Here is a 144,179-nt window from a genome sequence, read left to right on the forward strand (position 1 = left end):
ATGGTATGGTAGTCAAGTGCCTCATATGCACAGAAATGTACGTTTGGAGTTTGCGAGAAATGACGGGGCTATGTGGCCAGTCTTGGCTGGCTACTTTCACTTTCCTTTCCCAGACAACCTAATACATGCTGAGGTGGGAGGTGTGTTAAATTACACAGTCACCATATACAGGCAAACTTTACAGTTTGTACAATGTACATTGAGAACCTGACCTACAGTCACAGTAGGGACTGCAGCTCCTGCACAAATGCAAAGTTAGTGCACAGGATCTTAACGCTATCATGGGATAAGCACTCAGGAAGCATGAAGAATGAATGAATGAATGAATGAATGAATGAATCAATCAATCAATCAATCAATCAATCAATCAATCAATCAATCAATCAATCAATCAATTATAGAGCGCATAGCTACCCTGCGGTATCCCAGCGCTGGTTGCGGATGTGGACTAACATGACACCTCCAACATGAATTTTAACCAAGGAGCATCTATCGTTCAAAAAATAATTACAGCAAGTTCCCAGTAGGACAAGACGGGGGAGGAGGAAACACAGAAAGAACAAGGATGGGGACCAGGAGTCAAGACAAGTTCAGGAAATAGAATTGGGTGATCAAATTGTTGTACAGAACAGATCTGATTATGAATTGGAAGGTATGAATATTTCACAAAGAATGTTAAATAAGAATGAAATTGCAGTTTTGAAAAAGGGATTATCATTTTGTCCTCAATATGCATGTAATTATACAGAGCTTGAGATTGATTTGTTTAAGTTTTCCCGACTCTTAAAATTGAAAAGTTTTTATTCTGTTTTGAACAAAGATGTTAACACGCGAACTATGATTAAAGATTCTGAAATTACTATCTCGCATTTACGTGAAGTACAATTATTATTGTCCCTAACTGAAGGTGAAAAGTATGGAATTAACCCCTTCCATGCTCATGACGAGCTCAGCTCGTCATGAGGCACAGTGGAGCTGCACTCATGACGAGCTGAGCTTGTAATGACCACACCCATTTCCATTGACCTTCAACACAGGAGAGGAATGACTCAAGCAATGATGAGGTTAATGATATAGCTACTTTACTAGGTGTTGAGACCAGTTATAGTTGTACCGGTGGTTTACATCCAGCATCCAAGTTCACATCTCAGGGACCACAATATGTGACCATTGATGTGTTTGAACAGAAAACTTTAGATGATCTGCATAAGATTGAGGATCGGGAATTAAGATCAGATACTCGTAAAAGAAGGAAGGATAATTTCACACCGCAAGAACGATGTGCCCTCAAAAGTCTTAGGAGTGATGAGCAGACAAGGGGGGGAACATTGTCGTTCAGGATAAAGTTGAGTATTGTTTAGAAATTAAGAGGCAGCTATCGGATTGAAACTGTTATCGTAAGCTGAGTAGTAATCCTACTGAGGAGGCACTGAGAGTGATTGCAGAATGTTTGTTCTCTTGGAAAGAGGCATGTATTTTGAACGATGCAGAATATAGATATTTGAGAGTGCTTAACCCATCGTTCCCATTCATTTACACATTACCAAAGGTTCATAAATCAAGACTTAATCCACCTGGTAGACCCATCGTCGCAAGTATAGGTAGCATGACAGAACATTTGTCAGAGTTCGTGGATTTGTTCCTTAAACCGCTAGAGTGTAATTTACCGTCATACGTAAAGGACACCATGGATGACCTAAACAGCTGGAAAATGTGAAATGGGAGGAGGACATGAGCTTTGTCACACTAGACGTGGTCGGGTTGTACACCTGTAATAATAATGAGCAAGGTGAACTAGCGCTCAAACACATTTTAGGAAATCGGAGCGCTAGCTTAATTGAACATTCTGATATGCTTATTGAAATTAGTTCCTTGATTCTCAATAATATTTTTTTTCTTTTCCAGAATGATTAGTATCATCAAATCAGGGGCACTGCCATGGACTCCAGGTTTCCTCCCTCCTATGCCAACCTTTTTATGGGTTGGTATGGGATGGAGCATGCCTGGAGCCGATCGGCCGCCAAGTGGTCAGACTATATTCTTTTTTGGGGTCGTTTTATTGACGACATTTTGATACTATGGAGGGGTACAAAAAAGGATATGGAAAAATACTTGCAATTTTTGAATGTGAATGAGTTCAATGTCACCTTGACAATGAATTATCAGCATAGAAAAATTGAGTTTCTGGATGTGAAACTATTTGTAGAGGGATATGCCATCAAAAGTAAACTGTACAGAAAAGTGACTGCTACAAATTCCATTTTGAGAGCTGATAGCGTGCACCCAGCATCAGTAATCAATGGAATACCATTTGGAGAAAGGGTGAGGATCAGAAGAAATAGTAGCACTGACAATTGTTTTAAGGAGGAATTCAATAATCTATATGGTAGACTCAGAATGAAGGGCTACAAGAAGAGTGTTTTGGATAACGCCTTAAGCAAAGTCTCGCACGTTCAAAGAGATACCACGTTAACACCTAAAATTAAAAAGGATACTAGGAGATAACTAGCACTTATAACTACTTATAATGTGCAAAAGGATAAGATCTATAGGGTGCAAAACAGATATCGGCACATGCTGTTGGGTGTGCCTGGTTTACTAGAGAACATTGGGGCCACTCCCAAGATAGTGTACAGAAGGAGCCTCCTGATAGGGAGCCTGATAATGAGAAACTACATTGAACCATCAAAAAAACCTAGGATTGGGTGGATGCCACCACCACCTAAAGGCTTTTTTACCTTTGGGTCATGCAACGTTTGCCATGCTGGTATTAATCGTATTCAGGAATTTCGGTACAATAGTAAAAAATCGTATCGTATACAGGAATTCATTCATTGTAATAGCACAGGGTGATATACGTGCTTATCTGCCATTGTAAGAAAATTTATATTGGAAGTACTAAGAGACATCTTAAAATTAGAATACAAGAGCACAGACGTGCCATCTTAAATCAAGATCCTAAGTCACCTACTTACCAACACATTAAGAAAACCCATTGTACACAATTGGTTTTCAAATTCCATGGGAATTAAAAAATCGAATGGAGGAACAGGGGAGGTGACTGGGAATTAATGATAAGGAAGGAAGAAGCGAGATGGAATAGTCGCTGCAGAGCTGCAAAACTAGGTTTAAACAGCAATACAGAATTACACTACTTTTTGCAATAACAGGTGAAACGGCATGATCCTAGAGGATGTTGTTGGGGAATTTATGAATTAGTCCGCCTGTTTTGAGATGATGACAAGTACAGTGGAACTGTGTTTCTGTTAAATGGGATAGTCCAATTTGTAAATCATCTTATAGGCGGTAGAAATATTAACAAGTGTGAAGATAAATGTCTTACCAATGTCCAGCACGTGGAATGTCCGACTTGTATCTAACATGTTGTTAGATAGAATGATTATGATCATGAGTAAAATCATATTGTTGCACGTCTATTGACATATGTAAGGGTGCAAGGTAATAAAGGTTACTGGCTGATTACTTTTTACAATAAGAGTGAAGGGACCATGAAGATTGACAGCCCTCGCTAAGAAATGCGAAGGTTTTTATGGCCTGGTGATGGTGGGTCCGAGCATTTTGATTAGGTCCTGTGGAGAGGGAACATTCTAATAACCGAGGCAAAGTAAATTACGAGCAGCGACTGATGCAAACGCTTAGAACGACAACATACCACTATGGAGCAAAAATACACGTAGTTGATTGGTTAAACAGACGGAACAGGATATGAATCGCTGCATTTCCGGACCTGGGGCCCGGATGGATAAGAAGCGTAGCGTAATAATAGTTTAGAAGAGGGTGAGAGCCCGTTGTATCGCACTAAATGAATGGAGGATGGTGATTGGCTAACCTGGCAAACAGGAAACAGACCGTATTATTTCCGGTCTGTGCAGAGCAGCAAACCGCAGAGAGAACTAGGGAGGAGTGATTAAGGCGGAACGCGGAAAAGCTGGTGTCGAGTGATTGGCTGGGGAGGACTATAAATCCAGAAATCCCGCAGACAGTGAAGGTACGGCGGGATTTATCGCACCAGTCGTCATATTAAATTTTGTGCTTTGCACTGGGCCAACAACGACGGTAAGGCAGGAAATAGGTTTAGCTGAATAGTCATTGTAGATTAAGTTAAGAATCTTGGGTAATGGTATCCTTTACATTGCAGGGTGTTGGTCTAGACAATTGAAAAAGGTTCCAATTTGATGACTTCTGATGGTAATTACGTCGAGGGAAATAAAGAAAATAGGGTGCCCTGTGGTGTTGGGGACCAAAGGTGAGTGAGTAGAAGGGACCTTGGAGGATGTTATGGGCTTGATTTGCTTGAAAATTGAATGTGAAGACGCTGTGATTGACAGTGGCGTTTGCTATTGGTTACAGATAAGTTACCTGTCACCGTTTCGCACTAATGAAATAAAAGGTTGTAAGGTCAAAGACTTTGGAGGATTAGTGGCCGTTGCAGTTCTACTTTAAGAGGACTATAAGTTGTTTTTTGATAGGTGAGTGTAGAAATGTGATTGTTTATATATTTTAATAAGGGATTCAATCCTGCAAACTGATGCATTTTTTCTTATTTGAAATTCGTTTTTCTTCGCTGCAGTGTCTTGGTCACTGAATAATAGGCCTAAGGAAATTATCAAATATATCAGAAGTTTGGACTGGAGAAAGGATATTTGATTTTGAAGGAGAGATAGGATAAGGATTGTGTATCTTTGATGTTTAAAGCCCAATACTGGAATATTCAATCACCAGGAATACACCACAATGATGTATGCTTTGGAGCTCATTAGGCTAGGCCACCTTATGGGAGATTGGTTTTCTGCTTTCATGTACGGTGTTATCATGAATAATAATCAAGATTGTCATATAGGCAGGCTATGTTGAAGGAATTTTTGAAAATTGTCTAGAATGGTAAATAGGTAGGATATATTATGAGGATGAATTGCATTTAAGTAAATAGCAGAACATATTAGTTACGTTTTGTTTTTTATTTTTACAGCCCTGATGATGTCCCTGAGGGGACGAAACGCATAGGCTGTAGCGAAGGAAATTGTATAGAACATGCAACAGTTGTTTGGAATATGCAAAAGAACAGCAATATATTAAATGCCTTCATAAAATGAAACATTAAAGAATTGATTGAAAGAAGAACGCAAGCCTACATTGGAACATTTTTTCATTGCTTTTCCTTTTCTTGGGTCATTGATTAATGGCACAAACGTTTTTTGCTGTAATTATTTTTTGAACAAAAGATGCTCCTTGGTTCAAATTCATGTTGACTATGTAGCAGCATTTACGGTGGGCTGCTCTAAGTTGAGCATCGGTGGAGAATTGAATAGAGTATTAAGTACTATTTAGAATATCCCACTGTGCACACAATTCTAGTACCCTCACCGTTGTTGACTCTTTATTAAGATGACACTCTACTGGAGAGATTTGGAAGAGCCAGGTTTTAAGCAATTTCCCAAAAGACAGATGAAAAGACTTTCTGAATTGCTTGTATGACCTATCAGTTAGAAGCAATGTATTTGTACACTAACCCCACAAAAAAAGCTTAGAGTAGTGAATATACGTCTGATTCTTGGTATGTTGCCTCCTGTAGAGGAGTGCAACACGTGGGAAGCATCTTTGCATGCATTTAAAGCAGTACGCATGGACTTCTATAATGGCTGTCCTCCCTGATGTAGTTAGACAGACACAAGATGAGCATGGAGCTGCATCAGCTCTGGACTTAGAAATTAAATTAATAGGTAACTTATCTACAGTATCCTCTATTATCCTGTGTATTATTAAGGGAGAGGCTTCAGTTCTGGCTATGCTTCAGTTATGGCTATACGTCAGAGATTGCAAGCAGTTCCAATTCAATATAGTGAATGGGAACTGCCAAAAATAATCGCAGACGTTTATACCTCTTTAGGTAGAGATACCTTAGGTACGCAGCCCATTAGGCCAAATTTAAAAACTAAAATGACACCAAAGGTTCAGCTGAAGAGACATCTGCAACTGAAGGGAAGCTGAAACAGAAAGACAAAGACAAAAGATGGACTGGAGCACCTGCGCCTTGAGTGTCTAACAGGGCTAGTTATGAATCTTGGATGGTAAACTCCGCTCCGGTGGTGAAGTTTGTGGAGTTTTTGCATTCCATGCTTTGTGGGAATCGCGGAGCTCGGCAAAGGCTCCACCAACCACCAGCGAAGTGGAGTTTACCAGCACCACCCACCTCTAACCAATGCATATTCATTATTCACGTTCAATTGATGAGACCAAGGGGCTCGTTATGATGGTGGACGGACTTGAGTCCGTCTGCCATTGTCATAGGAATTGGGACCGGCCTCTTATATGGCGGCGATCCCGACCATGGAATTACAATGCGACCGCCACGGTGGTGGTTGCATTGGGCATGTTTACCATTGCGGTGGGTGATGCAGGCTGCAGAACCCACCGCAATGGTAAAAATGAAGGTCTTGCATTTCCCTGCACTACGTTGCAGGTACCATGCGGTGCCCTCCACATGGTACAGGGAAATAAAGGAGGTTACGTACCCCCCAGTGCACCCACACCTCCCCCCAATACAAGGGGGGCCCACAACTGGCCCCCAAAGTCAATCTTCAGTCCAATATTCACAAAAATACCAGCTCCACTGTAATACAGGTGTCGAAGCACACCTTGATGGCACTCGGCTATCAGGGTGGACCCCGATGATGAAGCATGTCACCAACCAGGTTGGTGAGTGAGGGGTTTATAAACAAAAGATGGACTCTTCTTCTACCATAGCATCCCACTCAGATCGCTCTTTGAGCTCATCTTGGTGGTACTCCTTTCATGTTTTTTAGATATTTAGTCCAGGGGACTAGGAGTACTCTCCATTCACCTTTGTGAATAGATTCCCTTACTCTCCCATTTGTTTATATACATAATATCACCTTACCAATGAATGCCCCTCTTTCCTGATTCCAAACCATGAGACTCCTATAGAACAGTTTTAGACTTTAGAAATTTGACTGTGCATATACAAATATATGCCATAGCTCAGGTTTAATGACAAACCTGGTGCAGAAAAATACAAAATGACACTGGATAGTTCTAATGTGTTCTTTAGTTAAAACATAGCACCGGAAAGTATCTAACCTCCTTCTGTTTCAACAGAGAATAATGTTATTCTGACGTTTGCCCATGGGCCATAAGAATAGTCCTGGATTATTTTTGATAAAAACAACAAGATGATGGAGGGAGGGCCTGTATTAATCTCAGCCATTGGCAATCACTGAGGATGCATCCCAATCCATAGTTTTTATGCTCACCAAGTCACCTGAGTTTGGACCCAACCATATTGTTGTCTTTGCATTTGATACCCTGGATTATTTCTAAGCATAAACCACTGAGATCTTAAAGCAAGATCCCCAAGGTATTGTCATGCATTGATGATATCTATCTTATGATTATGATATGAATCTGGACAAAGTAGTGACAATATTAATATCAAATGGTTACAAAATGAAATTTAAATGGTCAAAGTTTGCCTACCTGCATGGTTATCTTCTTGGAATTTGAATTAGCCAATGAGTCTAGCGCCAGATTTCCTTCAGAAGCGCTCTACCTTGCAGCCTCCTGACACACTGGGACTTCCTAACTTTAGACATACTTACTTGCCTCACTACGCTGACAGAGTGAAGCCCTTGAATGACCTGATTTCGCCCATGTTTTCCTTCAAACATTGACTGAACGCGCATACTGATATGTTGCGTGCCCTGCAAGCAGACATGCTTGATACAAAGGGCCCAATTATGAGTTTGTCGGCCCATGGACCGCCAAACTCATGGTGGCGCGGTGGTCCAGCCACCACTGCACTGGCAGTCGGACCACCCTATTACAACTTTGACAGTCAGACAGCCATTGGACAGCTGAAACACCCAGGGACCGGCGCTCCCTGGCGGTGGTGATATAATTATGGGTCTTATAATATGCTGGCGGAGCTGCTGCAGCAGCGCCATACATATTACAAGATTCCTGACCTCCAGCAGTCGCATGGAGGTTCTTACTCCATGCAACTGCTGGTGGTCATGGAGCAAATAGGCAATACAGGACCCCCATAACCCCATGCATGTTGGTGCATGCAGGGGGGGCACATGTTGTGCCCTCCCATGTGCATGTACCCCCAGTTCCAGCATGTCATGGAATTTATAGTCCATGATGTGTTGTAATGCATTGTGATGGTTTCATTGCACTGCCTTTCTAAGGCTCTCATAGGAGCCTTTGAAAGGCACTGCTGTGGGACCTCCACACTGCCACCCTCCAGACCATGATTTAACTGCAATCTGGTAAACGGGCGGCGGCCCTGTTTGGCGGTCTTGGTATGGGGCGGTGTCTTTGCGGCCTGCTCCAGAACTGCCAAACTTGTAATCAGTCCCTAAATATTTACAAATTACAGACAACAAAACCAACCTAATTATCAGAGTCATAACCAGTCATTACATTTACCCCTGTGTGACTTACAACGAAGCACCAAACCTCCCAATTGCTAACAAGTCTCACTTGTATTCTGAGGCAGAAGTACTCTTTGCTTCAATTGAAAAAAATCCTGATGGCTGTGCAAAGCAGATATTCTAAAAAATCCCTCTTTGGTGCAGGGAAAATATATCATTATTGTTTCTCCCACACCAGCACTAGAGGTGGCCATGAAGGCAAGCAACTGTCTGTTCAAGCTGCTCAGTCCTTTGAATAGTAAGACTAGACATCTTAAAATCAGTGTTACATTTGCAGCAGGAATCTATGTTAACTCGAGGATTCCCACAGTGCTCAGAGTTAGATTGCGAGTGAATAGTGCCTTCTTGAGGCTCAGAGGATAGAACCCCTAAATTGCCCTATTTCTTACTGTCAACACTAACAGATGGAGTTTCAAGAGAAGAAATATGCTTCAGTGCTGTAGCCTCTGGTGCCTTAATGGCATTGGAGCTGGCAAAGGGAGAGGGCGCTGCCACAAGCCATGATCTATCAGAGAAGATTCTGGACAAAATAAAGCCTGGCTGAGCATCAACTCGTCCTGTTGGCCTGAAGCAGGAACTGCCTGCTGTATTGACAATGACACGTGTTTCAGAATAGCATTTAATGTTTGAGGTATCCTTGCAAGAGAATAGATCATACTAACGCAAGCACAGGCATAGTATGCAACTGCTGGATCAGACTGGACTCTTCCAAGATTATTCAAGGCTGCCAGTATATCATCTATTCCCACTACGTGAGTAGCCAGGGTAGTTAAAATATCAACCTGCATATTACGTAATACCCTGCTCTTAATTTGATACATCAGTGGTTTCACTGCCCAGTATCCAATCTGGTTGTTGAAGAGGCATCAAAGACACCTTAATTCCACTTGGCTTGCTTAATATTAAAATGTTCGAGACCTTGGACCACTTTGGTTGATGGTGTGGGGGGGGGGGAGGACACGAGGGAGATAAATGAGAGGCAGAGATGGATACTGGTGTAATCAAAATGTTTCTTGCCAGATCATAAATGGTGGTGAACATATCTTGTTTTATCAAACTTTCTGTCATACTTTCTGCCTTCTCCTTTCTTTTTATTATATTAACCAGAGATTAAAAAACTCCTTATTGATTTTATGCAGCGATGTTTTAGTGCCCACAGACAAACCCCACTAAAAGGAGGCTGAGAAGCCATGGTGGGGGAGGAAGTGAACAAAAAGCTTAGTGAGTACCACAAACCACACCTCAACCTAAATGGGCTGCCTCCATGGTACCGCAGGGTGAACCCGGACTCCACCCTGTGAAAGGGTACCTATGGGGATACTTATAGCCATTGCTCTCTCCCCTTAACTACACCTTCTTACTGGGCAAGGAGTCACCAGGAAAGACGACAACTATCCAACTTCAAGACACAATTGCAAACACTGAAATATTCTGCGGATTTAGAGTACACAGTCAATATTATATAACTCAAAGATCCTAAAAGTTTCATTTGGTCCAAGGCTCCAGAGACCTGACAAGTCACAGGGTTGCGGGCATATATGGCATATATGGGCACCCGCGGTTGGTTCCAACAGTTTTTACAATGCAGTTCGGGCTGAGTTGGTATATAAAGCTAGCAAACAAATTAACTCAGAGGTTGAAGTCTTTTCTCACAGCACCAAACCTTTCCCGAACAGCAGGCTAGTAAAGGAGAGCAAAGACAAAGAGTGCGAAAAAACGTACGTGTCAGTTGCAGGCCCCCCAGAGTTACAGGTCTCACCATCATAACGCCGCCCACTTCGGCGTCAATAGGGGAACTGCGGCCTAAGCCCTTACAAGCATGCAATCACACCACTACTCTCTAGCCTTCCAGGAGCCAGCAGCACCATCATCCATCCACTCCTCACCTCACAGGCAAAGATGCACAGCTGACCTGCTGACTTGTTCCATCCATGCAACGCACCTCTCTTCACTGTGCCTCTGCTATTGCGCCAAGCAAGGCCTGCCAAGGCCTGCATCACTCAGCCCGGTGCCGCTGAACCACTGTGCCACTGTTCCACCTCAAAGGGCCCTCCTCTCAAGGCCCTCACGGTCCCGGAAATATGCTGTTGTGGGCTGAAAAGGCTGCAAACTGGTCACTGGCATCAAATTTAGATACTTCCGCCAGGCTTTGCCCGCAGCTACAAGAGACACAAGGTGTTCAGGAGATTCACTACAGCTACTCAGCCCTCTGAAAGCTCGCTTACTTGCTTTGTGTTGCTTGTGATCCCAGAACAGAGGGCTAGATGTAGGTAATTCCCATTTACAGACTCTTAAATACCGAATTTAATTTAATAAGAGTCTGTAAATGGGAAGGGGGCAGATTTAGTTAATTCCGAATTTAGGAATACCGAATCTGTAAGATTCGGTATTTACCGATTCGGTAAATACCGAATCGGTATTGCCCATTGATTCCTATGGGCCTTGAAGACCATAGGAATCAATGGGAAATACTGATTCGGTATTTACCGAATCAGTAAATACCGAATCCTGCAAGGGTGCATGGGGTGTCACTTTGACACCCTCTAGCACCCCAAGTACAGGCTTGTGTGACATGTGGCACACATACTTGCCCTAAGGGAATGTCTGTGTGTCACATGGCACAGGTGTGCATGCAAAGATGTGCATGCACACCTGAATTTAGTATTTTACCACACAATAGGATTGTGTGCTAAAATACCGACTCTTAAGGGCCTGTGGCACTCTTAGGAGTGTCAGCTACATATGGATTTACCGATTCAGTAAATATACCGATTCGGTAGGCCCCCTACATCTGAAAAGTCTAATACCGGTCGGAAACGGCCGAAATCGGCTGTTTCCAACCGGTCTTAGGGCTCCTACATCTGGCCCAGAGTCACGTACTCCTGTGACCACATGTTGGTTCCTATTGAGTCTTGAAGATCATTCTAGCTGTGAGTAGCAAGGTTTGTAGTTATTTTCCCTATGTCTCATTTGACCTCCCCAGCACACAATGTTTTTGCAGTTATTAGATGAGCTAGTGTTTTGGTATGGACACACTGAGAAATGGTAACATTCCTGTAGATTGCACTGCAATCCTTCTAATGAAACCCTGGGATCCAACACACCACTGCTTCACAGGGCCACTTTTATTTATTATCTGTACTATGAGGCCACACTGCTTTAATAATTCCTTGTTTATGCCCATTAAACTTTAGAATATTTGAAGGGTTGCCTGTGTGTCACCTGTAATAACTGGCAGCTAACGCAATGAAATATCTCTGTCGGTTGATTTCTGCTGCAGTTATCTATATGTAACCTTTGAGGCTCCAGATTCCCCATGTAAGTCATATATTGTTGTAGCCTGTGTATACTGCAAAGAGAGAAATGGACAAAGAGTCTGCTTGTGTGCGATGTGTGTCCTTGAGAGTGTGGGCATGCATGTGTATGTGTGTGTGTAGTTAAATTAGGGTTATTTACACATTTTGCAGTTCTTTAAATATATTGTAGGGCTATGAGGGCTTTACAGTAAACACTTCAAACTTGGAGCTAGATCTGCAACAAAATTGAACGCATGAGGTTTGATTGCACCCAGATTACAAACAATGAATTTAAGGAAGATTTGGATCAACTTCAATTAAAGGTCTACTGTCAAGTTAGACCCTACATTTCACATTTAAGTTACACAGTAAAATAAATGATGACATACTGATTTGCCAATAACCATGACACATTTTGAGCTTATAAACAGAACGTTGGTTTGCAGGGAAGAAGGCAATTGTGAGTGAATGTTAATATGGTTATAATACAAAAGTGGCTCTTTAATTTGCATGTAGATTTGGGACCCTGTAGTTATTCACAGCTTGCTTGCTCTCCCACACCAATGACCGACAATAGAGAGGAGTGTTGCGACATTGGCATTCTGGATTTTTAAGAGTAGCAAAAATACAAAGAGGGGCTAATGTGAAGGATAAAAAGTGAGGGCTATTAAGCACATTCCATACTTCCCCTCATGTTGCCCATATACTATTGGATTACATTTTTAAAAGTTCCCCAACCCTTTTATATGCCACGGAAACAACTGAAGTGAAAAAATTGGACTTTATAGATGCAATCAAGGGCCAAATTCTCTGTAAACTGTGAAATTTGAACACACTTGCAGCTACCCAACCCATTCAGATGGAACTTTGCCTGATTGATGCCTTTGTGGAGGCATTAGCTGCAGTACATCGTTGTGGTTACATTTAATCAATACTGAAGAGAACCCCTTAAGGAATTTAATACATATTGAATCTTTAACAAGAAAAAGAAAAAATACTTTTTATCTGAAACTTTTCTCATGCATTAAAGATATTTCAGATGCAATAGGATATTTTAGAGAGTATGTCTATGCTGTAATTAAAAAGTTTGCAAAAAAAAATTGGCAGGCAGCATTAGTGCTGGGTTAGATTTTGGCTTTTGCCCAAAAAAGTTAATTGTTGCATCCTATATCCTCAAACGACCACAAACATTTTTAACTTGAATCCAGATCATGGAATTCAGTGCGTGTTCCTTCTATTAAGAATGAATGAATTAGCATTAAACTGTTTGAATGCTTGGAAAAATTTACACATTGAGAAAAAACTTTTATGGTTTAGGCGATAACGTTATCCAATATTTAAATCATGTAACTTTTTTATGTTCTGGACAGCACTTTCGTCGTCATTGATTTTAAAGCTCCTTTAAAAAAATCGAATGCACGTTCTATTAGCAAAGCTCGACAGCTGTTATTTTTTTCAGTACAATTACTGGTTAGAAAATGTGTATTTTTTTAAGATTAATACATTGTATTGAAGTGCACTAACTGATTTTTATGTGTTCTGTGGACCCCTTATAAGATTTTAAACTTATAATAAAAACTTGGTCCTCCCTATTCCCTTAAATAAAAAATAGAAATTCAAGGACGGATATTGCTTAGATTAGACCTGCACTCTCATCCAGCTCCTTCGTCCCCTTCAAAATGCAGAAAAGATGCTCAAGAAGGGGACCTTTGGTTTATATTTTCATGGAACATTCGTGGCTCTGTATTGTTACAGATCTTGCATCAAAATCATATTGCAGTCTAAAGACACAAAGAAAAATTAGGATTTTGTTTCTTCTTATAACAAAGCTTTTCTAAGTGTTGTTGTCTGTCTTAAATTGACAAATTTAAATCCCAGAAAACCAATCTAGGAAGTTTAGCACAGAAGGAGTGTAGTCTAGCAATTCCAATTATTTGTGGGTTTTTCAATGGGATGTACTCTGTACAATTAATTATTCCAAATTATCACAGATCTATAAATTGTGGCTGAAGTGCTGTATATGGTGCAATTTTTATTTGATGGCCGATATCAATTTAAGGATTAAATGAAGTAAAACGGTAATGATGTAATTTTGCAGCTTGTGCATTTTCCGCATAATCATGGATTTGCTGCATTTTCCAAATAACCCATCATCTGCTGTAGTATTTGAATGAATTACCAAAAATAGTTTTTAGCTTAAATGGATCAAAAGTTATTAATGAAAATCTCTGCATGGCTTTTTGTGCTGTGGCAGTTCTTTTGTGAAGGATCAGCTCTCAGTTGCTGATTGCTCTATTCAGGTATTAAACTGGTGCTAAGGAGGTGAAACATTACCCAGGCAGTATTACTTGTTGCTTAAAAATGTCAAAATATTGTAACAATACTGCTATAGATTTTTCGCCATTATGTTGCATACATTACTTTTCCTTTACACATCATTTTTTCAATCCTGCCATTAAACTTATTTCTCTACTGCTGCATAATTCTGGTGGCCCTAAGTACATTGAAAGTATAAAAACTATATTGTGTCATATTTTGTACCATCTGAGAAATCTAGGGATGCAAGCGACACCTAGCTGGTCCTGAATAGTAACATTTATTTTCATAATTTAAATTTCCTCCAGTTTCACTCACACAGAAATATATCCTAGAAAAGACTTGATCCTCCTATGTGTTCCCCTAGGTCTCCTAAGCCAGAGGGTATCAGACATACACATTGCTATGTGTTAAGGGTGACCACAAATAATAAAGCCGGTGCTATGCATTTCAAAAATTTGGAAAGCAACTGAAAGCCAAATACCAGTTTAGGGCACCTGCCTTTTAGAAGCGCAAATCATTCTGGGCTGCAAGGAATCATACTACAACTTTATATTTTTAACCTCTCAATGTCCAAAGCGTTCTTCTGCTTGGATTGTTTCTTGAGCTATGAAAAAATCCAAGAACGTTGGAGTCCTAACTGTGTGCACAAACTATGTTTCAGTGCCCAAAAAAGGAGCCCAATGCTGTTTTGGTTTTTTCATAGAAGAAATTCTAAACAACATCTGACTCCTTTCTTGGACACAGAACCGTGCGCCTGTGCTCTTGAAACTTCCCAATACCTCAGCATCTACACATCTACACTACTTCCTCACCTCCAGAGAAACTGGACTAGGGTAACACTTTCTGTGGGCATACTAAGACCTAACTAAAATAATGGCCGAGGTTTTGGGACACTGGTGACATAATTGGGTCTGGCGGAACAAAAACACAGTTCTTCATAGTTTTTTGCCCAGGTGTATGGTACTTGAACAATTGTGCAAGGTATAATTTAAAAACCAGGGTCTTCAGGTTCTGAAGTATGAAATATTGTATTGGAGGTATATCTTTTCCCATGCAACTCCAAGTATTGGGAGGCAAATAGAATCCTATCTGCCGAGAAAGTGAATAACAAATAACCTTCAAGATTCTATGTACTGGTAGATCAAACCTAGGAATGATAGCAACAAGGGGTGAATTTTATTCAAGTTGTAAATGTATTCTTATAATCCTCAATTAATGTAAGGCTCATGAGAATTTCAGAACAGAAATTCAAAATTGCTATACTTCAGTAGAAAATGTTTTGTTCACACCACTGTTATTTAAATCTCTGCTATAGACAGCTTTAGATGTCTGTTCACAACCTGTTTCCAATTTATTACTGTAAGAAACGGGGTTATTCGTTTGGGAAAAAGTACCCCCACTAACTTAATGGTAGGTCAAAATGTGGTCCTGAGTGAATATATGCTCACAACTGAAAGCCATGGGATGATCAGCAGCCAAGGCCCAGAGAACTGTGTGTTAGCTTTAAATAGGAACAACGATTTTACAGTAAAGAACACATAACAATACATTTTCTAAAGTTATTTTGAAAAATAGAGAAAAAGGTAATGAACAAAAAGATACCAGATCATCACACTTGGTTAAAGGAAACCAAATACGTGATTGTTCAAAGTTATAAGGCTAAAGCACAAAGAAAACATGAAGAACTAATCAGGGGGTCACTGTTTGGAGTTGTCTGGGAACTGTACATAATGTGAGGCTAATTGTGAAGGATTGGAACTCTTATACACCAAGTGGGTCATCCGGATCAAAGCTTTTACCTTATTCTTTAATCTCTGAAATGGGACTCTTAATCTTCCGTAAGACAACGTCCAAAGCGGTGGCAAGTGAGAGTTCCTAAAAATATATGTCATCATTGAAATCCCACTGTAGCCATTGGTGTTGGTGCCCAGAACTCATAGCAGAATAAATCTGGATTTCATGCCCGCTAAAGCTGCTTCATTTTTTGTATAGATTTGCTGCCTCCCCTCAGTCCAACATTTTAACTTTGGGCTCAGGCATTTTTTGGAAGTCAATTTCATCACAGGCATCAAGTTGAAAGACATAGCTAAGTAGGGCTCCACAAGACTTGATAATTTCGTCATGTAGGCCTACTAAACCATCACTTTGCCAAAAAGCTCAATGAGGGTAGAACTTGTATTCTTCTCCCGCCTTGGATGCCACCTTCTTGGGCAAGCCTCAGAAGCTTATCTCAGTCCTTCCTTCAGAAGTGGAACAATGACTAATAGGCTGATTGCGAGTGCAGCCGTCTTCTGACAGCTGCACTCATGGTTGCGCAGTAGTGGTGGTCCACCGTCTGCTGTATTACGACTTTCAAAGTCGTATCGGTAGTGGACTGCCACCTGTGCCAGGGAACCGCCATTCCCTGGTGGTGGTGTGGCAGAGGCGCAATGTAACATGCTGAGTGGGACTGATGCAGTCATGCTGAGCATAATATGGGCTTCCCTGCCACCAGCCATTGGAATGCATTCAGAGGGGCATAACAAGTGCCTCAATGTCTGCCTCCCTGTTCCAGCTCGGCATGTACATCACCGGCCATACCAGAACATTTTTGTTGTTCCCATGGCAGTGCTTGCTTTTCCGGTACCACCAGGGGATCGGCAAAAAACCATCTGCCTGCATGAGAAAAACTCGTATCAGGCAGGAGATCTTTGCCTGGCTTTGGCACAGCCGCGCCGGTGGAGAGCTGGGGTAATCATCCCCTAAGTCCTAAGAAAGTAACAACTTTGAGTTTTGGGAATGTTCTTCCTGGTCAGCCCTGTAGCCATCCCTAACTCCATGGGCTGACTTTGAGGCACCAGTTCTCTTTGCAGCAAGGTATGCTGTAGGATCCAGAGCTCAGTCATCAGCTACATCATCTTGGGATCGGGAAGCCTTATCCTTTTTGTGACCCTGAAGTAGGAAAACAAGAGACCAACCACTGCACACTTAAATAGTAGATCTAAACCCTGCTTGTCAACAGTAGTTAAGAGGCCTTTAGTTCTCGTATGACTCCTGCTGTTCCAGCAGGAACCAGAGGTAGTCTTCAAAGATGTCTCAACACATGCCCCCAGAGATATCCAGGGGAGAGAACTAGAGGCTATGGGGTCTCTAGGGTGAGCTGGCCTCCAAACTACGGTGTACACACCATTTAGCTACTCGAGAATCATATGCAGTTCCGTTACAGTGTCCCTCGTAGCACTACTTAATAGGAGTGCTGGGTATATCAAAAAATGTAACAGGTTGACATCATGATATGACAGTCCTCACTCTCTAAAATCCTGCTTTGATGAAAAGCAGGCCTACACCTGAAGACAGGGTGGGGCCTATGTGAATAGTGAGTTTAAAAACCAATGTAGCATCCTAGATTACATTTATTCATTGGACACAGTACTTAGTTTTACAAATTGAGAATGTGGGGATTAGGGAAACCATTACCCCATCACCACTGTTACCATTGTCAACATGTTTCTGCCTATGGCTATACTGAGTCTGCAGCATTCTTCAGGACAAACTAACAGGCTCCTGGTGATGCAATGGTTCACTAAGAGTTGCCTTCTTGTTAGGGTGACCTGTGTCGACCTCTAAACTAAAACCCGGTTCATAGATACCTGTAAACAGTAGTGGCTCCTCAAGGGAGTGCTGCGGAACTGTGGGGCGAGGCGAGGGAGGAGCAGGGTGGGGGTAGTAAACAAGTCAAGTCAAGTCAAATAGTGCTTTATTCGAGTTATTACTCATAAAAGCATAGTACACACAGAAATTTAAAATTGAATTAAATTTTTCAGTCAATTACAATGACACAGCACTATTGGATCCATAAAAATACATTCAGTTAAAACAAATTTTCATTTCAACAATTATTAAATGGTTTAAAAAGAGATTAATACATTTAGTAAAAAGTTTTTTAAAGATATAGCATGTTGGTGATCTAAAAACAGTAGTAAAAAAATTCATAAAAACAAATATTACAGACAGAGAATAGGTATCTAACTAGCAGTCTCTGGCTGAATACAAAGTCATTAATAGATAAAAAGCAATAATATCAAATTCATGGGGACCAATTTTTCAGACAGAGAATAGTTATTTAACTAGCAGTCTCTGTCTGATCGCCCACGCCCAACCAACATATTTTGCTGTGGCTATCAAAATCCAAGTAAGTGAGCTCGTACATATGATACGCATAGCTACAGAACTACATGTGGTCCCAAGGTTCCTGCACGTAGGTGCTAACCAGACGCGTCTTGGCACAGAATAAACTTTACAGGAAAACAAAAAGTGGCCCAATGTTTCCTTCCCCGTTCCACAAGCTGGGCAAATGTCACTTCCCCCTGTAAACAATTTAACAGTCAATGCTCTTATAGGGCGTGCACCAGCTCTCAGTTGAAATAAGAGCTTCCTGTCTCCTGGCTTTGAGATGGTATCCCAATATGATTCCAAGGCTGGATACATTTTGGCCTCAAGGAAGCACATGGACATAGACCCAGTGCTAGAAGTGCTTAAGGTTTTATTAGCAACATTTTCCCCAAAAATATTTTTTAAGACAAGCTTGGAGGGAAATAATGCACCAGCAGGGTCCAGCCATAGAGAACTCAACCCAAGCTCAAATAAAATAGCTTTCAGTGAATTAAGCCAGCTAATTTTGTGGAAGCCATCAGCCTTGATGACATCCACAAAACCCGCGGCATAATGTGAGAGCTCGGGTGTAGTCCAGAGTCTACGCCAGTACAAGATCGGGCGTAATCTGGCCAGATCCTTGATTTGTTTCCTGCCGAGATCATATCGGAGAGGTAACAATGGAGTACTTTTAGGTGTACCAGTAAGTGCCCGTAGGAATTTGTTTTCTGAGGCTTGCAAAGAATTAAGATTTTCAAAGCCCAACATTTCTGCGCCATAAAGTGCAGACCCAATTGCCTTAGCTTCATAGACTAACAAGGCTGGTTTAACTGGTTTAGTTAGGGACTTCCTATGTTCTAAATTGATGGCGCCCGCTAATTGCTTATGTCGGCGTATAGCAATATTTAAGTGCTGGCTCCACCTGTTGTTGTCAGCGATTTGGATACCCAAATATGTAAATGAGTTAACTAACTCTAGAGGCCGACCGCTCATCATAATTTTGGATTTAAAGCTGCGATGCGGCTTAAAAATCATGAGTTTAGTTTTACTAGTGTTCACCTCAAGTCCATGCTCCCCACAAAAGTTCTCAAAAATCGACAGAGCACGCTGCAGACCACTAGGGGTTTTAGATAAAATTAGCGTGTCATTCGCAAACATTAATATGGGGATTTTTAGGCCTGAAAGGGAAGGAGCATCAACTGACGCAGGTACCAAACGGGAGACGACACCGTTTATGAACAAAGTAAACAAGGTAGGAGCCATTGAGCACCCTTGTCTAACTCCTCGCTCAACGGGGAAATCAACTGTGACCATCCCGTGGCCGCCCCACTGAATTTTAGCAAAATTAAAGTCGTGGAGGCGTAATATCATGGTTAGTAGTTCCTTCGGGACCCCCAAACTATGCAAAACTTGCCACAGTTTGGCCCGCGGAACCAGGTCGAAGGCAGCCCGCAAATCGACGAATGCCGCATACAGGCTGCCCCCCCCAGCACCACGGTCTTCCACTGTAGCAATTGGAAGCGAAACACTTGGTCAACCGTGCTTGTTGCCCTTCTAAAACCCGCTTGGAAGGGGGATAAGATGTTATTATCCTCTGCCCATTCGAGGAACCTATTTACGACCACACGACCGACAATTTTTTGCACAGTATCAATGAGGCTAATAGGCCTATAATTACATGGCTGAGCACCGTCCCCCTTTTTGAACACAGGGATGATCACTGCACCTCTCCATGAAACAGGGACCTCAGCTCCCTTAGCAATAGAATTAATAAGCAAATAAATATATTTGCACCAACGTTCCCTATCATTTAAAAAAATGTCAGCGGGTACTCCATCTAAACCAGGAGCACACCCTCTATTTACTGCACAAATAGCAGACATAATCTCTTTGTAAGTGAAGAGGCTACCTTTGGAAAACTTCATAATAAAACTATCCTCATCTGTAGCCAGGGTATTAAGGGTATATTGTGAACTGAAAATTTTTACCCAGGCCTCTTCTGAGACATTGTTATTTGGAGACTCTTCAGCTCTCTCGGTGCCCCGTTTTACAATATTCCAGAATACTCTGGAATCCTTCCTGTCGCTAGCCTTTTTCAATTTACACCAATGTTGCTCGTCCCACTCTCTCTTGGCTTTTACTATACATGCTTTGTAATTCTTTCTGGCAAGGCAAATAGATACGGGGTCTCTCCTCTTGATGGCATGACCAAGGGCAAGTCGTGCCTTCCTACAATCGGTATTATACCATCTTGCATCTTTGCGGACCATTGCCCCCTTTCGCTTATCAGGTTTTAAAAAGTGCACCTTGATCTTGGCGAAGAGGGTGTCATGAATTTTAACCACGTCCCCCAAGCCAGAAGAGGCACTAATCAATTCCATAGCTGAAATAGCTTGGTCAGTTTCATTATTAATAGTACCAATAGCCTGTTGATTATTAACTACAATATCCCATCTTAGCCTACGCATGTTATTCTCTGGGATGATCAGCGGTGGAACAAGATCATTCGTACAGGTAGAATTTGTCTCAGCAGACCACCATTTATGTGTCACACATAAGGGGTTGTGGTCACTCTCTGGTCTCACGACAACCTCCATGTCACAGAGAGTTGGCCACAAAGGCAAACTACAGATAACATAGTCAATTCTGCTTTTATGCCTCCCATTATCGAAAGTCATAGAGCCACTTTTATCCCTCATGGTTCTTCCATTCGTAGCTCTCAGACCTTTTTCAAGACACATTGCATTGATGGCTATTATGTCCTCAGACAGGCGAGTAACTGGCTTCACTTGCAACTCAGGAATACCCCAGAGAGAGTCCTCTTCAGCTCCGGTGGAGGCCTCTCCCACAACCAAAGGCTCAAACATCCGGTTAAGGTCACCTGCTATAACAATGTTGTTCTCATTGGAGTGATCATCAAGAAAGTTATCCAAGGCTGTTAGTACTTCGGATCGGCCACCTTTAGCACTCCTAACATATATGTATAGATATCAAGTGACCCAAGAGTGTCAGTAGTTATCCTGATCAACTGTATATCATTATGACTAGTACCTATACTTTTAATTGTGAGGTTTAGGGACTGTCGAATCCAAATGGTAAGCCCCCCTATTGGTCTACCTTTCGGACCCTTTACAGCTGGCACACAAAAATTCAAATATCCTAACACAAAGACAGGTTCACATGCCCAAGTCTCCTGGAATATGCAAATATCAAATTGAGTAACAAAACCAAGCCAGTCCCCACAGTCTAATTTAGAGGACAGTCCAGCCAAATTCCAGGAGATAAGGTTAGCAACCCCAGACACACGTCCAACTAGCGCTTCAGATGTAAGGTTCTGTGTGCAAGTCTCACCTACTACTATCTCAGCCGAGTTATTCATCATCCCATTGTTATGACAATTATCATTCTGGGCAGGCAAGCTAAATAAGCTTTGATCCACACTAACTAGGGGTGCTACGCTTTTGCCCTTGGAGAGTCAGTCACAGTCATTTAAGTTAGAAAGAGCTGAGAACCTATTTTCCAAATTTAGTCCCCACTCTGTGGGCTGCGCTACCCTCCTCCCTTTCGTTGAGACAACGTTCCACTTCGTCCTTAGCATACTTTTATTAGAGACCCTCCCGCTACGATGGTAAAAGAAATCTAAGGTGAGTGGGATAATTTCAGTAGATCTTCGCTGTGGGGGTAGAAGGTTGGGCAGAATGTTGGCCAATACCTCTGGATCTGAGAAATGTAAGACAACACAATCACCCAGGAACTTCTTAACACTATTTTCTATCCACTTCACCCTCCTGGCTTTTACTAGTTCTTCGGCCAACTGTTGCTTACCCCAGGGAGTTATTATCATATTATTTGTCAGCCAATATAAGGCTTTAGACAACAGGGATGAAGTAGATTCTTCCTGCCCAGGAGCCAATAAGGGAACGTTAGCTAGAACCCGGACCAGAGGAGAAGCCTCAACTATCAGCTCAACCGAGCCATTCACAGGTTCTGGAGCAGAAGATACAACGGGAGGGACATCTTTCTCCTGCACACCATCCACTGTGGATACCAGGGGAGCCACCAAATGATCCTTTATAGGGAAAACCCCGCCGCCCACCGGTATAGAGGAGACCTTTTTTAGCTCAACCCTGTTGGCAACTTCATCAGGCAAATTGCCTACTTCAACTAAGGTGTTATTCAATAAATCCCCTAAACGATTGACCTCTTTAGTGAGCTTCTCTATTCTGCCTATCAACGGCTTTACAATTCCCTGTATCTTAATGTCTATCATGTCGAACAAGTTCTTAAATTGTTCATTAGTTATAGACATACAAGCATCATCTATTGGTCCGTCGTCCTCCACCAAGGTTTTACTGGGAGGGGAAGCAGTCTTTTTCCGGCACCTCTAGTAGTGCGTGGTGCAGGCACTGGAGTAGGGGCTTTTTCCTCGAGTACATGTTGATCAACCTCCTCCTCATTTTCGCTGTCCGACGCTACATAGACTGACTGAATTGTTGTGGCGTTATCAGCATGGTCAGGTATAGCAGCTAAACCACTACTGGTGTTGTTTAACTCAAGGAATTGGGCCAAGTCTGGTACCGACAAAGTCGGTGTAATTGGATTAGGTGATGTACACAGCCCAAGTGAGGATCTCCTGTCACTGTTAATTTTGGCAACTACCTGGAAGAGATAGTTGTCCATAGTGTTTATAGCAGGGGATATCTTTTTGCTAGACATGACACACCATAGACCAATAAACAGTGTCCTCCCGGAAGCCTTTTATATAGATTCGTCATTAGAAAAAGTCACAAGCCCACAGTGCAGCTCATCCACACTAGGGCAGACACAGTAATGATAATTAACCCCAGGCAATGTCAATGGCTCACCTCCTCAATTCGGACAGAGTAACTGGCCCAGTCCAGTCTCTACCAGTCTCGGACTGTCTTAGACTGTCCGCCCTTAGTCCGGGCTTCGTCCGGCACGTCCCGCGCACGTCCTCGCGGGACATGGGACCTGCCGGTGCTTTATGCGCCTCCTGGCACGCTCGTTAGTGGCGTCGTCGCTGACCCCTGAGGCTGCTGGGAGTTGTGGTCCGGCCGGCGGAGCCAAGCCCGGCCGGTCGGTTGCTTGCTTCAGTGATTTGGCGGAGCCAAGCCCGGCCGCTGTGCAGGGAGAACGGGAGCCGTGAAGGAAGCAGCAGACGTGAAGGAAAGAAAGACAGGGGACTCAGCACCTGCCGGTGCTTTATGCGCCTCCTGGCGCGCTCGTTAGTGGCATCGTCGCTGACCCGTGAGGCTGCTGGGAGTTGTGGTCCGGCCGGCGGAGCCAGGCCCGGCCGGTCGGTTGCTTGCTTCAGTGATTTGGCGGAGCCAAGCCCGGCCGCTGTGCAGGGAGAACGGGAGCCATGAAGGAAGCAGCAGACATGAAGGAAAGAAACTATGGCATACGGGTGAATGGAGGTAAGTAAATAAATAAATAAATATATACAATTAATTACATTGCACATGCTGCAACTCCGAATGATGACGCAGCGTGTGCCATGTAATTTGTTGTATTTCTTCACTTACCTTCATTCGGCCGTATGCTGTAGTTTACTACCCCCAACCTGCCCCTACACGCCCCACCACAGCACTCCCTCGACGAGCCGCTGCTGACTGTAAATAAATAAAAATTAAGGTGACTTAATTAAAAGGAGGATATAAGTAATGTTATATATAATGCATATGCAGCACTGCATGCTAGTTTGATGTTGTGACACTGCAAACGTGAGGTAATAGTAAAAGCATTTCTTTACTGAATTGTGAGACCAGCTCACAAACTTACCCCAATGTAGGGTCTTCAATGTCCCATGGAAGAAGGTTTTAGCGACCCCCGTAGTCACACTGTAGGAAAAGTAATAATTTTAAAGTAAAAAATAAATCAATTAAAGCATAAGTTAGACATTCACACACAGACTCACGTTCAGCGATAGTCAAGGAGACACTCTCTTCTCTTATTCATACGCTTACTGCCTCAAAGTGCATCCTTTGCAGTACACCTACGTGCATCCACTCCTTCCTCCCAACAAAGTCGGAATGGAAGGCCAGGGGCGTTTTTAACAGTGTTCCATTTCGCGGGAGAACCAAGATGCACCGCACCTGCGGTCTGTTTAGTCAACGCAGGTGCCTCTATTCGTGATCCGGTATCAAATGTGCCGCCTGCCTGGGGGACACGTCATGACATAGTGTCTTGAGCCCTAGGTCGTATTAGGACTAGCAGTTTTCCTAAATGTGCCTCTGTTCTGTAGGAACGGAAAAACAGGTTACTCTACAATACTACAAGAACTCACATGATTTACCCAGCGTTCTTCCAACATGCCTTCATCTTTATGTTGAAACTTCCAGCACCATGAATGCTCGGAGGAGGGAGTGGTGTAAGTGACAGATTTATCCTGTGTACTAGCCAGTGATTATGGAACTTCTGCTACCCAGTTCTATATTCTTGCAGCTCCGCTACCTGCTTTAGCACTGTTTCACTTTGCCTTACTTTAAAATGACTCACTTATACAAATTCAAGATTGCACAACCCAGCTGCCAGTGGACAAGCCTGTTTTCAGATCCTACGTTGCTCCCCTATTCAGGAATATTTCTTTCCATCTGATAGGGTCAGAATGTGTCCATCTCTCTTACTGTACTAGAGCCTGCTTGTCTGGAAATGTCCTGAGAATGAACAGGAGAAGCCCTAATGGCATCTGATAGTTGAAAGAGGTAGTGCTAAAACTGCCAGTAGTTACTGTTCACTCTCTGATGACTTGGATAAAATATCTAGTTTTAAATATTGGGAGACAGAAATATTGGATAAACAATATTGAGATACCAAAATTTTATGGTGCAGAAATATCGTTATCCATATATTGTTTTTTCAGGTAAATAATATTGTTATTATGAATATCATTGTTTTTAATATGACAGTCTCTCTCTCTCCTCCTTCGTGATGTGGAATCCTGCCACACTCTTCTCTTCTTCCAACCAGTTTCCTCACTCTGATGTGGAGCCATGCCACTTGTCTCATGTTCATGCCACATGGACATCTCGCTGGTCATTGCGGCTCTTAGGACTGTATCTTTTATTTGCAGCATACCTGTCACAGGACTGTCCTGTCAGTAGGACTTGCTTCTACTCCTTGTGGACCTCTCGCAGACCCCATCCCCTCACTGGGGATTTTCATGGTGCTCCTCTACCAGGATGGCAGGTAACCTTCTTTGCTTGAGGGCGTTGTGCTTGCGCCTCGAGCTTGTGCCATTATGCGGCTTGCTACTGGCTCCCGTCAGGCATGCTTGGCTGGTTCGTCTTGAGGCACTGAAGGAGAGGACACTCAGTGCTGTCTTTGGCCCACTGCAGGACTGTACCTTTGTAGTTCAGATGTAATGGCTCTAATCCTGCATTCAACATTGATTTTTCTCTTTGGAGAGGTATCTCTCACTCTCTGTCTCACGTCCATGCTGTCAGGCTCTCATGTGCAGCCTTCTGCACACCTCTTAGCTTGTGTGCTCTGTCCACTTTGTGGGTACCCTCTTATGAAGCTTGTCATGTCCATTCACCATGGAGGGCTAGTGGCACAGTTTCTCACTTGCGGTGGTGCAAACAGCCACTTGGGGGCAGTGCACCCATGACACATTCTCCTTGCGACCTTATGGGGCTTGACTGTTTCCTCTCCTGTTGCCTTCACTGGACCTAGCTTGGCTACTTGATGTTTCTCTTGACTGGGGCAGCTCTGGGCTTCCTGGTGCCCTTTCAGAAGGGGTTTACAGTCCCTCCCCTCCAGCCGAATAGGGAGTCCACAGGGGGCATGTGGTGCTCACTTCGAACAATCTTTTTCTCTGGCTGCTCTGCCTTTTCTTAGTCATCGATTTTGTGGCTTTGACTGCCTCCAACTTCACTAGCTTGGCTGTACTTTTCTTGGCTGGGGCTCATCTGTAGTCCACTTGACAGGATGCTGTTCTGTTCACCACTTTAAAAACAAGCATTTGAAATGCAATAGGTCTCGCATTTATGCGACTTTCAACCATTGGCATTGTAAATGACATTGCCTTTTATTTAAGTGTTAAAAACAAAAATAAAAGGCATTGTTATTTGCAATCTCCATAGCTCTAACTCGCATAAATGTGAGACCTAGTGGATTACAAATGCTGTTTGATTAGTGAGTAGAAAAGCTCTCTAACGGCCCGTGTGGCAAATTAATTAAATAAACAAGCAAGGCTGCTAAATTGAAAGCGGACCACGCTGCAAATAAAAAAAAGTGCTTACTCACTTTTGAAGGAGACCGTGTAATGCCACAAGTAAAAGTTCCGGTCCTCATGGGAGGTAACAAATGGCAACAGGATGGCAGCAAGGAGTGACTAACAAGCCTCATTATCAATCGGAAGCCAGCATTAACCAAGGACAATGACACCAGCCAATCAAAAATATGGGCGGAGAGAAGCAGAGGCTTCCACAGCATACTCGACTATGGCATGCCTTGCAGAGCGAGCAGCGCATGCACACTGCTGCTAGGCTCAACCTAATGATGGATGTGTTCAATAACGACTAGAACTTAAGGAAGCTTTGAAAATACTTTTTTCCAAAATCACTGCTTAAAACTGGTACAACATTGACATATATTGGACCAGATCTTTACACCGTCCCTTTACTAGAGCTTAGCATCCTCTTGTCCTTTTTACCATAGATAACCCTAGGCCCAAAACAAGGTACCAAACATCTTAAAACTCCATTCTGATTCAAGATAACAGCAATATCACCAACAAAAAACATTTGAGCATGCCCAGCACCACCACCTGCTTCCTTGCGAATTTGACCCTCAATGATTTGCTCACCTAGACAAGTGGAACTGTCCCACTGCAAGCCAGTAATTAAATGGCTTCAAGTAACACTCATATGGTCCAATGATCTGAAGCAAAACACCTAGTTCATCTAAAATTGAAGAAGCCCTTAAAAATTCCCATAAAATCCCTGCAATATACCTACTTCCAATAGACACGAGGTAACTATATGTTTCTTAAAGCCAAATAGCATTACCTCTCTTCACCTGAAGAGTACCACCCCTAAACAATCTGAGTACAAAACATTAATTTATTTCTCTGGAACCAGATGTCAATACTACATCAATAGTAGCCAAGCACAGTATTGACTTCTAATTGCTTCTGTAGCAAACGCTACAAACACCTCCTTTACAACATAAAAAGTTAACAGCAAGTTCAATCAGTCTATGCCAACAATACAAAACCACTTTCATCTAGTCACCATGATCTCAGATTCTGCAAAAAGTGTCACTCTTCCAAATCCCACAAATGATGGAGACAAATCATTCAACCTTTGGAACTGGTCTTCCAACTCAAACATGGTACTGACAAGAGCACTCCTCTCAGTCTGGGATGGCATTGTGCTCCAATAAGAAACAAAATTATCCATACTCAATCACCCTTCCAGTCACTTGCAGCACACACTGAGAGAGTTGACAACCAACCCTCAGTGTCTCTTGATCTAGGCAGAAATAAAAAACAGCTTAAATCATATCGAAATGTACACATTTTTTACCAAAATGTTAAACTATGATTAACCTCTTTGTATATTCAGAACAGTAATTAAAAACAAAAGTGAACATCAAATCAAATATGTTGGCATTAAACAAAATATATGTTTAATATTGTACTATCAACCAACTTCCAATGATTATCCAGGAGACCACGTTCTCAAGATCATGTTGCGGTTACCAAGAACCTGGTTTATATATAAATATTTACCATTCTCAAGTAACTCATACTGCTTATAATAAGGTGACAGAACAGTTAACCACTGTCAAATTAAGTCATCATGCCTATATTATAAAGCTTTTTATTTCCACAAGTTCAAAAGCTCCCATCACTAATAGCCATGCAAACATCCCCCACCAATCCCTGGCCCAATACTTGGGAGATAAGTTCCCTTTATTTTGATGCTAGGATGGACAACCACATACATCTCTTATTAAGGGTTTGCCACAGTGGTCTTTTAAATAAGATATACAAGTAAGTTAAATCCTTCACTGATTCAGTTAGAGGATTGTCTGTCTTTTAAAATGCTCGGTTTTTATGACTTTTAAAGACCCTCAAATTGTTTTAATAGTGCTTATCAAACTGCATTTGCATCACCCTTTCCTTATATAAATTAAGACAAGGCCTGCCTCAGACAAACAAAAGTTATACATGAATACTCCCAAATTTAATAGCAGCAGTATATAGCTAAATCAAATAATGTTGCAACTCATTTGTACATATACTGAAAAGTAAATATTAGAAATACTGTGTACAGTCCACTAGAGGCCATAAAATGAACTTAGATATTACCATCAGCTAACCAAACCTTCAACTAGAAATTCAAATACAACACATTAACAGCTCTGTGTGTCTTTCTTTTTAAAAGATCACAAGAGAATTGTGGGAATTTCCTCCAACAAAATAATGAAAAAAATGTATAAATGGATTCCTTGCATATGAGAGCATGTTATACAAAAACAATGCAACACAACCATATCGGCTATACAATGGTTTTTACAGAACCCTGCTTTTGATGCTGAAATAATATTACAATTACCAGCCTATTCATGCAGTTCAGGTAAAACCAACTTGATAAAGATTTTCAGAATACCATATAAGAGACATCACAAAGTTATAAACTGTTCGGTTGAATCATTCTTTTACAAAATCAGCAATAAAGTAGTACCCCCACACAGCTCTCTGGAACATTTCCAAATAAAAAGCATATGTTAATGAATTCTGCTAAAAAGTTACAATACTAAAATCATATTACAGCTTTGCGGCAGATTACTCCACCAAGTCCTGAAACGCCATTCATTCTTTACCATTCACTGCACGGGCACTTGCATACACACTTATCAAATGTTTGTATTTAGCTTGCTCAAACTCAACTGAGGCACTTCATATCACATGTGTGGCACGCGGCTATGATGGATCGATAGAACAATAAGAGAGTAATGTTACATCACTTTCTAGAATATGTCTGTTCGAACAACGTCTTGGAAGGTACAATTCTTCCACTATCTCTACCCACTGGTTCTTCTCCAAGTAGCACACGCAGCCTTATGGGGACTGAGATCAGACAGTATATACGCTGTTAACAAACTGTGCGCATTCATGGCATACGGTGAGTGGGAGGCGCCGGCAGCGTGATCATGTGTATGTGAGCCTAGGAAACCGATCATTCCTAGACAAAAATGTATATGATGGTGTTTAAAAGTGCCAGTTACATTCATTTACTACACCCAGAGCCACCACAAACTCAAACGGGTGGTGTTTACATTAAAGCCACATCAATATTCCAAAAACAATCACCGGATAACTGAGGCAGAAGATTCCCACCAATGAGTATGACAGGGAGCTCTGCTCGTAAGGTCCGGTGACCGTCGCCCCCTATTCGGCCAAGTTATCGAAGTTTACCATGCCCGCTAAATTTTTAGTTATACTAAAATTGCAAGCCCAGAAGAGGGCGGCAGCGATTGTTGCTGTTAGAGCAGGTAGGGGGGAGCAGTCTCCTCACTGACTGACTGGCACTCGCTGACAAAGAGGTATATAGTGCACAGTTAATACTGAGCACCCCACCGGTCAATTACCCAAGTTATAGTTAGTCAGATACAAACAGTACAATTACAAATCACCCTCAAAGTGATATTCCTCGTTGCTTTTAGCATGCCACCCTACCCAATGAGGTAAGCAAATAACTTCTTCAGCAATTATTTTTAAAATGATCATTCACATCAATATGCACCATCTAGTGTAGCTGGAATTGTGCTCCTACAAAGAACTGTGCACAGAGACCCAGAACCTCAGTGAATTGTGGTGTACGAAAACCTCACCTTAGTGCCTAGAAACCCTAACCAGCTAGCATCAGTGTCACATTAGCTCTTAGTCCTATAGCAAAGGAACCAATGATTGGACAACCCAGAACATGTGACTTAGGTTATACTCAGGAATGGTGGGAAGCAAGAACACTCTTTCATTAACTCTCATACCAGTCCACAACAGGAGTAAAAAAGAGACACTGGAAAGGTTAAAATATTTATTTTAACAACGTGCTCTAAGATGCAGTATCTTTGCTAACATAAGCAGACATATGATTAGAAATAATATGATCAGCATTGTTACAATTCCATAAAACACAAAAGGAGAAATCATATTACAATGATGGTGAAAAAAGGTTTTAAAGCGCCTAGTATATCACCCTCTCTACCTAGGAACTATGTTTTATAAACTATAGGCTTGTTTGGGGGACCTCATACCTCCAAGATCAGCAGGTGGGAATCACATCAGGATCTGCAACAGCTCTCTGTCTCTCTGGGAAAACAGAATTCTTCCAAGTGCCTGAAATCCTGCTTACAGTGCAATATTAAAGGCCCAGAATCACGATGGCTGCAGCTGCATGTGTGTTATGGCTAAAACGTGAGCCGATCAGCCTGAACAACAGCTACCTTGTTATGATAACCTTGGAGGCTTTAGCACTCAGTGTGCAGACTAGAGTCACGATGTAAGTCTAGGGATGCTGAAAACAACTATTCTCAAGTGAAGCATTTCACACAGCCTAACTCACATGAACAGTTATATGCAGTGTCATGTGCAAAAGCAGGAAAATGGCAAAATGGCGTTTAAACTTCTAATAAGCCCATGCTAACATAGCAATGTGCGCAACAAGGCCCAGCCCTCACTACACTCTCCCTTGATCGGAGAACGCACAGTAACAGGGGCAATTTTTAGAACGCAGAGTTCAAGTTCTTATGAGACAGAACCAAGTTCAAAATTTCACCAAACTGGATAATTGGGAGTAAAATCCGAATTAGTAACCATAAAAATGTCAAAACCCAACAGGGGTGTATAGTGGCAAAGCACATGTAATTTGTAGAGTAATTAAGAAATGAAGGTGAACAAAATTAATCAGTCAATTGCGTGTCTATGAAGCAGGAAAAAAACGCAACTTCAGTCCAACAACGTACAGGCACAGTATGTTGCAACCGCCTCCAATAGGAAGTCATTGTTATTGTCAGTGAACATTTCAGCAATCCAATATATTAATAGAAAAGAACACACATGTTCCTCAACAGCCGGCGCCTCTAGCACCATCAGAGGACAACTTGGGTGTTCTTCAAGATAACTGCGTGCCAGAAAATCATGGACTGCAGTCCAGATATTCCAATTGCCTAGGACCCCATGCGTTGCTGCACAGGCCATAATCCCGACTCCAGAACAGTCTTGTTCATGTAAAACTAAGGGTCTCATTAGTAGATCATGATCTGGGTTAGGAGACACGGTATTGCAGAGACACAAATCCAGAGCCCATAAAAATTGCAATCCAGGCAGTGGAAAACTGTCTGCACGAATGTAAAGTACGAGAACCGGAAAGATAAACCATTTGTCACACTCAAAGTAGCCAGAAGTAGCGATCCATAGTATTCAAGCATACAGTTACGAAGTTAGAGCAGCCAAGGCAGACCGTTGTGGGGAACAGAATGCGCAACCATTTTGCAGCAAGCAAATCAACAGCAGTACACCAGCAGCCAAGGCGAGAATTAACGGTAAACCGCCAAAGACACTGGAAAAAATAGAATGAAAACATGCCGGTATCACACCAAATATAGTTTGGAATGAAACGTACTACTTTAAAAAAGTGTGCCAAGCCTGTAGTCGAAGAGGCATTGAAGATAGTGTAAATAAATGCTCCAAATGCAGGGGGAGATCTGTGTTTTATAAGGCATGTACCTCAGTACGAGTTTTAGGAATGTGAAGGACAAATGTTGCACACGCAGATGTAAGGGCAACTTCTTTTTGAGACAAAAGAGACCTTATTCAACTCATCTTATTGAACTCTGCTTTCAAGGTCGGAATGGAAGGCCAGATGGATACATCGAGCTTCCCATGTGGAGGAGGAAACAGTACATTTTTACAACAGGCTACACTTTGGGAAACAGTCACTATGTACGGTATCCCTGCCAGCATACCACAGCAATCTTCATTATTTAATAATAAATAACTACCGTTTGCTAGCAACGTGAAAGTAGGTGTAATAGTCGGGGCTGGTGTACCTTTGAAAATGCAGGCCAAATTCAGTGCTTCCAGGTTACACGAGCCGTGCAATTGTATATTCCTATAGACCAATGAGTGATCAGGTGTGGAAGTGCAATCTTCACCTTTCAAGTAAACTTCTTTTCCCTCCCTCGGACACCTATAGGTGAATGGAAGAGAACAAACCTCATGGAGATATGCGCTACCCAATGGTTCATATCTGCCTATGGCAGAGGGTTTCATGCAAGCTTCAAATTTAAACAGCGGGAAAGGTAGCATTATTAACCCATGAATAGAACAAACTGCAGAATTTGTCTCGGCCACAGAAAATGGTAATGGTTCTAACTCTTCAATATGCAAAAGTGAAAATGGAGCATCTTTTATTGACATAAATTGTTGTTTAACAGTCAGATTAAGTGGTGAAAACAGTGACAAAGTGTTCATATAGTCCCAAGGCACTTTCCCAGCCTTCAACTTTTGTAAAGTCCATGCAAACTGCATAATTAAAACTCAATTGGTTTTGACCATGGTACAAAACTCAGACTTCATCTTGCGCAATATCAACAACAGAAGAGGCAATATTATCTAATGTGTAAATTCAGGAAGAATGTGTGTTAAAGCTATTATCTACAACTGTAAGCACTTTTTTTAACTTAGCTCGATCAATAGCTCTTAACCTAGAAGCAGCTTTAATTTGGGAGTTTCCAAACTTCGTTGTATGCAGCACAAATCCATCTTTTGGATCTACCTGCTGCAAGACCTTTTACAAAGTAATTCAAATCAAAATTGTCAGACAATTTAGACAAATGAAGCTTAACTGACGCTAACGTGGATTGTTTGAGCAAGTTCTGACATAGCTTGCCTACAGAATAGGTAGTGACAGAATGGTCACTGTGAAAACAGAGATCTACTCTAACCTGTGTATAGCCAGGGGCCAAACCCAGAAAACGATGCTGGCATGAATCTGCACTTTCTTTGCCATAACAGCCAACCTTAGGGATCCAAACTGGAAATGTTAAAAGACGAATTTAGTAGCAGAGTCTGTAGATCACTAAGGGACCTACTGGTGTGATTTTTTCCAATTGGAGTATTCACCCAAATCAGGAACGGAGTGAGCATTTAAGTTTTTTAGACATAGCCAATCCAAAGCAGGTTGTTTGTGAAATAGTCAAGTTCAGGAACAACATATGGTTCGGGATGAGACATGCACGATGCAAAGCCTAAGTGCCTTGCACTTGCCAGTTTTTAGAACCCCAAACAGATTTAAGATCAACAGTATCTTTCCACAGCTCATAGCCCCCTACTGCCAATTGCTCAGTAAAGGACTTCGAATACAATAGTTTTGTGTGGGTGAGTCTTACCTTGGAAGAGGACTTCTCAGTCATCTTAAATTAAAATGCATCAGGATTTGAGTGATTAAAATCAGTAAAGTAAAAAAACTTTTTTAAAAGAGTCTTGGAGTGTTGTGAATGTATCTAGGACCCTAATTAAATATCCCTGATTCATGCCTTCATACGGTTATGATAAATCATGTCCTAATGAAGACATACGAATCTCGCCCATATTCAGTAATAGCCCACGCAGCCCAAATACGGCAAGGCTACTTCCTTAGATTCCTAGAGAGCACAACGAGTTCTTTCGACACACCAAACCTTCAGCAAACTGGGAATTCCCCATGTCTTTGTTTTGATTTGTCATTGACCTCCTGCGAGCACTAAAGGAACATATCTTAGTGTCATCTTTTATTGACGTCTTATGTCCAAGCTTACGTCAAACACGGCACCTTCCAGGTATAAGTATACCAACACTTGCCTTAAGCAAACACATGGTGGTGTGGAGCAGAGCGGCTATCTACTTATCTGAAGCCCAGCTGATGCGCGAACCAAAGGAAGCCGCCCCTCCCCTTTGACACACTGGAGAAGCTGCCTTTTCTCACGCCGAGAAATCCAGCTCCAGTGTTTTCCAGTCACCCTCGCGGGTTACTGGGAGATCGAGTCCTGAGAAACGGGATACAAGACCTCCTTCATTCTATAACCAAGGTACGAAGCTGATTCAATCCTTAGAGAGAATTCTTGATTCAGATTCTTGGCAAAAAAACTTAACTTAACTTAAAGCTGCAACTTACTTACTCCTTCCCACGTATTAGGCTTAGGTCAGGTACACTGGGGTAGGCGTATCTTAGAAGCACCAGTTGAGTTCATTAGTCAATGTTTTTATGTATGTAAATATTTTATCAGTTTTAAAGTCTCTTATGGCTAAGAAACCATATCAGTGCTTTTACAGTATTATTTTATAATACTCCTTTTACTGTACGCACTTTACTTCATAATAAGTATTGCAATTATGGCAATTCATTTCTCTTGCATGAGAAAGAAGACTGCTCAATAAAATAACACCTTTTATTGAAAACGCCCGTCTTTCTATTTCTCTGCACCCTGGTGAAATTAAGCATGCACGATTGACTGAGTGAAATAGCTGTCTATTGTTTTCACACGACTCTGGAGATATACTCCTTATTCTGGGGGAGCAAAGTTGTCATGTTATATGGTTGTCAGAAGCTAATCCCTTCTTGTCTAAATCAGGGAAGTTAAACCCTCCCTATTCATTCGAGAAAGTTTCTAGTGACCTAGCTGGCAAAAACTAATTAAGTCTAACATAGTCAGTAGAGACCTAGATGACCTCAGTCCTACGTCTAAGCTAATCAAGTGGAGGGCAAGGGTTTGTAAGGGGCAAGTCCTTTCCCCCAAATGTGTAATGCAAAAACAATATGGACTAGCCCACTGGGATTATCGAATATATGTTGATATTCAGGGTCACTGATGGCTGAGGCCTTAGTGCTAGACCCAATCGGTCTTGTTTATAAACCCCTCAGACACCAACCTGGTTGGTGTCATGCTTCATTATTGGGGTCCAACCAGGCAGCCAAGTGCCGCCTGGTTGTGCTTCAACGCCTGAGTACAGCGGAGCGGTTGTCTTGCAGTGATGTGATGTTGATGAAGGTGAAACTTAAAATATACTTCTGGGAATCCTTACCTAGTAGTTTATTTATGGCGGCCCAGAGTGTCAGAATAAAAACTATGTGGTGCACCTACTAGTAGAGGGATTATGTCTACGAGTTGGCTATGTGATAGTGGTCTACATGTTTCAGTCCCTATTTAAAACATTTGACGGGACTTTCTTCAGGACCTAGTGAGTGGCAAATAGTGGTGCCACGGGTGTGTTATCTCCTACACACGCGCTAAGGTGTGTGGAAAAATTTGAAAATAAATAAATTGGAGCACCTGGAGTTTGCGAGAAAAACCTGTAAGGAAATGAGACAAGGCATAGCATAATCGGTCATTTTCCTTTCGATCAGGAAGTGGAAGTGGAAATAAAATTAATGTTCTTGTACCCTGCACGCCAAGCACAGGAACTGGAGGATGATATAAGGGGCCAAACTCTTTCTTGTTCTCAACCTTCTCTCAGACCAGTTCACCAACTTGGGGTAGCCAGCCAACTACCGGAATATGCAGTGCAGCATCGGATGTGGAGGGAAAATGTTCCTTTGGAAGACTGTCTCTTGTCTTTTGTAGATTCTATAAAACAGCACAATGCTCATCTACGTCAAAGGGAGCGGCAAACGCCGCCAGGTCTAGACCCTCAATGTCCGGAACTAACATTTTAATACAAAAGAGCATTTCGTAAGGGGTCCACCCACCCAGAGACCTTCTAGGGAGATTATTAAGTGCAACGCTATTGAGGTGGGCTAGCCAGTTCCGACCTGTACCCAATACCCTAGCTGTCAAGGATTGCTTTAAGTCATGGTTCATCCGCTCAAAAACACTATTGCCCTCAGGCCGATATGGAGATGAAAATTTGACTTGGACCCCCAATGAACGCATGGCATCCTTGTATGCCTTAGAGGCAAACGCCGGACCCTGGTCCGAATGGAAGGTACCACATCCAAAAATTCCTACAAAGACACGCAACTCCCTTATGACAGTTCGAGAATCGGCACTCCTTTGAGGCCACACCCACACAAAGCACGTGCAAGAATTAACTGCAACTAAGATGTACATATACGCAGTATCAGAGGAGAAAGGACCGCAGTGATCTAAGTGAACACAGCCAAGCGGTTTATTAGATATATACAACTGTTTTTTGGGCGGGCGTGCAGCACATGAAGGTTTAATCTGCTGGCATATGTCACAATGAAGGACATAATCACGAGTTTGTTTGTACAATCCGCGCCATCAGTAATGCTGTTGTAGGAGATATACAGTAGCTAGCACGCCGGCATGCGCTGAGGCCATGCCCTCGTGAGCTACTGTAATCAAAGTCTGCCTACAGTCTGCGTTGGGAATCAACCTGTCACCAATGTCCTTAATTCTCACATAAGGAACTTTATCAGGACCTAAATGATAAGGGTATTTAGAATGGAGACCTTTTGGGTAATTACTTCCCTTCTCTGTTGCGGCAATAGCTGCCAAGATGTCATCATCAATCTTACTTTTCCAACGTGTAACTACTGCTACTGAGTATGTTGCAACTGCTGTCTTGGCCGTTTCATCGGCAAGACTGTTGCCAACAGCGTGAACTCCGACACGCTGGTGACCAAGAGTATGAAATACAAAGACGAGTGCGAGTCGTTCTTTAAGTTCAGACACTCAAACCTAGATCATTTTATATTTTATTGTGCGGCCTTTGGAATCATGACAGTCATTTTGAGTCCAAAAGAACAAGTTCTTATTGAATGACTGAACACAGTAGTAAGAATCACTTACGATAAGAGCTGTCACACTAGGATCAGCGTACTCCAATGCGAGCATTAGAGCAAGGAGCTCTGCCAATTGGGCAGTACAGTCCCCTAATGTCTGTGTATGCACAAAATCGGACTTTAACTTTCCATCCACCATAGTACCAACTACTATTACGCAGGCCGAAGAATAAGCGTGCCTTGAACCCGTAGCCTGTTGCGAAGAAACGTCAGTATAAATGATATAATGGAAATCCTCCAGTGACCGCATGGTCACAGAAGCAGGATGAACGAATTCATACTGCAAAAACTCTTGAGTCTGCAAAGATGAATCAAAAATGAATGTAGCATACGGAGATGTCAAGGACATGGCCCATTGTATCCACCACGGGTGCAAAGCCTTTGACTTAGGTACACTGGCTTTCGTCATTGCCTCCAAGGCAGGATACGGAGTAACAACCAAATGCGTTTTCCCTGCGACAGTGCAGGTTCTTTCAGAATCACTATTTGCACTGCTGTCAAAATCTTTTCCACAGTGGAAAATCGCAACTCAGCCGAAGTGTACAAGTGTGATTTGTAAGCGATAGGGACTGTGTCACCCTCATTAAAAGTCAGGTATGTGAAACACACCACCCCAAGTACGATTCTTATTACCAGGTTAGTGTGGATATCACAAGTCAACAAGAATTTAGATTCTAGAAGATCAGCCTGAAAAGATTGCAAGATGGCTGAATGTGCAGGCAGCCAGCAAGATTTGGAGAAAGTAGGTTGTACCAAAGCGTAAAGAGGTTTGATACGCTGGACATATTCGGGAATGTAAGTACGCCCAAAATTCAAAAAGCCCAGTAAAGATTGTAGTTTTTTCAGTGTTGTGGGAGCGCACAGCTGTGCGCATTTCTCCAGGAAGTGAGGTGCCAAACCTCGACCTTCATTGTTGAGCTCGTAGCCCAGGAAAAACACTGTGTCCTCTGCAATGTGACTTTTCGCAAAGTTGAATTTATAGCCAAAATCCGCAAAACGGCAAATTATGCGGTCAACAAGACACAGATGTGGCCATAATTTGTCGTCTGTGAGATAAATGCCATCCACAACGAACATACATCTGCGTCGAGTCCCTCCAAAAGAGAGACTATACGGGCGGCAAATACGCCTGGACTGTTCTTATAGCTCATAGCCAAATGTCGGAATTGGTTCTGTTTGCCACCACTTGTAAAAGCTGTCCATTGACTAGTAATAGAAGACAGATTGTGGGAGAAAAACCCATTGGATATGTCAAGTGTGGTCTTAGATCTTTTGCGCATGAGACTATCCACCAGAGCAGAGCTGTGAATATTTTTTACCGAGCACGTTAGTCAATGGGAGTTTAAGTGCCGGTAATCCAATACCAAATGGTACGAGCCATCAGGCTTGGTCACAGTAAAAAGAGGGTTATTCATCGGTGACACACATGTTTCAATCACACCTTGATATTTGAATTGTTCAAGCATTTCTGCCACGGAAGCTTTCGATTCATGTCACATGGGGTATTGGGGTTGAGGCTGTGGCATAGACCGCAATGGTATCTCACGTCTCGGGGAAAATTTGTCCCATCCACAATGAGTACGATACAAAGCCAGTGCAAACACCTTAGCCCAATCTCACCACTGTTAAAGAGTGGGGAAGGGCACCATTAAACCAAATTCGGTGCTGCCAAGCAGTAATCTGAATCTCCAGTTTCCTATATGAGTGTACTCCATTGGCACAACAGTGTGTTTGTAAACAAGAAACAAATTGGTATCTGCATTCACTGCAGGAAACATAACCCATGAGTAGAAAAGCTCAAACCGGCATGCCGCGTCCGCACACACCACAAAAAACACTGCCATGCACTCTAACAGGACGTTATAATTCTGCAAATGCCATCCTACTATGCTGTGGGATTTCAACGTCAGCCATAAGGACACGGTTAGGAACAAGTACAATGCAAAGAAATGTAGCACAACTGCTTAGTAATTCAAAAGAAATCATTATAAATTATCAAGCTTGAAAAGATCTATTCAACTATAGGTAGGTTTATCTGTCACCACTGTCAACCGGAAACAATAGTTAGGGGGTCATGGACTTATATAAGCACTACTTGAGAGTCTCACAATAAGACCACTAAGTTGGGTGCGTCATGTCGCAGGGATTCTGCTCCTATATAGAACTGTGCACAGAGACCCAGGACCTCAGTGAATTGTGGTGTACCAAAAACTCACCTTAGTGCCTGGAAACCCTTACCAGCTAACATCAGTTTCACATTTGCTCTTCGTCCCACAGCAAAGGAACCAATAACAACCCAGAACATGCATCTTAGTTTATACTCAGGAATGGTGGAAAGCAAGAACACTCTTTCATTATACTCTCATACCAGTTCACAACAGAAGCAAAAAAAAGACACGGGAAAGGTTGAAATATTTATTCTAACAACGTGCTCTCAGATGCAGTATCTTTGCTAACATAAGCAGACATTCCATTAGAAATAATATGATCAGCATTGTTACAATTCCATAAAACACAAAAGGAGAAATGATATTACAATGATGGTGAAAAAAGGTCATATAGCGCCTAGTATATCATCCTCCCTACCTAGGAGCTATGTTTTATAAAATATAGAAGGTCTCTTCGGCTTGTTTGGGGGACCACATACCTCCAAGATCAGCAGGTGTGAATCACATCAGGATCTGCAACAGCTATCTGTCTCTCTGGAAAAACAGCATTCTTCCAAGTGCCTGAAATCCTGCTTACAGTGCAATATTAAAGGCACCAGAATCACGTTGGCTGCAGCTGCGTGTATGTTATGGCTAAAACGTGAGCCGATCAGCCCGAACAACAGCTACCTTGTTATGATAACCTTGGAGGCTTTAGCACTCAGTGTGCAGACTAGAGTCACGATGTAAGTCTAGAGATGCTGAAAAACAAGCCATTCTCATGTGAAGCACTTCACGCAGCCCAACTTACAACAACAGTTGTATGCAGTGCTGTGTGCAAAAGCAGCAAAAAGGTAAAATGGCGTTTACACTTCTAATAAGCCTATGCTAGCATAGCAATGTGCGCAACAAGGCAAAGCCCTCACTACACTAGTAATGCAAATGTAAAACAATAAACCCTTCACATTCCATGTCTCCTGTCCACCCTTATCTTACATCAAAATGGCAACATACAATATTTACCCATTGCGTCTATGTAGCCTTATACACAAAATATAGTTTCTGAAAATGCTACTTAAATTTGGTGTAAGATTTCCTTAGTTTTTGCCACTCCCACATGTGCTGGTAGATTTTGAGCAAAGGCCGCAATTCACAGAAATATATAAATGCATTTGTCAATGTCAAAATAAACACCCACAGCACTCATTTGTAAACAGACTTCTCACGTGTCTCCCCGTCTGCCCCAGGCACATTTCAAAGCAAGACACTCCATCGAATATTGCAAACTACACACAGTTTAACCCCCAGTTTATTGTACTACATAGAAGTGAAGCTCAGCGGTGCATAGCACCTCTAAATACACTCTTCTTCACAGCCAGCCTCCATTCTTAAAAGAGTGTCTACAGAAGTGGATGTAGGGTGTACCAAGGCACAACCGCAGTAGTAGATGTATAACAAGAAACACACAAAAGCAGTAAGTGATTCCAACAAATATTGTTTTACTAAAACTTTACCAACCTCCTTCCAATGCCTTCATTGCGCAAAACAGCAAAGTCTAGAATCAAATATTGGCAGCACCCTGACAGGCAAATACGGATTACGATGCAAATAGATTAAGGACGTATGTGTTCAAGATACCGCTGTTCTCTCTGTTCCAAACAATATTATTATTGTGCTTCTAGTAAGCGTAAGCACTACACTGGTGTATTAGTGCATGAAGCATAAAGTGAACATACAGAAAGGTATTGGGCAGTGAAGCAAAATAAACATACATGGGAAGTGTATTATTGTATTCACTCTGCATGGCTATAAGGCCTTGTCTGCTTAAGAGTAGCCATGATCACAACAAAAACAAAGATGTATCAAGATTCCATTTTGCGATTTCTAAATAGCGATTTTTAAGGAATCGCTATTTAGAAATCGCAAAATGGAATGTATGTAGAAAATCGCTATATTTTAGCGATTTCTTAGACTTCCTTATTTACGGATTCGCATTTTGCGAATTCGCACTTAAGGAAAAATTTCCCATGCATTCCTGTGGGCCTGGAGGCCCAAAGGAATGATTGTGAAAATATTCTCAATTTGCGATTCGCAATTTGCTAATCGCAATTTGAGAATAATTTGAAGGGTGCAGGGGTGTCTCAAAGACACCCTGCTGCACCCCTGAAATCTACATGTGTGTGCATATGGCGCACATACATGCCCTATGGGCATGTGTGTGCGTCTCATGCCACCTTCAAAAATGCCAAATTGTGCATTTTTAAAAGAATTCGCAAATTAACATCAACTACAAGTTGGTGGTAATTCGCGATTTCTTAACCAAAATTCGCTATTGTAAAATGCTACATACATAGCATTTAAGGAATCGCAAAATTGCGATTCCTTAATTTGCTAATTTTTGATGCATGCCAAAACATGCAAATAGACCGTTTGCGATTCGCAAAAGGCTTGATACATCTAGGCCCAAGTATCAACAACATCATACTTATATCAAGTTCACCACCAACAGTAAAAGACGTACAGGGATTAAGAAATGCTAGTCTGGACACAGTAAGTATGGACCCCTGCGCCCGCCTTGACCAACACCACCTTTACTTGTGGGATTCATATAAACTGATCTCTGGTCACTTAATGAATAAACCTAAAATATGGATGTGTAACAAAAATGAACATAAAAGAGGAAATAACGAAGCTTAGTTATTTACAAAGACTTCGCACCTACAAGGCACTTTCCTTCTAAACATTACGTGCTCTGTCCGAAAGGCATGAAAATACTAGTAACAATCACACTTCTGACTGCCAACCGTAGATAGCGAGTAAAATGAAACACAGCAGTGCAAGTTCCAATCTTGGCACCACGTCCCTAAACATCTATACTGGTAGCATAATTAATATAGTTAAGGGCAGTTAGAACAATTTATATGAAGAGCATCGAGTCAACAATTTAATGGATAAACCATATACATAAGGGCTATGCTGATATAAACATGGCCATCTCCATAGCAGGTTCCCAGCCATTCCCATTGTGGCACTCCACTAGGCATTACTCAGGATAGCAATACCAGAACATGTAAGGATTGACAGTAATACAATAACATCAAACAGAAAGTAGGAATTGAGTGTATCGAGACATCAAGGAACTGGATAATGTTTCTATGAAACAAATATGAATACAAGAAACACATGAATATACTCTTCTCCTCAAGCCTTTTACTTCAGCAGAAAAAAGCCTTCCATTCGTGTTACTCAGGCTAGCAATTGGAACACATAAATCACTGACAGAAGGCACATATTAAGACAACTACACAAACAAGTATTTGGTGAGAGTAATCCTTACCCAGACTAGACCATTCTAGAAGTACACAACCAAGATATTCATAAGAGTTGTAAGGCTGAACAAGTGATTTTTGCAGCTCCCTCCTGATGCCCATGAAGGCCTTCCCTTACAGCACAGCACAAATGGTAGCAATTCCAAAACCTATGATAGGGCAACAATTCACTGCCTTGCAAGACTACACCATGTCAGTAATATATAACCAAGCACTAAAAAAAGTGGTATCAAAGAGGAACATGCTTTTGCTAATATGCTCTTCTCTACAAACCACATTTTTTAAGAAGGTGTTTAATGCTACATACTTCTTAGGCTACCAATACCAACACATGTAACCAGTGGAAACAGCCCCATCTGTCAAAATACAGGCAGGTGCTTGTCACCCTAAATTCTTTTTTCACCCAACCCCTTCACTCAACCATATCCACATAAATGCATTCCCTTCTGCACATTACTCATAGTAACAAAGGCAGGTAATGATAGCACCCGTGAGTACAGAATAGATTGTACATTTGTATACTTATGAACACACTGGCCATCTCTGAGCTACCCAGTCCCCTCTCACCTAACAGCCGAATGAAGGCCTTCTCAGTTATACACTCCTCAGGCTATTTAGCTACCTATGAAACAGTATGAAAACAATGACAATTGCCTAGCCCAGTAAACAAAAATTATACTGATTTTGAATAGTACTTGGAGCTATATTGCCAGGCCCTGTGACACCTCATGCCTCTTTCTGTAAAGGACCTTATTAATCATTCGCCCCACTCTACCTGGACGTAGTCCAGAGCAGCAGCGAGGAAAATCCAAAAAGTGTTTGACAGAAGGAGAATGAAGTGTGCCTGCACGGCAACCCACTCACCTTAGAGAAGCCTCCCAGGGTAGTGTAGTGTTGCGCTCTAGCTTCCAACGCCCCCGCGTGATGATGCGGTGCGCAGGAGGGAGATCGTGGCAAAGCGCGCGAACCGCGATTGTGCGGCAGAAGCGTCCGGAGCCAGTCGTGTTGAGACGCTCGGCGCTCTTTTGCATAGCGAAGTTCCAAGTCAATAAAAGAACCTGACAGAATTACCTGGCATCGCTGTGTCCTCATTTAGGGGTGAACCTACAACATTACAGTGGCGACCAGGAGTGGGATCCCCCACCAACTTCACCCCAGAAAAAACAACAATCGGAAGTGCTGCAGCGGCGACACCAGCCACGCACCAAGGTCAGAAAGCGTTTAGAGGACACTAAAAAGAGAGCAGGCCACAGAGTGCGAGCACGCTATTCGCAAGAGAGCGCGGCAGCAGCGTACAACCCCAGAAACGACGGCGCCGCGAGGCCCAGAGCCTACCACTGAACGTCTCCAAAGCGGCAAAAGGGAGCTGTGAACACACACAACTGAGACCCTGGCTGAAAAAGGAGATAGTGGCACGGGGATGATAAGGAACACCTCCCCAGCTGGTCACGAGATGGAAATACAAGTGCACCCGGCAGCCCCAGAAGCCAGGGAGGAAACTCGGACCAAGCTGAAACCAACAGTGCACCAGGCAGCCCCGAGAATCGAGGTGAAGGACCTGAAGTAGTAACCAAGATGAGCAACCAAGCGACATCCCTCACTGCACCCTTTCCATTCCTACCAAGACCAGGCGAACCCCTGATGAAATGGGAGGATTGGAGGGAATACTTCAAAAACGACGTAAAAGCCTTGGAAGACGCAAATGGGGAACCATTCACGAGCGCCAGGAAGAAACGATTACTGCTACACAACCTAGGCCCAGAAGGCGTAAGAGTGTTTGCCAACATTGTACCCACGACGAGACCAGCAGCGGACGACGATGTCTTCAAGCATGCTCTGGAAGACCTAGATAATCACTATCGCCCGGCAGTGTGTGTCTCCATTGATCGGTTCAACTTCCAACAGCGGAAGCAAGAAGAGGGTGAATCCATAGACGATTATGCCAATATGGACAACTTCCAGACGAATTCATAAAGGATCAGATTGTAATGCACACCACAAACAGATCAGTCCAAGACAAATTGTGGGCACAAGGAGAAGCAACACTCAAAGAAGTGATCGCAATGGTAAAGAAGGCCGAACTCTCCAAACGATGCGCTGAAGCGGCGAAAAAGGAGAACACACAAAGACAAATGGTCAACAAAAGTAATGAAACTAGAACCCCAGACAGGCAGAGAAGAACCACAGGAGAGGGGAGACAGGAACCCAAGTGGGCAGGCAAACCGGGACAGCTAGGGAAACAGTCCACGGACAGCAGATTCTCGTGCTACAGATGTGGGAGCACAGCACACACGGCCCAGGACAAGCGATGCCCAGCATTTCACGCCAGATGCACGTTCTGCGGGCTGATTGGACATTACGAGAAAGTGTGCCGCAAGAGGGGGAAGAAGTCCATGGTTAAATGCATGGCGCAATCCCAGTCAGAGAACCCAGCGGAAGAAGATCCGGAGGACGATGACATGGTCCTATGTGTTGATGAACAAGTATTGGAGATAACGGGCAAACGTTCAGACAAACCTCGAACAGACATGATGATCAGAAGGGTGAAAATTCGCATAGCGATAGACTCTGGGTCACCGTACTCCATTGTGCAGAGATCAGTATGGCAGGAAGAATTCAGTCCCAGTCTTGGCCCGCAGTTAAATCCGCCGGACATACGACCGATTTTGTACACCAACAATATAATCCCCATGGTGGGATACCGCACCCTGAAATTTGAATTCCGAGGGAGATCGGCACTATGCAAGCTATATGTAGCGGAGCGGGGACCCGCGGTGCTGGGTTGGAGAGACCAGGGTGACCTGGGAATAAAATTAGACCCAGGAGGCAAGGAACAAATACTACTGATGGAAGAAAGCGGTTGGCCAGACCTGGAGAAATTGAAACAAGTCTTCCCCAAAGTGTTCGGAGGCACGGTCGGCAAGCTTGAGAAATTTGTGCACAAAATACTCCTCAAAGAAAATGTGAGCCCGGTGTCCCATAAAGTCAGAAACATTCCCATTGCAGTTACGGAGGCCGTCCAGCAGGAACTACAGAGACTGGAAGAGCAAGGTATAATCGAACCAATCGCCAGCTCGGAATGGTTGGCCCCCTTGGTAGTAGCCAGAAAACCCAATGGCAAGGTACGCCTATGCGTGGACCTGCGCGAACTCAACAAATGCCATTACCAAGGATTGAAGAAATGTTGGCAAAAACGAGAGGGGTAACATGGTTCTCCACCATCGACCTCACCTCTGCATACCATCAAATAGACTTACACCCTGCGAGCAGGAGGCTCACCTCTTTCATCACACCCTTCGGGTGTTATCAGGAGGAGGGAGAGCGGAACACTTGCGCATATGCAGAAGATCGTGGCAAAGCGCGCGAACCGCGATTGCGCGGCAGAAGCGTCCGGAGCCATTCGTGTTGAGATGCTCTGCGCTATTTTCCATAGCGAAGTTCCAAGTAAATAAAAGAACCTGACAGAATTACCTGGCATCGCTGTGTCCTCATTTAGGGGTAAACCTACAACATTACAGGTAGTAGTGACCCAGGTATAGAGAGCATGCAGGTCCAGCTCCCTGTCCGCCACAGCCGGCAGCTTTCGAAACCGGGACCTGTGCACAAAGAGATGGCGTTAGAGGGAGCCGGCAGACGAGGTCGGAGATACTGGACCCCTGGCAAAGCTACCCCTCCACCACTCCCCCTGACTTATAGGTTTAAGGCTAAATGGGTCTTCTCACCCTCTGATGTGCTGGAACTGCCTCAGCTCATCCAGGTAAGCTTGTCCTTTCCTCCGCTGGTCCTCTTGAGGTTTCCCCTTCGAGTTTGACTTACTTTTTGTTTTTTTGGGTTTTAAAAACAATATATATTTTTTCCGCTTTTCATTTATTTTTTTACTCCCCTCTCTGCGTGTTCGGGAGCCCGAGTCCCCATCGTCGTCTTTGGGACAGAAGGGGCCCGAGAGTGGTCTCTTTGCAAAGAAAAGTTGGGATTTAAAGAGGGAGGTGATTGCAGGGTCATTGGAGGGCTCAACTGGGTGGTCTGGGATCTTCAGCAGGGCCAACAGAAACAAGGTCCCGGCTGCACCGCGCCCCACTCCATGCCTCTTACCAACTTTAGCAAGGGAGATTTCGTGTTTTTTTCCTGGTTTATTTGATTTTTAAGGGGCTTTTCTGTCGGTTCTTTTGGGAGACATCCAGGGGAGGTGTATATGTGTATGTACTGCAAAGACACCACAGCCACCTCCACCGGCGCACTTAACACATTCGATCACACACCGGCCGCTCAAGCCTGCTTACAGGGCCCACTTGCGCTCTGCACACGCACAAAAAGAGCCCGGGATTTACGAGGCCGCAGCGGCTGCTGCTCACCTGAGAAACGGATTGTGGGTGTTAGAAGGAGGGATCAAAAGTGTCTGGTAGCGACCCCTAGTCTAGACCGGAGGTACTGCGCACTGACAGAAATGCGTGGTAAGTCTGGTCAGCTGTGACTCCCAATCAAATGAACGGCGTCTTCAAGAGAATGACCTAATGCAAATGTATTCAGCTTTATGTTTGTAACAGCTTCATAAATTGAATTATAAATGCTGAATTTTTTATGGGTTGAAATACTTTCTTGAACATTATAATTTTCACAAGCCAATTTATCAAAGAAAATATGTTTTAAAAATATTTTTAAAGAAAAACCAAATGGGATGATGAACGGAGTGTTGAACAATGCAAGCACTCACCCCAGTCAACTGATCTGGGTTTAATCCATCATCATTCTTTAGCTCACTCCGCTACCCCAGTTCAGACATATGCAAATCAGTCTGACCCTGTGCCTCATGGGAACAGTCCAGCCCGAACTGCCAAGCTGTGTCTTCCCTGGACCAGAAACAAGCACCCTGGGACTGGTTTTTGGCTAATCAGCCGTCACCAGCCAGGCTAGCTTGAATCCAGTGGCAAAGTGAGAAAGGGACCCACGTCTGAGCATAGCCTGCCAACTTAGGTCGAACAAAGCAAAACCAAAGGGGATGATGGACGGAGTGTTGAACAATGCAAGCACACACCCCCAGTCAACTGATCTGGATTTAATTCATCATCATTCTTTAGCTAACTCCGCCACCCCAGTTGAGACAGGGCCTTATGCAAATCAGTCTGACCCTGTGCCTCATGGGAACAGTCCAGCCCGAACTGCCAAGCCATGTCTTACCTGGACCGGAACAGGCATCCTGGTACCAGCTCTGACTAATCTGCCGTTATCAGTCAGGCTAGCTTGAATCCAGTGGCAAAGTGAGCTTTCTCTACCTTTGGCATGACAGCAGCCACCCTAGAGGTAAGCGGCCAAGCTGGGAACAATAGAACAGACCTGGGGTTCTCCTTCCCGTGCTTTAGGGATCATCTGAAATATGCTTGACTCTTTACGTTGAAGCTGTATGGAAAACAAGAACAGAGAAAAAGATCAGGAAGAGTAAACGAGAACAAGCATTTGCAATGCAATAGGACTCGCATTTACGCGAGACCTACTGCATTGCAAACAGGAGTGCGGGCAGGGGGCGAGAACGCACAAACAACGGGAGTGCGGGGGATGAGAAGGCACGAACTGCGGAAGGGAAGAAAATAGTGCTGTGCAACACTCAAAGTAAAGGGACCAGTCGCCTTGGAAGGATACAAATGACGACATGGCTGTCATAAGGAGGGACTAACAAGCCTATTATATAAACGATTCGGAAGGCAGCATTTTGGAATGAACAAGCATAGGCCAATGAAATAGATGGGCAGGGGAGTGGGCTTGGCTTCTACCCCATACTCTACTACCACAGATCAACCCCAGAGCAACGCTTGCGCGCTGGCGCAGGCCTCGGCCTAATCATGGCAGTTTGTCTGGCACTGCAGATTGTTTCTTTGTAGTGTGATTGGTTGCTTCGGCTGCAGTAGCACCAGTGGCCATCAGGTGGCAGTGCAATGCTACTGTTTACAGGTAGAGGCAGTCTTTCCTGGAACTGCAGGTTTTGCAGCTCTGTCATTCAAGAGGGAGAGGCTACCTGCGGGCATTCTGTGGAGGTAGGTGGGGCACTGCAAGCTACTTCTTAACCATGCCTGGTGGCAGGGTGGCTTGTCTGTCATCTGCCGTTCACCTGGCTGATGCTACTGTGTTTTGCCGCTTTCAATGTTGGCCATGACAGCCTAGAGGCCACAGCAGCTTTCCTGGTGCTGCGGGTGTGGTGCAAGCTACATTCTGCAGATGCCGGGGTCGTGCAGGGCAAGTGCAGCCTCCCGATGCATCCCTGAGATTCCTTTCCAGGTGAGCCTTAAGTATTACTGGACAGTCTCTTTTTTGCCATGTGTTTGCTGGGTGCTGGGAGTTTGACATTGGTGATGGGGCAGACGGCAGCAAATTTACTCAGCGATCCTCTGCACTCTCAGGTCTCAACCTTTCTTTACGAGTCCCGCGCTAGGCTCAAAATTTGGTGGCAGTGTTCTCACCCCTGCTGGAAATGCTTGGTGCTTCCTCTCCAACTACAGGGACCATGGCAACTGCTCCATGCTGCTGCACACTACGTTCAGACACAGCAAGGCACCTCTCACCCTCCATGGGAGCCGCTGTGTACAGCAAAGTCCCAGGGGCTCTGGCAGTAAAGCAGCATGAGTATAGCGCTTACTATGTGCTTAGGTGATGGTGCTTTATTCCCACCCCCTTTTCATGGCACTCACTTCTTTCCATGCCAGTCGGCATTTTGGTTCATGGCAGGCAGTTACTGCAGAGGTAGGGGCCTAACTGGTGGACATACTTGATGGCCTTCACCTCGTCCTACCCAGCCTTGATCACTGTTGCACTGGCAGCAGTTGTAGGGAGTGCCCTATATATGGGCTACATGTCCCATTCTGAAGAACAGCAAAGTACCTGCCAGCACACTTGCAGGGTTCAGCCCATTCGTCGCCATTGTAAAGTAGTGGGCACTAGGACCACATACTTGCAAAAAAGGCACACATGCACAGTGACTATGCTACTGGAACTGGCCCAGGGTATGTGTGCCCGGCCCCTTTAATTAGCTAGGTCACCTGCAGGGACGGCTCCTCAATTAGGGCAGAGAAGCGTCACTCCACTGCTTTCCCGCCTTGCGAGAGGCAGAAGCATAAAATTATATTTAAAATACCCTTTTAATTTTCTGCTTCTCGCACTGTGAGAAAGCAGAAGGATATGTCTGGTTGGGGGTGGGTGGTTAGGTCGGGTCAGGGAGGAGTGGCTTGCCCAATGCTGTGGGCCATGACTGTTTGGTCGGCCCTCTGGCGCCGGCCAAACCAGTCATGCTCACTCTGGATTTACCTAATGTAGGCTGCATGCGGCCTACATGGAGAAAATGGTCTTCCCATAGGCGCCCGGCTGGTTGCCATCCTCACCAATCACAACGCTGCCATTCAGCAGTGTGATTGGCTTAGAAAAGGGGAGAGAGGTGGCCTTCTTACTGTAGCAGGAGAGTAGGAAAAGCAGCAGGAAAACGCAGGACCCTGCCAGGAGCGGAGGCGGCACAGGACCCGGTAAGTTTTTTAAACTTTATTTTTAAATTCGACCCCCCCTGCAAGCCCACCAGCCACCCACCCGCGAGTCGTGCCTGCCGCAACTGGTCACCTGACTGGTGATGCCTATGATGGGTGGGTGTTAAGTGTTGATACAGCACAAGGCTTAACACTAGAACGTGTCCAAGAGGACACTACACCAATGAATGTTGTTAATTCGTACCAAGAACTATTAAGGTTAATCTCAGAATTTGTATTACACTTTATAAAGATAAAAAAGAAGCCTCCAATATAAAAACCCTAAGGCCTTGCTCTGTACTTTCTGCAAGTCTTGCCGATACTTAGGATGGCAGCACCTCCAAACTGGTAAAACACACATCATTGTTGGTTGAAATATTGAGTTGTTTGCTCTCACCTTGCTCCTCACGGGCATTGACTTGGTCTTCAGAAAGCAACAACCAAATTGGCTACATTGTACAATGCAGCCAGTTTGGTTGGGCCCGATTCACAGAATGAACTTAAGACTAAATCCTAAACTTACTAGCCAGTCAGTCATAAGCTTTTATTCGATATGCAAGATATCTTGTAAGCACATTTAAAATACAGACATTACAGTTTTCAAAGAAGAGAAACATTTCTACAAGAAGCCAGTATAAAACTCGTTAAAAAGGGTAAAAGGACATGAGGTGCCCGATTAATAAATTAACTAAAAATAGATTAAACAGCTACTGACAGTCTCTTGCAACGAATAAGCCAAAACTGCTTTAAAAATTTTGCTATTCCACACACCGTAGGGTGGGAAGTGTCCGTGGTTAGGATACGCAAGGCTACTAGGTGGTTACGTGTGCCCATATTTCGACAAAGAGGTTTCAGCCAAGAGCTCCTAGGCCTTGCATAATCCGGGCATTCGAATAGGACGTGCGCAATGGACTCAACCCTGCTCGGGCAACATGCACAGTTAGGGGAAGTGCGGGCCGCTGATGTCCATTTCGATACCACGGCACCTAGCGGGAGGGATCCAACTCTGAATTTAAAATAAAGGGCTCGGTCAAAGGGGAGGGTAATCATGTCCAGGTAGGGTTCAAAGGCCGCAGTATCTTTAATTTGTAAAAAGGCAACAGTGGATTTGCAATGGTTAGAGTTTGAGTTTAGACGCTCCGAAATCCATTTCCAATAATGCGCCTTGACAACTTCTTTTGGAGGGGCTGAGCGTGATGACCAGCAGTCTCCTAGACCGATCTTCTCTAGGAGGTTTTTAGTTTCTCTTAACCATCTTATCTTAGCCCAGCCCCCCAGGCTCATTAATTCCCCCAAGGCGTCAGCATAGGACTTTAGTTCTTCGCCCCTCCAGATTCGTGTCCATAGTAGGAGCGGGCGGAGCTGGGCCAGGTCTTTGATATTTTTACAGCCCGTGTCCAACCACACTGGTACAGATGGAGTGCTCAGTGGAACGGAGATAATGGATTTCAGAAGCTTGCTCTCCGCTGTCACTAGGGCGTCCATTCGACAATGGCCCCACAGTTCTGCCCCATACAAGGCTGATGACACTACTTTTGCCTTGTAGATGTCGATTACTGGGGTAAGTGATCTCCTAGGTGAGGCCCTGAACTCCCTCATGAGAGCTCCTCCGACTCTCCTATGGTTAAGGACCATTTTATCAATGTGATTTGCCCAGGACATCCTATCCGTAATCCGAATGCCGAGGTAATCAAATTCAGCTACTTTTTCTAGGGGTATCGAGTTAAGTGTAGGTGGGCGGCCCAGTTTCTTAGGAGGGTTTAGGACTAAGTATTTTGTTTTGTCCACATTTATTGTTAACCCTTTTGCAGTACAAAACTCCTGAAATCGCGTTAACAATTTCTGCAGACCTTGTGGGGTCTTCGAAATCAGGAGCGTGTCGTCCGCAAAGAGTAGGGTCGGGATACGGACTCCTCCTAGGCAAGGGGCGTCGGCTGGTTCTTGCTGAAGATGTTTAACCACCCCATTCACATATAATGAGAAGAGGGTGGGAGCTAAGACACAGCCCTGTCTTACACCCCTTGACACTGGTATCTTCTCAGTGAGCTCACCGTTCCTACCCCAACGGACCTGTGCAAAGGTATGGGTATGAAGGCTAATGAGAAGGGACAAGATGTAGGGAGGTAGCCCCAACTCTTCGAGTACCCTCCAAAGCTCTTCCCTGGGAACTAGGTCAAAGGCAGTCTTCAGGTCTATAAAGGCCAAATAAAGACTGCCCTTGCCTAGTTCCACCACCTTCCACCTCAGTAGTACCAGCCTAAACACCTGCTCTATTGTCCCCATACCTGCCCGAAATCCTGCCTGAAAGTCTGATAGGATTTTATTCTCCTCCACCCAATGTAAAATCCTTCCAAGGATAGCTTTGCCAGCTATCTTTTGGGTGGAGTCTATCAGGCTTATAGGGCGGTAGTTCCCCGGTGTTTCCCTGCACCCTTTTTTGTGAATCGGGACCACTACTGCCCCTTTCCAGGATTCTGGCACTGCCCCTCCCATCATGATATCGTTCAGGAGAGCTGCTATAACCCTTGCCCACTCCAATGGAAATGCCCTCATAAGGTCCCCTGGAAGGCCGTCAGGGCCCGCTGCCTTACGCGGTGCTACCCAACCTATAACCCCCTCAATCTCTAGGGGAGTGAAGAGATCATAGGCATGAGTTTCTATTTCTCGTGTAAGGTCCATTCTCACGGTCAATTCCCCATCTGGAGGAAGATATAGGTTCCCAAAGTGATTTACCCAGTTTTGGGGCGGGATGTTACAGGGTCTCATCGATGCATCTGGTTTATTCCGTGTGCTAATAAGATTCCAAAAGGCCCTTGAGTCTCTGATCTTACTAGCCTGGAGGAGGTCATCCCAGAATTTTTCTTCCCACTCCCTCTTTGCAAGTTTAAGGGATTTATTATAAGCCTTCCTTGCTTCCTGAATCATACCTTGGGATTTAAGTTTGATCGCCTCAACTAGTCTTGTCTTGAGGGCCCTACAGGTTTGGGTATACCAACCATCGACTGTTTTTTTAGGTTCTTTGTTGCCCGACTTGTTTGGATACATGGTAAAAACATTAATTAAGGCTTCTACCAGGGAGACAAAAAGCCCACTAGCTCTACCCACCCCTTCTAAGGAGGTTTCGAGGGTTGTTACTGCCTCGATTAGAAGAGATTGAATTTCCCCTACCTTTGCCTCGGATAAGACCAGTTTCGCCCATTTTATTCGCCTGCCACAAGGGGAGACTTCGGACTCATCCGGGTGTGCGGGTACCAGGTTGATATTATCCCTCTTTAGAGTGCGCCACCACTGTACCATGCTTAGGGAGAGTGAGTTGTGGTCACTTTCAGTCGAAGCGACCACCTGCATGTCCCTTACATACGGCCATAAGAATACATCTATTAAGAAGTAATCTAGCCTTGAGGTGTGTCCTGGTCTATTGTATGTGTGGGCACCCCCCCTATCCGAGGGTGTCCTCCCGTTTGCTGCCCTTAAGTTAAAATCAAGGCACAGTGAGTATAACTGGAGCGCGACTTCTGTTCACCTTCTTATCGGGGGGATTTCTAGTACCGGGATTCCCATCTTGGAGTCCTCCTCATCTTGGTCGAGGGAAACGTCCGAACCCAAGGGTTCAAACGCACAGTTCATATCCCCTGCAACCAATGTACGTGCTTTGTGCGGGGTATTATTTAGCAAAGTCTCGAGAAGAGATATTACAGGAGACTTACTACCACCCTTGGTTCCCCGGGCATAAACATTATAAACATTTAACACAATTCTTCCCCTTTGATCTATTAGGGTGATGTTTTGTATGTCCGGGGACCCTGTGGGGAACTCCACTACTCTGCAGTCTAGGGAAGCCGCGACCCAGATGAGGAGGCCGCCCGAAGGTCGCCCTCTCCCTGTTACCGAGACTTGTGCAGGGGAAAAATAGGAAGAAAATCCCACCCTGTGGGCCGGGATCAAACTCCAAGTCTCTTGAAAGAGGCACAAGGAGTGCTCATCAACCCAAGCAGTAAAATCAGGTAGAGCCAATTTTCTTGCAATCCCTGCGACATTCCAACTGAAAACCTTAAAGACTAGGTCCGTCACAGTTGGGGTGTCGTTGGGCGCTACAAGGCCCCTATCTAAGGACCTCTTCTCAGGCATCTGGGGGGATGGGGAACCTTGTGGAAAAACTATAGAGGCTACTATTTTGCTTGTGGGGTTTGTTAGGGTGAGTGGTACTCCTGCGGGCTCTACTCTACTCCCAGTTTCCAGTCAGTAAGGGCCTAATGCCCACAATTGGTTTTCCCTAGTGTCCCCCATGGCCCCAGCCCAGTTTTGACCAGTAAAGGGGGAACCAAAACTTCCTTCAGTTGGGCTAACATTTTGCCTGGGGTAAAAATAAGAAAGATCTACCACCTTTACCCCCGGGGCCCCCATGCTTTTAATAGGAGTGCAAATCGATGGAACTACTCTTGGGTCTTGGAAGTTTATGATTATGCAATCCCCCTCCTGCGTTTTTCTCCCCGGTCCTACCCAACCCACTCTACGGACACTTAGGATAATACCATCCACACCCAGCGGGATTGGCTTATTTGCCTTCAGCCAGTGGATGCACTTATTATTACCTCTTTAATATATTTACAAATGATATCCCCACGGACTTAAAGAAGACTGATCTTGCTCTTTACGCCGATGATGTTGTAGTCATCTCCCAATCATTCAGCAAAATAGAAGTGGCTAAGACCCTTAAAGCATTGCTCAGTAGACTCTCTGAATGGTACAGCAACTGGCAGATAGCCCTGAACACAGACAAAACCACAGCAACATTATTCACCAGAAAGCTGAACAGGAAGCATTCACAGATCCTCCTCAATTGACAGGAGATCAAATGGGAAACAAATAGCTCCTGCCTAGGGATGACTCTGGACTCTAAACTCTAAAGACCTGCCAGAAAGGAACAACGGGCCCGATTCACAGAATGAACTTAAGACTAAATCCTAAACTTACTACTATTTGGTATTCACAGAATGCACTTACTACTTACGGGATTCACAAAGTGAACTTACTACTTTCGGAATTCACAGAATGAATTTACTACTTTCGGTATTCACAGAATAGATTTAAGACTACTAACTTTACGTCCGAACTCGGGCCGTAAATTCCGGCCCGGAGGTGGAGTTTCCGGCTTGGGGGCGGAGCTTCCGGGCTGGAGGCGGGGCTTGCGGCTTGGAGGCGGAGCTTCCGGCCCAGAGGTGGGTATTTAGCCATGGCTGAAATCTCCACCTCCGGGCCGGAAGCTCCGCCTCCAAGCCGCAAGCTCCGCCTCCGGGCCGAAAGCTCCACCTCCGGCCCGTAAGCTCTGCCCTGTCAATTGAGGAGGATCTGTGAATGCTTCCTGTTCAGCTTTCTGGTGAATAATGTTGCTGTGGTTTTGTCTGTGTTCAGGGCTATCTGCCAGTTGCTGTACCATTCAGAGAGTCTACTGAGCAATGCTTTAAGGGTCTTAGCCACTTCTATTTTGCTGAATGATTGGGAGATGACTACAACATCATCGGCGTAAAGAGCAAGATCAGTCTTCTTTAAGTCCGTGGGGATATCATTTGTAAATATATTAAAGAGGTAAGGTCCAAGAATTGATCCCAGAGGCACTCCAGCGAGAAAAGGGCATGAAGTTGAGCATTCTTGTCGCACCACCACGTGGAAGGTCCGGTCTAGCAAGTAGCTAGACAGCAGCTTAACCAGGTAACTTTGAAACTTGAGCTTTATGAGTTTGTAAAGCAGTCCCTTGTGCCGTACTCAGTCAAATGCTTTGGCTACATCCAGAAAGACTACTCCAGTAGACTTGTGGATGTTGAATCCATGGCTGATGATGTCCACAGCTCTGAGAAGTTAGTGGTGTATCCGGAACCCAAACTGTTCTTTGGAGAGGAGTTTTTCACTTGATGCAAAGTCAAAGAGATGAGCTAGAATAACGTTTTCAAAGAGTTTCAATAGGCCTGATAGCAGGCTTATGGGGCGGTAGTTTGCAGGGTCTCATAGTAGTTTTCCAGCCTTGCGAAAAACAACGACTCTTGCCTCTTTCCAAACCTTGGGGAAGTACTGGTGCTGCATACATGCATTGAATATATCTGCAAGTTGGTCCACTGTAGCATCTGGGAGCATTTTGATGGCTTGATTTATTAGGTATACAGCAGGAATATCGACGGGATAATATCGACTAGCATAAATATCGAGGTAAGAATATCGAGTAATTAAAATATCGATAAAGAAAATATCGTTGTAGTAAACATCCATTTTGTAGAATGACATAAATATCGTCAAAGAAAAATATCGTTATATAGAATATAGTTGAGAGAAATATCATTGTATATAATATCGCAACAATAATAGAATGTGTTATATAAATGTAGATATATGTATGTTTTATGTTTAAATATTAGCAAATAAATGTATATTGTCATTATTATAAGTACAAATGATAATAAATTAATAAATAATAGTAAATATTTTGTCAGGATTGCACTCCGCAGGATCCGTATGCAGCAACAATACTCCACCTCCGGACCCTCCGAACACCCTGAAGTATACACACAGGGTGTTCAGACGATACGGCGAGGGAAAAACCCCAAAAGGGGAAAAAACCCAAAAGAATAAAGGGAAGAAGGAAAGGGGCAGCAGGGAAAAAGAAGCTGTATAAACACATGTGCATACACCACACTGCTGTTCCACTGCCTTCTTTTTATCCCTATGACCAGTAACTGGAAAGCTCTGAAGAAATAGGCAATCCAAGGCTTATAAAAGTACAAAAAACTAAATGCAGCAAGCCAGTGTTTGGAGATTACAAAATAGTTCCCAACAAAAAAGATGAACAGAATCCTCTTTGCTATAATAGCGCAAATGTCTCCTTTATGATGGCAAGACAAAAATGTAAACCAAACACGGCATGGCGTAGTTCCTTCACTACTGCCATCCGCTTTGGTAAGGAAGTCCAATAACCGAAAGTGATCACGATTTCATGCCGGTAGTGCGGAGGTCCTCATCCCCCCCTGCACTCCGTCACTTGTATTCCAAATCTGATAATCCCTTCTCTTGAAAACACCTTAGAGAAGCCTTTCCCCGAAAGCAATACCAAGGGATTAGGTGCACAGTTCTCTAACAGCTACTCGCAGCCGCGCGGAACCAGAACAGCGTCAAAAGAAAGAAACGAGCCAAAATTATATTCAGAACATACGCGCTAGCCAGCGCGATTACAATACCGTGCAGAAGTCAGTTCCTCGGCGGAGGAAGAGCACGGATTCAAATGCAGGAACACCGAGGCACCGTGGAGCAGCAGCTCTCGCTAACAAACAGGAATCACGAGCACCGAACACCTGACTCCGCCCTCTGATATCCTGCTGCACCACCGGAAATCATGGGAAATGTAGTTTTTTCCCTAAAGCTACTGGGAACTGTAGTTTAGGCAGGCGCACGCTGTCCTAAACCCTGACAGTACGCCCTCCTCCCAAGCGCCTCCTAGGCCCCGGCTTAGCAGGAAACCTTGCGTGGAAAGAACGGACTGCCCTAGGAGCGTTGATGTTGTGCACCGGCTCCCATGAGTCCTCCTCCGCTCCATAACCCTTCCATGAAACCAGATACCAAAGAACCCCCCTGCGGAACTTGGAGTCACGTATAGCTCTCACCTCGTACTCCAGATTCCCATCACCAGCAATAGCAGGGGGCGTCGTTCTGCGTGACGTGAGTGCTCTTTTCAACAGGTGCACATGAAACACCGGATGAATTCTCAAGGTGATAGGCAACTTTAATTTGTACGCTACAGGGTTGACTTGTCTTACTATGGGATAAGGCCCTATGTAACATGGATGGAAAATACTTCTCAATTTGAACCGAATGTATTTGGTTGAGAGCCACACCTTGTCCCCTACCTTGAACTGAGGACCAGGAGCACGGTGTTTGTCCTCCCATCGTTTGTACAACTCTTTTGCTTTTAGCAGATGTTTCTGTACCACTTTGTGTACCTTCCTTAATGTCTGAACTCTTTCCTTCACGGAGGGTTGGTTCATCAAATCCTCTGGGATATTGATCGGTAAGGTGTTGGCATCGTAACAAAAATTGGCCTTGAATGGTGACATACGTAACGAACTGTGCCATGCATTGTTGTAAGCCAACTCTGCCATCCACAGCAGCTCCACCCAAGATTCATGTGCTTCCTTGGAGTAGCAGCGCAAGTACTTCTTTAAAGTCTGATTCAGACGTTCCGTTTGTCCATCGGTTTGAGGATGGAAGCTGGTAGAGAGCGCTGACTCAATACCCAATGCCTTGTACCACATTCGCTAAAAACGAGCGATGAATTGAGGCCCTCTGTCTGACACTATTACTCTTGGGATACCATGCAGTCTTATGACTTGGGAAGCCAATAACTGTGCTGTTTGACTAGCAGTGGGGAGATTTACACAAGGTATAAAATGCCCCATTTTCGTTAAATCGTCTACTACCACCAATACAGCAGATTTCCCCTGATCAGAAGGTAATCCTGTGATGAAGTCTAAACTTATATTCTGCCATGGCCGATCAGGGGTGGGCATTGGTATTAACAGACCCTTCTTTTTGGTGTTGTCCCCTTTCGCTCTGGCACAAGTATCACACCTTTCCACCCATCTAGTAGTGTCGCTGACCAAAGACTCCCACCAGAAGTGTCTCCTAAGCAAACTCACAGTCTTGGTAACCCCAGGATGTCCAGCAGCAGGAGCTTCGTGACACCAACAAAAGGCTTTCTTTCGTATTTCCTCTGTGGGTAAAAACAAACGCTCCCCCTGAAAAGGCAAACCCTGTCTCACCTTCCGGTCTGCTTTGGCCGCTGCCCAACGACCCCAAGACCCCGAAGACCTAGAGCCATTTGATATCGTCCAAAAACTTTTCAGCCCTAATCACACACACCACCTTAGCAGAAGGGATGATGGAATGCACCTCCTCCTGCTGTTTTGCGGGGAGTTCCTGTCTGGACAGCGCATCTGCCTTCCTGTTCTCAGTGCCTGGACGAAAAGTTACCACAAAATTGTATTCCGCAAAAAAGAGCATCCACCGCATTTGCCGTTGTGTCAGATGTCTCGCGGAGGACATGTATTGGAGGTTCCGGTGATCAGTATAAACTGTCACTGCCTGACAAGCCCCCCAAAGGTAAGGCCTCCACTCCTGAAAAGCCCTCTTTATCGCCAAGAGCTCCTTCTCTGCTATAGAATAGTTGACCTCAGCCGAACTCAACTTCTTTGATAAATAAGCAACAGGATGGAGCTGACCTGTGTGGGAATTTCTCTGGGATAGAACTGCCCCTATGGCTTCATCCGAGGCATCTGCCTCAACAATGAAAGGATGTTCTAATATGGGATGTGCCAACACCGGGGCCATGGTAAAAGCTTTTTTTAGAGCTTGGAACGCATCTTCAGCCTCCCTCGTCCACACAAAACTCTTTCCTTTTCTCAACAACCTGGTAATGGGGACTGCCGTCTGGGAGAAATGCAAGATGAACCGTCTGTAATAATTGGCGAACCCCAAAAAACTCTGCACCTCTCTCACGTTCTTTGGGGCTGGCCAATCCCTCACCGCACTCACCTTCCTCTCCGACATCTGCAAACCACTTGAGCTGAGATTAACACCCAAAAACTCCACCTCCTGCACCCCAAACTCACATTTACTCAGTTTCACGTACAACCTATGTTCCCTTAATCTGTCCAGAACCTTGCATACATGGCTAGTATGACATGAGACATCCTGCGAATATATCAAGATGTCATCTATATACATCACCACGAATTGGTCAACATAGTCTTTCAACACGTCATTGATAAAAAAGCGAAAACGCTGCAGGAGCATTACAAAGCCCAAAAGGCATCACCAAATACTCATACAGCCCATACCGCGTCTTGAACGCCGTTTTCCACTCGTCCCCTTCTCTTACCCTGACCAGGTGATACGCCCCACGTAGGTCCAAATGGGTATAGATCTTGGCCTCCCTCACCTGGTCGAGCAAGACTGAAATGAGGGGAAGATGGTAACGGTTGCGGATGGTGTTCTTGTTCAAGACGCGATAGTCCACACATGCTCTCAAGTCCCCGTTGGCCTTCGCTATAAAAAACAGAGGGGAGGCAGCAGGAGAGCGGGAGGGCCTGATGAACCCCAATCTGGTATAATGCTCAATGTATTTTTCAGATGGGTGGTTTCAGGTACGGATAAAGCGTATACTCTGCAAGAAGGTATGGTGGCCCCCTCCACCAAATCTATGTGGCAGTCGTATTCCCTATGAGGGGGTAGAGTTTCTGCCTGTACCTCGCTGAACACATCCCTATAAGCCACATATTCAACAGGCAGTCGAACATCCTTTTCCACAGCAGTGGCTGCCATAAAAGGGGTGGCTAATACCGTGACATTAGCTGAAACACATGGCGCTAAATGGTCCTGACAAGTCTCGAGCTTGAATTGGAACTTTTTTGCCTGCCAATCCACCACCGGGTTGTGCTTACGCAACCAGGGCATACCCAAAATAATCACATACTGTGGTGCAGCAATTATATTCAAAGCCAAAACCTCAGAATGCACATAACCATGTAACACCATAGACAAACCCAACTCGCAGGTTTTTCAGTTATCTGGCCTGATGTTAATGGTTGCCCATCAACTGCCAATACATCTTCAGGATTCTCCCTCGGAACACGAGGTAAATCTAACCGCTTCACCAAACCTTCATCCACAAAATTGCCGGTTGCTCCGGAATCCAACATTACCATTACCTGATAACGTTCCAAGTCGCATTCCAGCGTCATGACAACAACTATATGTGATTCAGTTTCTTCAGTCCCAAGAGAAGACAAAGAGGTGAGTTTCCACGCATGCCCTCCGTCTACACTACATACGTTGTCTCCCTTCTGTTCAATCTCCTGCGCTATATTTGATACAGCGACCTTTTTAAACTTATTGACATTCCCTGAAGACTTGGGTTTGGAAGGGCATTCCCGAACGTAATGTCCCTTCTTCCCACAGTACATGCATAAACCTTGTACTCGTCTTGCTTCTCTCTCTTCTCTCGATAAAGGTGCTCTGAGTGCTCCTATCTCCATGGGTTCAGGAGGATTTTCTGTTCCCCCAGTTACCTTGCGAGGGTTTCTTTCACCACTGTAAAACCCTCTTTCCCATCTTCTCCTATTACTCCCTCGGTCAGTTAACCGGCTATCCAATCTTAACACCAGGTTTACCATGTCAACAAAAGAAGTAGGCTGAGGATCAACCTGTGCCACCACATCCTTTAGGTCGTCATGCAACCCCTGATAGAAAAGAGACATTCTTTTCTCCTCAGGCCATTCAGCTTCGGCCACCAGTCTGTTGAATGCAGTAAGATAAGTAATTAATTCTCCCCTACCTTGTCTTAATGCTAACAGCTCGCGATCAGCACTGAATGTCGTGGCTCTCCTATCAAAAACTCTCTCGAATTCAGCTTTAAACGCTGCCCAGTTTGACAGGAGAGCATCGTCGCGTTTTACCAAAGGCACAGCCCAATCAGCTGCATCCCCCACCAGATATGAGATCACAAAAGCCACCCTCGAATGGTTTGTGGGGAATGCTGATGGCTTACAGGAGAAATGCATGAGAACCTGTGTCATAAACACATGCACTTTGCGGGGATCTCCGGAGAACCTCTCTGGAGTAGCCAATGGAATGGGTGGGGGCACAGTAACCTGTACATTAGAGGACGAGGCAGAAGCGTTAAAAGGATTACCACTCAGGCGTTCTACTTTTTCCCGCAAAGCAGCGGTTTCGGCCTTAGAAGAGGCCAACTCCTGCTGCACCAAGACCAAAGCCTGCAACACATCCTCCATGGATGCCATTGCTACTACACACGGACCAGGCGGAGCGAAATTCGTGGGCTCGTGATTCTGTCAGGATTGCACTCCGCAGGATCCGTATGCAGCAACAATACTCCACCTCCGGACCCTCCGAACACCCTGAAGTATACACACAGGGTGTTCAGACGATACGGCGAGGGAAAAACCCCAAAAGGGGAAAAAACCCAAAAGAATAAAGGGAAGAAGGAAAGGGGCAGCAGGGAAAAAGAAGCTGTATAAACACATGTGCATACACCACACTGCTGTTCCTCTGCCTTCTTTTTATCCCTATGACCAGTAACTGGAAAGCTCTGAAGAAATAGGCAATCCAAGGCTTATAAAAGTACAAAAAACTAAATGCAGCAAGCCAGTGTTTGGAGATTACAAAATAGTTCCCAACAAAAAAGATGAACAGAATCCTCTTTGCTATAATAGCGCAAATGTCTCCTTTATGATGGCAAGACAAAAATGTAAACCAAACACGGCATGGCGTAGTTTCTTCACTACTGCCATCCGCTTTGGTAAGGAAGTCCAATAACCGAAAGTGATCACAATTTCATGCCAGTAGTGCGGAGGTCCTCATCCCCCCCTGCACTCCGTCACTTGTATTCCAAATCTGATAATCCCTTCTCTTGAAAACACCTTAGAGAAGCCTTTCCCCGAAAGCAATACCAAGGGATTAGGTGCACAGTTCTCTAACAGCTACTCGCAGCCGCGAGGAACCAGAACAGCGTCAAAAGAAAGAAACGAGCCAAAATTATATTCAAACATACGCGCTAGCCAGCGCGATTACAATACCGTGCAGAAGTCAGTTCCTCGGCGGAGGAAGAGCACGGATTCAAATGCAGGAACACCGAGGCACCGTGGAGCAGCAGCTCTCGCTAACAAACAGGAATCACGAGCACCGAACACCTGGCTCCGCCCTCTGATATCCTGCTGCACCACCGGGAATCATGGGAAATGTAGTTTTTTCCCTAAAGCTACTGGGAACTGTAGTTTAGGCAGGCGCACGCTGTCCTAAACCCTGACATATTTTAGGAGCGGATTATTGATTTTATAGGGGATAAGGGTGGGTAGTAATTTAAAAAAGTTCGCTAAAATTTTTTAGAGATTTGTAAATAAATACAATTTTAATTTGAAAAGCGAAATTTTAATTTTTTTTACATTTTAAAATAAATGTATTTAATGAATTATGTAAAAGATTTAGTAGCGGGTTATTCATTTTATAGGGGATAAGGGTGGGTAGTAATTTAAAAAATGTGGGTAACATTTTTTATATAATTGTAAATGAATACAACTTTAAATAGAAATGCGAAATTTTTACTTTTTCAGAATTTTAAAAGAAATTTATTTAATGAATTATGTAAAACATTTAGTAGCAGGTTATTGGTTTTACAGGGGATAAGGGTGGGTAGTAATTTTAAAAAGTTGGGTAACATTTTTTAGAGAATTGTAAATAAATAAAATGTTATTTTGAAATGCGAAATTTAAAATGTTTTAGAATTTTAAAATAAATTTATTTAATGAATTATGTAAAAGATTTAGTAGCGGGTTGTTGGTTATATAGGGGATTAGGGTGGGTAGTATATTAAAATGTGTTAAATAAATTTATAAAAATTTAAAACAAATAATTAAATTTCAAAATTGAAAATAGAAATTTAAATATTATATATAATGTATTATATTTTAACTTTAAAATAAGTGTGTGATTGTTTATTTAGAGTGTTTAATACAAATCTAAATTGCCATATGCATTTTCAAAATTGAAATTTGAAATTTGAAATTTGAACACTTTTTTGTAATTTTACATAAAGTTACGTGTGTGATATTTTATTAGTGTGTTGTATATTTTATACATGCAAAGATGGTGTAGTAAATAATAATAATATGTGTTAATGACTTCAAAAATGTGAAATTGTTAATAATTTTACAATTAAAATTTAAAAGCGAAATTTTATATTTTTAAAAAATGTGGTAAATGGTATTTTATTAAAAAAATTAGTGTGTGAATGTTTTATTACTGGGTAATTAGCATTATAATAGATAAGAGTGGGTAGTAATATTTAAAAATGTGCGTTAATGTATCATAATAACAAAATTTGAAGAAAGAATAATGTGAAAAAATGTTAAAAATTTAAATTTTTAAGTTATAATTTAAAACAGACAAATAAATTAATTTACTAATACAATGTTAAGTTTTAAAATGTATTGGTTGAGTGTATAGGGTGAAGGGTGAGTAGGAATTTGTAATTCTTCTTCTTTACTGTCCAATAATTTATTTCATTAATGTAGGATTTGGAGTTAGAATAGTACATTATTATGATTTACTGTTCAGCACTTTCCCTGAGTAATGTTGGATTTGGAGTTAGAATAGGAAATTATTATGGTTTACTGTCCAGCACTTTCCCTGAGTTATGTTGCATTTGGAGTTAGAATAGTAAATTATTATGGTTTACTGTCCAGCACTTTCCCTGACTTATGTTGGATTTGGAGTTAGAATAGTAATTTATTATGGTTTACTGTCCAGCACTTTCCCTGAGTTATGTTGGATTTGGAGTTAGAATACTAAATTATTAGGGTTTACTGTCCAGCACTTTCCCTGAGTTATGTTAGATTTGGAGTTAGAATAGTAAATTATTATGGGCTACTGTCCAGCACTTTCCCTGAGTTATGTTACATTTGGAGTTAGAATAGTAAATTATTATGGTTTACTGTCCAGCACTTTCCCTGACTTATGTTAACTTTGGAGTTAGAATAGTAAATTATTATGGTTCACTGTCCAGCACTTTCCCTGAGTTATGTTGGATTGGAGTTAGAATAGCAATTTATCATGGTTTACTGTCCAGCACTTTCCCTGAGTTATATTGGATTTGGAGTTAGAATAGTAAATTATTATGGTTAACTGGCCAGCACTTTCCCTGAGTTATGTTGGATTTGGAATTAGAATAGTAAATTATTATGGTTTACTGTCCAGCACTTTCGCTGACTTATGTTGGATTGGAGTTAGAATAGTAAATTATTATGGTTTACTGTCCAGCACTTTCTTAGAGTTATGTTAGATTTGGAGTTAGAATAGTAAATTATTATGGTTTACTGTCCAGCACTTTTCCTGACTTATGTTGCATTTGGAGTTAGAATACTAAATTATTGTTCATTACGGTTAAACATTTTCAATGAGTTATGTTTGATTTGTAGTTACATTATTAAAAATTGTTAAATACATTTTACAATTATATATATATAAAAAAATTATTTTTTGATTTTTGAAATAATTTTTATATATTTTCCCAATATTCTTTTTATAAAGAAACAATTATAAATATTTTTCACATTTTAACATTTACATCACAAGTTACAACATTTATTAAGTACAATAGTAATATATTCTTGTGAACATTTTTTTATTAATACTTTCATTTGTAGATGGAAAGATTTACATAATTTTATTACACAATTTTCAATTTTATTTTTACATTTTACATTGCAATTTTTGTAATATATACATTGTAATATTATATTAATTAGCATTTAAATTTTAAATATTTTATTCAAAATTTAATATGTTAATTAATTTACATATAATTGTCATTTGCAAAAGTATATACATAAAATAGTGCTCATTTTTATATAATAAAAATACTTTTTTACAATAATAAACATATTTTAATATGCACAATTTTATTAATATATATTTATATTAAAAAAACTATTGTATATTTTTCATTATTCATGTGTTTATGCAAAACAATTACAAAATGATTACAATTAATGGAAAATATTTTGCAATTTATAACACATTTTTATTTATTATATTGGGGAGGGGATTAGGTCCTATTTTTGTTTTTATTCTGCTGCCATTTTGTTTGGTGCACTTCACTTTTTAGTCTATCTACATCGTTGTTTGGGTCATTTTAGAAAACGGAACCTCGCGGTTGGGAGCTGCTTCGTGTTGGTGAATGTAAGTTTAATTTTAATTACTTTTAAGAACATTTTAAGACATTATTGAGCTACTTTTAGTGTGTACGTGTTGCTATGTGTTGTATTTTACAGTTTATGTGAAAAGTACGTGTTATTTAAGGACGTTAGTCATAACGTACTTTGTTTGATATTTAATATGGAAGTCATGTTAATCTATTGTATTAAAGTATTAGTTTATGTATCTTACTGTCTTTTATATGCTATTTGTAGGCTTTGTGGGTTTCGTATTTATTGCGGGTGGGTTTTGATTGTACTTTATTTACAGGTGTTCGTTTTGGTGAGCAGATGGATTTGATCCCGTATTTTTTTTTACATCCAGGGAAATGTTTAAATACATTTCCTGATTTTTCGGGATTTTGGAGCGTTTTTTATCTTGATTTATTTTCGTTTCTTATGGTTCTGTTATCCAGAGGATTGCTACATTGGACCCTTATTAAACAGTTGTATTTTTAGCATTTTGTGGGGATATTTTTTACCATGTGGATTGATTTTGGTTGTATTCGTGTTGAAGCCATCTACTTGCAACACATTCTACAGCTGCAGAACCGTACGTTATTATTATTTTTTACTTTGGGGTGGATTTTGCTAAATTTTGAAATATTTTTTAATTTAGTTCCATTTTCTCTTGTAATAATAGATTACATTTATTTTTACATGACATAATGTAACTAATTTAAAAAAAAGAATCGGTTTCATTTATTGTCTGTTGCATTTTTATTTGTCTTTTGTTAAAGGATAGATTTTGCAATTAGGTCTAAGTATTCTAGACCTTGGATACTTGGGTACATTCTGGTTTTTTGTTGTAGGTATTCGTACATATTTAATGTTTGTTTACTTAGTTTAGGGCCGATTTTTGAAAGAGATTGCTCTATTCTTAGTTCTTGGTAACTTTGCTCTTTTTTGATGCTTTGGATTAGTTTATGAAGTGTTGGTTGTGTTCTTCCTATTGTGGCTTGGAAGGCATTATGCCATCCTTCTACCGCGTTGTTGGTTTTGGCTTTCTGTGCTATAGTACTAGCATACGCATTCCACCATGGAATTTGGAATTTAGGTTGTCTGCGGTGACCAGAACGATGTAATCTTCCCATCCAGGTGTCTTCAAAATAGTCTAGGAAGGGAGTTAATTTTTTCTCATTGTTGCAGTAGAAAGGGCTGTCAAGTAGTAAATTGTAATAATTAGCAACTTCTGTTGTTGGCACATATGCCAGTGCAATTAACTTTTTAATCTGGTAAGCAAAGTTACTGTTTGTTGAATATTCAATGCTTAAAGTAGATTTTTGTAAGTGCCTCCATATACTTTGGTTGTAGTGATAATAACAACCTTGTATTGAAGTGTGGGGATATATTTTAAGTATAGCTTGAATCATGGCTATTTCCAAGTCTATTATAATTCTTTGTGGATAGTAATCATCAGTGAAATCTTTGATAGTTGTTAAAATTTTCACGTAGGTTGCATTTGTTTTATTTGGCAGCAGTGTATAAATTAAAGGGATATTAGTTTCCTGGTATTCACCGTGGATGGTGTAAAGTTGATAGAAAGGTTTGGGACAAACTTTGAAAGTTCCATCAATAATCCATGTTTCACACGATTTTAGTTTTTGCAAATTGGTATTTGTTGCAAAAAGTAAAATTCTTTTATCATGACTTTGGTTATCATACATTAACAATTTATCTTCATTGTGTGTAGTAGTATATTCTTGATATATTTTAATCTCTTGAAAAGTTTCAGGTGCTGGTGGAGTTGGATCAGAAGCTCGTTTTGTTTTAGCTATTAATCTTTTCAAGTTGGGGATTGAAGGTAACTGTCCTGTTACATGTTCTGGCACTTTGCTTAAAACATTTCTCAAAATAGTGGTGCTTGTTTCTTGTGAGCTTGTACTAGATTCTCTCAATGTCTCTAGTGCTTCTCTTACTTCGACTTCTGTTACATTGGGTGGGTGGTTATGCTCACGTACATTTACAACATTGTTATCAACAGTAGTTGCTCTACCATAGCATGCAGTTGAGTAATATTTACTACATTTCCAATGGGTTTTATTCTCTTTCACTCCTTCTTGGGTGTAGGTATAACCCATGTAGCTCAGCATTATTTTCCCCTTTTGAGAAGTTATAAAAGTAGCTCCTTCTGCCATGTCTAAGGTAGATCTGTGAATACATATATATGTGTTTTTAGTAAAAGTGATAAACATTTATTTAAATGTCTAGGCTAAAAGGAGAAATTTCAAAATGTACATACAATGTTGTTTTCCTGTTAAACAGATGTTTTCTGTTCTTATATGTAGAATTTCACTGTTTAATGTTCTGTAGTTGTGGTAGAGAATAGTACAAATTAATGATATAGTGTAATACTTGTTTCTTTTTACTTTCTGATTATTAATAGACACAGTGGGTATACTTACTAATGTAGTAGAAGATGTTGTTAGTGTAGTTGTGGATTGGTAGATGAAGTTTATATATTCTGGAAAAAAAGATTATATTTGTTATTTATTTTAATAGGATATATTTGTAGCTCATAAAATATCAAGTCTTTTGGAACTTTTGTTTGCTATATTTTTAGTTATTTAAAAGATTTCTAAGTAGACATGGATAAGGCAGTTTATATTTTCATTTTTTTTTTCTTTTGGCTGTTGTTGACAGTATGTTTTAGTTATATTTTACAAAAAAGAGAGAGCATTTCTTTAGTTCAGGGAGTTTAGCTACTTTTCGAGAGGTTTGTATGATACATAAAATGGGAGTTCACTTACTTGAGTTGTAGTACAATGTGTTGTAGTCGTTGTTGTAGGTGTGTATCCTCTTCTCTTCAGCAAAGTAACCGTTTTTCTCCAAGTTTGGGCCAAAAATTGTAATTTTACTTAAGCATTTGATTGTTTTTATAGTAGTGAGTTAAGTAATTGTTCTTTTTGATTGGTTCAATTACATGTATTTTAAATTCATTGGATGAGAACCTTAGTTTAAATTTGGAAACCATTATTTTTTAATGAGCCTGTATCAATAAATGTTTTGTTCGACTTTATATTAGAAAATGTTTTCTATGTGTGTTATTATTATATTTAATAATTTTAAAAATGTTAAAATTTGTGAAATGTTATTTAAAGTAATCCAAAATGAGTGTATTATAGTGTTTGGTAAAGTTTATATTATTAATGTATATTTCTATATAATATAAAAATATATAAAATATATAGTAAATATATATATGTTACAAACGCTTTTTTATAATTTAAATAAGTATAAAAAAGTAAATTACTTGAAGGTATTGTGTATTTCAGATTATAGAGAAGATGGCGATATATTTTGTATATTTTAATCTGTACAAAGTTAATCGATATTCGTGTGATCGATATTAGTGTAGAAGGTAATGATATTTGAAGGCTAGTCGATAATGTAGTCGTCGATATTTATGTAGTCGATATAATTGTAAACTAAATTAATGTAGTCGATAAAAAATCATTGATATTTGTGTAAATCCTTGTTTAAGTATATGGTGATGATATTTATGTAAACAATGTTTTTGTGACGATATTTTTGTAGGTCAGTGTTTTTGTTATCGATATTTCATCATGGAACCATTTATTATTCCATATTTTCCTGGAGCCTTGTCATTTTTTAGTTTCTTTACAAGGGCTTGGACTTCATCTGTTGAGCATTCCTCAAAGGTTGCAGCTTTGGTTTCTGACAGGTGCTCCTGATGGTGCTTAGTGACCTCGTGTTCAACTTCTGCTGCCAGTTTGCTTGCCTGGTTAGGCTGATGGTGCCTCCAGTGTCTCAGCGAAGTCCTCAGCCTTGTCCCTGTTGCTGCATGCCAGATGTGTGTGTGTCCTTCCTTGTATGGGTGGGCTTGGTTCTTTCTTTCCCGTGAAGCGTCGGGTCATTTTCCAGAGAGATTTGTCCGAGTCCTTCAGGTTGGCTGTAGGCGCTTCCCATTTTTCACCTCTGTGCAGGCTTATTTGCATCTTCAGCTGTCTTGTCAGTTCGTTGAACTTCTTGAAAAGATTAGGGGTCCGGTACTTTTGCCACTCTCTCCGGGCTCTGTTCTTGTCAGCTTTCAACTTCTTGATGCCCTTCACGAGGTCATAGATGGAGCAGCGTTTGGGTTTCTGCTGGGGAATGCTGCATTCAATAGCAGTGTGGGCTGCAGCTCCGAAGCTGCCTGGTCAATTTCTTCAATGCAGCATAAGGGGCCAGGGACCAGTGTGTCCTCCAGGCTTTTCTTGTACAGGCTCCAGTCTGCCTTCTTGTAGTTGTGCCTGATGCCCTGTTGTTGGTTTTTAATCACGTCTGCAACTGTGATCAATACTGGGTTGTGATCGGATGTCAGCGCTGTCAAAGTGTCTAGCTCCATAGACTGTGATAGCTTCTTCATGACAACTAACATTGGCATTGTACCGTGCAGCACCTGAGTAGTGTGTTGGGCAAGTTGGGCTGGTCACTACAAAGTCCTTCTTCCTTGAGTGGGCAAGTAGAGCATGTCCTTTCCTGTTTGCAGTGCGAGAATTTCAGCCCTGGTGCTTGGCATTAAGGTCTCCTCCAATTAAAGTTGGGATGTTGGGGTCTAGTAACGCATCCAGGTCTTTTGAGTGTAGCTTTTCTGGGGGTGAGTAGGCAGCAATCCACCGTAGAGGGCCTGATGATGTCTGGATCTGTATACCAGTTGCTTTGATACTCCCCACTGGTGGTAGTGCGATCTCATGGTGCTTCACTTTTGTGCTGACAATCACTGCTGTTCCTCTGCCCTTGGCTCCAGTGGTGCGATCTGTGTGGTACACCCTGTGGTTTGCTAGGGTAAGCTTCTGGCTTCCTTGGAGATGGGTTTCAGAGATAAGAGTTTTACTCACATCCTTAGTTTTCATCAGATGTAGGAGTTCATCTATTTTCTTGTGAATGCTGTTAGTATTCCACATAAAGAAGAGGGAGTTTCTTTTAGTTTTTTTCTGCCATGGGAGTTGTTTTCTTCACCTGGGAAATGTCCGGCGATGAGATTCACCACCATTGTCACCACAGGGTGGATGTCCATGTCTGCGCCTACTTTTGCAACCTTCACAATGAGTTCCTGCCAGTTGATGGCTGAGCCTATTCCACAGGATGGTCCGGGTGTGGTTGTTGGAGGCGGGCTGACTTGTTTAGGTCCTGTAACATCTTCGTATGTCCTTCCATCCACATGTGCTTCACTACGGCTGTTGATTGTATTTGGGGTTGGGATCCTGTGTGCCAATGTGGGTTTGCGGTTGTAAGACGTACTTTGACCCTGGTCTTTTGCTGTTGAGTGTTGAGAAGACCTTTGTGGTTGGGAGAGGTGCTTACGTTGTTCAGCCTTCTTTACCTTCTGGTGATAGGAACAGCCGCGATAGCTTGCTGGGTGGTTTCCTGTGCAATTTGCACATATCGCTGATGCGGTTTCTCGATTCCTGGTGCATTGGTTGGAGGTGTGTTCGCTTCCACAGTGTACACACTTTGGCTTCTGGTGGCAAAATGCAGAGGTGTGCCATAATCACTGGCAGTTGTTGCACATTACCGCGCCCCAATTACCCCTAGGGGCTTCGTGGTGATGGTGCAGCTGCAGAGCCGTGTGACTGCTGAGAGGTCTACTGGCTTCCCATCCTTGTTTGCCGACACGGTTACGATGAACAGAGGAATTTTCTTGTTCTTGTTCGCCGGTGAGGTAATCTGTGCAATATTTTTAACAGGAAGTCCAAGTTCCGCTGGGTCCTCAGTAATATGTCCAAGGGATGCGTTTACTGGGAGTCCCTGTATTACGAAGTGCTGGGCTTTTGCAGTGGTCAATGAGAAGGTGTGGTATTCCATTTTTTGTTCCGTGAGTATGCTGGGAATACTCCTGTAGTCCTCTGGTGTGGTAAGCATGATCTTGGTGTGATCCTACAGGGGTTTGATTGTGAAGGTGGAGGTGCAGTGTTCCCCCAGTAGCTCCACGAGATCCTTGTGAGTGGCTAAGTTCTTCAGGATGATGGGAGGGATCCGTAGTCATTTTGTAGGACCTGTAGAGTTCTCAGCTTCAGCCATGTCATGGTCCTGAGGGGTGGATGTCGCAGTCCTGGGCATTTTACAGGAACTGAAAGTGGTTTGTGGTTACAATTCCGGCGCTTCAGGGAGATGCGCGGGCAAGATTTGGGGCTTTTTCTGGTGAGTTTGGGCACGAGTCACGACTTCTCTTTGCCTTAGTTTGCCATTCCATGTCTTCGGTGTTACTGGGGTGACATCAGCATCCATCGTTGATGGTGCCTGGTGAGGCTGGATAGAAGATCCTTGGGTAGAAATGTTTGCTCAGATATTTGAGCTCATATACTTTCGCTGAGTTGCTTTCTCTAGTCGCTGTTCCTTTGGTCTATCTGGTGGTCCTACAGCTGACCACAGTGTCTAGTAGAGGTGCTCGTCCATAAGTTCCTTTCCCCTCAGCGCAGCCTTGCTCTGGGCAAGCTATCGAACGAAGGCCCAGCTTTGGGGTCTAGCCACACAGGGTCTGGACTATCGCCCCATCACCACCACAGCGCGCAGCCTGGCCCCGGTCAAGCCAGGTAGAGGCAGACCCAGCACCTAGGTGGGCCTGGGAAGAGTCCTTGGGATTTTCAGGTATTCAGCCTACCCCCCTCTATGGTTTGCAGCCTGCCCCCAGTCAAGCCAGGGAGACGCAGGCCCAGCACCCAAGAGGAGCCAGCTAGTTAGTGGGTCTAGCCCTTCTCCTTCCCCTCCTTGGCACACAGCCTGGTCCCGGTCAAGCCAGGGAACTGCAGGCCCATCACCTTAGAGGAGGGGGGAGAGAGAGTTGAGTGAGAGGGAGAGGCCTAATCAGACCTCGACCTCTCAAGGTGAGCTGCCCAGTGGGAGCATTGCCTTATATCCTCTTCCCCCTTTATCTTCTCCCTTTGTTCTTGGGAAGGGGGAGGAGAGGTCATCAGGCGCTTTTCGACGCGCTGCTTTTCTCGGGGGCACAAACCAGTGCTAAATGGATCTGTTCTCTGCGGGCTCTGGCGGCTGTTATGTTGCCTGCCCTCGAGGCCCCCTCCGAGGGAGGCCTCTGCTTAATAAAAAGATCTGTGATTCAGACATCAGAACGATACCAAAACTCCTCATTTTGTTGAACTGCACGTCAGAATAGGAGACTTAACAGAGAGGATATGCACTATTCACATACAATGAAACAAGATGAGTGTACACAAGAAAAAAATGACAAAGTGGTCTTGATGCTCATTTCAGCTTTCTTTTTAGTAAGAAATAACTAAACACCTGGAGACAGTCGTTCCATCCACTGTATTTCATTAGAAAGTTCATCTCGCACCAGCATTCCATCAGCAGATTTACCTAAATCAGTAAGTCAAAATGGTGTACTTCAATCACAAACGCAGACCTGGATGTGACCTTCCACCTAAAATAGCACCATAAAAATAATAAGTACAATATCTTTTGTTATTTACAGACAAACATGTCAGATATGTGATTTAGAAAAGAAGTGTTATGCAAGGAATAGACCACTCCCGAACTGTCATTGACAAGGGCATCTTTCTCCACCATGTTTTAATAAGCATCTGGGGCTACCATATCACCAGCGTAGTATTGCCTAAAGCGTGAGGGCCTCATTTATGAGGTTTTGCCATAGGGAAGAGTAGTAGGCCTTCTTGCTGCATTTCCCTACGACAAACCAAAAGGGCAGGAATGCACCATATCTATAAGATACAGCACATTCCTGTCCTTTTCCCCTGCGCCGATGCACAATGGGCTGCCTGCGCCCATGCAGGCACCTTTGCACAATGGTGCCTGCGTCGCGGGGATGAATATTTTTGTAAAGGAAGGGAAACCTTTCTGTACAAAAATAATCACAAAAAGCTTTTCCTCTTTCTACGTGTGCTGCAGAATGCAGCACACATGGAAAAAGGAAGAACGAGGAGAAATAAAGATATTTTTCCCTGTTGCGCCTCCCTTACGCCTCCCCTGGGGAGGCATAAGCTTTTGGCGCTGCCTATGATTTCTCGTAAATCTGGGGCAGTGTCAAAAGGCCATGGATGTTGCTGGGAAAGCCCCCAACAACAACCCATTGCACGCCCCTTTAACGCAGAACACTGTGTTAAAGGGACTGATATTTATCAGGCAGCATTAAGCCAAAAAAAGTAGGGGGCATATTATCAAGCCTGTGCGCTAAAATTATTGCCGCTTTATCGGCCGAAAACGGCCGATAAAGCGGCGATAATGGGCTTGATAATATGCTCTGTGGAATTCCAATCGAAGCCCATGTTAGATGTCTTCACATCTAACATGTGCTTCGATTGGAATTCCATAGAGCATATTATCAAGCCCATTATCGCCGCTTTATCGGCCGTTTTCGGCCGATAAAGCGGCGATAATTTTAGCGCACAGGCTTGATAATATGCCCCTAGGTTAGTGCTGCCTGATAAATATCACGCAAGCTTCTGCGCCACGGAACGTCACAAAAAGTGAAGTTCCGATGGCGCAAGTATCTTCTATATAAAGTAGCATGCAAATGTGCACGTGTGTTGATAAACTATTCGTGTGTTCATTCAGTTTTTAATAATGAGCAACAAAAATAAGTGTCCGACTTCTTCTATCTGTAGCTGTCAAAACATCCTTTTAAAATACCAAGTAGTCTGTGTGAAAATGATATTTCTTTAAGCTTTCTTTCTGCTTTTCAGTAGTGGAAAGAATTAAGCCAGGCACACGAAATAGGAAAAGGAGGGTTATAAAATACAAAGATCGGCGTATAAAACAGTACAAAACAAGAACTGCTAGCGGGAGCGAAGGAGAGGTCACAGAGGGGTAATCTAAGTGGTGAAAGACTCTAGATTAAAATGAAAAGTAAGGGGGATTTCAGAGAACTGCTGAAAAATCAATTAGTGCTTTAAACCGAAGATTGAAGATTGCGCTTTGGAAATAGGGCTCGTGATTTAAGTCAGCTACAGAGAGGGAATAAATGAGAACTTGAAAAAAATCAGCAGGGAGACTGAAGATTTTAATGAAAAAAGGTGAAATGCAATAGATGATAAAAGTGAAGCAAATATGAGACTGGTTAATGACACAAGAAAATGTAATGAAATAGTTGTCTACCATTTAATCTGCATGGATTCCAATGAATAATAAACTCTAGTGAACAACTATTCAAAAGCCTGTGTCCTGGAAATCTCATTTCAGGGTACAGCCGGCGCATGTAACAAACAAGGATTGTCTGAATTGATAAGGGACATGATGCTTGAGAGTAATTTCCTGTGTCAAAATCGGTTTTATTCCACGTGCATCTATGCCAAAAACAAGGCATTCAAATGCAGCTTTAAGTCGATTGTAGTCTGTGTTCCGATACATATTTACATATAAATTGACAGCGGGAAGGCCATCTGCCATTTGCTAAAACTCAATATTGTTTTTTCCTTTAGGGTAACACCCAATTCGAACTACAGATGGAACTTTTGTTCTGTATGGTACCGCCAAAGCCTGAGTGTTTGTGCTAAAATAATGCACGCACGCGCTGCTACTCTGCACGTATGAATAAAGATGGAACCCACTGTCTCTAAAGTATGAAAGTGCTCTGTTGTGTGAAAGCAGAAAGGTTAATTAAGATTCCTTGAGTAAAATCTGAATAGACGATTACAATTATTTCAGTACTATTGCTGGTGGCAGCATTATATATGCATTTGACCAACTCGATACCCAGCGGATCCTCTCCCTTACCAAGGACCAAGCAGATCCTCTCCCTCACCAAGGACCCCCTCAACGCCAAAACCAACCTTCACGAAGGAATGAAAGCCGTCGCCAAGTGGATGATGAACAGCTGTCTGAAGCTGAACTCAGACAAGATGGAAGTCCTCATCCTTGGATCCACCCCCTTGGCGTGGGACGACTCCTGGTGGCCAACCTTACTGGGAGCAGCACCAACACCCACCGACCACGCACGCAACCAAGGGTTCATCCTCGACTCAAAAATCTCCATGACCAAGCAAGTTAAGGCTGTCTCATCCTCCTGCTTCAACACCCTCTGCATGGCCTGCAAGATCTACAGGTGGATCCCACCGTAACAAGAAGAACGGTCACCCAGGACCTCGTCAGCAGCAGGCTGGACTACGGTAACATCCACTACGCAGGAGCCTCGGCCAAACTCCGGAAATGACTCCAACGTATACAGAACGCCTCCGCACGCATGATCCTCGACATCCCTCACCGCAGCCACATCACACCCTACCTGATATACCTGCACTGGCTACCCATCGACAAGAGGATCACCTTGTAGCTCCTCACCCACGCTCACAAAGCACTCCACAACACCGGACCGGCATACCTCAACAGAGCTCTCACCTTCTACACTCTGAACCGCCAGCTTCGCTCCGCCGACCTTGCCACCATCCGAAGAGCAACCACCGACATCAGATCATTCTCCCACCTTACTGTCAAAACCGGGAACACCCTCCCCCTCCTCCTACGGCAGACCCAGGACCTACTTACCTTCAGGAGGCTGCTAAAGACCTGGCTATTTGAGCAGTAGCAGCACCCCTCCCGCCAGCGCCTTGAGACTCTCACGGGTGAGTAGTGAGCTTTACAAATTTTATGATTGATTGATTGATTGGTAGCCTTTTAAGTCATAATACAAGTAAATAACATAATTGTACATGTTTGGAAACTATTTAGAAAAGAAGGTATATTTTGTGTCACCAAGGGTATTGAGATGTGTATGAATCCTTTCTTGTGTTTTGCATGACATGGCTGAGTGTCCTGCCAATGTTAGGTCTATTGTAGAAAGAGAATGGTCTCTAGCTTGGAATAATGGAAGCGGCCCTTTTTAGGAGACCAGTTCCCATAAGGTTTCTTGGAAACTGAAGCCACAACTTTAGGATGGCTTTCATCAACTTGTTATGCAAGCCTTTTCTTTCAAACATTGTGTGAGAAACTTCACTGCTCTACTAATACCGTGATGCAAAGGAACTGAATGCTTTTGCACACTAGTGATCTTTAAACAGTGTTATTTGAAATTGGTTGGCCCATGATCTCAGTGAGTACACTTGGTAAACACACTTCTGCTTCCAAGTGGAGCTTGGCGCAGAGCACTGAAGTTTCATCTCTGCGGAAGAACAGCCTATCTCCCAGCCACACTGTTACTGTCTGGATTTAAAAGGGAAAAGTCAACCCGGCATACGTGTGACATCCTTGCAAGCGACTTGATGCCTTTGGGTATTTGTTCTCAAGAAAATTCTCATTCATTCATTCAATCATTCATTCATTCATTCATTCATTCATTCATTCATTCATGTGAAGAGTGCAAAGTGGGTCGATGTTGCACCATTTGGCCAGAGGATACAAGGAAAGCCTTGGTGCCAGTGAGGCAGTGCTTGAGAATCGTGCGGTCAGCTTAGTTCTAATTTTTGGTGTAGGGGAAATGTAACTTGGGCCACCCTACCATAAGCGCACAATGCTCCTTGAGTAAGAGATTAGGAAAATCTACTCACCTATCACATGGAACATCATCAAGGGCTTTTTAAAACAAGGACCACAGAAACAAATTCCAAATCTGAGGAAAATTTCAGAAGTAACTGGTGGTTTGATAATGATCCTACAAGCCTAACACCAGAGGGCTAAGATCCAGATAGAAGAAATTATGCAAGACCCATGAAGGAGTGATCAAAGGACAGAGCCTAATGTAAAAGCTGGCATGTAGGTAAAGCTACTTGTGCTACTGCCACATTTAAAGAGGGAAACATTTAGATTGCTTGTTGGGACAAATGAGCGGTGCTTAGAGGAAAGCAACAGAAAAGGGGAGAGTAGTGCCTGCCAAGGGAAAGGGTCAGGTAGATTCCTCGGTTAAAGCAAGCGTCTGGGCATGTTGACGAATCTTCCACATGGGATGAAATGATTGCAGACCAAAATGTCTTATTAAATGACCAGAGGTTAGGCCTTCAGGTCAGCTTGATTCAATCGTTGTTAAATATTGTGGGTGACAGCAAAAAGAATGTTCTGAATTTAAACCTGTTGGTAAAATGGGCCCAATCAGAAAGTAAAACTTGGGGGTCTTCTGCAGCTGTTCATTTATTTTGGATGAAATGTGTAATTAGCTCCACTATTGTAGAGTAAGTTGTGGGTGACCAAGAATGCTCTAGGTACTGGCTGTCGTTGCACGCTAAGGGCCAGCCTTACTAAGGTTTTACACAATGAAAAGCACTGCGTTGCATGAAATTGAGAGAACAGAAATGTACCATATTTTTAAGTACTGTGTGCTGCCCGTCACTAAAGCTGACGCACAATGATGCAGGGGGGCCAGCATTACAGGCAGGATTGTTTTTGTAGAGGAAGGCATATCTTTATGCACAAAAACAATCATAGGAGGCAATTTCCTCTTTTTATGTGTGATGTGGAATGCACCATGCATAGAAAGAGGAAGAAATGAGAAGAAATACAAATACTTGTCCTTAATACACCATCTGCAAGAGGAGCACCATTTTGGCACAATCCCAGACTAACTGATTTTAGTAATTCTGGTACTGCATCAAATGCCATGGTTGGATGCACAGAATTGCCCATGCCCACCTAAGGGAATGCCTGCCACTACAAAATGTAATGCAATACAGTGCACGCCACTATGTTGCATTTCATTTCTTTGAAAAGTCACGAAAGTCAGTGTACATTCCCCCTTGCGTGGCTTAGTAAATATCACTTGAGGACTCAGGGGGGGGGAAGCTTAATCGCGACCAAGATGGCCGCTTGAGCGGCGGGCTCCTTAACACTGTGGCACTACTTATTAATTATCCGATAGCTACGAGACGTAACTTTCGTCTAACTGAGTTTTTCTGCCACAGGAGGGGCTCCGGATCGTAATGATCTAATTCATGCTCCGAGAACTGCAGAACGGGCGGAGCGGTGGACTTTTACGTGCTGGGGCTTCGCTAGGCCAGAATCTCCGACCTAAAGTTGAGCAGAGGAGCAGTCCGCGCTCCATTGTTTAGGAGCGTGCGAGTGCTGTGTGTGCCCGACAAAGAAATCGCAGAAGTGTGATCCTGCTTCCGAAGGTACTGAGCTGCTACTAGATTTGGCAATCAAGCAGAGGCCTCTGCCTGTCTCCAGTGCAGTGGAGCGGTGCCACAGGGCAAAACGCGGTCATCTGAAGAGTGACTGTTGGTCTGTGGAGGAATGGGGGGACTACATACTAGGGGCTGCCGGGTCCTGTGCAGCTGAGTGGGTGATCACGTGTGCATCGGTTCCTGAGACGGCCAAGAGGAACCCCAGCGGACCCCCATCCCCACTGCATAAAGGCGCTGTATAGTTAAATAAGCGGCCCGACCTGCAATATTAAGCCTGTGCAACGCAGTGATCTCTGTGCTCTGCCTCCCTATATCTGATTTAGAAAAGGGGTGGTGATGAACAGAGTGTCTGAGTTAAACAGACCACTCTTACCCAGTCCAAAGATCAGGGCTTGATCCATCACCGTTATTTATCTCACTGCCCCATCCCAGCTCAGAACCTGGCTATATGCAAATCAGTCTGTCCCTGGCCCAGTGCATCATGGGAACAGGGCAGACTAAACTACCAAGCCAATTCTTCACCAGAAAGGAGACAAGCTACCGGGGACCGGTTTCTGGCATTTCAGCCTTCTTCGGCCCGGCTTGCTTGAATCCTAATGGAGCAGTGAGAAAGGGACTCATGTCTGAGTATACCCTGCCACACCTATAGTGGCCAAAAACGATTTAGAAAATGGGGTGGTGATGAAAAGAGTGTCTGAGTTAAACAGACCACTCTTACCCAGTCCAAAGATCAGGGCTTGATCCATCACCGTTATTTATCTCACTGCCCCATCCCAGCTCAGAACCTGGCTATATGCAAATCAGTCTGTCCCTGGCCCAGTGCATCATGGAAACAGGGCAGACTAAACTACCAAGCCAATTCTTCACCAGAAAGGAGACAAGCTACCGGGGACCGGTTTCTGGCATTTCAGCCTTCTTCGGCCCGGCTTGCTTGAATCCTGATGGAGCAGTGAGAAAGGGACTCATGTCTGAGTATACCCTGCCACACCTATAGTGGCCAAAAACGATTTAGAAAAGGGGGTGGTGATGAACAGAGTGTCTGAGTTAAACAGACCACTCTTACCCAGTCCAAAGATCAGGGCTTGATCCATCACCGTTATTTATCTCACTGCCCCATCCCAGCTCAGAACCTGGCTATATGCAAATCAGTCTGTCCCTAGCCCAGTGCATCATGAGCGCCTTAGTTGGTATTAATCTCTGGACACACATGTACAGTGCTGATTCCTGGGAGGGACATCTGGTGGGGCCGACTTGTGGATGAACCGCGTGGTAGGGGCGAAGAATTGCACTGGTTGCCCAGAGGTGCAATGAGTGTGGAGGCAGCCTCCCCCCTTGGTGTTACCTGCTCGAGCCCAGATTACCATAGTCGGCGGGTGCGTCCTCGCTGTGTTTGACAGGTAAATGGCAACGTAGCGTGTGATTCCCGGCTGAGCTCCCCCGGAGGTCTCTTGTGCAGCTGGCTGCGTGTCGCTACTAGGTGCCAGACTTACTCGCAGGGTTGAAACGCTCTAAGAGCGGAGAGGCGACGTACAGATTTGCACGAGAAACCAGAAGATGTGAATCCCTTGCCCTGCCTCACGGAAGTGCCATAGCGGCCCGCTGGGCAAAACAGACTGCTATGCGCCGACTGGGGAGCATTGAGTCAGCGTTGACCCATTGAGATACTTTTGTGACTTGGCAGCCGAGTACCTGTAAGGCAACCTCCTAAGCATTTCAACTAAATTGCAGTGGTCTAAGTTGCATACGACAGTGGCGTCTCACACTTGGTGAGGGCCCACCACCTGCGCGGGGGAGTGACCGGTATAGGAAGGACGGATAGGTCCCAGCCGAAGCTGTTGTTTGATCAAAAGCGGTCGAAGTCACGCGATGCTTCCATGGAAGGCGAAGCCAGCATGCATAGCCATGCATCTGAGGACACACACCAGGTTATGCGCGGCATGGTGGTTGCGATGAAATAGAGCCTGCAAAGTGGTATAGCTTCACTGGGCAATAAGATGGATGCCCTGTCATATCGGATGGACCGCATGGCAGAGAGTGTAGACAAGCATTCCAAGCATTTTGACATGTCTGAATGCAGGATAACTGAGGTGAAAGAATCTCAAACTACCTTAGACACCAAACATAAACAACTGGGCAGAGTATTGCAAGTCCTGCAAGACAATGGCAGCCGGAACAGCGAATTTTAATATTCTCGGAGACCTGAACATACACTTTGACTGCAGCAATGAGACAAAAATAATTAATCAGCTTGCAGACTTAGCAGGGTTTCAACTTAGACAGATGGTCCAGGGAGCAAGGCACACTGGAGGCCATCTCCTAGACCCCATTTTTACTAACATAGAAGAAGCTGTGGTGTCCTTGCCTATACCTATGACATGGACGGATCACATGCTAACTATTATGTCTATCCCCAACCAGGCTAAATCTCAGCCCAGGCCAATACACAAGATGTATAAAAGGCCCTGGAGGAAACTACGGTTAGAAGACTTTGCCAATCTGCTAAAAAAACTCCTGTTATCCCACTCTGACGACACTAACCTATGTTACGAAAATTATTCTAATTGGATAACTCAGGCCCTGGATATATTGATTCCTACTTCCTGGATTCAAGCACGCGCTAAGAAGTCAAGCCCTTGGTTTGACGAAGAGCTATTAGCCCTGAAAAAAAGCTGTAAAATAGCCGAACGTAAACGGAGGAAACGATATGACCCCGACCTAAAAACTCAATATAATACAATTCAGAAAAAGTATCACAGACAGATCCGTAAAACCTGTGCAACTTTCTATGCCACGAAATCAGTGTAAGTTCTAATCCCTCCAAAATCATTTTTAAAATCCTGAAAGATCTGAGCACTAAAAAAGCAGAAGTTAACATCTCTGCATCACAGATGTTCTGTTATAAACTGGCTTTGTTTTTCGTGGAAAAAATTGAAAAAATCTATAATGTATTTCCTGCAAAGCCCATGCTCAGCCCTTCTAAAACAGAAATTATATCTGAACTTACTAGCATCCCCGAGCTAAGTCAGGAGGTCTTTGACGGATTCTGTCAAAAAGTCAAATCAGGTTCTCCCATCGATCCCCTAAGGCCTGAGCAATTCAGGAAAGCAGATACCCTAGTACTTGAACCACTAAGAGGCATTATTAATACATCATTGACAACATCAGAAATCCCCATAAAATGGAAGCAGGCATGGGTGAATCCCATAATCAAAAAAACAAAATTTAGATCCGACAAAACCTGAAAACTATAGGCCCATATCTCTGCTACCATGGCCTGCCAAGATCACTGAGTCCTACGTAAACACCATCCTTACGGCACACCTCTATGCCAATAACATCTTGGACGCCTCCCAGCATGGTTTCCGTGCAGATCACAGCACGGAGGCGGCACTTCTTAGTGTTACAGAACATCTCAGATCCATCAGAGATTCCGGTCAAACGGCAGCGCTGATCCTGCTCGACCTCAGCGCTGCCTTTGATACGGTCTCCCACGAGGTGCTTCTGCACAGACTGGAGGCAGCAGGGGTGAAGAGCGCAGCTTTGGCCTGGTTTAAAGCATTTCTGTCAGACAGATCTTTTCAGGTAGCTACCCCTCCATTTGTCTCTAAAAAGTGTAACATAATGCAGGAAGTACCTCAGGGCTCAGCGCTCAGCCCAACACTCTTTAATCTATATGTCCAACCACTAGCTGAGGTCGCCAAGAGGTGGGACCTCTCCATCGTGTCATACACTGACGATACTCAGCTGGTGGTAACATTGAGTGATGACAACGGAGCAGGAGCACTGAATTTCAAGCTTGGCCTCACTGCACTAACTGAGTGGCTGACGGCCAATTATTTACAACTTAACGCTGACAAAACAGAGGTGTTAATAGTAGGAAAAAATGCCGAAGCTTGGGGAAAGGACTGGTGGCCCGATACTCTTGGCCCCCCGACCCCAAAGCAGAGGTAAAAAGCTTGGGGGTGTGGTTCGACTCAACCTTGAGTTTTGTTGGCCACACAAAAAAGTAGCTGCCACAAGCTTTGGTATCCTACATAACCTACGACCTATATTAACATTTTTTGACCCCTCTACACGTCAGGTAATTATCCAAGCCACAATCTTTTCCCACTTAGACTATGCTAGCTCCTTACTCTTGGGAGCCAATCAAGCGGAAAAAAACGTCTGCAGCGTGTTCAAAACGCGGCAGCGCGGGCCCTAACAGGGCTTCCCCGGTTCGAGTCTGTAACCAAGACCTTGGTAAAACTGCACTGGTTACCGGTGGAAAAGAGAATTAATTTCAAGGCCCTGTGCTTGGCCTTTAAGATTCTAAAAAAATCTTCACCTCCCATGCTATGTCATCTCATAACACAGTACTCTCCGAATAGAGCTCTCAGATCAGAAGGACAAAATCTGGTCATGATTCCTCGTGTCAGACTCGCCCGCACTGGAGGACGTTCCTGTCAATACATGGCTGCCAAACTATGGAACGCACTACCACTGTGGATCCAAAGTATAAATGACCTTCTTGCCTTCTGAAAGGCATTAAAGACCCACCTGTTTTGCTAAGTTGACCTGATAGCCTGTCTGTATGTTGTGCTCTCTCCTGTCTAGTCCAGCGCCGGGACGCCCCTTCGCTGGGACAGCCGCCGCGCTATATAAGCAGATGTAACATAACATAACATAACAAAAAGGAGGACTTGGAAGCACTTTCCCGAAGCTGTAAACTAAGAATTACAGGGCTACCGGAAAATACCCCTACTGGCAATATGGAACAATTCGTAGAAAAGCTCATCACGTCTTTGCTTGGTGACAACATCTACTTGACCATGTTTGTGGTGGAAAGGGCACATCGGTAACTGGGTCCGGGTCCCCCCCGGGAGCTGCGCCCAGGCCGATCATCGCGAAATTGCTTAACTATCGGGACGGGGATATCGTTTTGAAGATGGCGAGGGAAAAACAGCCCTTGCAATATGAAGGATCAACGATTTCATTGTTCCCGGACTTTACCATTCGCGTCCAGGAGGCACGTTTTAAGTTTGTCCTGATGAAAAAACAACTCTGGGACCTAAGCATTGATTACGCCATGCTGTACCCTGCCAAGCTGCGAGTCAAAAAACAGGGATGATTGCACTTCTTCACAGACCCCAAAGCCTTGCAAAAGGCTCTGATGGACTTGTCCAAGGAACTGAGTCGCAGCCCTGAACGGCAGCTGCTCGATGAAGCGGCGGGGGGTTCCCTGGAAGAGCAGGACTGAAAGATGGGTAACACACACAGACAATGAGTATTGTTTAAGGGCCAGGCACGGTACTGAGGTTTTGGAAAACTGTGTTCTGTAATATGGAGGTTCATGATGAGACAGGTCACTCGAAAGTTAGACAGTGGGTGGACTGACCGTGATCTTACTCATACCATAAAATGTTGCCATGGTGGTGTCTGCCCAGGGGGGGGGCAGGTTTGGGGTGTGGGTCATCATATGCAAGCCCCGTTTGGTTGTCAGTGCCAATGGGTCCCCAGTGGGGTATCGCTGTCTGACCTTGTCATACAATTACTCATACCCCATAGCTAGATGATCTGTGTTATATGATGTGGGCCCTACTACGCTGGTAGGCTCGAAGATTTCCTCAGTCACATACTTGTACACTATAGTTGTGACGGCGTGCAGAGTGTGGTTCTATAAGGGCCATATAGTTTTTATTGGCAGATGAGCAACATCCGCCTATGAGTGAATCACACTTGGGGGTAGTAATTTGGTTTATTGTTGGGGGAAGGGAGGGGAGGCACACCGCTAAGGTTACTGAATCGAGTTGGATTCGGATGTGGGGATGGGCTTAGACCACCCTTGCCAACCTTGTTTACTTTTTTGTTCGGGGCATGATGTTTTTTTTTTCATCAGGCCAAAGTTTGAGGAGCCCTGATGTGGGTGGGGGAGGACGGGTGTTGAGACTCAGGTGGCATGAGGTGATAGAACTTGGAAATGCACATGAGATTTGCTATATCGGTATGACGTACAAGACCAGAACATGGCAGCTACTGGGGACAATAGGGATGGTAAGACAGACACTATTAGAACGATAACATGAAATGTTCAGGGACTGAACGACCATAGAAAAGTTCATAAACTTTGCTCATATCTGGCGAGGCATGCTATAGATCAGTGGTTCCCAAACTTTTGACTCCTGAGGACCCCCGCTGAGTCACTACTGAAAGCCGGGGACCCCCAAGCAATTGGTACAATTTAAAATTCTAAAAATTAAAACAGTAATTCGCAAAGAATACACAAACAAGTAGACACCAAACAAATGTTTCCATTACTAAAGCTTTTATTATTATATATTGAAAAATATGCAAAAATCTAAACTTTTTAATGGGAAGGATGGTGCTGCATCTCGACCTCATTAATAAGCAAATTGTCTTTTAAAGACCTGTGAAGTACTTGGGTGCGGCTGTGTGTAAGCCCGGGAAGCTGTCTCTGCCCAGGCTGCCACACACAACAGGGGAGGGAGTGGGACTGAAGCACTTTGAGCCCAATGGGGGTTGCGCGCCTGGTGTGCACTGCAGAAGGAATGGCCTGAGGCTGGAGCCCAGCGCCAGGAACTCACACTGATGCAGTTTAAAGTAGGTAAGTGCTTGTGATAACCTATGCATGCTTGAAGTGTCACTCATAGTATTTGAATGTCACTCAAAATTACACTGAAATTCGGCCGTGATTGTGCGTCATTATCTTCTTCTGTTCACCCTTTGTCCCTTTATGCCCTCGTTTCCCTTCTCCCCAGACACTACTCGCCCACCTTTCCGTCTATTGACAAAGTCGACCTTCTTTCATAATACTTACTTACCTCTCACTTTTCTCTCCCCCTCTTTCTTGCAGTCTTTAATGCCTTCTAGGTCTCGCGTTTGCAAAGATTTTAGTTGTAGTAATACTTTTTTGGACAGTTGCGCCATTCACAAGTCAGTGTGCCAGACCACTTTATCTAATCTCACGCTGTAATTTGCACAATGTACTTATTTCCAGGGACTCTAATACATGTGTATTTCTTGAAACAAAAGCCTCCAACCAAAGAATTTTTAATATTGACTTGTCCCCCGGTAGCCCCCTAACAAAGTTTTGCAGAGAGTGCAGGGCCATCCGACTATGACAATGCTTGGTTCTTCTAGCTTCCTCTTGATGAAGGCCGGGGGCCCACTTTAAATGTTTTTCGGTGCCTTTTCTTCGAAGTCAGTGTCTATTAAGTGGTCCTTATAAGGGAGCATATACCACAACCATTCAGGCATACACAAATAGGTGTTTTACACAGGGGCAGATCGTAGTTCGCTGAAGACCCTAGCGACTGGTTCCTCGAGTTTCAACCAGTAAACCTTCATACAGTTGAAGCATAAAAAATCTTGCTGCCTTTTGCAAGTGCTCCTCTTAGACTTAAACAGCTATTATTCCCTCTAGTTATTACAGTCACTTAGCCTAACTCCTTGCATAAGTATAAAAACATGCCGTCCCATGATGCTATTTGTAGTGACTACAGCTCTGCTCATCTTAATTCTGGCGCTCATATTTAAAATAAACAGATTCCCATCAGGCCGATTAGGAGGCTGGAATACCTCGGTATTGAGAGCTGGGTGATTGAATGATAACGTGACCTGCTAGGCCACGCTGCAGCTGCCATTACTAAATCTGAAGACATCAGTACGTTATCAAAAGTGCAATAATCTCGTCTAACGTAGCGTAACTTGATAATGTGCTGCAGGACTAACCCTGCCTTATAAGGTCCCAAAGGCGAGTGTGCGCTTTTACTGTAAATACGTACACACAAGTGAAACCCTTACATGAAGTTCCAAACGGAGAAACGTCCTCCTGCCCGTTTGAGGTGCTCCAGCCTCTAATGCTCTTCAGTCTCGGCAGACGAGGCATAGCTGTGCCTCACTTTCAGCGCAAATGGGGACATATGCAAAATGCCCTGGGCCTGGCCACAAACAGAGGAGGAAACGCATGCTCTGCTTTGGGTGACGGGCAGAAGCGAATAGTAAAATAAGGGCAATCACGTATTGTATCTTAACACACTGGCGCCAGCAACATTCACACCTCTTAAGTGCTATGAGGGCGCATGAGCGTTTCGTTTTTTACAAGGACAGGAGGCAATCAAGTCCTGCGGACCCCCTGGGAATGCGTCACGGACCCCTGGGGGTCCGCGGACCACAGTTTGGGAAACGCTGCTATAGATATTGCGTTACTACAGGAGATAATTGTTTCACGCCTGCACTCTGTAATTCTTTCTTTTTTGCAAAAAGTTGTTGCGTGCTCCAGGGTGTACCCTCCCTCAGGGTACTGATAATCAAATAGAAATGTGTGACCCTTAATTGAGTAACGTCCCCTGGTCACAGCCTAGGCCCCATGGTGAGGGTTGTAGTTATTCACAAAAGGTTTCAAAAACGGATTCCAGATATATCAATATCTTTATTTTCATTTATTTCTCAAAGTTCATTCTTCATATTAAATCATCCGGACTTCTAAATACATTGATGTTTTGTCCAATGCATTTCGGCTAGGTCATAGCCTTCATCAGGGACGTGTTCTATGAATTAAATATTCACAATTAGGAATCCATCAGAGGCTATATAAATCATACATTGTCTATGTCTCATTAGGCAACAACAATATGAAGCTCGCATTACCTCATGGTTAAACTAACACATCCAAAAAACAAGTGTAAATGAATTCATTGAAAACATGTTGGTATTTGTAAAAAATATATGCAGATGTCCCTTCACCCTCATGTAAGCGATAAACTAAACGTTAGACATTGCGGGATAGTCACATCATAATCACCACAAATAAACCGTTATGGTAGCAAGTTATCAAACAAAATTGTCATTAACGTTTGTAGCAACCTGTGCGTCTAACCAAGAAGCTAAAAAGATTAATAAACGACCGCGAGTAAACCGTGTTCCAAACCCGGTAGTACAGGGCTTGGCAACCGCTTACCAGTTCAAGGTAACTCCTGTTTCCCAAACGCCATTCCCCAAGAAGATTCAGTCTCCCGACCGAGGTCGGGCGTGTGTGTTAAATCGCAGTGTGGTTCAGTAGGTATCGAAAACGGACAAAGTCCGGAAGGGTTTCATAAAGGCGGCCATGTTACGTTGGGAAGTGAAACATAAACATCGGTTTCTAGCAAAAGATTAACAAGTGTGCTGCAATGCGTGACGATTTTAGATCGTGTTTCCTTTACGGGAAAATGCCTCCATAGATTAAAGACATAAAGGTGAAATCGATACCCTGTCTGAAGTATCAGACAAAACGTTTCTGATATTACACAGTGACATGAAAAAACGTATACATTCATGAAAACCTGAAATTATAAAAAATGTTAATGAAACCATCACAGTGAGGTAACGGGTAAACATTAATGGCAATCAATCGAAATCATGCAAATACTGTTTAGAAAATGTACAGTCATCAAAGATAACAACTGAATTCAGTCCGATCGTTCATACCAACTGGTTTCAAGGTTTCCAGTTTGAAAATCCAGAAGTTTTCTCTTTGTAAAAGAGTTTTGTGGTTGTCAACACCTTCTCGTTTTTTCACCACTTCCAGGATAGTATATCTAAGTTAGCTGATGTTATGTGAAGCTTCACAAAAATGATTGGCTACTGTCGATTTTATGTGTCTATTGCGAATGTTTGATTTATGCTCGTTGAGCCTGATCTTTATCTTCCTCTCTGTTTTGCCCACGTATCCTTGTCCGCATGGACATTTCAATAGATAGACAACATTCATTGAATCACATGTTGCAGATACCCGTAATTTTATTTTGTATCCTTTGCTAGGGTGAGTGATACTATTTCCTCTAATTATGCAGTTACAGTGACTGCAATTGTAGCAAGGCAATGTTCCATGATAAGTTTCACTGATGTTCTCCGTCTTTGGTTTGATCATGTTACCCAAGTTTGTTCCTCTCTGATATGCAAATAAAGGTGGTTCCTTGAAAATATCATTAAATTCTGTCTCTTGAGACAATATTGGCCAATGTCTCATAATGATGCTCTTAAAAGGTTTGCTTTTCGTTGTGTATTTTGATACAACCACAATTCTTGTGTTTTCTTTTTTAGTGGCTTGAATCAAAAGGTCTTTTCTGTCTTTCTGCGCACATCTGGATTTGGCATCATTCAATACTTTCTGCGGATACCCTCTCATTTTGAATCTTGTTTCCATCTTCATGATTCTAGTTTCTGCCATTGCCGGTGATGATACAATTCTTTTCACTCTTAACATTTGGGAGTATGGTAAATGTTTTTTCAAAGGATCATTGTGGAAGCTGTTGTGATGCAATAAATTATTGCGATCTGTCATTTTGCGATAGATATCTGTTTCAAAACAGGATCCTTTCCTACGTACTTCCACATCTAAGAATGTGATTTTGCTAGTGTTCATCTCTGATGTGAATTGAATGCGTCCATCACGAGTATTCAACTCATTGATGGCGTCCTTTAATTCTGATTCCAGGCCGGTCCATATTATGAACATATCATCAATGTACCTTAGTATGGTTTTGGTCTTGGATTTCCAAGGTTCCTGACTCAGGATGTGAATAGTTTCAAAGTATTCCATGTATAGATTCGCATAGACAGGAGCTGCCGAGTTTCCCATAGCAGTTCCAGTAAGTTGTAAATAGAACTGCTCTTTCCATCTGAAATAACTATGGAAAGTGTGAATTGTAAGAGTTCCATTAGGAACACCTTGAAGTCCAGTTCCATCTCTGTATTAAGTAAAGCATGCTCAATTGCTTCTATCCCATCTTGGTGGGGGATGGATGTATACAAGGATTTGACATCCATGCTACATAGTATGATCTGTTCATTCTCTTCCATCTGAATCATTCCTAGCTTTTCCAAAAAGTGGGTCGTGTCCTTCACAAATGTCTTCATTCTCATCACATTGGATTGTAAGTGTTTGTCCAACAGTTGCCCTACTGGTTGATGTATGCTTCCAACCGTCGACACTATAGGCGGAAAAGGAGGGTGCTCCAAGTCTTTATGAATTTTCGGTAACATATGTATTACCGGACTCCTTGGATGATTGATGCTTAGGAATCTTTTGGTTCTCTCATCAATGATCCCATTATCAAACGCTTTGTTGATAATATCTTTCAAAGTTTTTGCAAATTGTTCAGTGGGGTTGTAATCCAAAGGTAAATACACTTCTCTGTCCCCAAGATGTCTCTCCACCTCCTGTTCATAATGTGAAATGTTCATCACTACTATGGCTCCTCCTTTGTCAGCTTTCTGACAAATTATGTTAGGGTTATTTGCAATTCTGTGAAGAGCATCCGTCTGTTTTTGAGTGAGATTATGTTGTCTTGTTTTGGCCTTGAAGCTCAGTTTAGGAAGCTCTGATTTCAATAACTTCTCAAACGTGTCTAATGTCTTGTGGGACACTGGTGCCTCATATGTGCTGTGTGGTGTTGATCCCAGCAATTGATCTTCTTTGGTGTCATTTCTCTCCGTTACAATGTTATCGAAAAAATGCCTCAGGCGTAACTTTCTCATAAATTTATAGAAGTTAACCTCCAACTCAAGTCTATTCGTTTCGGTGGTGGGGACAAATGACATCCCTTTCTGCAATGTTTCAGTGGAGATGTAATCTAATTTAGTGTTTGAAATATTTAAAACTAAATTATTCATGTCGTTACTTTCTTGTCCTTCTTTTTCTCCGCCGCTGCACTTCTGGTATTTGGTGGTTCCTTGTCTTTTCCCTTTGCCCCTCCTGGGTCTTCTTTTTCTTGTTGGCCCTCCTCTAAAAAAGGCTCTTCTCTTCTTGTTTGTGCCAGGTTTTGCGCCAGTCCCGAACTCCTGGGGAGCTGATCGTCTCTTGTTGGTTGTTGTTGTGGTTGCTGTCGGGGTCTTCCCCCTGTTCTGGGTCTTGAGGATTGATCACTACCAGTCGATGTTGTATCCGTACCTTGTGTTTCTGGCTTATTTTGTCTACGGCGGGCATACACCTCTGCCCAGGTGTATACCTCCCCAAGTTTATAATCCACCGTGTCTCGTCGTAGTTTCCTGATTTTCCTATCATTTACCTCCTGGGTATGTTTTGTCAATTGGACGTTAATGTCCTCCAATATTTTAGCCCAGTCTTCCGATGTTGTACTTTTAGTGAGTTCCTCAGTTACTGTGTCTATGTCTTTCTGTAACTCCTCCAAAATTGTTAACAGTTCTTCGATGATTAGAAGGATGAGATCTAAAGAACACTTATTCAGGATGGCGAACCACTTTTCCTTGAACTTTAGTGAATTCTTGCACAGTGAGGGCTTGAGAGCAATTCTCAAGCCCCTAAGAATACGAAGTGCTCTATGGTATTTAACCAATGTACTCGCAACGTTGTAACGGAGAGAAATGACACCAAAGAAGATCAATTGCTGGGAATAACACCACACAGCACATATGAGGCACCAGTGCCCCACAAGACATTAGACACGTTTGAGAAGTTAGTGAAATCAGAGCTTGCTAAACTGAGCTTCAAGGCCAAAACAAGACAACATAATCTCACTCAAAAACAGACGGATGCTCTTCACAGAATTGCAAATAACCCTAACATAATTTGTCAGAAAGCTGACAAAGGAGGAGCCATAGTAGTGATGAATATTTCACATTATGAACATGAGGTGGAGAGACATCTTGGGGACAGAGAAGTGTATTTACCTTTGGATTACAACCCCACTGAACAATTTGCAAAAACTTTGAAAGATATTATCAACAAAGCGTTTGATAATGGGATCATTAATGAGAGAACCAAAAGATTCCTAAGCATCAATCATCCAAGGAGTCCGGTAATACATATGTTACCGAAAATTCATAAAGACTTGGAGCACCCTCCTTTTTGGCCTATAGTGTCGACGGTTGGAAGCATACATCAACCAGTAGGGCAACTGTTGGACAAACACTTACAATCCAATGTGATGAGAATGAAGACATTTGTGAAGGACACGACCCACTTTTTGGAAAAGCTAGGAATGATTCAGATGGAAGAGAATGAACAGATCATACTATGTAGCATGGATGTCAAATCCTTGTATACATCCATCCCCCACCAAGATGGGATAGAAGCAATTGAGCATGCTTTACTTAATACAGAGATGGAACTGGACTTCAAGGTGTTCCTAGTGGAACTCTTACAATTCACACTTTTCCATAGTTATTTCAGATGGAAAGAGCAGTTCTATTTACAACTTCCTGGAACTGCTATGGGAAACTCGGCAGCTCCTGTCTATGCGAATCTATACATGGAATACTTTGAAACTATTCACATCCTGAGTCAGGAACCTTGGAAATCCAAGACCAAAACCATACTAAGGTACATTGATGATATGTTCATAATATGGACCGGCCTGGAATCAGAATTAAAGGACGCCATCAATGAGTTGAATACTCGTGATGGACGCATTCAATTCACATCAGAGATGAACACTAGCAAAATCACATTCTTAGATGTGGAAGTACGTAGGAAAGGATCCTGTTTTGAAACAGATATCTATCGCAAAATGACGGTCGCAATAATTTATTGCATCACAACAGCTTCCACAATGATCCTTTGAAAAAACATTTACCATACTCCCAAATGTTAAGAGTGAAAAGAATTGTATCATCACCGGCAAACGGCAGAAACTAGAATCATGGAGATGGAAACAAGATTCAAAATGAGAGGGTATCCGCAGAAAGTATTGAATGATGCCAATTCCAGATCTGCGCAGAAAGACAGAAAAGACCTTTTGATTCAAGCCACTAAAAAGGAAAACACAAGAATTGTGGTTGTATCAAAATACACAACGAAAAGCAAACCTTTTAAGAGCATCATTATGAGACATTGGCCAATATTGTCTCAAGAGACAGAATTTAATGATATTTTCAAGGAACCACCTTTATTTGCATATCAGAGAGGAACAAACTTGGGTAACATGATCAAACCAAAGACGGAGAACATCAGTGAAACTTATCATGGAACATTGCCTTGCTACAATTGCAGTCACTGTAACTGCATAATTAGAGGAAATAGTATCACTCACCCTAGCAAAGGATACAAAATAAAATTACGGGTATCTGCAACATGTGATTCAATGAATGTTGTCTATCTATTGAAATGTCCATGCGGACAAGGATACGTGGGCAAAACAGAGAGGAAGATAAAGATCAGGCTCAACGAGCATAAATCAAACATTCGCAATAGACACATAAAATCGACAGTAGCCAATCATTTTTGTGAAGCTTCACATAACATCAGCCAACTTAGATATACTATCCTGGAAGTGGTGAAAAAACGAGAAGGTGTTGACAACCACAAAACTCTTTTACAAAGAGAAAACTTCTGGATTTTCAAACTGGAAACCTTGAAACCAGTTGGTATGAACGATCGGACTGAATTCAGTTGTTATCTTTGATGACTGTACGTTTTCTAAACAGTATTTGCATGATTTCGATTGATTGCCATTAATGTTTACCCGTTACCTCACTGTGATGGTTTCATTAAAATTTTTTATAATTTCAGGTTTTCATGAATGTATACGTTTTTTCATGTCACTGTGTAATATCAGAAACGTTGTGTCTGATACTTGAGACAGGGTATCGATTTCACCTTTATGTCTTTAATCTATGGAGGCATTTTCCCGTGCAAGAAACACGATATAAAATTGTCACGCATTGCAGCACACTTGTTAATCTTTTGCTAGAAACCGATGTTTATGTTTCACTTCCCAACGTAACATGGCCGCCTTTATGAAACCCTTCCGGACTTTGTCCGTTTTCGATACCTACTGAACCACACTGCGATTTAACACACACGCCCGACCTCGGTCGGGAGACTGAATCTTCTTGGGGAATGGCGTTTGGGAAACAGGAGTTACCTTGAACTGGTAAGCGGTTGCCAAGCCCTGTACTACCGGGTTTGGAACACGGTTTACTCTCGGTCGTTTATTAATCTTTTTAGCTTCTTGGTTAGACGCACAGGTTGCTACAAACGTTAATGACAATTTTGTTTGATAACTTGCTATCATAACGGTTTATTTGTGGTGCTTTAAAACCCCTTTTTCTGAAGTGATTATGATGTGACTATCCCGCAATGTCTAACGTTTAGTTTATCGCTTACATGAGGGTGAAGGGACACATCTGCATATATTTTTTACAAATACCAACATGTTTTCAATGAGTTCATTTACATTTGTTTTTTGGATGTGTTAGTTTAACCATGAGGTAATGCGAGCTTCATGTTGTTGTTGCCTAATGAGACATAGACAATGTATGATTTATATAGCCTCTGATGGATTCCTAATTGTGATTATTTAATTTATAGAACACGTCCCTTACGAAGGCTATGACCTAGCCGAAATGCATTGGATAAAACATCAATGTATTTAGAAGTCCGGATGATTTAATATGAAGAATGAACTTTGAGAAATAAATGAAAATAAAGATATTGATATATCTGGAATCCGTTTTTGAAACCTTTTGTGAATAACTACAACACTCACCTTGGGGCCTAGGCTGTGACCAGGGGACGTTACTCAATTAAGGGTTACTACAGGAGACCCACCTCCCACCTAACCCACCTATGCTATGCAGCAGGGGGTTGCGTGGCAACATTGATGACGCAGGATTTGCCACATACGCACTGGGAGTCCATACCTGGGTTAATCCGAAATCCTCTCTCACTCTCAACCCCATGCTCATTGATACTGATGGCAGATATGCCATCTCAAGGTGTCGCGGGAAAGGCATGGATATGCTCATAGTTAACATATATGATCCTAAATTTGACAACCCGAACTTCTTTAGTACGTTGGTAGATAAATTAGGCAATCTTGTAGTGGGGAAACAACTTTGTGGAGGGGGATTTTAATTTGATATTTAACCCCAAAATTGATGGATCGGGCGGGCCAGAAAGGCGCACGACAGCCGTGGCCAAGGTGTTGAATCAGTTATGGTCAGGTTTGATCTTAGAGATGTTTGGCGCATGAAATACCCATGAAAAGGTGACTTTACACATTACTCTGCTCACCACTCTCTACATACCCGAATCAATTATTGGTTAGCAGTAAATACTCTGGCTGACAGAGTACGCACATGCCAGGTGCGACCCCGCACACTGTCAGATCATTCACCAATACTGTTAGTTATGGACACCCCTCACAAACAGATCCTCATTCACATGGAGATTTCCACCATATTCCCTGTTGGACACAGTGTTCAAGGAGGAATTGGCAGAGGCAATAGATAAGTTTTTTGATGCAAACTTCGGCTCAGTCGAAGACTAACAAGTAGCTTGGGAGACCTTTAAAGTATATATCAGAGGGTATACTATACCAAAACGCTCGGGTGTCCTGCATTCTATACAAAAACAACTGTCAGACTTTGAAGGGAAGATTAAGATATTAGAGAAACGTCAACTGACGGATTCGGATGACTCTGTCAAGTGGGAACTCGCAGACCTGTTGGAGTCATACCACTCAACAGCTGATGATGAACTTAAACATATGGGTAAATACGCCACTGCTCGTATTTATGATGAGAGCGAAAGACCGGGGTCAGTTCTGGCCCGATTGATAAATAAAAAAAGGGAACAAGTAGTTGTTGCAGAGATTAGATCTGGCTGATAGATTCCACCAATACTACACAGAACTGTATTCAACTAGTAGCATGGCATCGGGCAACACGATTCTGCATTACTTATCGCATATACAACTTCCTTGGCCCACAGACACCCATAGGAAGTTCCTCATGAGACCAATTGAATGTGACACGATTTTACTGGCCCTTCCAGGTATGAAAGCGGGAGTGCTCCATGGTCAGATGGGCTGACTGTTTCCTTTTTTAGGGCTTCTTCAACCAACTTCTGCCACAACTGGCCACCCTATTTGAGGACATGTGTGTAACTGGTACAATGCCACCCTCAATGACTGAAGCGGTTATAGTTGCACTACTGAAGCAAGGCAAACCTCCAAAGGAATGTGACTCTTACTGTCCGTTGTCATTACTAAATGTTGACACGAAAATATTCACTAAAATCTTGTCAGGAACTTGACATATAATTTGTGCACGGTCTTTGGGGTATTACAGCCACAAAACCAGAGACATCTGCTGTCTTACTAGATATTGAGAAGGCACTCGGTTGCGTGGCCCTTCATGACACAAGTTCTGTCCAGAATGGGTGTCGGCTCAACCATCCTACAATTACTTGGTATGCATTACAACAAGCCTAAAGCTAGGATTAAGATAGGTAACTTGATCACTGAGCCCATATGTATCACAAGAGCATGGATAGAGTTACTTTATTATGCATGGTTATTTAAAACCTTTACAATATGGAAAAAAGAAAATTTGCTTAATAAAACATGAGCCAAATTTAAGCGTGTTAAAACGAAGGTTCCGTCCATAAAAAAAACTGAAAATACATGGTGAGGTAGCAGCAACACAATTAAAATAAGCTTAACATCATATTGAACGGCCTGTTTATCATAAAAAGTTAAGCAATAGATTCTTCCTCGATGCCGGCTAAGGGGAAATAGTAAAGTGCCAGTGTGCAAGAGAGAACGGTTAAATTATAATAATAGTTTGGGATGTCCCTGTTGTATAGTCAGTGATAGTCGATGTAAGGGAGAATCAAGGTGTCGCGCTAGAGCTTGGTCTTCAGGGGTACCGTAGGGCTCATCCTTTAGTGCTTTTACGGTACTACTAGATTTTGTTTGTTTCCTTCAAGGTTTTGCAGTGGGCCTCAACTGTTTTAACATTCGGCAGCTCAGTTGGATATCGTCTCCTTTGAAGCAGGCGAGCACTGCTTGCCTGCAGGTCCGTATCTTACAGATGTTAAAAAGTAGTCGCAAGAAGAAGCGTCATTCTTGGATGAGTTTTCTACAGATAGTGATCAAATGGACTGTGTTTTCTTTGCCATTCCCTCAGAGTCGGCATGTTGTTGGTAGGTGTGGCCGTAACCATGGAGGTAAGTGGTCCGCTGACAGCAGTAGCCCTAGGCGAAATTTCAGGAACTTCTCTTTTATTTTTTTAGTAAAGCCTATCTGTAGATAGGTTTGAGGCTAGGGCATGGTATACGATTGAACTGTAAGCCAGCCGTGAGCTCGCTCTGATAGTGCGGCTTTGTCCTGCAGCAGTGATTCCTTCCGGACTGTCTTGTTGAACACCTTTTTAAAGACTCCTGTGGAGCATTGAAGTTCTCAAAGTTGCTGTAAGCCAAGGTCCTCGATGGCGGCCTCCAAATACCGTCTTGCCGGACAGGTTTCTTTATTTTGAAGATCCTTCCACAGGGAGCATTTAGGGTTTTCGGGTCTCCCCTGCTTTCTTTATGCCAGGTTTTTATGTAGGCTCCCTTGCGTGCCAGCTCTTCTTTTTGTTACCCGAATTCTAATCTCATTTTGGCAGGCGATGTATACCTTGGAAGGCCGAAGATCATACGAAGCGCCTTTGCTACCGTTCTGTCTTCTAAAGAAGCGTCCCTCCCTCTCAGATTCGCTGCCGTAAGTGATGGCTGGGATTAACTTTGCCTGTATCACCTTTATGAGAGGAAGTAAGGTTGGGCCAGAAACCGTGTTTTTTAAGTTTCTGAGTGCCGCCGCAATGGTTAACCCTCTCCTTTTAATGGCTTCACATTGCGGCGTGAAATTGCCCTTGCGGTCTATGATGACCTCCAGATATCGATATTCACAGACCATTTCCAGATTTCTGGTTACAAGAGCCAGTTTCGTGTTGCTTTCTTTTTAGAAAGGTTAATGCACATAACTTTTGATTTTTCATGGTTGATGGTAAGCCTGTTAGCAGCGGAGTATCTTGAGGTAATGTCCAGCAGCCGCTGGAGGCCAACAGGGGTTCGGCTGATGAGTAACAAGTCATCTGCATAGAATACATTTGAGATCTGTGAGCCCCCTAGCTTTGGTGCGTGCGAGTTTCATTCAACAACGTAGATAGCTCTCCCATTAAAAGATTAAAAAGTATTGGGGCAAGTACACAGCCCTGTTTTACTCGTGAGTTTGTTAGAATCTTCATTGTTAGGTAATCGCCTGTGCCCAGCCTAACTTGCACCCATGTCTCGCTGTGTAGGAGGATTAGTTGGTTTAAAAGCAATGGGGGAATGTTCAGCTTGTGTAACTTTTCCCACAGAAGGTTCCTATTGACATAATCGAAAGCTGAGCTGTAGTCAATATAGCACAGGTAGAGTGGATGGTCCGCTTCTAGGGCTGCATCAATTAGTAAGGAAAGTGCTAGGATATTAGTAGAGGTACCCATACCTTTTCAAAAACCTGTTTGAGTGTATGGGATTGCTGAAACATCAGCTGCCCAAGAGAACAGTTCCTCTAGAAGCAGACCCGCAAAATATTTTGCCTCATTGTTGAGCAGGGCCGCTAGCCGATAAGTTTTTGGATTGTTTTGGTCTCCCTTTTTGAAGATAGGTGAAATAATGGCTCCCCTCCATGATGATAGGAATATTGATGTCTGCAGAATCTTGTTGAACATTGGTTTAAGGGCAGCGGCCCAGTAATCCAGATCTTGCTTGAACAGTATGGGGGGTATCCCGTTTGGTCCCAGCGCCCCCTCACGTCTTCCCTTTGAGATTCTGTTACAGACCAGAGCACACTTAATTACAATTGTCTGATCTAGCTCCTGAGGGTCGCAGCATTCGCGGCATAGCGTTAATCGATCCTCAGTGTCTTTTGTGAGTTTAGACATTCCTTGGATGTTAGTGTCAGTACAATTGAAGTGCGTGCTAAGAAAGGTTATCCAGTCATCTTCTGGGACATGAGAATTAATGCCTTGACTCCGCACCATGGACAAATTGTTGATCTTTCGCCAAAATTGGACGATGTTGTTAGATTTGGCGTGGTGTAAAAGTTTGGCCCAAAGAGACTCTTCTGCTTCTCTCTTAAGTCGCCAGACCTGTCTCCTGCGGTCGCGCTTTAGCGACCTCAGTTCTTCCTTGGCAGCAGGGTCTGTCCTTACCCTTCATAACTTTTGGCTGATGAGAGTTTTTAGATTTTTTGATGAACATTGTTTATGAAAGTGTGATTATGATACCGCTTTTGGTTCGCAGCATTGCCCCCTCCTTCAAGCTGGTTTTTCCTCTGTGTTTTCCCATATTATTGCGTAATGTTTCTGCAAATTTCTCCCAGCTGACAATTAGGTCTGTTGTTTCATTTTGGGCTTTGTCAAGTACTTGCTTAGCGTACAAGCAGGAGACCCGGAGGATCATCTGTTCTACACTTTAACCGCCTATCATTTGCAGTGTAAACTAGTTCATGCCCAATGGCGCATGCTGGTTTTAGTATTTTAAAGGCCTCTAGTGTCACTTCTTGTGGTAAGTGATCACTAAAGTCTAATGAACCGATGTGGAAATAGGTTGTCGATTGAAACAGATTACCAGAGAGGAAGGTAAAATCAATTGTTGAACTGGTCGTTGTACTAAGGAATTTTGCCGCTTGGGGACGATCCCCTGGGAATCTCCCATTTAGTGCTCGAAGACCTAGCTCTTCAAGTGTCGCTAGAAGTCGCTGCGCTGCTTTTGTGCTTCTTCCTCCTGAAGAATTATCTTGAGAGTATTGTTCCAATGCAAATGGGTCCTCGTCGGTGCTGACCTCTGTGGCCGAATTGTTGAGCATGTTTCGGTTAAAGTCGCCACTGATAATCAGACTATTTGTATTTTCTGCGGTTAATAGCTTTATGAGCTCTTCTGTCAATTGCAGGGCTCCTTGCTTCTTGCCTCGGGGATGTAGATAAAGGTTTATTAGAATTATGTCTTCTATCTTTCCCTGTTCTTGAATGGAGATTCGTAGTACTTGCTTTGCGTTCAGAGGGTCTAGTTTGTATGGTAGTGGCACTACTGTGCACATGCTTCTTAATGAACTGTATTTAACAAGGCCTCCTTTTTTGTGGCCAAATCTTGCGGACTGGATTGGGGAGATAAAATTCAGGGTAAAGCCTAGGAGTGATGGAGGAGAGTCTGACCAAGTTTCTTGCAAGCTATGAGGTTGAAGCTTTGCATGTAAAGTTTTAGTTCTGTGTCCATAAGCTTATCTCCGAGGCCATTGATGTTCCAGGAGCAGAATTTGAGATTTTTAAAAGATTTCCCAGTAACAGACTTGTTTTCTCAGCGTTTTTCTGACTTGTTGTTTAAGGTCCTGGACAACCATGTCCAGTATAGGAAAGTTGCCTCTTTCACAGCGTATTGCTTTCTAAAGCCTTGTTCTTTTTGTTCTAAACTGTCAGGGGTATTGCTGCGAGCCCCTCGCAGAACAGAGAGCGACTGAGGGTCCTTGTTGGACCGGTTTTGTGCGTTCCATTGTAGGAAGTCACATGCCAAGGGATCTGGGTATCTAGGTTTTACAAATGGGCCAAGAATTATGCCCCAGCTAATGAGCTTCGCTTGTTCATTGAGCACTCTCTCAGCCAACTTCGTTGTGGCCCATACTGTTTTGGTAACTTCCACCCCTGGATATTCAGGTGAGACTGTGAATTCCACTAACTCCAGATCATTGGTGGATATATTTGTTAAGCTGTCAATAGAGTTTAGCAAGCGTAGTATGTTGCCCCTATTTAGGATGTCAAAAGTGCCCCTTGATGTATCTTCCAGGATTAATAAAATTGTTGGGTTGTCTAAATACACCTTTTTCCTGTTAGGGCCGCTCTGTGAGGTTGTTGGGGTGGTCTCGACCCTGGTGGGTTCCTCTGCTGGCATTCTCTGGACAGGGGCCTTTGATTCATCTGCTCCTTTTGAAACCTGGTTTGCGGAAATTTCTATTAATATGGCCTCTGGGGGTGGTCTGATGGTGCCCCATTGCAAACATTGGGGGGAGGTTTTTTATTTCTTGTGGCGCTCAAATTAATAATAATTTTTTCCCCACGTTCGTTCGAACTCTCGCTGGCGTTAGATTTTATGACTTTTGCGCTACTCCTCAGAGTAGGCTGTCTACTTTTTTTGGAGTCGCCATGTTGGAAATATTTATTTTCCGATGCTTTTTCCTTTGGATCGTGTACCACTGATCCTGGTTGGAGAAGGGGCAAAAGTCCAGATCCATGTCTGTTTTGTAGCTCATTAGAACTGACTTATCGAGCATTGGGTCTGGAAACAAAATGCTGGCTTGGTTGTTCTTGACTTTACCTTCAGCCGAGGTGTTTAGCTTTTGCTTGTGTCCCTTCCTTCTTTGTTTTCTGCCCTGCTTTAGGGAGCGCCCATGTTCCCGTGGGTCATCCTTGACACCACAGCTCCTGACGTCGCCTTCCTAGCGGAAACCTGAATGAACGACTCCTCAGCGCCCGACATCACCATCGCCATCCCAGAGGGCTACAAGATCACCCGAAGAGACCGAGGCAACTAGACGGGAGGAGGCATCGCCATCATCTACTGGGACACCATCCGCATCACGACCAACACCGACGACACCCTGACAACCGCCGAACACCTGCACTTCCAGATCCACACGGACCCCAAAACCACCCTCAGAGGCACCCTCATCTACTGACCCCCGGGACCACGCACACAATTCAGCGAAGACATCGCCGACTTCATCAGCCCACACGCCCTCCCATCCGCTGACTACATCCTCCTGGGGGACATCAACTTCCACCTGGAGAACACCAACGACCGCAACACCACCACCCTGCTTGACAACCTCGCCAACCTCGGACTCCAGCAGCTGGTGACCACCCCCACCCACCTCGCCGAACACACACTCGACGCTGTCTTCTCATCCAGCAAGGACATCGTCTTCAGCCACGCCACCGGACTCCACTGGACGGACCACAGCTGCGTCCACTTCACTTTCAGAAGATCCACGATCCACCACCACCAGCAACAGATTGCTCGAAGAAGCTGGAACAAGATCACAGCAGACCAGCTCGCCGCTTCCCTGAGCCAGCACCCTCCCGCCAGCTCAGCGAACCCCAGCCAGGCCGCTGACAACCTCACAAAGTGGATCAGCAACTGCGCAGACGACCTCACCCCACTGAGGACCCCGCCTAGCAGACCCGGCAGCAAGAAGGCCCCATGGTTCACCGACTAACTCAAGAGCTCCAAGAAGAACTGCCGAGCCCTCGAGAAAGCCTGGAGAAGGGAGCCAACACCGAACAACATGACCACCCTCAAGCTCACCACCCGGAAGCACCATCAACTGATCCACGCCACCAAGAAAACAGCATTCAGGGACCGGCTGGACAACAACGCACACAACTGCAAGGAACTTTTCAACATCGTGAAAGAGCTCTCCAACCCCAACGCCGGAAACAACGACATCACCCTGTCGCAAGACCTCTGCAACTCCCTCGCCTCCCACTTCCACAACAAGATCGCTGACATACACAACAGCTTCAGCCCACAAACAACGCTCCCAACGACCGCACCAACGCCCCCCACCACCACCCTCAGTGCCTGGACCCAGATCAACACAGAAGACACCATCTGCACGATGAACTCTATCCACTCCGGATCTCCGACCGACCCCTGCCCCCACCACGTCTTTAACAAGGCCGACGCTGTCATCGCACACCACCTGCGGGACATCATCAACACCTCCTTCGACACCGCCACCTTCCCTGAGAGCTGGAAGCACGCCGAACTCAGCGCTCTACTAAAGAAACCAACAGCGGACCCCACCGAACTCAAGAATTACCGCCCCATCTCGCTCCTCCCGTTCCCAGCCAAAGTCATCGAGAAGACCGTCAACAAGCAGCTGGCCGCCTTCCTCGAGACGAATGGATCCCTCGACCCCTCACAGTCTGGCTTCCGAGCCAACCACAGCACCGAGACCGCCCTCATCGCTGCCACCAATGACATCCGAGCCCTGCTGGACAACGGTGAAACAGCGGCCCTCATCCTCCTAGACCTCTCCGCGGCTTTCGACACTGTCTGCCACCGCACCCTAGTGCAGCGCCTCAGCAACATCGGAATCCAGGAGAAGGCACTGGAGTGGATCATCTCCTTCCTCGCTGGAAGGACACAGAGAGTCCGCCTACCACCGTTCAGATATGCAGCCATGGAAGTCATCTGCTGCGTTACTCAGGGCTCCTCGCTCAGCCCCATCCTCTTCAATGTCTACATGAGCACCCTTGTGGCCATTGCACGCCAACACAACCTCAACATCATCTCCTACGCCGACGACACCCAGCTGATCCTCTCCCTGACCAACGACCCCGCCGCCGCCAGAAACAACCTCCACAAAGGGATGAAAGACGTAGCCGAGTGGATGACGACCAGCCGCCTGAACCTGAACTCAGACAAGACGGAAGTCCTCATCCTGGGCTCCTCGCCCTCCGCCTGGGACGACTCCTGGTGGACCCCCGCCCTGGGCACCGCACCCAAACCGATAGACCACGCACGCAACCTGGGCTTCATCCTGGACTCCTCCCTCTCCTTGACCAGACAAGTCAACGCCGTCTCCGCGTCCTGTTATAACATCCTGCGCATGCTACGGAAGATCTTCCGTTGGATCCCCACCGAGACCAGGAAGACGGTCACCCAGGCCCTTGTCACCAGCCGACTGGACTACGGCAACGCCCTCTACGCCGGAACCACCGCCAAGCTCCAGAAGAGACTCCAGCGGATCCAGAACGCCTCAGCCAGACTCATCCTCGACATCCCCCGACGCAGCCACATTTCCGGACATCTGAGAGACCTGCACTGGCTCCCCGTCAACAAGAGAATCACCTTCCGTTCACTCACCCACGCACACAAAGCCCTACACGACCAAGGCCCGAGCTACCTCAACAACCGCCTCAACTTCTACGCTCCCAAACGCCACCTCCGATCGACCAACCACGCCCTCGCCGCCGTCCCCCGCATCCGAAGAGCGACAACAGGAGGAAGTTCCTTCTCCTGCCTGGCTGCCAAGACCTGGAACACCCTCCCGACCGACCTTCGCCTGACCCAAGACCACCTCTCCTTCAGGAAGAAACTCAAGACCTGGCTGTTCGAGCAGTAGCGGCACCCCCCCCCCCCCCAAGCGCCTTGAGACCCTCCGGGTGAGTAGTGCGCTCTATAAATGCCTTGATTGATTGATTGATTGATTGATGGGGGGTTCCCGTGTGGCTACTGGGTCACTATTTGTTGGCGATAGGAGATCTCCTTCCCTGGGATGTCCGTTTGCTCCTTATAGTGTTGTATGCTCCTTTTCCCTTGCCCGCTGTTCTTCTTGAACTTTGCGTAGGAGCCCCTCAGTTCATGTCAAAATTCCCTTGTTTGTTTGCTGTGCACTATTTTTCCTCTCAAGTTGTCCAGTTGATAAACTGTTTTTTACAGTCTCCCTGATGCCTGAGAGGAGATTATCCATTGCTGCAAGGAGCTATGCAGGTACAGTTCGATTGTATGAGTGCTGTCTCCTCTCGTGCCCTTTTAACCAGACTGTTCAGTTCAGCTAGCTTGTTATCAATGTTGGAGACAAAGACTGATAGTGAGTGAAGAACTGTTAACTGGAGGTCCATTTTGTCCGATTGGTATTGGATGGTGTTAACGGACAGTTGCATTGTGTGCAGGAGAGATTCCCATATGTCTACCTTAGCTTGCGGTGTTGTGTTCATGGTGCTGGGTTGTGAGGCATTGCAATTTGGGCTTGTTGCTGCCTCTTTGGGAACCACGTGAGAGGGTGCAGTGTGAGGGGTGACCAATTCTTCCCGTTCTTCTTGCATGAGATACGAGGCCTCTGGGTCCGTAGCTTTTGGTGGGATGGAGGCTGAGCTGACCAGAACTGAAGGGGGGCCTCAGGGAGGAATTGGGGGTTGCTCAAACTGTACTGGATGATGGACGTGTGCCTGGGGCACGTGCGGGTTCATTGCCGTGGTGATCTTTCTGGCAAGAGAGTCCAGAGACTGACTGCCCCTTTGTTTTGTCATCTTGGTCAGTGATCGTGCCTGTTTGATTGCTAAGTTCTGGTTGCTCTTGCCTAAGATCTTGTAATGAGAGTGTGTTTTTCACGCACATAAGGTCCTGTGGTAGTCCACGGATGCATTGCCCTGTTCCAGGACCTATGTTCCATGAGTTCAGATTACTTGGTGCGCTAGGTACTGATGCTGATGTTACAAGGGCATCTGGTACGTCAGGTATGCTGGGTACCTTAGGAGACTTTTGTGTCCCTGGATTTTCCTCGACATCACTGGCGATGTTGTGCCAGTCTTCTGGGAACATTTTTGCTCCAGTTGGTTTTATAGTGTCCTTCAGGGTCAAGTTTATTGCAGATACAGTGCTCAGGGCACTCCGGATAGGGTCTTGCTGCTCGCTCTTGTATACCCTTGTTTTTGATTCTTGCACCTGGTCCGGGATTGGGTCCAGGTCAAAGTCAGAGCCCCGCTTTCTGATGTTCGTAAAGGTCACCCCTCTGTGAAACTCACTGCAGTTTTCACTGTGATTTTCAGTCTGTGTGATCAGGGCAATCCCTGTCATCGCTGTCTTCTTCTTCTCCATCTTCTCCGTCTTTGTCTTCATCGTCTATCGCCTCTACAGGGGGATTTTTCTTCAACCCCCTCATTGGCTCTTTCATGAGCTCTGTGTGAATCTCTTGTTCCGATGCATAGGAAACCGGTAGCATCGGAGTTGGCAGGTTATTGGCCTTCCGGGTGTTCAAGCAAAGGACTTTATAAATGAAAATTTTGTGTAGATTTTAGGTTGGTTGCTTGTCCCTTTAAGTTTTTGTGAAGGTTCTGGGTTAGGAAGACCAGGGAGAAAGGGGGTCAGGGGGATCAGCTGCACGTTTCCTACTCCTTCCTTTTCTTCTTCCACTGCCCCTTTCTTCAATTCATCTTTGCCGGCATTCATAGAGTCGATATTGGGTTTCTTATTGTGCTTATTTGTTCTCCTGGCTCTTTTGGTCGGGTTTAGGGGTACATGTGAATCCCTAGATCTCCTGGATCTCATAATGATCTCCTGTCTTTGTGCTCCTGTTCCTACTCCTGTTCCTGCTCCTTTTCTTTTTCTTCACAGGGTGTTGCTCATGCGTCAGTGCCCTTGTTACCCTAGTTCCTTTGGGCCCTGCGTGCCAGAAGTCAGTGGTCAAGTCAGGTGGAGGAGGAGGCAGGAGGTAGTTACCGTGGCCTGGAAGGGCTGAATCCAAAAGTAGTTATTGTAGTTTTTGTGGTTGTATTACTGCTACCGCCTGTCGTTTAGGTGTAACCACCGGTGCGTGCTTCCCGTATGTGCCTCTCGCGGTGCCTCTTGTGACTCTCTGTGGGACCAGCCTCGGCCTCGGAGGTTGGCAGGTAGCTCCATCGTAGCAAGACTGTCCCAACCCAGCCACGACAGCGAGGCGGTGAGGCGACAGCCTCTCTCCACTTCTTACGGCTGCCAGCAGTGGATTAGCGTTTACCTCGCTCCTCCCCTCACGTCTGCCTCCCTGAGAGCTCGCTCAGATTATAAGAGGTGTTTCATAGGCCCCAACACACTGGGAACTTGCGGCTCCTGCAAGACAGCAACTTGCAGCTCCTGGTACCCAAGGAAGTGACCACAGCTCGTGCTCCCGCTGCACCAGCCACGTGAGAAGCCTGCCCGCGGCTCCTGCTGCACCGCCGCACTAGTAAGGTACTCGTGGCTCCTACCGTGATAGAAAGCAATTTGCGGCTCCTGCTCCTGCAGCTCGCGGCTCCCAGAAGTGCCCGGCGAGTGTTGCCGCGATGTAAAGCAATTCGCAGCTTCTCGCGAGGGCCCTCAGAGGGCGGCTCGTGTGTCGCCTCGTGTATCTTCCCCCGCTGAAAAATCCGGCTCACGGACCACGGAGTTCTCGGATCACGGAGCTCCAACAGCAGCAGCCGCGGCGGTAGCCTCGGGCGTACAGGCACTCCGACGTCTGTCAGAGTAGAGAGAGGACTGGTCACTGGTACTTTCTTGCAGAGATAGGTATCACGAGAGGCACCCGCCAAGGCTGCCCCTTGTCTCCGCTGCTGTATGCGTTAGTCGCAGAGCCTCTTGCTTGTGCGCTTCGGGAGTACCATCAGCACCGAGGTATTAGCTACCCGCACTATAAAATCATACTTTTCCCCTAAGCTGATGACACCCTTCTATATGTTAGAAATCCGGAAATTAATTTAGCAACTGTTTTGCGGCAGGTAGTGCGCTTCGGCGCTTTGTCAGGATTTCTGGTTAATTGGCCAAAATCCATTAGCTTCCCCCTTACACCTAGCACTCTCCATATCGACCCAGAGTACCCTCAACTTTGGACTACGGAAGCGGTGAGGTATTTGGGCATGAGTCCACACAGACATATTGTTCAGAGAGAACTATGGAGTGACTTACAGTAGGCTCGAGGATGATGTGGAATGGTGGATAACATTCCCACTGTCCTTACTGGGTAGGATTTCCATTATGAAGATGGTTGCGCTACCTCGATTGCTGTTTTTGTTCACCAACATTCCTATGGTACTCCGAAAAGTTTTTTTTAACTGTCTCACCACATTGATGATTAGATTTGCCTGGACAGGTAAACAGCCTCGGGTTAGGTGGCGGATATTGGTTTTACCTTATCATATCGGCGGACAGGGCGCACCGGGCTTTGAATTATATTACAGGGCGGCACAAAGTGCACATGCATAATATTGGCTCTCCGGACATCCCTCACCTCCGTTTAGAGAAAGAGGTGGCCTCGCTGCTACCATTGTCTGCATTATTATTTAAGGATGCGAATAGAAGGACGGATTTATTGGATTTGATTAATTCTACAACACATGCCTGGCACCACCTGCTGCAGCAGCAAGCGGGTGCAACACTATATTACCCTTATGCCCCACTAGAATGGTGCTTATGGCTGCCGCCATGCAACGAAAAGGGGGTTAGACTTGCACTGAATACACTGGGCATTAAGACGGTGGGCAACTTGTTTATAGAAGGAATAGCAAAAAAGTGGGAAGATCTTACCCTGCCTGACTCAGTTTCCACGCTAATGACTAACTTTCAATTCCATAGGGTACGTCGAGCGTTGAGGACAACTCTGGAAACGACTACAGGGAACCACCGGAATTGGGGACCTTAACACAAACCATATGTGCTAAATCCTCAAAACGTATAGTGTCCATAACACATCAGTGACATATCGAGCGAATCATTTTACCAAAGCACGTATGTCATGGCAGCATGATCTCAATATAGACATAACGGATGATATGTGAGTCTACTTTTGCACTAGCACCAAATGTATTTCACTTAATGGGAGGCATAGGCTTGTACACTTCAAATACCTTAACAGGGTATATTATACCCCCAAAAGGCTCCATAGATACGGACTGCGGGAAGATACAAAATGCAACCGCTTTCCGGGGCAGATGGCAGATTTCCTCCAGTTAGCATGGACATGCCCGGGAGTCTTTGCTTTTTGGGTGACGGTCTTCGAGGAACTCTGACAAATCACTAATCTACCATAGGAGCCGAATCCAGTGCTGGCCCTACTGGGCTATTCTAAACCGATTAAAAAAGGGGTTAGACTTTTAGCGCATATGGGGCTGCTGATGGCCCAGCGTAGAGTTGCCTTTAACTGGTTCCATGGCTCGGTGCCGACAATCGCACAGTGGTCCCTTGATATGACATATTGCTGTACTCAGACTGAACTATTCAGTGGTCTTCCTCCTCCACGTAACAGACCAAAGAATTTCTGGGAGCTGTATAAAACATATTCATTTGCAGCAACTGATGAAGAGACCCCTGAACAGGACTGAACGCAGACTTGAGTGGCTATGCTAAACATTCTTAACGGGAATCATGTTGCTCATGTAATTTCCCATGCTGCAGTCATTAAAAATATCACTGGGAGGCCATTATTGTGAAAGGTTTGGGGGGGTATGGGAATGCTTTAGGTGGTTCCTGTTCCATAGTAGTGTTGTTTTTCTGCAAGCTTTGGATCATACGGATTATAAAAAGTCAATTTTTTGTTCATGCTTTGTGTGTATTACGAAAGTATCACGTTCACATGCACCTTTGAGTCTCAGTGTTGATGTAATTATGAAAATCAATAAAATATATTAACAAAATAAAATATATATATATATATCACTTGAGGACTTCCTTTGCTTCGCGTCAACTTGTGTGATACGATAATCCCGGTCCTCCCCTTAATACACGCTTACACCAAGCACAAGCAGTCCAAGAGAAGCTCGAAGAGGAACACTCATCCTGACAGCACTTAAACTCTCCCAACCTGCGATTTGCTATGTACCTTTCAGGGGTTCAATATGTCAATTTCAAAAAAGAAGAAAAGATGTGGACACTATTCCACCAAGCCAAACATACAAAATACAAAGAATTCCATGTTTATTTATGATTACAGAGGAATTATTCAAAGATCTAGAAGCAGACCACTAAAAGCATCCCAACCAGGGCCGGGCTGGCTACCGTGTGTTTTGGAATGCTGCCGGGGGCTGATGTCACTGTGGTGGGGGCTAATTTTGTTGATGGAGACCTGCGTGTGCTTCGAAATAAACTAAGCAAAACGAATTTCGTTCAGCATATGCAGGTCCCCATCAACAAAATCAGGCCCTAGCTCGGCAGCATGCCAAAACGCCCGGTAGCCAGTCCGCCCATGATCCCAACATGTTTGCTTTACAACAGCCTGAGCCTAAAATTTCTTCTAACTTTTTGAATTCCCCACCTCCTACAAGAGCATCCCATTTGTATACTGCTGCATTTTTCTAGCATGGGCATCTGCCCCTCAACTGCTGCAAAATGACATGAAAGAGTAAAAGTCATTTGGTCCAAATCAGAAGATGCTGTCCAGGTCTATAACTAAAAAGGCATTTAGTGTAGGTAGGAACAGTGCCAAAAAAAACATGATAGAATGATACCAATCATCTTTGGCATCTAATGATATGTCTTGTAATAATGAGCAGGAGGAACAATCATGTGAAAGTAATGTATGGTCAGTGACAGACTCAACAGCTAATGCCTGCTTACAAATTGAATATTTTTTTTTTGGGAGCAGTAGGTGACATATTAAGAATGCTAAGTTGAAGACTACCCCTACTGACTGGATGTGGTTGTTGGTAGCCCTGGGTTAAAATCAGCCTACAAGAGGCTCTCAGTAAGTCCCCAGAATGATTTTCCTAAACCTCAATCAGGTTCCCCTATTCCTCCTCAGCCAAAGCGAATTTTGAAAAGCGTAAACATATGCTTGTGAAATGTAAGAAGATGGCAAAATTTCATTAAAGGTGACGTTTCTCCTGGCTTAATATTCTCATATAATATTGTATCACCTCAAGAGATGTGATGTATGAACCATTGAAATATTGAAAGCTGTGAGATTTCTTCGAGAACTGCTGTAATCAGGCTGCGGGCTTCAAGTCCATCCCTTTCCTGCCATTGCTTTTCATGTGTCTTTTGAAAATCCTTGCTTGCTAGTGGTCAGACCTGCCTCTTTGTCTCTCCTTTCTCTCTTTGGTTCTCCCACAAAGCAGGGACTTAGTACTGTCTCAATCCACTATAGTGCTTTATCTGCTCTTTGAGGGACTATTTTTTCTTATTTTTTTGCTCTATTTCTGTTTGTCTGTGTTCAGCTTCAGCACCTTAGCTGCTTATATTTAAATATAGCATTTTTCCTCCCACTGCCTCCTAGTGCCACAGTTCTGTTACTCTCTCTCTCTCTCTCTCTCTCTCTCTCTCTCTTTCTTTCTCTCTCTCTCTCTCTCTCTCTCTCTCTCTCTCTCTCTCAAGTGAGAGAGAGAGAGAAAAGCATCAAAGACAAAAAAATGAGACATACATCCCGCTTAGCGACAACAAGGCTGATAGATCCAGAGAAAGACAATATGCAGCAAACATAAACCCATATTCATATGGTGACATTAAAGAGGAGTACTGAGAGTAGATCTCTCTGGTTCACCTGTTCTTTTTACCTATCAAGTATTGCTGAAATGGGCCCCAATAAAAATGTGGTTCAGATTGGAGAATAAGGAGTTTGCTATATGAGTAAGATTGGGTATTAAGTAAATTATATCGCTCATCCACTTATTAGTTGTAGGGATAGGGTCTCTACCCCAGGGAATGGCAATCCGTCTCTTTGCTATAAGTAGCGCCAAAGCCACTACCCACCTGGGAGATTTATAAATTGGTTTGGTATAGCCCAGGAGAGCAATGAGCAGATCAGGAGATAGTGTAAGGGCAGTGATGTCATTAATTATCTGAAATAACTTCCCCCAAAACTCGAATATGCCCGGAAAAGACCAGGCCAGGTGCATAAAGTCTGCATTTGGCTCTTGGCGTCAGGAACAGGAAGCAGACTCATGCAAACCATATCTGTGCAGACGTTCTGGTGTGTGATATGCTTTATTAATGTACTTAAAATGGATAAGGTGATGCCTGCCATTCAGCAAGATCTTTTTAGTCATCTCATAGCAGTATTGCCATTCTTTGTCCTCAAGAACCTTTCCCAAGTCCCTCTGCCAAACATGGCTAGGTTTAGAGAACTGGGCCGACCTGTTTGCTTGTGCTGCGTGTTATATTCTGGAAATCAATTTTGGGGGTGAAGTGGCCTTGATAACATGAGAGAGCATAGGAGAGAGCAGGGATCTCTGGAGGCTCCTGTAAGGAACTGCCTAAGAGGGATTTCAGAGCATGCCGAAGTCTCAGATACAAGGAACTTCACCAACGAAGTGGGAGAAAGACCATCCGCAGTGAGCTGTTCCCAGTTACGGAGTTTCCCCCCTCAAATACGTCACCCACAGCAGTAACGTTGACTTCGCTCATGGCCAGGGATAAACCGCTGTCAATGCTAGAAGGAAGCCAGGAACACCATTCCAGCTGGGTCAAGAGAGAGTGCAAAATGGCACCAGCTTGTCTTTTTAATAGGTTGTGCCGGGCATGGACGGTGGAATTAATAGAATCTTGGGTACTGTGTCTACGTGCCGGATTCCTGAAGGGCGCCTGTGGAAGAGTATCTGGATCAGTGGCAATTCTCTCAAAATATATCAGAGGAGGAATAATGGGGGAATGCAGCCAGGCAGAAGCATGGGAACAATGCACAGCTCTATAGTATAGGTCAAGATCTGGAGCGTTGAGACCACCCAAACAGTACAGCAGAGTGAGAAAGCCCCATTTTACTCGAGGTTGCTTGGCAGCCCAGTCCAACCATATCATGAGAGAACTTAGTTTAGTGAACATATAATGTGGGAGGACCATAGGGATATTTTGGAATAGGAACAATAGTCTAGGTAGGACAACCATTTTCATCAGGGAAACACAACCTAGTAGTGATAGTGGTAAACGTGTCCATCTAGTCATGTCCTCTTCCAATCTGTCCAGTACTTTCTAGTAATTATCAAACAGCATCACGTCTGGGTCAGTGTGTATTTGGATCCTTAGATAATGAACGGATTCAGTCGTCCTCTTCAAGGGAAATTGCATAATAGAAGAGGAGGTGGATGTGGTCAGGGGAAATATCAAAGACTTATTCCAGTTAATGTTAAGCCCGTACAGCTGCCTAAAGCAAACCACTTCATTCAAAATGGGAGTAAGGTATGTAGAGGGTTCTCTAACATAAAGTAGAAGGTCATCAGCATATGCTGAAACTATCAGCTGATAACCCAGGAACCGTATCCCCCTATGACTATGGTATTCTCTAAGGGCGCATAGTAGTGGTTCAGACACCAAGGTGTACAAGACAGGAGATAGTGGGCAAGCTTTTTGAGAGCCCCTGGTTATAGGTATCAAAGCTGTCACAAACTTCCCCAGCCTAAATCTTGCACACAGGGCTTCGTAAAAGGCCTTAGTACGTTGTAAAACAATCTCACCAACACACAGCCCCCTGAGTACCTTTCCCATAAACAACCACTCTACTGAACCCTAATTTCCTGAGAATCCAAGGGAGCCATAAGATGTTCCCTGTGAGAATCTAAAAGCCACGCAAGACGGATGTGAGATAAGTAATCGTCTCTACCTGAATCGTCATGGGGGATGTGAGACCTTTAAAGCTCTGCATAGTATCTGCTGAATCTGTGTGCAATGCCATGTGAATCATATGTCATAATACCATCTTCGCCCTTAATTTCAACTATGAAATTAGTATCCCACGGGGATGCTTCACTTTGGCTAACAGGGCACCGAGGCGCTCGCCCTGCCCGTAAATGCAAGCTGTAGCGTATATGCCAAGGTGCTTGACCTCTCTCTCTCAGCAGTATCTTGTAATTCCACCAGCAGTGCTTTAATATCCTTTAGTGTCTCAGTATGCCTAGTCGGCTGATGTTCAAGTTCCAAAGCAACGATATCAGCTTTTAATTTTGCAAGTCTATTCTGAATGGCATGCATAGCAATTGTTTCCCCACGGATGAAGACTTTAAACGTTTCCCAAACAGTTGAGAAAACGGGCACAGAGCCAATATTTACACTAAGCTGTGGCCATTTCAGAGCAAAACACCTGATCTGAAAGTGAATACAGCGTAAACCTCCAAGTGAATGAAGCATGTTTATATGTAGGGACTGTCAATATTAACTGTACTGGAGAATGGTCGGAGTAAGTTCTAGGAAGTGGTTTACAGTTCAAGACCAAAGGGACTAGGCTCCTGGAAACCAACCAATAATCGATCCTAATGTGAGTGTTATATGGTGCAGAATAGTGAGTTAACCCACGAGTGGTCCCTGGACGCCACCTCCAAATGTCTGCAAGCCCCAGCTGCTCCATGAGTGCCAGTATAGCACAAGTCACCGCAGGGGGTTTCCTAGGGAGGCCATGTGATCTGTCTTTATTGAGATCGAGGCTATAATTAAAATCTTCCCCCACAGTTACAGTAAATCATTAGTGCTAAGCAAGTGTGCAGCTAGGGACTGGAAAAACTGAGGGTCATCATAATTGGGACCATAAATATTCACTAACCGAGCACTGAATCCTTCCGCCTGGCAATGGATTACAGTAAATGTACCATTGGTGTCAACCTCTTCTTCACGTAAGGACAGACCAAACCCGGGTTGACCCTAGTGAGGACTCCCTTAGCGTGTGACCTGAAACTAACAGCTGAAAACAAACCCTGCAAATGACTTTCTGAAAGCAACCTATTTAGCGGAGCCAAGTGAGTTTCTTGTATCAAAGCTATATCTATTTGGTGTCTTTTGGGCATGGCGATTACTTTCCTTTGCTTACGATGGCCGTTAAGGCCCCGGACATTCCATGTCCAGAATTTGAGCACCTTTAGTCGTCATAAGCAGTGTACGAGTGCAGTAAACATTACTTGTTCAGTCCCAGTGTCATACCATAGTGCAAAGAGCATGAAGAAGATCAAACATCTGTTATTTGCCAGAAAAACGCTGAAAAAGCTCAATCCCTCCTACCCACCACCCACCCTATGCTGACCCCAACAAGGTATAGTCGAACCCACAACCCCCACCACTGAAGAAACAAAAAAACACCAAACATACATTTCATGACAAAATAAAACCCAGGCAATAATGGGGATTTACACACTGGGGCAGATGCTGCCTATAACACATTTCTAAATAGGAATAAAACATCACATTAAACAATATGCAAAACGACACCCCCACACCTCCCTATTGGAGGCCATTGCTCACCAACCTTTCTATACCAGTCCAGAATCAAGGAGAACAAGAAAAAGGGGCACACAACAGGGACAAACTGACTAACACATATTTGGGGGGAATCACTATTCTTCCGGACAGGATTGTCGGCGGCCACTGAGTGGCGGGAACTAGGGGAGGCCCCCTTGACTGTCCCTCTCCTTACTTTAAAAAAAGATGCAGAACCTATTTGGAATCATAAAATATGTGGACTCTCCCATCAGTGCGTACCCTAGGTTTGGCAGGATGGATCATGTTATACTCCATGTTCAGATCTCGCAGCTTGCGCTTGACAGGGACAAATTGGCATGGTGCATCCTGAACAGCCTGCATGAAATCAGGGTAGAGTGATATTTCTGTGCCCTCATGTCTTAAAGTTTTTAGTTCCCTGACTTTCTTTAGAGCGGCATCCCTTTCTTCATAATTAAGGACTCGGGCAATAAAAGAGCGAGGAGCTGCCCGGGGACAGGACTATGAGCAAGAGATCTATGAGCACACTCAATTACGAACATATTGGAAAAAGTGTCTTTGCCCAGGAAATGTTCTACGAAGAGGTCCATATTGGAGATTTATTTATTTATTTATTTTGAAAGTTTTATATAGCGCAAACAAGATCTTCGCAGATATCAGAGCACTTTACAGAGGAGGTGGAGCATGTATACGCAGATACATCAATCATGTTAACAGTGCATTGAAGTGATAACATAATACAATCAAGTAAGTCAGTTTCAAAGTCAAAATAAAAATACAAGGGTTCGAACAAGTAGTACAGATGAGTATCGAGTCTTTGTAGTTTTTCCCCAATAGTGGTTCAAGTGTATTTAGCCATGAGGATTGCTTTTACTTCTCTCTTGAAAAGTATGGTAGAGGTGATGAGCCTTGTTTCAGGGGGGAGCGAGTTCCAAATCCTGGGAGCCTTTCCTGAGAAAGAGCGTTTATAGGTTTTTTTCCTTGCGGAATCTTTTAGGCTTTAGCAAAAGATTATTTGTGCCTCTAGTGTTTCTGGAGCCTCCAGAAATCGTCAGCTTCTGAGCGAGGTATCTAGGTGAGCTCAGGTGGACAGCCTTGTGGGTCAAACAAGCGATTTTCAGGTGTATTCTGGCTTCAAACGGCAGCCAGTTCAGTGATTTGAAGTCAGGGGAAATGTGTGAGTGTTTTTTTGATCCAGTGATAAGTCTCGCTGCGGCGTTTAGAGAGGCTCTTATGGGTGCCGTAGTAGCTAGGGGGAGACCGCAGAGGGCGGTGCTGCCGTATTCTATTCGAGGTATGACTAGTGATTGTACCGCAGTTTGGAAGTCTTTGGCTGGAAGGAAAGGTTTAAGTTTCCTAAGGGTGTTGATTTGGTAGTTTGCTCCCTTAGTTGCTTTGTTGATGTGTTCCTGCATGCTGAGATTGGTGTCAAGTGTTATGCCCAAAGATTTCGCTGAGTCCACGATGGTGGGTTGAACATTGAGTGCCGTTAGGTCTTTAAGCCACATTTGTGCGGTAGTGATCTTCGCGGGAGGTGAGATCAGGAGGAACTCTGTTTTAAGGGCATTGAGTTTGAGATGATTAGCGGCCAACCAAGATTGGGTGCTTCTGATCGTTGAGTTCAAGAGCGTGATGTCTTTGGGTGATTGTAGTTTGAGATAGAGTTGGGTGTCATCAGCATACATGTGGAAGTGTACATTGGATTCTTGCAGCAAGGTGGTGAGAGGTTCCATAACTAGGTTGAACAAAGTTGGGGATAGGGAGGATCCTTGTGGTATGCCTAGCGATACAGGTCTTGGTGCGGACATCAAGTTGTTGCTCTTGAATTTCTGCGACCTGTTATGCAGAAAGGAAGTGAACCATTTGAGCACAGTTCCAGATAGGCCCATTCTTGTGTTTAATAGTTCGAGTAAGTTCTCATGTTTGACCTGTCAAATGCGGAGGAGAGATCAAGGAGGATGAGGAGGCAGGTATCGTTATGATCTAGGATTTGGAGGGCGTCGTCGATTATGTGAATCATGGCAGTTTCCGTACTGTGATTGGCTCGGAAGCCTGATTGATGAGAGTTGAGGAGATCAAATTGATTAATATGTTTAGTCAATTGTATTTGTGCGCATTTTTCCAGCAGTTTGGCAAGAGTCGGAATGTTGGTAATGGGACGGTAGTTGTTTAGGTCAGAGGGGTCGGCTGTAGGTTTCTTTAGCAAAGGTGTTACTTGTCCAATTTTGAGGGAGTCGGGAATGATCCCTTGTTGAAGTGAGCTGTTAATAATTTTGGTCCAGAGTGGAAGGAGCGCCGGGGTAAGGACTTTTACAGCGTTAGCAGGAAGGGGGTCCGTGAGGTGATTGGATGGTTTCAGAGTGCTGAGCAGTTTGCCAATTTCTTCTTCCGTGTAGGTGACAAAGGTTGACCAGGTTGCATTGTTTTTTGGTTTAGTGGGTGTTATGCGGTGGGGTTTGGGATAGAGGCTTGCGTCCATGAGGAGATCATTCTTTATGTTGTCAGTTTTTTGGTTAAAGAAAGAGGCGAAGTCTTCGCAGGAGGGAACTTTGCACATAGTGTCGAGAGGTTGGGGTTGTTCTTTGGTTTGTGTTCGGATAAGCTCAAACAGCTTTCTCAGACGATTTTTGGCTTGGTCGAGCTGATGGCTGAAGAAGTCTGATTTTGATCGTTTTATTTTCCTGAAGTAGGCATTTCTCTTTTTCTTCAGGCTTTTTAGGTTCAGTGCAGAGGGAGCTGATCTCCAGGAACGCTCTGCCAATCTCATGGCGCGTCTATCGTCATTGAGACTCCCGTCATACCAGGGATTGGAGATTTTTGTGGTGGCTTTTTTTAGCTGCAAGGGTGCGACTTCATTAATTATTGCGGTCATATTGTTAAGATAGTGATCAGTCAAGGATTGGATGTCCTTAACGCCAGCCGGAGGAAGTAGTGAGTTGTAGCTGTTGGGGGGCAGAGAGTTTGAGTTTAGTTTTTTCATGTCTCTTTTCCAGACTTTGGGCCTGGCGGATTGAATAGGGTTAAATTTAACTTTTTCATTGATGAAGAACGTGATAATATGATGGTCCGACCAGTCACAGGGTTGGATAGATTCGAGTTGGATAGAGGCCTCTTTGGAGATGATAAGGTCGAGGATAGAGCCTTTCTCGTGTGTTGGACTGTTGCAAATTTGCGTAAGGTCAAGGGCGTTGAGGAAATTCTTCAGACCTTTTACCACCGCATCATTATGATCGTTCCAGTGGAGGTTGAAGTCCCCAAGGTATATTTGTGTGAGTTGCCGCCCGGAGTTGGTTGAGATCAAGTCCATGATTTGTTGGGAGAAGGTGAGGTTGTCACCGGGTGGGTGGTAAACGCCGTGAAGAGTGCAGATCGGTGTGCCCTCACTGATAATATCTAGGCTGATGTATTCACAGGACGATGGGGAGGGTAGGGAAGGGGAAGATACTTTCAAGACAGAGAGTTTGCTCCTGTATATACATGCGATTCCGCCACCTTTTTTATTGCCAGACCTGTCAAGTCTAGTGATGAGGTGGTTGGGGGGGAACCAGAATGTCCATTATAGGTGTAGAAGATTCTGTTAGCCATGTTTCAGTCATGATGATTAAGTCCAGATCCAATTTTAGGATGAGATCGGCGATAGCGGCGGAGTGTCTAGCGGCTGATCTGCAGTTTAGGAGAGTGCATTTGAGACGGGGTGTGTCGAGGGTGGAAGGATGTTCTAGGGCGAGGGGGACTTTACTCAGGTTACTATGGATAGCGACTCTGTTGTTCAGTGTGGGGGGTCTAAGGGGATTGGAGTGAATCGTAGGTATGGCAGTGAGAGTGTCGGGTGTGTTGCTAAGGGGAGCTGAATCATAGGAGCGGAGGAGGGTGATTGTGTCTAGGTCCGAGAGAGGGTTGCAGGAGCGATGGGGGCGGTTTTCACGATTGTGAACAGGGATTGAGGTCCAGTGCGGTGGGAGTCGAGTGCGAGAGTTCGCCGCCCGGGTGGAGGACCAGTTGGGAGGGGAGGTGATGGGGGAGGCGCGTGAGTGGTGTCTGGGGTGTGCGCTGAGTAGTTGTTTGATGATGTGAATGTCTTGTTTGATCTGGTGGAGGGTGTTGGGTGGGGGTGACTGGGGTGTGATAGACAGAGTAGTTGTTGTTTGATGATGTACATGTCTTCTTTGAGTTGGAGGAGGGAGGCCGTAATGTGGTCCACTGTGGGACATGTGTTGGCGGTGGGGATGGGAGGGTCAGGCGTGGATGACATAGGGGAGAGGTTGGTGGTGTGGATGAGAGTATTGGTGGTGGGCGTAGAGTGCAGGGTGGAGGATGGGCCTTTATTAGTGGTGAAGGGGGTGGAGGTTGGGTAATGGGGGGTAAGGCTGGGGGGGGTAGTGGGATTGTAGGTGGTTCTATTTTGAGAGGGTCGAGTTGAGTTGATGGAGGTGGCGTGTTCCGTGTGATTAGCTAGTGGGAGGAAGTGGGGGCTGAGAATGGGTGGGTATAAAGGGTGGGGTTTGCCTTTGTGTGTGTCGGTCTGATGTTGATCTAGGATAGGCGGGATGCGGGTGGGAGCTGTGGTATCAGGGGTGAGGGGAACGGGGATGAGGGCTGGTGTGTAGGTGGAAGGGGTGGGGTGGTTGTTGTATGAGGGAGAGAGATCTATGTATGTGCTTGAGGGATGTGGGGTAGCTACGGTAGGTGGGAGAATGACTAAGGTGCCGGGAGTAGCGGGGTGGTGCATGTCTATTGCGTGGGAGCTGTGGTATCAGGGGTGGGAAAGGGGATGAGGGCTGGTGTTTGGGGGGAAGGGGTGAGGTGGTTGGTGTAAGAGGGTAAGTAATCTATGTCTGTGCTCGATGGGAGTAAGGTAGATAAGGTAGGTGGGTGAGTGACTGGGGTGTTGGGAGTAAAGGAGAGGTGCATATTGTTTTGGGGTTGGGCTGGGTTAGAATGAATGTGTTTTGAGGCTGTGGTGTCAGGGGTGACGGGAATGGGTGTGGTATTGGAGGGTGACAAGGTGAGGTTGTAGGGGGGGAAGGGGTACCGCTGGAATGTGTGGGTGAGGGATCTATGTCTGTAAATGTGGAGTGCGGGGTAGCTGCATTAGGTGGGTGAATGTCTAAGGTGCTGGGGGTGGAGGGAAGGTGCGTGTCGTTTTGTGGTTGGGCTAGGTTAGAAGGGTTGCGGTTGGGGGCTGTGAATTCAGGGGTGATAGGCCTGTGGGTGCTGTGAGTGGGGTTCTGATGACTGGTGAGGTGCTGTTTGAACGTGGGGAACAGGTTGTCTAGTAGTTCCAGATTCTTGTCTGTGGATTGAATTAGGATAATCCCGTTATTGTATATAGTGATGGTTGTTCTGCCCGGGAAGAGTTGTGATGGCGTGATGGAAAGTTTTAGGCCATGCGCGAAATTCCTGGAGGTGGAGACAGTGAGTAAGGTGCGGAACGTGTTTCTCCATTGGGCTCTGCGTGTGGTGTGGAAGATAATATCAATGTTCAGTGAACCATTGACTGGTGAGAAGTAAGTGTCTGCACACGGAGTTTCAGGGTGGGACCACAGGAAGTTGTGTTTAAAGCATTTAGCGGCTTTTTTAGTGAGTGAGGGTGGGTAGTTGATTTTATATGTGTGTTTGCCGACGGGTTCCATGATGGGAGGACAGTCTAGGTAGGTGTAGGAGGGGGGGTGTAGGAGGGAGGGTGCACTGTCCTAAGCAGTTGCGTGGGCCTAAAGTGATACTAGTGCGTTCAGAGTAATGCTATGCGCAGAGTACAGCCGCAGACAAAAATAGTGAGATAATTGGGAGTGACACTAGTGAGCTGCCAAGGTATTTGAGGTAGTAGATGGTGCGTACAAGATTAACTGACACTAGTGAGTTGCCAAGGTAATTGAGGTAGTACTCGGTGCATACAAGATTAACACTTGAGAATTGCACAAGTATAGGGTGCGCAGTAAGGATATAAGGGAGCAGAGTAGTGCGAGCAGCTAACACATATGCGGTAGTAATCAGTGTATACGGGAGGGGACAATGTAAGTGCAGGTTACATCAGTGACAAGACTATGTGAGAAAGTCGACAGTACATTTTAGGAATAGGGGTGAATTCGATGTAGGTTATAAACAAGTGCAGAACAAGTAGCAATATAATACTGACAAATACTGGAATAAAACACTGAGCAAAGCGTAATAATATCTATTGAAGGTGACAATAGTGAGTAGTTAAAAATATGTAGGGTACAGGAGTCTGCGACAGAATACCATTGCACACACAACTTATATGAATCAACAAGTGACATTAGTGAGCAGCAACGAAAAATATATGAGGTATAAAATATGAAATATATCACTGAGAAGAATACTTGAATAAGATAAAATAAAATAACTGTGCAGACCATAAAGAATATCTGAATCGAAGGTGCCAATAGTGAGTAGTCAAAAATATGTAAGGTACAGTGATAGAATACAATTGCACACATAGATTAAATGACACAGATTAAATGGCACAACAAGTGGCATTAGCGAGCAGCAAAAGAAAAATAAATGAGGTAGCAACCGGTGCATTACCGGTGACGATAAAGTGGGACGTGCAAGATACAGTTAGGAATATATAGGATATAATGCTACTGTACGAGGCATTGATATATGGGTAGCAATTGCAATTGGTGCAGAAAAAGTGAGGTGCGCTGGATACAATCAGGAATAAAATAATACATATCACTGTGAAAAAGCAGACTATCTAAATCCGACGTGAAAAACGTCCAGCTGTGTAAATTGTGCAACCGATAAAAAGTAGTCTGAGAGTCTAAGAGTCTAAGAGGCCTTAGGTCTTTAAGGTCGATGGTAGAAATGACTAGACCATGATGGTCTCCCCAAGATAGACAAGCTAAGATGGCCGAACCGATGGGGGAGATAGAAATAGAAATATTGGTCCTTTGTCTGTTGTTGTTACTTTGGGCTCAGAGCAGGACCATTTCACTTTCTATTCAGGCAGGCATTGCTCATAGCTTGCTGGTGTGGAGAAGCGGGGGAGTTAGAGCTGTGGAGCCTCGTAGACATCAAAGGTACTAGCGAGGATTTATTTCTACAGATTTATGGCCCCATGTTGCTCAAGGAGGTAGCTTACGCATGTGAGCAGTTTAATGGCCCCAGCCATTTTGTACAAAGGAGGTAGACCAAAAAAATGTGCACAGGCGGGTGGGGTGGGATAAATAACTTATGCCTCCAATCGATGTTCCAAACCTGTATTTCCCTGGGAGGTGGGGGGCTCAATGACACATATCCACTCCCGGGTGGGGGCGGCTCATGTCGGTCCTCCAGCTCTTGTTTGGTCCCAGAGCCCAGTTCAGCAGATCCCAAGCGCCTCTATACCTTCCCATCCGTTTCCCGGTGCTTCCGGGAGCCGGCTCCACTCAACCGGCGTCCTTCCTGGTTCCGCCTCCAACCTCCTATGCTGTGGTGCGGGCGGGAGGGGGTGTCCGCCGACGTCCTCCGGCCAGTCCAGGCACCGCAATCAGCAGCCTGCCTCTTGGAGCGGGTGGGAGGGGGCCACTCTCCGGTGCAGCCGATCGTACACGGCGGTATTCAGAACTCCGGTGCAGCCGATCGTACGCGGCGGTAGTCAGGACTCCTCGCGGGGTCATCCGAGATGGTGGTTTCCTGCTTTCAGAGTCGGAGTTATGCGTTCCACTGCGGCGGCCATTTTTGGAGTTGCGCGATTCGGTGAAACACACGCCGGGTTTGATGCTATTCTTCTTTATTTGCCAAGTAGCCGGCGCTGGTCACCAACTACAAAGTCCAGTGCTTCTGGGCGACGATCCTCCAGAGGTTCGAGGCTCGACCAGATGTTGTTAGTATCAGCAACCCCAACTATGTGCACTTTGTTTCTTCTCATATGCGCTTCCAAGCCCGCCGCCTTAGCCTGAACAGAGTGCATTAGCATTTTCAGCTTTGTGGTTGAATTCAGGGTAGAGTTAAGAGCGTCCTCAGTGTCAAACACCCTATGCTCAACTGCATCCAATCTAGTTGCCTGTTTGTCCAACCTCTCTGACATCCTATCCATTCTAAAGGAGAGCTCATCTATCTTACCGTATATTTTTGTAAGGCTGAGTTGCATGGCCTTGAGGGATTGTTTTAGGTCGGAGTCAGCAGCAGTGTCACCTGTCTCTGAACAAGATTCAGAAGCGTTTTGCTCAGCGCCTTGGTGTCTAGGGATTTTGCGTGGTTCAGATGGCAATTTGGATTGCAATTTCTCTGTGCGTCCAATGGCAGACTGAGGTGGCCCCCAGGCCCGGTGGTAGGGGATGGTAAAGAAATGAGTCAGGCAACTGCGACCCTATTAATGACAAAGAACCAGGGGCTGATGGCCACAGCACCTTGAGCTAAAAAAGCAGAAAAGGAATGCTCTGGTGGGTCACAGGGCCAAACTACCAAAGTCAATGTGCGCTCCCAACCATGCACAGCCAACCAAAACTGTGGGAGGGGGAAACAGGGGCAGGCTCACAGAAAATGATTAGACCAATGGGCACTGCAGATGCATCCAGGCGGCAGACCCCAATTCAGAGCGTACTAACCCAGTCATAACTCCAGTGGGGACGCAGTGTCTGCAGAGAGAAGGGGGATTGCCAGGGTGTTATATTCTAAGCCATGTTAAGTTGTGTACTGTAGCTTTAATGGAATTGTTATGTTCAGCTGTCATTGTGTTTATGAGGTCATTGCATCTTGTCCATGGTGGAATGTTATGTTTCAATACGTGAGACAAACTGATCAAGCTCAGATGACATTGGCAGATGAAGAGCTGTGTAGGTTTTAATTGAATAAATCTTATTTTATTCATTCATCTGACTTATGGATTTACTACATATTTTTGGCGACGCTGGCCTACACAGCTGAATCCACGCATCTATCTTCAATTTTTCAAAAGGATTTTCTTCTTTAATCCACATCAAGCCATCTGCCTCAACTGTCATTTTTCTTCAATGAAGTCTTCAATTTTTCTCAACTTTCAACAATTTTTAAGACCATCTTTACATCAAAGACTTTCAAAACAAGCTTTCAAGATAGTACTACAGCTTCAACACTTTCAGATAAGTGACTCTAAATTTATTTCAACATTTTTTTCTGCTGTGTACAACTTACAGTGTTTTTCAGTTGTCTGGGTTACAGTGTGTGACTTTCAACTGGCGTGTGTTTCGGACTGTGGCATTACGATTTTCCGATTATGAATGAAGAACGAAAAAAACTGAACTTATTTGCTTCGTTCAACCCGCACAATTTCTTGCGCATCGTTCAGCTTTATTTATCTGCATTTTGTTTCAAAGTGAACGAAAGAGGGGGACGTTTATACGTGTATGTAGTACTCAAATTTGCTTTTTTTTAAACATACACACTGAAGTCTTACCGGCATTTCCTTCAGCGTCTCAGAGCGAGCAACGGAGCGAGACTTCTGCGCGAGTGTGTGAAGCGCGAAGGAGCGAGGCTTCTGTACGAGTGTGTGTAGCCCTGACAATGTCAATACGTACAGAACGAGACTACGTCCACCAATTGAAATTCTTTGCGCATGCTCTATTGTTTTGCCAACCATTGTGAAGCTGTGTTGCCATTCACGCAGTAGCGTTTTTTTTTTTAACCACGGAACAACGCTGTTATCAACCACGCTAATTCCATTTTAAGCCACGCTCTTCATTTTTTTTATCGAGAGAAGTTGTGACTTCATTGCCTTTGTTTTGTTTGATTCTATTTCTTGATGGTCATGTTCTACAGCGTCACACTGCTATTTTCTTCAAAGATTCCATTCTTCAATATTTAACATTCTTTTCTTAAGAAGACCATTGTGTTTACATAGACTGTGGAAGCATTATTCTACTTACAACGAAGAAGAATAAATCATTTTTTTTTGTCTTTAATTGAAACTTTAAATTTAATTCATTACGATATGGACATAACACTTTTGTTTATTTATGAAAACGAGTTTATGATATAGTATTTTTCTTTGTGACTTATTTATTTATTTTGTTTATTTCTATGATGTCTTCTTTACAGTCTATCAATGCTCCTCCTTCCTTTCTTGACACTCCAGGAGATCCTCCAGTGAAGTGGGATATTTGGTTTGATGCCTTTGAGACATATTTAGGTGCCATTAGAGCTTCAAGGTATCGTCCTGAAAGAAAGAAATGTCTTTTATTGCATTCTCTTGGTTTCGAAGGTAGATCTATCTTCAAGCATTTACCTGATCCTCCTGTAGATAATGAAGTCATTGATGAGTATCAAACTACCATTATGAAACTAAAACTTAGGTTTGATAAGCAACCCAATTTGATTGTTCTTAGACAGAAATTCTTTATGAGAAAGCAATCTGAAAGTGAAGATGTTGATGCTTATGTTTCCACTCTCAGGAAGTTAGCTTCTGTCTGTCTTTTTGAGAACTTTACTGAACATTTAATTTGTGACCAATTTGTTGGTCATTGTAAAGATAAACAGACTAGACAGAAGTTACTTTCTATGGACAATCCTTCTCTTGATGAAACCATTAAAGTTGCAAAAAGTATAGAAACATCTCATATTTCTCTTAAAGAATTAGAAGACAAACCAGAAGATAGTATCAATTTTGTTGGTTGTTCAAGGAAAGAGAAGAATAAATCCACAAAGGCTGTGAGCAATTTCTCTCCAAGGTTCAAAGATGGTGTTTATGTACCTAGCAATATTTGTTTACGATGTGGAAGTTCTATTCTAAGTAAAGGAGCAAAATGTCCAGCGTTGAATTCTATGTGTAACTACTGTAAAAAAGTAGGACATTTTGCCACTGTTTGTTTAAAGAAGCAATTTCAAAAGAAAACTATAGCTTGTGTAGTAGAATCAGATAATGACTCAGATACTGAAACTATCTCTATTGTCACTGACCATATAGAGTCTGACGACACATCAATACCTCTCACAGGTGATCCGTCAACTTGTGTTGATCCTATAGTTGAAATACTTGTTGGCGATAAGAAACTTGATCTTTTAGCAGATTCAGGTGCAAGGATCACCATGATTACTGAGGAATTGTTTCATGAAACATGGGGTGAGAGAGAATTATTTCCTCCTGACAGAAAACCTATTTCCTATGAAAAACGTAGAATTGCATTACTAGGATTTTTCGAGGATTACTTAGAGTTTAAGGGTAGGAGAATAAGGGGCAAAGTTTAGGTAGCTTTCAAGGCATTGAACATTTTAGGATGGTTTCATCAGGGTCTTTTTGGCATGCAACTTAGACCAGACATGAAAGAACAAGTATTGCTTGTTTCTTGTGAAGAGGAAAGCACAAAGTGGGTCAATGAATTTCCTTCTGTTTTTAGTGATCAACTAGGTAAGATCACTGGGTTCAACCATAAAATTATAGTTAAGGATGGAGCAACTCCCATTAAACACAAGCTCAGGAGTGTTCCTTTTAGCATTAAAGAAGACCTTAACAAAGAGATAACTATGTTATGTGAAAAGGGAATTATAGAACCTACTGACTCATCATTATGGTTTTCTCCTCTTGTGGTCGCACGCAAGAGAGATGGAAAACGTAGGGTATGTGTGGACCTCAGATCCTTGAACAAGGAGATTTGGGTTGACTCCCACCCTTTACCTAAAATTACGGACCTATTTACCAGTATCAAAGGTGAGAACATTTTTTCGAAATTAGACCTGGCTAGTACCTATCATCAAATAGAGCTTCACCCTGAATCACAATCTTTAACAGCTTTTGTGTCTCCACTTGGTACTTTCCGCTACAAAAGGATGCCTTTTGGACTAGCTTCGGCGGCCTCAGTATTTCAGAGGGTGATGCAAAATTTGTTGAGAGATGTTGAGGGTGTTCTTGTTCTTCAAGATGATGTTTTGATATATGCCAAGGATGATGAAACACATGATAGTATTGTTTGGAAGGTCTTGGAAATTTAAAAAAAAAATGAGTTGTATTGAAAACTGAGAAGTGCAAGTTTAGTTGCAGTGAGATAGAATACCTAGGTCATTTACTTTCTCATGAAGGATTCAAACCAAGGCAAGGATTAATTGATGCTATCATGAAGGCACCTGTACCTAAAGACAGGTCTGGAGTTAAGTCATTGCTTGGGTTGTTGGAATACTATTCAAGATTTGTCCCTAGCTATGCGTCAATAGTTAGACCCATCAGTAATCTGCTCAAGTTTTCTACTAAATTTTCATGGACAGCAGACTGTGATCGTGCTTTCATGGAAGTGAAGGATATTTTGAAGAAAAGTAATGCTCTTACACCTTTTGACCCTGATTTGCCTTGTTTTATTACTGTAGATGCGAGCAAGGTGGGTTTAGGAGCTATTCTTACTCAACGTTCTGGTGAAAAAGAATATACAGTTGCCTTTGCCTCCAGGGTTCCTAGGAATGCTGAGATTCAGTACTCTGTCATTGAGAAAGAACTGTTAGCTTGTGTATGGGCTATTAATAAGTATCAACCTTATGTTTGGGGTAGGCATTTCAGTTTAATCACGGATCACAAGCCACTGTTGTCTATTTTGTCTGCTGGTCCTAGCAAATGCTGCACACCTAGGATCACTAGGATGGTTACTAAGTTACTTCAATATCAATTTGATGTCACACATATTTCTGGTGGTAAAAACACACGAGCAGACTTTTTGTCACGTTATCCCCAGAGTAATGATGTGAGTGAAGGTACAAGTTTCCAAGACTTAAATGATGAAGATGAGGAGGATTGTTTTGTAGCATCAATAGATGTACCCATTTTAGCAGTTGGGTCTGAGGAAGATTAGAGAGCATTTTTGTTAAAGGACAAGGTGTTGCAAGAAGTGTTCAATTTTTATCAAGAATGGATGGCCTAAGGAGAAGTCTTTGTCTTCTGAATTACAACCATATTGGAAGGTAGAGTCAGAAATTTCAATTGAGGATGGTTTAATACTGAGATGTGAGAAACTTATTCCACCTCATTGTCTTAGACCTACCATTATGAAAGAAGCTCATGAGGGGCATTTAGGTATTTCTCTTACAATACGTCGGGTACGACAAGATTTTTGGTGGCCAAGCATGGATAGTGAGATCCGAATGTTTGTTGAAAATTGTCCAGTGTGCTCTTTTTCAGAAAAATCACTTAAGGTTGTTATTCCACCTTTGTCTCCTATTGAATTGTCCAACCAGCCCATTGGTTAAAGTGGGTATTGACAATATGGGTCCTTATGATGTTTTACCTTTGGGGATGAGGTTCATTATTGTCTTGATGGATTATACATCCAAGCGGCCAGAGGTAAAAGTGGTAAAGGAAGCTAATTTGTCTAGTGTTATCAAGTTTATCAAGAAAGTATTTTTGAGAGAAGGTTTTCCTCAGTTTATCATCTCAGATAATGGGACTCAGTTTGTAAGTGTGGAATTCCAAACTTTTCTTAAATCCTGTGGAGTCAAACACCTTAGAAGCTCACTTTATTATCCACAAACCAATGGTCTTGTGGAAAAAATGAACCGTGTTGTGGGTGATTGTGTTAAGTGGGCAGTTAAGGGCGGGCATGATGTTTTTGCATCCATTGAAAGTATGCTTTGGTTTTATAGGACAACACCGCACTCCTCCACGAAAGTTTCGCCTTTTGAAGTACTAAGGGGAAAGAAAGCTAATACCAGTTTTCGACCGGGGTGGATGTGTAAATGGTCTTATTCTTTAGTTGATGTTGAGTCTGTTTTAGAAACAGTCAAGACTAATTCTGAATTAACACAAAATAAGGAGAAAGCATGGTTTGACAAAAAGAAAAATGCCGAGATAGTTACGTTGTGTATGGGAGATTTTGTTAGGATTAAGAATTCCACTCACACAAAGAAAGGGAAGAGTAAATATAGTGAACCCATCAAGATTGTGCGAATTGGTGTCAACGCTGTTCAAGTAGAAGGAGGGTGTTGGTTGAATATTTCGAAAGTTATAAAACTAAAAGCAAGTGTAGTTTCTGGAAATCGTGATGTACGCGACAGCAATATGAATTTATCTCGTAGGAAGAGTACTAGATCTATTAAGTTACCTTGTAGATTTTGTGATTAGGCACTGTTATACACTTTTATATTGTAGTATCCTTATTTAGTTTTTTTTCTTATTTTCTGTAATTTTCCTTCATGTAATGTTTTAGTTAAAGTTTAGACAATGTATTATTGTTGGTCACACTTACTGCTTCTTTTTCCTTTAGGAAGAAAAGGAGGTATGTTATATTCTAAGCCATGTTAAGTTGTGTACTGTAGCTTAAATGGAATTGTTATGTTGAGCTGTCATTGTGTTTATGAGGTCATCGCATCTTGTCCATGGTGGAATGTTATGTTTCAATACATGAGACAAACTGATCAAGCTCAGATGACACTGGCAGATGAAGAGCTGTGTAGGTTTTAATTGAATAAATCTTATTTTATTCATTCATCTGACTTATGGATTTACTACACAGGGCAGCCCTAGAGACTCAAATCCATCACAGTGCCAACTCCACAACAGCCCCCAGCCCAGAGCACATTCAAATCCACAAATGGGGGTCCCAAACAGGCGTGAACCCAATTGGTGCCACAGAGTAGCTCAGGAAAGCACCACAAAATCACACCAAAGTAGGCAGTAAGGACGGAGGGGGGCAGCCGCAGCACACCCCCCAGCAGGAGGGCAAGGAATGAAGCTAGCATGCCCGGCCTTGGTGCGGGTGGCAGTGGAATAGTGTAGAAATGCGCCGATCACCGGGCAGGAGAAGACGAAGTCCAGAGGCCATAAACTATATGGGGGAGCCTAGGTAGATGTGAGCCTCCCCCGTCACTCACCGCCAGCACCCCAGGTCTGAAGGGGAACTAGGCCAAACAGGATGCGCACAGCCGTCTCGCTCCACTCGGGCAGGCACAGCCAGGAGCGAGTTGGACAGAGCTCCAAGACCAGCGACAGCATCCCAACCGCTGTGCCGGAGCCGCCAACAGCCACGAAGGAGGCAAGGAGCATCCGGGGAGTGGACGGATAGCAGCCGGGCCCAGCTGTAGCAGTGTTGGCCCACAGGCCGCACGATCAGACAGCAGGGGAGGAAATAGCCCGCAGCACCCCGATCGGGCAGCCACGCATCGCAACATAGTCCAAGGGTGGAATTTCACCCTTCCATTGTAGGTATCCACGGGCACCAGGTTGTCTAGCAGGTTAGGGCAGCAGGCGGGGGATGATGCGGGACAAATTGGAGGCCAGGATCAGGATGAATTGTAGTCAGCTCTCTGAGCAAGCCTAAAACACGGGCATCTTGCGGCCAGGCAAGCTCCGCCCCCGTTTTTGGCCCCCTTTACATTTCCATCCATGATGCACACATAGGAGGCTGCAGTTCACTATTGCTATTTGTCACACTGAGCGCCTTTCTATAGAAGACTGGCTACCTTAAGTCAACCTCAATCAATCAATCAATCAATCAGGCTACTCACCCATTGGGGTCTCAAGGTGCTGGGTGGTAAAGCTCCGTTAGGGTCATCTGAAGAGCAAGGTCTTGAGGTATTTCCTGAACTGGAGCATTGTAGGGCTTTGCCGGAGGTGGAGGAGGACGTTGTTCCAGGTCTTGGCTGCGAGGAGAATCTGAGAATCTCCTCAGAGATAGACTGTAGGTTATGGAGCTCAGCCGCTAGTGTGTATAGTGACTCAAAGCCATATCATGACACCTCTGGTTTTAGTTTACCTTCACTTAATGCTTACTTAGACCTTTAACTGTGATTCACAAACCTAAGTAAGAAAAATCACAATATTTAATTCCTGTGAGGAATAGAATGTGAGCTTGCAGTTTTGCACATGATTGTGGCTATGCAGATATATAGGATTGTGGGACTCGAGGTGTCATTTCCTTCACATCTTCATTTTTGGTGGCTCCCCTCCTTCTTTCATTATCTCCACAACTGGCGGCTCCTTGGAATTCCTCTCCTGCACTGCAGCATTAGAAGAGCAGAGTGAAGCAGCTTTTTATGGCTTGCTTTGTCTATTTTTGTGCCAGAAAATTACCTTATCTGTTCCGTAACTCTCATCTCTCTCAACACTGCCTCACTCCCCAGGAGCAGCAATCATTTATTTTTTGGCGCATTCGCTTTATAGCATAAGCACAAGAGCCAGCGACTAGATGTCCCTCTCTTAAGCGTCCGAGGGTGCAGTATTGCAGGTCTTTAGGAGATGTCCCTCAGAGTCAGCAGCACAAAGTGCACAACACCTCAACCAATCCTATGCCGGTCCGGCTTTGTGGCACTCTCATTTTTTTTCTTTTTCTTTTTTTTTAACACAAACAATTTGTCAATGTATCATGTTGGCCACGAATGTATGGATTTTTTTCAAAACGCATTTTTCATTTTTTTTATTTCGAATGTTGCAGCATCCTTTTTGACAGATACCAAAGCACATTGAAGTGATGCAAAATAAATCGATATTACCATTTGAGAGCAAAAATGCGAAAATGGGGCAATTAGAACCGGTGTGTCTCATACGGTCAAGAAACGGGGAAATATACGTTTATGAGTTCAAAAATTTGTTTTCAAAGAACCATGCTCACACCACCACTCAATGTTTAATTCAAGAGATTACTTTTAGTCTCATTCTTATAGTCAACGCATAGTTGGGAAATGTTACAGCTGCAGCACAATTGGATCAGCCATACTAAAATCACTCTTGAAACAAGCCTTTGCAATAGGTCTCGCATTGCTGACAGTTTGAGCTATTGGCATTGCTAATAATAGGCAACCCCAATAGCTCAAACTTTCAGTAATGGTCATGGTAGAGCTAATGCATTGCAAATGAACCACAGCACTTGCGCTTTAGATGTTTAAAGCTAAAGCATGAGTGCCGCGATTGCCTTGTAATGCAATAGATCTTGCAATACTGAAAGGATGGTATATTGGCATTGTATTATTATTAGCAACGCCAATGGCTCAAACTTTCAGCAATGCAAGACCTATTGCATTGCAAATGCTTCTTTACACATTAACCACTAAAAACACAAGCAAGAGCAAAGCTGCAGGCAGCCTGGAAATATTCATATGTTTTAATCTGTGTTTGGAAGTACATTTATTACATTCAGGCCACCCCTGGGTTATGTCAGTGAGGATTAATTTGCCAAATCAATGACATAATAAACTTAAAATGTAATGTGTATATTCATCAAGGGTAAAACAGAAAAGACAAACGTCATTTAGAGAATATTTAACTCAAATTAAAGGAAAGCATGAGGTTTACGATCTCATTGCTACAGAAGACATAAATTTAAACCATACCAAGGTTCATTAGAGGAAGAATGCTACTTACTTCAGAATTTGAATCAATATCTGCCTGAAGATTATAAACCTGACTAACAAGGAGAGCCTTAGGGGAGATGTTACTGAGCACGACGTATGGCCTAGAACTGTGCACATTAAATGGTCACACCCAAATTACCAAGCATAAGATATACATATTATGGTAAATGGGAGCCTGCAATCTCTGAAACAAAGTCTATCTCGATTTCCCTTATAAGTGAGTTGTGATGGGGACGCTGCGAGGAGTGAGCTGGCCAATCTGTTGCTGTTCCTGGGGTGCTTTGTGGCAGTTGGCCTTTTGGAAACCACATAATTCACATGACTTTGGGGAGATAACACCGCTGAGGGTGTTGGCTGATTTGGAGACTACAGACCCTACGTACTAAATTACCTAGCACCCCCTTGGGCTGCGCACGCTGCTGACGTCGTTCGACAGCGCCGGGAGGTGCTTAAATCATCGCGGCGCGGGACGGGCATGGGCGTGCCCGGGCGAAGCCCGGGCGAAGGGCGGGCTCGTCCTTGCCCATCTGTGCCTGTTTGAGGCTGGGCTGGGCTGGGTCCCCTCTCTTGGTTTGTCAACTACGTGAACCTGGTAAGTCAACTAAGGAAGGGGAGCCAAATTGAATATCATCCATCAAAGAACTGTATTTGATTAATACTCCATAGTGCTCTGCCTAGTCCCATCAAATTTAAAGAGTGCACACCGATGTAAAATCTGTCCATCGTTTGACTGTATCCAGGAGAAATCGATAAGTGCAGCAGGGTGTATTGAACTTTATCTGCTGGGAAGGACTAGAAATCTTGTCTTTGATTAATATCAGTTTTGATTTTAGTTTGTTTCATTTGTTTATTCTTTTCCTTTTTTTGTTTTAAATTTACTGTGTTGGTCAAAGTCAGTATGGGTAAAAGGAAACTACTCAGCCCGAAGCTCAACACAGGAAAAAGAGCCCACACTGAGTCCCAGCACACCCTATTGAGTCATTTGACCGGAGCTATCAGGGCGCTGGACAAACAAATTAGTTCAGTAGTGGAGTCCCTAGAAGCAGGCTCTTCTTGATCCCACGATAAACCCACCCTATCGGAGGCTTCAGATTCCTTAGGGAAATGTTAATTGTAAAAGAATCCTCCAAATGGGTGTATCCGACATAGTGTTGACGATAAAGTTTCAATCGACTTAGATTCAGTACTGCAACCTCCCCAAAAGATGCACAGGTCCCCCTCACTTATTAAAAATCTTCTCGTTGATAGTAATCCGACAAACATAGATCTTATAACTTGTTGTGAAACTACACCACCCAAAATTAATATTCCACATACCGGGGAAAAAAAAGAGGTCCCAAAAAATCGATAATCAAAGAAAGAACAAGGTCTAGTAAAACCGCTGATATACAGAGCACAGATCCAAAGAATCTAAGAACACTAATGGAGAGGTCGGATCTTTATCTCAGAGTTAGGTTTGATCAAATGGACCTGAGACTAACTTCTATCGAAGAACACTTAGCTAGTGTCAAAAAAACAATCGATTACAGACTCGCGAACAACTCTACCTGGAACAGGCTCTCTAAATCCTTGCTCGACCTCAAAATCTGGCCCTTTTAATATAAAAGACAAAAAGCCATTTAATCCTTGGATCAGGGACAAAATCACACAATTACCATCCACATTCTTGTGTTCAACATGCCACACAACGAAAGAATATTTATCAAATTCTGCTAAACCTTCCTTACAAAAACCTACAGTTACTAGGAGAGGTCCTGGTCTCATGAAGGGCGTAACTGTTCCTCCAGGCTCCACTGCTCGAGATCCATCCCTCCATCCCGCCACAAACCCCGAAATGACTAACCTTGACAGGCCAATCTTGGCTCCTGATGAACACCTTGACCTCCCTCCAGCTGCCACACTTTATGTTATAGAATTGGCCAATGTCCCAAAAAAGGAAACTTCGGCGGTAGAAGGGTGGGAAACGCTGAGAAACAAATCTCTATACTGGTTGGGCAAGAAAACGGGCTTAATAGAAAATTTGTTTAGAGAGTTCAAAATGGCGAGAAGGGTCAAGAGTGTGGGTCTTCGAAGGGAATCTTTTGTGGGTGACTCAATTGTTCTAACTTTTGGATCACCCCAGTTTGTTAACATAATACTGCAACAGAGTGGGAGTTATGAGATAGCAAGGGGCGAATTGAACATCCTTCCATTGGGCTTCTTTTATCCCCCAACAAAAGGGTTCCTAAGGGTTTCGGGGACGGGTAGGAAATTATACACTCAGTCTCAATCATATGACATCCGAATACGCAACAGATTTGATCTGCTCTCAGGCCTCGAAGAACTCGATTGACTGGCTCCTCTCAATTCAGGGTGAAGACGAAACCAAGGCCCCATAAGCGGGGAAAAACAGACCTGTAAGCTCCCTAAACCTTTCTCCAAACATCCCATAGATACAAACTCCTACGAACCTAATACATATCCGCCCATTAGTTCCCAAGATAATTTGATATTAGAAACGGAAATGGACCTGGGAAAGATTGATGATGCTGGGGAAAACTATACTGATTTTAACCCCTCTCTAGATACTACTATCCAGATTAACGCACTCGAATTAGCCAAGGACAAGCCCTCAATTAAAATACATTATTGGAACATCGCCGGTCAGCGATCAAAGGAGGATAACGACATTTGGCTTAGTTTTATACAAATGTTTAATATTCTCTGTTTGCAGGAGACGTGGGCCTTTCCGCGATCCATATAGAGGGCTATGAAACATACTTTACTCCTGCTCAACCATCACTCTCTGGTAGGGCTAAGGGAGGTTTGTCCATCTACGTTTCCAACTTGGTAGAAACCGTAGAAATGAACTCAGTGAAACTAGAAACCAATTTTCAAGAATTAAGCCTCCACCTGAACAAAGCGGATCACCTCCTCCTAGTTGATTTTTTATAGTAACCTACCTCAAGGAGAACTAATGGTAACAATACGGCAGATCTTTCTCTTACTACAGAGCACAGTTAACAAAACAACGAAAGAAGTTATAACGGTTTGAGGAGGTGATTTTAACCAACGTTTGTGTAAGTTTAGCGATCAAAATATCTGCGGCATAACAGATGAGAATGATTTCCCGATAACCCATTTTTCTCACTCAATATTTGGGAATGCTCTAAATGATACACTGTTCGGCCTAGATCTTGGTTTGGCCAACATGATGATCAAACCGTGAATTGCTCCTGTTGCAACTTTTAATGGTAGAGGAAAGCCGAGCACAAAGGTCTTTTATTCTTATTTCTTGCAAAGAGGAAAAACACGTCACAAATTTTACGACACACGCTAACGCAATAAGTGATCCCTATCCAATTAGTATCATACTATCACTGTCCCAGAATCCAGACAGCCACAGTATAGCAAGGACTCTGAAACAAAACAGCTTGACGTTAGATAGATTAAATGTGTTCTCACTCAAATGGGAGAAAGTTGACCCCGTAGCCATAACTACAAACGTAGTAAAAACAGCGCATTTGGCAATTCAAAAGTGTCTTGATATGGCTACATCTGACGAGGATGTATTAATTAATTTCATGGCGCTTACAAAAACAATAAAAGAAGAACTCTTTGTTAAACTGAACAACACTAAACCTAAAACGAAAGGCTGGTTTAACAATACATGTACAAGAGCGCTTTCTAAACTGAAATATGCCTTACAAAAAACAGAACGGGTTCCCCAAGAAATTTCAACTCTCAGAAGGGAATATCATCTAACTCTAAAAGCCAGAAAGGCAGAAATAAAACAGGAACTCTGGGATCAACTCCATAAAAGCTGTACCCAAAAAAACAGTTCCGCTTTTTGGGCTGTTATTAAATCTCCCTTCCTTTCTGAAGTATGAGACTCCCCTAAAATTGATGTGGCTATAGATGAAAAGACTTGGGTGGAGCACTTTGTTAGGATATTTGCGAGGGGAAACGAAGCAGTGAATTGTCAGGAAAAATCTTCCCTAAAAAACAACCATCTCCATATCCAATAGTCCTCGACATAATCCATAAAGAAGTAGATCTTGCATTAAAGGCCAGCAAAAACTGAAAGGCCCCAGGTCCCGACGGGGTCCCTGGTTGACTTTTTAAAATCAAATCCAGACCTGTTGACCCCGATTCTAACCAGGGTCCTGCAGGCATCTTGCACGGTAGGCCTTGTGGAGTCATGGTCAAAATCCATTCTAGTCCCCATCTTTAAAAAGGGGGACCGTCAACTGACAAATTGCTATCGTCCAATCTCACTGCCAGATTCTTTAGGTAAAGTGGCGGGCCGAGTCATCCTGGAACACCACCAGTAGTGGGTGGATGACAATATGATTATATCTAACAATTCGGGTTCCGAGAAGGGTTAGGAACTACTGAACAAGCACTTATTCTGACGCTCATTCTGGGCAAGTATGTCAGTGCAAAAGGTGGGGCCCTTTACATGGCGTATGTCGACTTGTCGACTGCCTTCGATTGCGTTAGTCACGCAAAACTCTGGACAGTTTTATTAGAAATTGGGGTAGAGCCACCACTTGTTAACTTCCTGCGTGAGTTATATACAAATGCTTCAGCCAGAGTGAGGTATGGTGTGAAGGGGGAGTTAACAGCATCGTTCGGTGTAGAGAGAGGGCTGAGGCAGGGCTGTGTCCCTGCGCCCTTTCTTTTTACACTCTATACCAATGGACTGGAGAGGGACATGGTTAAAGGATACAAAATAACAACAGAAGGGAGGTAGAGTAAAGAGTTAGGATTCTTACTCAACGGGCACTGTTACATAAACATAAAGAATCCTACTCACAGAGGACAAGGGGAATGTCGACCACAGATGTGGGGACACTCTGTGTTTTGTAAAATACCCCTCACACACCAACAGGCCCCTTGGTGTCATGCTTCATCATTGGGGCCTTCGCACCCCTCTAACGGGATGCGGCGTGCTGTGACCTACGACTACGCGGGAGCACTGAAAGTGTAGACTATGTGTGGTGCGTGTGGTGGAAGTGGTTGGGTATTTTAAAATGTGAGTGGTGGGATATAGTGAAGATTAAAAAGTACCTGGCTCGTAGGTGTCAGGAAAAAACTTTATTCACAACTTCGGGCTGGTACTAATAAAAGAAGTGCAGGTTGAGGTAGTTAACTGTAGTGACTATGGACAGTACCTCTGGTGTGTGTCGACATGTTTCGGAGCTGGTGCTCCTTCTTCAGGACGGGGGCGCAACTTCCCCACCTTACTCACGTTTTTCTAGTTGGTGTGTAGTTAACCAAAAAGTGAAAGACTATTTACAGTGTTTTTAAAGGAAAACTAAGGCTATATTGTGCCTACAGCAGTATAGGAACATGCAGTTGCATGACCTAGAAAGACAAAAAACAAAAAACAAAAAAGAATGAATTTGGTTGCCCTGATTAGGCTAGCTCACACAGGTGTAGTCACCTGGAGCACCAAAGATGCATTGATCCTGTAAAGGAAAAGAGACACACATAACACACAACGAAGATAACACACATTAAGTTAAGGAGGCACTCTGGTCATACCTATTGTGTAAAGTTTTCTTGCTTCATGAGCATTTAAAGAACGTCAGGGGTTTGTTGCTAAACTCGCAATCTAGATGGACTGAAATTAGATTTCAGTATTTAGTACTCACTGTTAGGGTAGGAAATGGTGTTTTGTTAACCCAATACTTACAGGCTCGGGATGAAATTACCTCCGTGCTACCCCTTACGCTGCTCCGCTGGTAATGGCTAAGGGAGCTCTCCCTCTCGTTTTTATGCTCGAGATACTTAATTGCTTTGCTGGTCATTGGCTAATTGTCGGATGCGTTTTAAGCCCTTATAAGGGTGATCCGTTCACTGACTAGTTGATTGGTATTCCTTATTTAGTATGTCTGGTTTGTGTTAGCAATCAGCTGTGGAATGGTGGAGAGAGCTGGAGGAGCGCAAGCGCGGAATTGTTTTGATGTGTGCACGCGTATGTGTAGTGATTGTTGTGGCGTGCGGATTATCGTAAAGGGCATGCGTGTAAGAGACGCGTCTGTGCCTGCTTGTCAGTACTCTGTAGTATGCATGCGTGAGAATCTATTTCTTGGTAACGCTAATCATAGTGCAGCGTGAGTGAGCCTACAGCTGAATTAGTATGTTAAAAAACACTCTTAACGGACAGATGGTTTTTATAAGCCTTAAAAGGTTCATAAGTTTCTGGATCCCAAGGGTGGAGAAAGGGTCCAGAGAACAAGAAACCACAAAATGCAACGTAGGTGTGCTCCTAATTAAAATACTGCATCGGTGGGATGTCCCATCAGTGTGTTTAGTCATTTCTTATATAGGCATACAAATAGGAGGGTCATTGGGGTCCCCAAGGTAACATGTTAATAATGAGCCTGCAGGAAAGGTTGGGTTCCAAAGTCCGAATTAGTGTGAGTTGGACAGCTGGCCCCAGGGGACATCATCATTCAGACCATGGGTGTGAGTGCCCAAGCGGAACACCCATCGTTGTTCTTTCTGGAAAAGATCCGATTCTGATGGTATGTGTTTGATTATTGTCCATCGTAATTCATTCACACAGTGTTGTTTTTCCAAGTAGTGAGACGCCATTTTGGTAGTGGATTTTTTGCAGCGTATATTGCTTTTATGTTCTCCCACTCTTGTTTTCACAGCTCTAGTCGTCATGCCTCCATATTCTAACCCACATGGGCATGTGATCATGTACACGACATTTTTCGTATTGCAATTCGTGAAACGTCGTTGCTCCCAAGTTGTGCCATTCCTGAATGTTAAGGTGCTGCTTTTTTGCATTAGATGACAACTGCTGCAGTTGCCACAGGGAAAATGTCCCTGGAGCCCAATTGTGGTTTGCCTCATCGTGAGATTCTGTTTGGGTCTCGTGTCGACCAGTAAATCCTTGAGGTTCCTACCCCGGCGGTGTGCATGCATCGGTTTCTCTAGGTTCATGCTTCCACAGTTTAGTATCCTCCAGTGTTTATTTATGATCCTGGATACCTCATTGGATGTTGTGGAATAGGTCGTGACGCATATTGGACTCTTATTTTCATCTCTACTCTGTGGTTTTTCTCCCAGGAGGGCATCCCTATGATTGTTCTTGGCTCTTTTCATCGCCTTGCAGGATGTTGTCTTTGCATCAATTTCTTTTTTAAGTAACCAGCTTGTGTTTTAAATTCACTTAGTTCTGTGCAGTTGCGTCTCACCCGTAAAAATTGTCCATATGACAGATTTTCCCTTAGATGTCTGGGATGAAAACTATCATACCTCAGGAGGCAGTTCCTGGCAGTTGGTTTGGAGTGTGCGGTTCTCTTGAGTCTGTCACCTTCGGCATAGATATTCAAGTCCAGGAACACCATCGATTGACTTGAGATCGTGCTTGTTAATTTCAAGTATGCATTCTGGTTGTTAAGCCAGTTCACAAAGTTGGATGCAGTTTCTAAGTCGCCGTCCCCGATGATGAACACGTCATCAATATAACTTTTCCAGGTATTGATGTGGGGTCTATATGGATTGTCCGTGTGCAAAATCTTGTTTTGCTCTAGGTGGTGGACGTATAGTCCAGCTAGACTTGGAGCAAATGTACTGCCCATACTGGTGCCGTGGGTCTGTAGGTAAATTATCTGGTTATACTGGAAGAAGTTATGTTGTAGTGCCAGGGAGATGCATTCGAGCACTAAGCCACGGGGAGTTTGGTATTTCCATGAATTTGTGAAAAGTACTTCCTCAATGATTTGTAGTGTCTCATCATGTGGTAGACTTGTATATAGACTCTCCACATAGAGGTGTAGCAGGAGTTGTTTCGTTGGGTCAAAATTCTTCTCTTCAAGTAATTGTAGTACTGACTTGGTGTCCTTCAGGTAGGTATTGGTGGACTGTACAAGAGGACGTAGGAAGGCGTCGGCAAACTTGGAAAGTGGCTCAAGGATGGAGCCAATCCCTGAAACTATGGGTCTTCCAGGTGGGTTGGTGATGTTTTTGTGAATCTTGGGGATGCTATAGAAGTATGGAATTCGTGGTGACGGTTGTTGTAGGAAGTCTGCTTCTGTTTTGCTCAGCCAGTCGTGAGCTAGGCCTTCCTCTACCATCCCCCCAATCCTGATGCGTAACTTTTCTGTAGGGTTTTCCAAGAGAATTTTGTAATTTCGTTGGTCCGATAATAGAAGCATACATTCAGTGTCATAAGCATTTAGGGTTTGAAGGACGATGACTCCGCCCTTATCTGCCGGCTTTATGATTAACTCTTTGTTGTTAGTTAGCTCTCTGATGGCTTTTTGTTCGTCGCCACTGGTATTGTGGAAAAAATTGTTGTCCTTCGCGTTGAGTTTATTAACCTCAGTGATGATGGCCTTCTCAAAAGTGAGGATTTCAACTGGCATTGCAGAGTCCGGGGGAGTGAATGTCGACTTCAGTTTCAAGCCAGTGTCTCTGGTTTATTTGGTTGCTGGTTGATCTTGGAAGTAAGCTTGTAATTGTAATTTTCGTGTGAATTCCTGAAGTTCCACATTCAATTTGAAGATATCAGGTTTTTGTGTAGGCACAAAACCTAGTCCTTTATTTACTAATTTTGTTTGTGTGTCTGTCAAAGGCCAAGGTGTCAGGTTGACTATTAAGTCCCCCTCTTGCTCGTTGAAGGCTGGTTCGGGAGGGATCCGGTCATGCTCCTGGTTGTTCGGGCGTTGGCTTGGTCCTGATCTTCCCATGCAACGGTGTTTCCCTTCCGGTTTCTTCCCCGTGTTGCAGGGCGCGTGCCTAAAAAAGGTTGTTGTTGGCCGTAATATACCTCATTATATTCAGGGTTCCACTGTTGGTAGTTGGGTCCTCCAGATGGAGGTCCATATTGGAATGGGTTGAATTGTGGCGGGCCCATGTATTGTGGGTATTGTAGTTGGGGTTGGTAACTCCTCCATCCACGTTGTCTGGGGAATTGTTGTCTCCTCTGTCTCCATCCTCCTCTCCGTGGTCTGGATCCTCTGTTGCCACTGGAATTTGAACCCGAAGACCCATTGTCCGAGATATCACTATCAGCATCGCTGTAGGAACTTTTCGGAATGTAGTCTGTTTTGGTGTAAGGATATGCACTCTCGGGTGTAAATTTCGCCTTGTCTTTGGTTAGTTTGTTCGATTTATTTTGTTTTAGGGTAAACTCAAACTCCGTCATTTGTTGGTTTAATTCGTCCAGCCTTACTTTGAGATCCACTGGAGAAATGTATGTATTAAGCTGTACCTCTATTTTATTAATTTCAATTTTCAGCTCTTGGGTGATCCTAGCTGCTGTTTTGATTATTAGGACTAGCCAGTCTCTAGAGCAATGCCAGGAAATCAAAGACCACTCTTTCTTAAAAATAAGGTCGTTTTAAAAGATAAGTGGTTCATTTTTGACAATCAGTCCTGGTGGCGCCATTTTGTTCCGTAAGTATTCGGTCATGAATAGACCATGTAGGGCTGCTTTTATTTGGTTTCGTCTGAGATTTATCAGCTCATTCCAGTCATTGATATTTGGACCAGTTTCTGGGTTACTCAAGCCTTCAAAAGGATTGATGGCCGTGAGGATCTTGTCAATTTCATCCTGCCCAAAAGTGAGGGCGTGTTCGTCTTCCATATTGTGGTGACCGCTGGCTTCTTAACTATGGTGTGTGTTACTATGTGTGTGTAGTGTGTCAGGGAAAACTCCCGCAGCTCTGCGCTGCCTAGATACAAAATAACAACAGAAGGGAGGTAGAGTAAAGAATTAGGATTCTTACTCCACGGGCACTGTTACATAAACAAAAAGAATCCTACTCACAGTGGACAAGGGGAATGTCGACCACAGATGTGGGGACACTCAGTGTTTTGTAAAATACCCCTCACACACCAACAGGCCCCTTGGTGTCATGCTTCATTATTGGGGCCTTCGCACCCCTCTAACGGGATGCGGTGTGCTGCGACCTAGGACTACGCGAGAGCACTGAAAGTGTAGGCTATGTGTGGTGCGTGTGCTGGAAGTGGTTGGGTATTTTAAAATGTGAGTGGTGGGATATAGTGAAGATTAAAAAGTACCTGGCTCGTAGGTGTCAGGAAAAAAACTGTTTTCACAACCTCGGGCTGATACTAATAACAGAAGTGCAGGTTGAGGTAGTTAATTGCCGTGACTATGGACAGTACCTCTGGTGTGCGTCAACATGTTTCGGAGCTGGTGCTCCTTCTTCAGGACAGGGGCACAACTTCCCCACCTTTTCTCACGTTTTTCTAGTTGGTGTGTAGTTAACCAAAAAGTGAAAGACTATTTACAGTGTTTTTAAAGGAAAACTAAGGCTATAATGTGCCTACAGCGGTATAGGAACATGCAGTTGCATGACCTAGAAAGACAAAAAACAAAAAACAAAAAAGAATGAATTTGGTTGCCCTGATTAGGCTAGCTCACACAGGTGCAGTCACCTGGAGCACCAAAGATGCATTGATCCTGTAAAGGAAAAAAGACAAACATAACACACAACGAAGATAACACACATTAAGTTAAGGAGGCGCTCTGGTCATACCTATTGTGTAAAGTTTTCTTGCTTCATGAGCATTTAAAGAACGTCAGGGGTTTGTTGCTAAATTCGCAATCTAGATGGACAGAAATTAGATTTCAGTATTTAGTACTCACTGTTAGGGTAGGAAATGGTGTTTTGTTAACCCAATACTTACAGGCTCGGGATGAAATTACCTCCGTGCTACCCCTTACGCTGCTCCGCAGGTAATGGCTAAGGGAGCTCTACCTCTCGTTTTTATGCTCGAGATACTTACTTGCTTTGCTGGTCATTGGCTAATTGTCGGATGCGTTTTAAGCCCTTATAAGGGTGATCCGTTCACTGACTAGTTGATTGGTATTCCTTATTTGGTATGTCCGGTTCGTATTAGCAATCAGCCGTGGAATGGTGGAGAGAGCTGGAGGAGCGCAAGCGCGGAATTGTTTTGATGTGCGCACGCGTATGTGTAGTGATTGTCGTGGCGTGCGGATTATCGTAAAGTGCATGCGTGTAAGAGACGCGTCTGTGCCTGCCTGTCAGTACCCTGTAGTACGCATGCGTGAGAATCTATTTCTTGGTAACGCTAATCATAGTGCAGCGCGAGTGAGCCTACAGCTGAATTAGTATGTTAAAAAACACTCTTAACGGACTGATGGTTTTTATAAGCCTTAAAAGGTTCATAAGTTTCTGGATCCCAAGGGTGGAGAAAGGGACCAGAGGACAAGAAAACCCAAAATGCAACGTAGGTGTGCTCCTAATTTAAATACTGCATCGGTGGGATGTCCCATCAGTGTGTTTAGTCATTTCTTATATAGGCTATACAAATAGGAAGGTGATTGGGGTCCTCAAGGTAACATGTTAATAATGAGCCTGCAGGAAAGGTTGGGTTCCAAAGTCCGAATTAGTGTGAGTTGGACAGCTGGCCCCAGGGAACATCATCATTCAGACCATGGGTGTGAGTGCCCAAGCGGAACACCCATCGTTGTTCTTTCTGGAAAAGATCCGATTCTGATGGTATGTGTTTGATTATTGTCCATCGTAAATCATTCACACAGTGTTGTTTTTCCAAGTAGTGAGACGCCATTTTGGTAGTGGATTTTTTGCAGCGTATATTGCTTTTATGTTCTCCCACTCTTGTTTTCACAGCTCTAGTCGTCATACCTACATATTCTAAACCACATGGGCATGTGATCAAGTACACAACATTTTTTGTATTGCAATTCATGAAACGTCGTTGTTCCCAAGTTGTGCCATTCCTGAATGTTAAGGCCATGTCTGAACTGGGGTTGCAGAGTGGGCTAAAGAACGGTGATGGATTAAACCAAGATCTGTTGACTGGGTGTGAGTGGTTCAGATGCTCCATCCATCACCACCCCCTTTTGTACCGCTTTGTTCGCCATAAGTTGGCAGGGTATGCTCAGACGTCAGTCCCTTGCTCACTTTGCCACTGGATTCAAGCAAGCCGGGCTGAAGACGGCTGAGACCAGCAACCAGTCCCCAGAAGCTTTTTTCCGGTCCAGGGAAGGCATGGCTTGGCAGTTCCGGCTGGACTGTTCCCATGAGGCACAGGGTCAGACTGATTTGCATATGGCCATGTCTGAACTGGGGTTGCAGAGTGGGCTAAAGAACGGTGATGGATTAAACCCAGATCTCTTGACTGGGTGTGAGTGTTTGATTGGTTCAGATGCTCTTTCCATCACCACCCCCTTTTGTAACTCTCTTTCAAGAAAGCAGATTGTTTTTCGAAAGAGAGAGCAGCATAAGGTGATATCTCTGATAAAGCAATGCGGGCTCACGAAGGATTCGGGGAGCCGTCTGCGATTGTGGGGGCATTGGGGCTAAAAAAAACAAAAAAAAGTTATTTTTAAGAACTAACTTTACTGGGCAAAAAAGGAGCTATATTTCTATGATAGTATGTAAAACTTTACGTTTTTTTTTGGTGCACCAGTAGTACTCACTACACATGCGCAGCCTCCTTTCTAAGCCCACATTTTTTTTTCTTTATTCAAGTTCACCAAGCAAACTTCTCCACATTTCAGGTATTAAATTTGCTGCTTTGTTTTCGCGGGCTGTGTGTGTCATTTGCTGCTATACTTTTTCACTATATTAATAAACATATTGTATCTGTTTATTTGAAATGTAGTGTTGAGGTGCCAAACGTTGA

The sequence above is a fragment of the Lissotriton vulgaris genome, chromosome 3_1 (genome assembly GCF_964263255.1).
Source record: "Lissotriton vulgaris chromosome 3_1, aLisVul1.2, whole genome shotgun sequence".
Taxonomy (NCBI): domain Eukaryota; kingdom Metazoa; phylum Chordata; class Amphibia; order Caudata; family Salamandridae; genus Lissotriton; species Lissotriton vulgaris.